The 144,179-nt window shown below is 33.1% G+C and overlaps 3 protein-coding genes and 1 long non-coding RNA gene across 4 annotated transcripts; 2 read left to right on the plus strand and 2 right to left on the minus strand.

Moving 5' to 3' along the window:
* The first annotated feature begins 19,530 nt into the window (after positions 1-19,530).
* Positions 19,531-110,606, plus strand: LOC143232863 (ubiquitin carboxyl-terminal hydrolase 31-like). The gene is made up of 11 exons (XM_076468845.1): positions 19,531-20,594; positions 58,548-58,790; positions 65,603-65,692; positions 72,027-72,220; positions 84,632-84,743; positions 95,341-95,531; positions 96,256-96,382; positions 102,418-102,537; positions 103,295-103,535; positions 105,361-105,639; positions 106,346-110,606. Exons 1-11 carry the CDS (start codon positions 19,680-19,682, stop codon positions 106,561-106,563), a joined length of 2,730 nt encoding a protein of 909 aa, XP_076324960.1. The 5' UTR covers positions 19,531-19,679; the 3' UTR covers positions 106,564-110,606.
* On the plus strand, positions 35,211-45,778 carry LOC143232864 (uncharacterized). Its single transcript, XR_013017836.1, has 2 exons — positions 35,211-35,818; positions 44,591-45,778. It is a non-coding gene; the product is annotated as an uncharacterized LOC143232864 (long non-coding RNA).
* Positions 110,607-124,188: 13,582 nt separating the features above from the next.
* Positions 124,189-125,174, minus strand: LOC143231556 (C-reactive protein 1.4-like). Its single transcript, XM_076466075.1, has one exon. It carries the CDS (start codon positions 125,002-125,004, stop codon positions 124,189-124,191), a length of 816 nt encoding a protein of 271 aa, XP_076322190.1. The 5' UTR covers positions 125,005-125,174.
* Positions 125,175-132,256: 7,082 nt separating this feature from the next.
* Positions 132,257-133,096, minus strand: LOC143231557 (C-reactive protein 1.4-like). Its single transcript, XM_076466076.1, has one exon. It carries the CDS (start codon positions 133,094-133,096, stop codon positions 132,257-132,259), a length of 840 nt encoding a protein of 279 aa, XP_076322191.1.
* Between the last annotated feature and the right edge of the window lie 11,083 nt (positions 133,097-144,179).

Raw genomic sequence — 144,179 nt, forward strand, 5'->3', positions numbered from 1 at the left:
TGGTTAAGGCAGTCGACTCGTAATCCGAGGATCGTGGGTTCGAATCCTCGTCACGCCAAGCGTGCTCGCCCTTTCAGCCGAGAGGGCATTATAATGTGATGGTCAATCCAACTATTCTTTGGTAAAAGAGTAGATCAAGAGTTGGGGGTGGGTGGTGATGACTGGCTGCCTTCCCTCTAGTCTTACACTGCTAAATTAGGGACGGCTAACGCAAATAGCTCTCGAATAGCTTTGCGCGAAATTCAAAAACCCAAACCAAACCTCCAGCATTCACCACTTTTAGCAAACCTGAAAAGGAATGTACAGTGTCATTTAAATATCTTTGTTCTAGTATTCATCTCAAATACAATACTTATAAATAGAGCAATTGTTTCTGTTTGTATTTGAGCAACGCTACGTTGAGCTACCTGCTGTGTCCACCACAAGAAGTCGATCCTCTGTTTGTAAAATATTTAATCTCAATCTCTTTATTTTTTGGTTATGTCAAGCTTATTTCTACTATGTTTAATTTCCTATTTTATAGACTTAATATTTATTGCCAGTTCAGTTTTTGCTTGAAACACCACAGACTAAGTTATTAAACCATAATTTTAGCATCATGGATAAATACCTGGTATTGCATAATTTCAGTTTAATATATTTTTCTGCGCTACTTTTGTATCCTTGTAAATGATAAGTGGAACTTCGTTAAGATGGAAAAGCAATTTCAAAAGTTATCCAATACTTATGTGGTGAAGAGAAGGACACTGTTGCTGGGGTGAAGAAGTTCAGATAAGTCATGAGTTTTATGTGTATATGGAATTCTCTCTTCAAATCTGCAAAATGATGCAGGAGATTCTGATCTTGCTATTGAAATAGGAAGAGGAACATCAATTTAAGACATCTTTAGATGTACCTAAAAGGACTTCCAAAGTGCATAAAAGCTGACAACTGCTGATTGCCGTGATAACATAAGAATAGACCACTCTGATAACTGGTTGGTTTCACTCGTGACTAGGACGAGTTGAGAACGCCACTAAAGGATGAAATCTACTTGCAGAAACTATGTCACAAGCTTATAGTCAGCGTATATCATAGAGAGAACGACGACTATTTCTGCAGCTGTGATTCATCACAAGATGAAAGGCTGGCTGCCTGGCTACCAAAGCTGCTAGAATTATTTGTGGACTCAGGGTCGAGCAGAGTAGTCAAAAGATATGAAGACGATAACAACATACTATTTTGCCAACTAGAAAGAAGAATTATACTTTTGTATCAAAGATAAAGCTTCCAACACGAGTTCAACCTGCTGTCTTTGATAACGTTGGCATTTCAACAGCAGTTTAGCTTCTATTTTATTCTAAATTCTAATTGTATAAATGTAAAAAGTATTAGCTCATCAATTTCAAAGATATACCCAAGATCTTTTATTAACAACATTTCAGGGGAGTAATTTTTTGGAATGGTTTGACTCAAAAGATGTAGTGCCTAACGCCAAGTTTAGATGGCCTAGTAATGACATTATCATACATCTGAACAAATGGCAACTCTAACACAGTTGGAGTTACGTTTTTCTGGAGGTTATCTATTCAAATACAAAATATGAATGTGATGGACCCCTGAGAACTGAAAAATTTATGCGATGATACGTATTGCGTAATTAGATGGTTTACTCTAACATGATTTTAGTAGGTTGTAGGTAGGCAGACCCTGATCAACATTTTTATCAATACTTCCAAGTCAGCTCACGTACTAACAACTAGGCATCAGGAGAACCTTATCTCTGGCAAAGTATATTCTGTGGCAACACATGTTTTTGGAAATCATATCAAAGAGTTTCAAGAGAAGAGAAAGCTAACAATTATAGCTGCAATCACTACATTTTCATCAGAACATGTTTATGAAATGGCAGCATTTTGAACGTTCGTATTCAGCTCTCATCTTTAACGTCGCAAATTATGCTAGATGTGCTTAACAATGTACACTCAGGGTTAGCCATGCCATGTTTTCATAGCAGTACAACTACTGAAGTAGGCAAGCCGTAGGAGATGGTGTTTTGAATGATAGGGGGAATTGTTTATACGTAGATTGCTTGTACCTTGGGAAATAAATCAATTTATCCTTCAGCAGTAGAAAAATGTTAAATTTGTTTCTGGACATCTGCTATACAAAAACAAGGAGATGATAATTAACTATGGCTGCTGCTGTTTCCAGGTCTCCATTCTCCTGCCAATCAGTTTCTATATCGGGATTTTAACACTGTCATCTGGTGGAATAAAAGGTAGGCTTTATTGGCTTATCTGTCTTTATCCTTGGATCCATGAAAGAGATTGCTGTAAACGGTGTAGATGTTGATGTCAAGATGTTGCTGGTGAAGCCAACATAGCTGATGGTACCTGTGATCAGTGTTGTCACAGTGGTATCTTTTACTTCATGAAGTATTGGACAAAGAATAGCCCTCGAGTAGCTTTGTGCGAAATTCAAAAAAAAACAACAACAAAACATAGCCCTTATATTAGATGCATTATTAGTTAATGGATATTTATTCTGCAAACAATGAAACAAGGCTATCTTCAAGTGTAGTAAGAAAAACAAGGAACTTTTAAACACCTGAAATGTTAGCAAGAAAACACTCAATATTTAGTTATTTACATTGTTCAACAGTGATTTTGATAGTGTTCGTGTAATACTGAGAATGTTTTTAACTGTTTTTTTTTTTTATAGCAAAGCCACATTGAGCTATCTGCTATGTCTACCAAGGGAAATCAAAGACCCTATTTTAGCGTTTTATTTCCGTAAACTTACCGTTGTTCAAGCTGGGAAAGCTGTTAACTCTAACCAACAGGTTGAAAAAGTAATGATAGTCAGAAAAGTTATGAAGATGAACATATATAGAAAATATCAAGATTGAAAATGCAAACTGAAAAGAAATCTGACTGGTTGGAAAATTTGGCCAAGAGTGTGGGTTAAAAACGTAATGGCTTAGGTACAAAATATTTTACCCTTAAAATGTCAACAGGAGCAAAGTACAAAATATAAAAACAAAAATAAATCTTTGGTCAACTTATAGGCTTATGCGTGCATATGTTTAACTTACCTGTAAAACATGACTTCTGCAACCTATAGTACCTACAGAATTTTATTTCGATGCTTACATCCTTGGGTTTTAATTTTTTCTAAACTTTAGCTTTGTTCTCCACGTCATCATTGCCATGGTAACCTCGTTGGATTTCCTACACTATTATACGGTTGTTATAGAAACAGATCATTGATGTGATAGGAAAGAAATGGGAAAGCAAGACTGAAAAGCAAGTATCCACACTAATGGACAATATAGAAGGAAAATTGCTTGAGTGCTGACCTGATTTTTCAAACTGTTGAAAATCGTTAATGCTTTTATCTTGTTTCCTTCACGTCTTTCTTCAGATACAAGTTCACCACAGCACTACACTTCAAATGAAGCTGTTACTTTTCACCTGCAGCATTACATGCAAAGTTTACATTTTCACGGATTATAACTGTCCTTGTACTGACATTTTAAAGAACATATTTAGAAAACTGTGCACTTTGGACATATTTTAATCTCCGTGGTCGAAAATATTTCACATAAACAAAAGAAATACTGGGTGCATTAGCTAGATTTATTACATTTAATGATACTATTTTTGAATTTTATTTTATATTGATAATTTCTTCTCACTTATTGACATTTTAAGTTAACCAACTGAAATGTTACTAGCCAATCGCTTGTGAGTCAGAGATCAAATAGCGTGTTCTTACTAACATAGAACAACCCTATCATTATTTTCTTTTCCAAAATGTCTACTCACTGCTGAATGTTTAAATGACAAAACTGAGACATTCTCATCAGAATTTATTAAACATAGTACTGCTGTTTCTTCAAGTACTAACTGGTATACAAGTAACAACAGTTAACTTCAAAACTTTAACATTGTGATCAAATCATCGTATTCTTTCAAAAATTGTTTTCTGGTTACGCTCTTAGTATTTGATCCAGTTTTTGTTAGGCAACACACATGAATGATTTTATTTAACATTTCATACATGTATGTAACACCTCACGTACATATTATCAGAAATACGTATCGACGCATGTATAAATTTTCACCCCAACGTGTAGTCACTTACACTAGTATTTTTCAACGGATTGTTTCAGGCGTATGCACGATTATTACAATAACTTACGTGAACTGCTATTGCGAATCACATGTAGGTAGTTATAGTAAGGTAATGTCCTGCCATCTATGAGTTCTAAAACTAAACAGTCATTTATAGGCTTTCGAAAATAAATAGTTTCTGGCAGGATTCAGCTTAACTACAGTATAAATCTTGCTAGAATTAATATTCATTTTGTCACTACCTTGTAAATCATCTATTACTAAATACAGTGGTTAACAGTAAAGGGACATTCACTTTTAATGTGACGACAACGAAACGAGACCTATACCATTGAAATCCAGTTACTCGATGCAGTTTCTATGCTTGTGAAGAACACAACTCCCTCACTGCAGATGGAGTCAATCAAATTTAATTGCTTAATTGGTTCTTGTCTCTAGAGAATCTTACTGCTTGATTGGAAGAGAATGAAATTTTTTGAAATATTGGACTGCCATTCTGCAATAATAAATCATTCAGTTGCTTAGAAAGCAAGAGCTGCTGTACCATTTCCGTCATTTATTTGTCGTCCAACAGTTGTCTTAGCTTAAGGCTATTGATTACACTGCACAACTTCTTGAACACTGTTGGGTGTTCCTTATAGATTTTTGGCTGCTGATCACGAAAATTACATCCAAATTTTCCCATCACGTACCGTTTCATCGAAATTTTCAGTTTTGTCATGTTTTTTTCTTATATTTGTGTCCAAAAATTGTCGTTTCTGTAAGAGACCTGTGAACAATGTTTTCTGCAATCTGGGCATGTCCAGGCATGATATCAGGCCAGGTTGGAAGCTGTTCTGTGGAAATATGCAGCCCGGTCATGCCTGGGCAGGCCGGAGCCAGTTTAACACTGTCTCAGCAGGCTATAAAAGTGGCTTGTATACACAGATATTGCTCATTGGATTAATATAGGCCTTATAGTGTGTATGCATTATTTCAGAATATAGCATTGACTCAGAAGTAAGTTAGATGTTATAGACGTTTTACAGGACGATTGGTGTCGGTTAACATGTCTTGTCAATGTCGTAACAACTGCGATACATTCTGCTATATTTGTGGCGAGTATATGCTTGTTCATCAGAGATGCTCAATGACTGCTCTTGTGAAGAAAGCATATCATCTATACTTCGGCTGTAAAATTGGTGATCAAAACCAGGAATGGGCACCTCACATTTGTTGTGCGACATGTGCTGTCTGTCTGAGAGCTTGGCTCAGAGGCACTCAAAAGACAATGCCGTTTGCTGTCCCGATGATATGGCGAGAACAGAAAGACCATGTGACGGACCGTTACTTCTGTTTGACTAATGTGTCTGGTTTCTCTGCCAAAAAAAGTCAGTTGAATACCCTAATCTGACTTCAGCAATGAGACTCGTGCCACATGACGATAGTCTTCCAATTCCAAAACCACCAGAGGAATGGAGCTTAGACGAACCAGATGAAGAAACTGCAATGTAGGGAACTGGCAATAACATTAATCCGGATTTTGAACCGTGCTCCTCAGACGATCCACATCTCATAACACAGTCGGAATTAAACGATCTGGTCAGAGATTTGGGTCTGTCAAAAGCAAAACCCAAATTGCTGGGTTCGAGACTGCAGGAATGGTGTTTGTTGTCACCAGGTACGAAAATTTCTGTTTTTCGAAGCCGCCAAGATGATATAACCAAATTTTTGCACAAGTTGACAGTCTCTGTTGTTGTGTTGACATCAAAGAATTATTCTCTGCTTTGGGTTGTGACCATGACCCGCAAGAATTGCGTCTCTTTATTGATTTATCAATGTTAAGCCTCAAAGCTGTTCTGTTACACAATGACAACGTTCACCCTTCAATACCTGTTGGCTATGCAGCACACATGAAAGAAACCTACGAGAACATGGAAATGTTACTGAAGTACATCCAGTACAGCAAGTACAACTGGAATATCTGTTGAGATTTTAAAGTGTTACTGGGACTGCAGCTCGGCTATACAAAGTACTGTTGTTTCATCTGTGAATGGGACAGTCATGCCAAAGAGTCACATTATTCTAGACAGAGCTGGTCACTCCGTAAAAAGTTAGTTCCAGGACAGAAAAATGTGGTGCATGAACCGCTTGTCGACCCGGCAAAGATTTTTTTGCCTCCTCTTAACATAAAATTGGGACTAATGAAGAATTTCGTGAAAGCAATGAACGAAGAAGGCGAAGGTTTTTGTTATTTAAGACAGATGTTCACAAGAATAACTGAGGCCAAGATCAAAGAGGGCATTTTTGTTGGCTCTCAGATCAGACATGTTATGAGTGACAAGCGGTTCGAAGATCTGTTAGTTGGGCCGGAAAAGATTGCCTGGAGAGTCTTCAAAAACGTTATTGACAATTTTCTTGGCAATTACAGAGCCTTACATTACATTCAGCTGGTAGACAAACTTCTCAAAGCATACAAAACAATGAAGTGCAACATGTCACTAAAGATTCAGTTCCTCCGCAAATCTCGGTGCTGTCAGTGACGAACACGGTGAAAGGTTTCACCAAGACATTGCTACAATGGAAAAACGATATCAGGGCAAGTGGAATCCGTCAATGCTTGCTGACTACTGTCGGACACTGCAACGTGATACACCGGACATTGAATACACACGAAAATCAAGAGCAAAACACTTTTAATTATGTTGAACTTAATAGCGTATTAGAAACATAAACGCAATTAAATACGTTATTGCCAGTAAACAGTTAACTGTCTATTTCTCAGAGTTCCTACGTGATGAAGCAAAACCAAAACTATATTTCAGTAGAATACCTGATAGAGTATTTTATAATATGAAAATCTAGTCTATCAATAGCGTCATATAATTTGGAGATGCGTTCAGTGATAAAGATAAACTTCTTTCATTTGACGAGTTTAAAACCTAAATGTATCCCATAAACTCTATTGATGGAAAGATGGATACCAATTCAAATTGTATGCTCCCATTGCATTGAGAATTGATTAAATTGAGAAATTAAAATAAGTACATTCTAGGATTTTAGGGAGGCTGGTCATACCTTAATGGTTTGAGTTACCAAAATGTGCATCCGAGGGTCCATGTTCCGTTACTGCAAATTCGCGCTTCGCATTTTGAGACCGTGGGTACATCATAAGAATGAGGGTCATAGCTAGTCTAAAAACAATAGTCTTAGGGTTATTTGTCGTTTCTATTGACCTTATTTTTAGTTTATCAATTCAAATGTATAGATGTCAGATAACTCTTGTGTTGCTTTGTTCGAACGCCCCAAGAAAGCAAATAAACAATTTTTTTGTATGTAAAATTGAAAAAAAAATCTAACCCTCATAAAAAACTTGACATAACATGTTTTTGGTTGTTCTATGGTTCAGCAGATTTGGAAAAAATTCTAGGTTAGAATTAATTGTTGAAACAATCTTTTTTATTACTGTTTATTTAGGATTGGATATATTGAAGCTGGAATAATTTTTATATTGGGAGTACTGACAAACCATTGAAAAAAGTGTAATCCCTGCATATGATAAAAACTACGCATCGGTTGCTTTTATGTTAAAACATATTAATAACAAAATCTTGCATTAACAGATGTTTATCTGTTTAAGTAAAAAAGTGCTTTACACAGTACTTGCTACAAAGTTTGCCCCAAAACGTAGAAATAAAACAAATTAAATGGTAAATCAGACTTTCCGACACTGTAGGCTTTTTAACTTTAGTATATAATAGGCCAAACATACTCCAAAGTCACTGTGAAATTAAAAAAATGCACATAACTTGTATCTTTAAAAAATCATACTCATTTAGCTATGCAAGAATTATTATCAGTCGTTCAGGGATACAACATAAACATTACAAACCAACGAATTGCCTTCTCAAATCACCAGCAGGTGCGCAGAAACTCCATACTCTACGCTAGAGGTCGCATCACTTTTAATTTCTGCGCACTTGGTTGGATAGCACAAATGGTTCAATTATTTCGCATACATTAGTAAGTATTTGATTTTGTCTAATTTGCAAAGACATGAATTATTTAGGCGGATTAAAAAATACACAGTATCTAGAGAAAAATAAATAAGATGAATTGTAGTAGGAAAATGAAAAGGTTATTACGAGAATGTATCTCAGGTGTTTTTTGTTTACCTGATGTAATTATTATTTCTTTTAACTCTGTACCATCTCTTTTGAAAGAAGACCTTTTGTGTTTGGTATCGTTGACGTTTCTGTTTTATGGTGACTGTATTTTAAATAGGTAGTGATGTGCCTGTGTTTTTATATTATGTTGTACGAATAAATAAATAAAGTGTTCATAACCTTATCTGTACCAAGAGTGGACCGGTATGGTTAGTACGCTTGATCTTGTAATCCAAAGTTCGCGGGTTCGAATCCCCGTTGCATCAAATATGGTCTCTCTTTCAGCCATGGGGATATTATAATGTTATGGCAAATCGCACTACTCGTTGGCAAAAGAGTAGCTCAAGAGTTGGCGGTGGGTGGTCATGACTAGCTGCTTTCCCTCTAGTAAATTTCATTGCTAAATTAGAGACGGTTAGCGTAAATAGATTTCGTGTAGCTTTGCACAAAAGTCAAACCAAACTGCCTTGATAAATACTTTATAACAAGTATAAATACATTTTCTAATTTAGATTGCTTAAATTTTAACATTAGTAATAACTTGCGAGAAAAACTGTGCGAGAATTTGCTTCCAACAGCCGCCATTTCATTAATTTTTTTTCGTGCGTGATTTATCAGAAGGACTGAGTTTCTTAAAAAAGTTCCGAAACACTGCACGTAAGTAACTTTTGATATAAATGCTGTTAAAACAGGAAAGCTGAATTAGTATCTGAAAGAGTAAAAGGTCGATATTTAAGAAGCTTATATAGAGAGTTCTTATTCTACCTACCTACCCACCTGAAGGAAACATGTTTCTGCTTCAGTGTCTTAACGAATTAATTATTTTTACTTATTTGAGATATTCCATTTCAAAACCAGTACAGCATAATACACATTTCCCAGTTTATGATTCTGTGACAGATACAGATGACAGACCCATGGTAAAATGGCCTTAACTTGCATTAGAAGTTTCTCTTAAAATCATTCATGTAGTGCTATTGTTTAGCAGTGCTATTTCTGAACATTTATTTTCCAAAATTATCAAGAAAGAAAAAAAACCGAAAAAATAAAGGTCCATGGAAACTTTAACTGAACTGTACTTTTAAATCCTTAATGCCTAAAAATAATAAACATTAAATAATTTATAATACAAAAGTTGCTCCCAGTGACACATCGACTTGTCTGCAGACTTACTCCGCTAAAATTCGGGTTTTGATACCCTCTGGTGGGAAGAGCACAGATAGCCCATTGTGTTGCTTTTGCTTAATTATAAACAAACAAAAATACAAAAGCAGCTTGTTTGTTTGTTGAGTTTCGCGTAAAACTACTCGAGGAGTGTTTGTGTTAACTTTTCTTAAGTTAGATTGTTTGTTTTGGAATTTCGCTCAAAGCTACTCGAGGATTATCTGTGCTAGCCGTCCCTAATTTAGTGGTGTAAGACTAGAGGGAAGGCAGCTAGTCATCACCACCCACCGCCAACTCTTGAGCTACTCTTTTACCAACGAATAGTGGGATTGACCGTTACATTATAACGCCCCCAACGGCTGGGAGGGCGAGCATGTTTGGTACGACTCGGGCGCGAACCCGCAACCCTCAGATTACGAAGCGCACGCATTAACGCGCTAGGCCATGCCAGGCCATTCTTAAGTTAGAATTAATAAACTAAGGGGAAGGTAACTATTCTAAACCACACAGCGTCAAATTTTAGGCTACACTTTACCAACAAATAGTAGGCTTACTGTACCATTATAATGCCCCCACGTCCTAATACAACGACAAATTGCATTTTCCCTCCAAAGTTATTGCCATCGTGTAATGGCACAGCGATAAGTCTGTGAAGTTATAATATTATAAACCTGGTTTCGATAACCATGGTAAACATAGCACAGAGAACCCGCTGTAGCTTTGTACTTAATTACAAGCAATTATAAGTAAAATAAATTTGTTATTATCGAAATATAGAAGAAAGAGCTAGAACAGATTACACATAAACATTATATTGTATTAATTTAACATCTGAATAACCACTGTTTTTACATCTTTTAACTAAAGTGTCATGGAATCAAAAAGTTGATGAACACCCATGCACATTCATTAGCTCATAGGTGGCGTGATTAATCATAAAACTTTGACATTGAAGTCAAAACATTGTCAGCTTTGGATTAATCAATAAAAATAACACAAATGATCTTATACGAAGTTTATAATTTAAAACTTTTAATGTCTTTACAAAATATATCATGACAACTTTTTTTTGCATTACTTCATTAAGGCATAGAGAAGCTTCTAAATGTCATTGTCAGCTTGTAGAAAACGCTTTGGACTGGCCCCTTTGTATGTAGGTATGCAACATCTGTCTGGGTATGTGGCTAAAGAAGTATATAATGTTCCTCGTTTCAGTGTGGCGCAGATAGCCTAGTCGCTTTGTGCCATGAAACGCCAAACCAACCAACCAACCAACATTTCAGTGTATATAGGAAGCATTAACACAGCAGTTTTTAATATACATCTAGCGAGGTTAAACACTTCCCTACGGTAAGTATGTAATCTTACAACTTGAATGATATACTTTATTGCGTACTAAGTTGTGATTCTGTTGGCTTATTTAATTTTTTCTTACTCCCTCTTCACGTGCCCACAGTGGCACAGTGATACGTCTGCATACTTACAACCCTAGAAACCGGGTTTCGGTATTCGTGGTAAGCAGAGAACAGATAGTCTTTTGTGTAGTTTTGTGTTCAATAATAAAAAATAAATAGCCTCGTAATCACAGTTCATACTACCCCTACAGCAACAAAAAGGCATTTCTGTTAGGCGATTAAAATTGTTTGGTAATTAAAATAACACACCTAAATACAAAAAAACTGTTGTTTTTTTAAAATCAGAAACTACCACAGTGACCCTACAAGTATCAGAACCCATGATTATATTTAACAAGTTTTTTTTTTATTTATTGTTTAGATGTCCCAAGCGTTCCATCTAGAACAGGCAACCCCCGGAAGGGAAGCTTTAGGAGGTCTTGTTCACTCTGCTTCGATCCAATGCCCATCCAATTTCAAATTTCAAGTTGATGTAATAACAGAATCTTTATTTCTGTAGCATATCTAAAGTTGCATACGTTTACTAGTAAGTAAACATATTGGAATTCCATTAGTCGCAGTTTGTTTGTTTCGAATTTCGCACAAAGCTACACGAGGGCTATCTGCACTAGCCGTCCCTAATTTAGCAGTGTAAGACTACAGGGAAGGCAGCTAGTCATCACCACCCACCGCCAACTTTTGGGATACTCTTTTACCAACGAATAGTGGGATTGACTGTTATATTACAATGCCCCCACGCCTGAAAAGGCGAGCATGTTTGGAATTATAAGGATTCGAACCCTCGATCCTCAGCTTACAAGTCGAGTACCTTAGCCACCTGGCCATGTCGGGCCTAGTCGCAGTTAATGAATTTATAATCTGCGCATTTCAAGAATAGAGTCATATTTCAGCTCTGAATATATGCAGTATTCTTTTGTTGGTAGCAGTTGTAAATTTATGGTTATTATTTTTCTATTTAGTGGTATTTGCTCTATAGGTTATTCATTTATCAAACCTTGGGTTTTAACACTGTAGCTCCATAACCTTACCGATAACCTACCAGGGTATAGGGCAATAATTTGAAGCTAACAGTTGTGTGCTCATAGGCCCACTTTTAAATTAAAGAGGAAAATAAGTTGTTACCGTACTTCCGAAACTACTATTAACAACAAATTTTATAGATTCTGACTGATTTATAGAATAAATTACATTAGGATATTATTTCTCCTTAACTTCAACATCTAACTTACTTTTTGATTGAGTACCACTAACTTAAGACTAATATATTTTAGTAATTATCTAATTTAGATAGATTTAAGATTTGTGCCTTTCTTGCGAGTTTATAGGAGTCAAAGTTCAAAATATTTTGCAAAATTATGGTTTATCATCTGCCATTCCTTTATATTTTGAATAATATAGATGAATTTTTGCACAAGTATACTTGTGACAATCCTCAAATATATATATTTTTCTTTTGATATTAAATGGGGTGAAAGATAAAAACAAATTACTATATATGTTATAAGGAACTTTGAACCTAGAGACATTATATGTATATGTAAACGTACAAAGGGTTGTTATAAATAGCTACCATTCACACAATGCACGAAATTCCATATACTGTATCAGTATAGTTACTTGACAGAAAGTTACGTATGCAGTTTTTAGTTTGGTTTGTTTCGAATTTCGCACAAAGCTACTCGAGGGCTATCTGCGCTAGCCGTACCTAATTTAGCAGTGTAAGACTAGAGGGAAGGCAGCTAGTCATCACCACCCACCGCCAACTCTAGGGCTACTCTTTTACCAATGAATAGTGGGAATGACCGTAACATTTTAACGTCCCCATGGCTGAAAGGGGGAGCATGTTTGGTGTGACGGGGGTTCGAACTCGCGACCGTCGGATTACGAGTCGAGCGCCTTAACCACCTGGCCAAGACGTTTTTTGTCATTATGAATTAATCTATGCCTGTTCTATGTATTGTAAGTACGTGTCGTAACCAAGCAGCACTAATTCTAGTGTTATTTTATGTTTTTCTTTTGTAAGTTATATCCTAAAAACGCTACTGCTTAATGTTGAAAAAAGAATCTTTCTCTAGTGTAACATTATTTTATGAGTAAAGCACTTGATACAAATAATATATAATCAACGTGTAAACTGGATACTTAAGTTGGGACGTATTTGAAGCATGTATTTTAAGTAGTAGTAGTTGTTGTTGTTGTTTTGAATTAAGCACAAAGCTACACAATGGGCTATCTCTGTTCTTCCCACCACAGGTATCGAAACCCGGATTTTAGCAGACATACCGATGAACCACTGGGGGGCTGTATTGAGGGTAATGGAAACCATTTTAAACGTATATATGTTTGTATAAAACTGTTACACGTATTTAAATAGGATGTAAAGAATAAAGTTTCAGGGATTTTGATGTTTCATACAATAATTGAAATATTTAGGGCAAAAAAATGAGTGTATGTTATTGTTATTTCTGTATACGTGTTTGGACCTCCCTGTACTTTGTACTGCTGAAAACTTCTAAATATTTGACATACATCAAATGTTATTAGTTCTTATGCTGACCTAAGATCGAAACGTCAAGTTCAATATAAATTCATAAGTACATGCTTTTTTTTTTTTTTAAATTTCTACTTTCAACACAGTAGCTCATACGCTTAAATATTCTCTGATCCAAGCAAATTCATTTAAATTTTAATGAAAGTAATTGCTTTGAGTTAATATATTGTTTGTTATATTTAAAATACTTTTATATCATTTTTAAGACAACATAATTTACATTTGCAAATAATGAATAGTTTCAATAAAACATTATATTTGCCACGGCCACAGGACTTCTGATGCACGTCAGAGGCTGGCTGTATTCAGTGTGTTCTTGATGAGTTAGCGGTGAATCTGAACTCGATTTCCGCTGTTGATAGAGCACAGATAGACAAATATGTATGTAGCTTTACGATAAACAACAACAATACATTCAGCGAAAAATTACATCGTCTTATATTTATTAGTTGTTTAAGTTTTTGTGCAAGTTGTGGTTATATCTAATATCTGATAAATAAAAATGTGATGACGGGAAACTCATGATTATATTGTTTATATTTGAGTTAAATCATTAATATCTCACGTAATACTGATGGATTTCTTTTGTAATGGTAAAAATTAAAATGTTATATTTATCTGTGACTTCCAAATGATTTAATTGTTTGTTTGTTTTGTTTTATAATTTCGCGCAAAGCTACACGAGGGCTATCTGCCCTAGCCGTGCCTAATTTAGCAGTGTAAGGCTAGAGGGAAGGCAACTAGTCATCACCACCCACCGCCAACTCTTGGGCTACTCTTTTACCAACGAATAGTGGGATTGATCGTAACATTATAACGCCCTCACAGCTGAAAGGGCGAGCATGTTTGGTGCAACGGGGATGCGAACCCGCGACCCTCAGATTACGAGTCGCACATCTTAACACGCTTGGCCATGCCGGGTCCGAAGAAAAATAACATAAGAGCATCTCGACTGATAAGTGGTACACCACGATAGTAAATTTTTTAGCAAAAACTCAGAATGATTTAGTTTTTTCAGTAGAATTACATCCACAATTTGTTCTGGTGAAAGTTCTCTTCAATTTACAACAGTATAAAATACATTCCTCAAACAGAGGAATAACACAACTATAACACAACTGATTGTTCCAACAATATCAGCGCATAGGTTTTATGTGCTTTCCGAGAACACAAATGATATACAATTTTCAATTCATATTTGTATTTGTTTAAATGGATCGTTGAGTCATGAAGTAACAATTTAATTCTGTGTATTCAGATTGTATGAAATTCAATACAGAGATTGTGAATCAGCCAACAAATTCGTGTTCCGTTTTGTTTTCTCACGATGGCTGTGTTATTTTAATTTGTATGTGTAACCGTTCAAACGCCATATTTTTGTTCCTTAAAGAAAAAATGAACTAACTGTAAAAATATGTCTGTTTCCATAAAGTTTACATGTATATGCCCAGATTACTTATCAGAAAACAACAACTCGTTATTCATGTTTATCGAAATCTCTATTCAACACAGAAGAACTGGAAAATAGTGTTTTCATTTGTCCTCTACACATACATCTGGATAACATTCACTTTGACTTAAACTAAATTCTTTAAACAAGATATCCATTATATTAAACTGTTCTGCACTCAATTCATTAATACTTCATTTGATCACTTTCTTTAATCATTTAGTTATTCACATTTGTTTTCGTGGGTTTCAATAACAAAATAATATCATGTATGATATAATACACAAAAACTATAGTGCTTCTTAAAATTATTGTCATAACTGAAAGTACTTGACTTTTCACATCTGTTAAACAACACCAAGCCCTTCAGTGGCTTAGCTGTAAGTCCACACGCTTACGATGTTAAAATTTGGGTTTAAATACCTGTAGTAGAAAGAGCACAGGTAACCCATTGTATAATTTTTGTGCTTAACAATCAAATCAAAAGTAATGTCAAAATATCTCCTAGCTTAGCATTTTTAATATTAATATTTAATCTACATTTCAAAATATATCATACCATTGACTACAAAACACTTGAAAACTTCAGCTAGGCATGTTCTAATGTTTAGAATGCCTCATAAACACAGTTAGCATTCTTTTGGCTGTAGATACGCTGTAAATGAAACTGTCAAGTCTCACTGTTCGGTTAGACAAGAATAACCTGAGAATTGGCCACAGGTGCTTTTGACTAGTCCATCAACTCAAATTTAGTAATAGGTATGTACAATAAACATATTGCTGGGAACAAAATAATTTCCAGTTAAATTTATTATCAAATATTTCATTGAGTCTTGCAAGACCAGCACAAGAATTTAAAAAGTATTTTAACGGGAAATTTTTTGAGGCATTATTTTGGCTCACTGTCAGTTAGTTTGGTAAATGCCAAGTGTTAGAGTAATGGAGACATTGGAAGAGCCCTTAAATTATTCATTCATTTCGTTAAGTTTTCGTCCACGATCCTAAGACCAAGCTAATCTTAGTTAAAGTCCATTAGTTCTTACGTTTTGAAAAGTATTAAACTTCGTGTCAGAAATGAATAAATTGTTTACAATATGACCCCGCAACTTGATGTATAGTTAAAGCGAATTATAGTTGTTTTTATTTTATGATTCCACCAGCTACATCTTATAATTAGTAATGATGTTATTAGTTTAAGTTAGTATGAGGAAGTTAAAGTGTGAAAACCTCAAACTAATGTGTACTCAATGATCAGTTACAGCTTATGAAAAAAAAAATCGTGCATATCGAAGTAATAACTTCAAAAGAAATATGCCACCAATTTCACAGTCAGAACTCACGTCGCTAGAAACTGGGCTTCGATACCTGTGGTGGGCAGAGCTCATTGCGTAGCTCTGTGCTTAATTAAAAACAAAACAAAACCGAAAGAAATATATTTCAGTCTTATGTAATAATCTTTTGTATACAAAGTTTACAAGCCATTGAAAAAGACAGGGGCTTACTAATTTCTCAATTTATTTTAGAAAAAGAACTTTAGGACATCTAATGATATGTTTCTCGCATTATCTTTCAGTGCAATGATCATATAAGTACGTTTTAGTATTTATGAATTAATCACTTATAAAGCACCAAGATAATTTTGGATACCATGGTGGGTCGATGATAGACTTAGAACGCTAACATCCGGGGTTTGATTATTCTAGATTAACAGAGTGCAGATAGCTCATTTTCTACCTCTAACTTAAAAGAACTCTTATTTTGGAACGCCCTATCTTTAGTGCTATCTTGTGGAAAGTTAAGTAACAATATATATGCAAACGGCTCGTTTGGGCTGAGAAAACACTTTACTCAACAAGTGGGTTTCTCGTCATCACTGAAGTAACAATATAGCAAACTTTTCAAGTATCCATGTAAGAGCTTAAATAATATAGTTCAGTATATGTTTGTTTTACAACAAAGCCATGTTAGGCTATCTGCTGTATCCACTACGGGAAATCAAACCCCACATTTTAATATTATTAGGTCATAAACTTGGTGTTGATACATTTGAATTCCTGAGTAGGTTGTTATATAGTTAATTTTTAAAAAATTCTTAAAATTTTGCACCAGATTCATTATAAGTTATTTTTGTTAATATTTTGTGATAACTTTAGTTCTCTTAGTTATTTGCACTAAATCATTTCAGCAATTAATATAAAAATATAACAAGTAATGATCATTCTGACATTTCTCACTAGCGTTAGATAATAATAATGTCACATTTTTAAAAATCAACTCTTCTCAGGTAAATAATCCGACACTTTTTCTTTAGTTATCTTTTTCTGAATAGGAAGTTTGTCCAAATGTAACCTAATGGTTAGCGTGTACAGACTATACGAATCCGAGATTTGTGTCCTGTTGCTCTAAAAGCATGCGCTACATTTTGAGGCTATGATTGCGATATAAGAACGATACTCAAACTTAACTATTCTTTCTGAAATTATATCCTCAAAGATGGTGATGTGTGCCATTCCAAATTAAAGAAATATATTCACAAATAGCCAACATGTAGTTTTGTTTGAAAATTTTAAAAAATCTATTATTTATGGTAATATATTCTAAGTAGAGACCACTTCTTTTTATCCATATACATCGATATCAAAATAAAATTATTTACAAATGCAACAGTCCATTCGCTCTCATTGTAAGTACTCTGCAATTTCTGTCGCGGGTTCTAATCCCTGTCACACCAAACATGCTCGCTCTCTCAGCCGTGGGGGCGTTATAATGTGACTATTCATTGGTAAAATAATAGCCCAAGAGTTGGCGGTGGGTGGTGGTGACTAGCTGCCTTCCTTCTAGCCTTAGACTGCTAAATTAGGGACGACTAGCATATATAGCCATCGTGTAGCTTTGCGCAAAATTAAAACAAACAAACAAATACACTTGAATAATTTAAAATTGAACAGAACTAGGACCGAAGATACACTTGTTACAGCAACAACAAAAATATCATTATTACAATAACTACCTTATTCTTCACTCTTGGGTTTTAGCTATTTTGTTGGACACGTGTGCGTGTTTTTTTCTTATAGCAAAGCCACATCGCGCTATCTGCTGTTTTTACCGAGGGGAATCGAACCTCTAATTTTAGCGTTGTAAATACGAAGAATTACTACTGTCCCAGCGAGTGACATTTTCTTGGACAATAAAAGAGATCGAGTTTATTGTTATTTTATTGGCGATATGTCTAAGGCTTAATCCCAAATATCTAATTATAATAATGTTGATCTAAACATTTTTTTTTCAACTTTAGGCAACCGTTGCAATTCAATAAACACAGTTTTGATACGTCTATCTTCTCACGTGGTCGGCAGGTCAGCAATCAGTTAGAGTTAACTTAAATCATCAATCAACATCAAAGATAGAAATTCCTCACACTGTTTTTTTTTTTCATACAGATGTCAAACCTTACGGTCATGTTAGCAACAGTTCAAAAATGAACATATGAATTCAACTGTAATCTGAATCTAAGAACAATAACTACAATGAAGTTCAAAAAATAAATAAAAAAATAAAATCTAAATAATAGAAGGTGTAGTACTACAACTATACGTAAGAACACATTGGGTATTTGGAAAGATTTTCATCTTGGTTTCCTTCTAAAGCTCTTTTTTAACTGCAGTTAATTTCTGACTCAAGACATTCAACTTTTTAAGATCAAATTTTGACTATTGACGTCTAGTTTCCGTTGACATGTTTAACTTTCAAAATTTTAATTTCCAAGCCATCAAAATTAAATATGAGGTGTGATAACATTTTTTCCAAAACATCAAGTTACTGGAGTGCAGAAATTCCACGTTTTATATTTTTATTTACAAAAAAACAAAACTCAACAATTAGACAAAACTAGAAAGGTACTGTATACAAGTATAAAAGTCTCTAAAATAGCTTAATCTCTGTCAAGAACGAATTACGTTTGTTACATAAATATAATTCAGGATTGTATATTATATAAAAAGTAACACAGCGATATGTTTACGGACTTACACACTAACAACCAAGTCTCAATACTCTTGGTAGAAAAAGCACAGATAACCGAGTTGCAAACTTTGTTAACCACAAGATGACCTAGGAAGATCGAGACGTTGTTCTGTACTTTATTTTAATTGAAGTTTTATTACCTATAACAGTTATCTTGAAAATACATTTTTACTTCAAGTAGGTTTCTCATTATAATGAAAATAAAACTCATATTAATGAACAAAGCTGTAAAAGTGAAAAAGTAAGGAGTTAAACCTAATCGTATATAATATATATATATCAACTCATCAATTGTATGTTGAGAAGAAATCAAACCTGTCATATGAACTTAGTTTTAAGGCCCGGCATGGCCAGATTGGTTAAGGCGTTAGAATCCCCATCGCATAAAACATACTTGCCCTTTCAGCCATGGTGACGTTATAATGGGACGCTCAATCCCACTATTTGTTGGTAAAAGAGTAGTCCAAGAGTTGGCGGTGGGTGGTGATGACCAGCCGCCTTCCTCTAGTCTTACACTGTTAAATTAGGGACGGCTAGCGCAGATAGACCTCATGTAGCTTTGCGCGAAATTCCAAAACAAACAAACAAACTTACTTTTAAGTTAACAGATTAGGAAACGGTTCCGAAAAATATTATTGAGCGCCCTCTGTAAAGTTTTTAATTCGGAAGTCACGTTAAGTAGCGTAGATAGTAACGTGTTGGTGATAGTGTCGAATAGAGTAACGTTGTGTGTTGAACTTGTTTTGTTTTAGAACTTGTTTTCACCTACATTAATGTTATTTTAACCAATATTTTCTTATTTAATTAAAAGTAATGGCTGAAATGAAAACATCGAAGTCAGTATCGGAAGGAAACTTAGCTGACGTTGAAGAAGAAAATGCAGGGATAGACACCAATGATTTATCAGCTGATAATATTACAAAGGTACGTACGTTACCTTCCGGTTTCTTTACCTTGCCGAGACTGGTAAGCAGTCGAAAAAGAATGAAGAAAAAGAAAGTTAAAGATGAAATATCGCAGTCCTTTATTGAAACAGAACCTGGATATGTAGCAGTGACAAGAAATAAGAAGGAAGAAGCTAAAAAAGTACTAGGTAAACAATCACATGGATTTTTCAAAAGACTGTTCCGACGTCACTTATCACAATTGGCAATTCCTTCAAATGTTTCAATGACTTCAGCCTCTACTACTAGTAATAGTACTCACGCACATAGTCTAGAAACAGAAACCAGTGAGAACAAGAAACTAAAACATTTGTCTGCATCAAACACTGATGTTAGGTCTCAACATTTGCTGTGTGATCAGGTAACTTTGACTGCATCTGAACCTGTGAAAGACAAAATTCCAGCTGTCTGTGGAATTCGTAATCATGGAAATACATGTTTCATGAATGCAATAATTCAGTGTTTAAGCAGCACGGATATGTTTGCAGAATATTTTGTAATGAACCAGTACAGAGTAGATTTGTTACGGAGAAATAAAATCCATGCCAAGAAATATGGGACCAAAGGTGAAGTTACTGAACAACTTGCTGTGCTACTTAAGTCCATTTGGACTTGTCAGTACCTTCCAGAAATATCCTATAAGTTTAAAACTTGTGTTGCAAAGTATGGAGTTCAGTATGAAGGTAGTGATCAACATGATGCACAGGAGTTTCTTCTGTGGCTGTTGGACAAGGTTCATGAAGACCTTAATACTGCTACCAAAAAGAAATATAAGAAGCCTAAAGTAAGTACTAGTACTGTTATTCTTTGATCAGTTAAGATAAAAATTAATGTTATATAACAGAAAAGTATAAAAGCTCTGTTGTATTATTATTTTTCTTAATTTTTGTTGAAAATATAATAGAAATAAAATACTGTGCTGAAATCTTAGGTGAAAAAAGGAAAACGTATAGATGAGATTATGGCCAAAAGTATTAACAGTGAGACTAAGAGTACACAACTGATGAAACAATGCATTTTAGTTATAATTAGAAACATAAGAACGGTGTATGTAGTTAGTCTTTCTAATTGCTAGGTTTCTTTTTAGTTTCACTCTTAAGTATATAGCACACTCTGATTGAAAATTAGTATTAATTCCTTAAGTGAAATTATCTTAAAGTATGTGCTATTGATTTTGTGCTTAAGAAAAGCTAGATTTAAGATGTGTCATAAGTACCTGAGTATGCAGTTAATACTGAAATGTTAAAGTAAGAACTCTTACATGAGAAATTGCACAAATTTCTTATGCAGGTTCACATGATATGTCGTGGTATATTTTTTTGGACATGATATGATGTATTACAAATGATGTTTTCTAATTTGATTATTGATCAGTGAATTTTGTGTTTTTAGTGTATTTTGCTGTAAAGATAAAAGCTATCATTAAATTATTTTAACATTCATTAAATATAATAAAATTGAGTAAATACTAATATAGTATGTAAAAATATCCAAAATTACCCATAAGTTACCCTTATAGTAGTGTATGATATGTTTCTTATCTAGGACACCTGTTAATACTCTTTTTTTTTTTTTTTAAGTGAATGTATTTTTGAAATAGAATAATGAACCAATGAGTGTGAAAAAAGAAACCAATATCACAAGAGTATTTAGGAAGAAAAATGTTGACACCATCTATTTTCCACAAATATCGTGATTATAAAATTAAAATATAGACATTGATGATAATAGTAATAAAATGTACTTTTACAAACTAAAATTGTTAGATATTGCCTGTGAAATTAAGATATGTCCAATTTAAAAGTAATGTAAAAAATAAAAGAATGAAAGAGGAAGATAAAATATTTAATATCTGTAGACAGGATTTTTTTTTTTTTTTTTACAGTTGTTACTATTATTCAGGAAATAATTATAAAGCACTTCATGATTATATACCATGTACATGTAATTTGCTACAGTTCTTGTAAGAACTGCAAATATGTACACTCGCCTTATTAATCGCAGTAATGAAATATAACAAAATACTGTCATCCTCTAAATTTGATCATTATCTTCTTTAAACAAAAGTTGCATAAAGGTTTTAAAAATCTGATACTGTGAACTAAGGTTGCCCATACACTGGAGCTTAGAGCAATTCTTGTTGCCTGTAGCTCAATTGGCAAGAGAAAGTTTTGTAATTTGTACTCCAGAGCAGAATTATGGCTAGAAGTTGTGAAGCCAAACTAACCAGAGTGCAATGGAATCAGAGCTGAGGTTCCAGAGCTATTACATCAACCTTCTCTTTAAACTCTACCTTATATTTTTTGCAATTTGAATTAACAGAATAATTAATTATAAGAGTATAAATGTTAATCATTAAACTTCCCAAATGTGTTATTAAAATTAATGTACTTTTGTGACTGATATAATGTGCAAGGACAATAGACAATATAAGTAAAAAATGTTTCATCTGTTGAAAAAAGCTATTTATGTATATTAATTGGTTAATGAAAACAAAAATACTATACAGTTATTCTTAAAACCACAATTATAATATATTGAACCTTACCGCTTGGGAAAAATCTGTTTTGGATAAATAAGTTGTATTGCTTTAATTAATACCTTAGGAATTCATTCTTAAACAGTTTTAATTATGTTGTCTTTTCTGGCAACTATCACAAGACTAATTGGTAACACAAATAAATCTAATATTTTAGATATGCTATAGATTTGTTGTGAAGAGAAATCAATATTTAAAGAGTAGTATAAAATCTGTTATGTGAGATTTACTTTTTATACTTAATTGATAGGTTTTTTGTGGCAATGGGCATACATGAAGAGAGTAAAAATATGTTTTTAAGCCAATGGCAGATGTTAACTGTTGTTGCTGAGTGAAAACACTTAACTGTTGATGAAATCAACTTAAAATACTTTCCTTGAAAAACAATAACATATGAAAAAAAACAATCATACAAAATTAAAAAATACAATTTAAAAAACCACCTGTCTCAGTATTATTAATGACAAATTTAATTGACACGAGTTACCTAAATGTAGTAAATGTAGTTGTGGAAATAGAAATTATTTCAATAGTTACTTGATCATTAAACATCAGCAGTTATTAATGGAGAAATAAATATAATGCATAAACAAAGGAAAATATCAGGAAATTAAAGTAATAAACAGTAAAACAATGTCATAAAAGAAGTTCAGTGAGTTTAGTAAAAAGAAAATTTAAATGGTAAATTAAGCTTATGTTTAACACAGTCAAGAAAATATAAAATTCCTAACAACTTTAATATCAAGTTTCAATTAAAAGGGAGATGTTTGAATAGCATACATTTGTAATAATTATTTCATAGGAAATAAATGACTATTAATAATTAAAGATAACACTTCATTATCTTAAACAGTGACAAAATACGTTTTTTTATTTTTATAATGAATATTAATTTTTTTTTGTTTGCTTATAATTTGTTGACAAGACATTCTGTACTTTCACGCATTTCCAGTTAGCAGTGGTGGTGTTCAAACATTAGATTGTAATGTAATTGTTAAAACAGGTGAAGTGTAGGCCATTTGGTCCTTATTTTCATTTTTAATAATGGTGTCATTAGGAAATGCACTTCTTTTCATCCATTTTAATGGATTACTTTTATCTTTTGATCTATTTAAATAGCTATTTTGTGAAGTTGTTGATAATTGCTGAAAATTTGACACTGTAAGTAACTTAAATTTAAATCAGTTACTTTATCTTGAAATAAAAATTGAGTAATGTTAACTCTTAGCTTCAAAGTATTTCTTTTTGTAGTATATATAAATTTTCTCCTTGATAATAAGAACATTTAGTTCAAAAAGGGGTTTTGGATAATGTTTACAGTTATTAAAAACGTGTATCATTATTGTACCTTGTATTTAGGACAGTTTTCCTCTAGAAAGATTCTGAATGAAAGGTCTATTATAAAAACTTCATTTTTAATGTATTAGTGTGAAAATAATTGATAAATAGGTGGAAATCTAACTTTATTATACAAAACAGATTATTGGGATGTTTTCTTAATAGAAGAATGTTTCAAAATTTTTATTTAGAACCTTTGTTATTCTTTATTTTCAGTAATTCTTTGAATATAAACTGAAACAGTTGCCCAAATTTGATGTTACTGTATCTAAAACTGGAAATTGGGTAACAACAGTGTGATCTAGTATTTAAAAGTGTAAAATCATTCATTTTAGTGGGGTGTGGAAAAATTGAAAAAGAAGGTACTTCTTTTATAAGAAGAGTGTTAGTTATTGTGGAGAAAGAATTTTAGTGTGATTGTTCACAATTTTCTGGAATTCAAAATATGCAATATTAGCTAGGATGTTATAAAATAAGCAGTAACACCATTAAGTTGGTTTTTAAGGCTAGTTTAATATATACAGGATATGCTGAGTTAACTTTATAGCTGTATTGGATAGCTCCAGAAGATTCATTCAAGATGTATATTATGCAGTAATACTAAACTCCTTAGGAACTGAGATGATGTAAAATGAAATAACAAGACTGGACACAAACTGTAATACAGAACTAACAATATCTATTAAACATAGTATGTGTACTTGCTGTTACACTCAATGGAAGATTGTCTTTTCTGGATTATTGACCAACTTTTGGCAACCATGTTCTAGAGAATATTACTCAAATGTTTGTAATTAAACACAGAGTTACACAATAGGTTATCTGTGTTCTACCCACAACAGGTGTCAAAAACAAGTTTCAAGTGTTGTAAGTCTGCAAAAATACCACTGTGCCACTGGGGGCATTATTCAACTGATTTCCCAGACTAGATTGAATGTAAAAGAATTCTTGCATTTATCCAGTGTGGCATGTTCTACCCACATGACTCATTTTTCTCATGATAATATAGTTGGAAGTCATAATCTCTTTATCTTCTGAAAAAGCATTCGAGGACACTGCTGTCAACATCCTTACACACTGTGGCATATTGAACAATATCCTCCCTTGGGTAGTAGTAGGTATTATCCATATTGAAGAACAACAAAGACACAAAGTTAGTTTATAATGAAATCAGTTTAACAGTTTTCTTGGCCATATAAGAAATCTGTACACATACATAACAAAGAATAAATTGGGAACAAATACCATGATACTATGAATTAATATTAAGACAGAAAATCATGTTACATTCAAATATGACAATAATTTCTGACTACTGTGAGATTGGAGGTTGGGATTTATATGTTAGGGGTATAAAATATAAGTTTAGAAATCTCTGACTAGATTTATTGTTAACTAATTAATCACTTTTCTGTTATTGGAATACTTTTGACAGGGTGTACTATTAGATCACAAAAGCAAAAGGAGCTCAAGTTGTTCTCTGTAGCCACTTTCATTATCTGATGTCACTTAAAGAATGCTCCCTTTATCCGTGGCTGCACAAGTTATGTCTTCCCCATGAAAAAAAATTTGGACTCTCTAGTATAGCATGTTTTATTTTGATTTAACAACTTGATGTATAGGCAAATTAATGCATGTAAAAGGTAAGCTTTTTGATGAATATTAATTGCAGAATAAAAGATAAAACTTCAGGGCCTGAAAGACTACTTTCAGTTTCACTTCTGCCAAGATTTATCTTGATTATTATTTTGATCAGTTTGTAAGGTGCAACATTATCTGTGGAAATTGCTGTCTTAACTTTCAATTTTCACTCATTTACTTTGTTAAGTCCTTGAATATCAGCTTGATCATTGGTGATAAAACATTCTTAAACACCATGTTTATTATAAAAAGAATAACTCAAAACTACTACCTTTATTCTAATTGATAGTTAAACCAAAGATGTATTTTGTGTTAAAATGTGTTTGTTGATCATTGCTAGTATCTAAATGTGATGTTTATTATAATTTATAAACTAGAAACTTTTGCTGTTATATTTACACTTTTTGCATTTGTTTGTGTGCAAGTAAGATATAAAATTCAAGTACATTACAGTGTGTGTAAGACGTTTTGTGTACATTTATCCAAAGATGAAAATAAATAAGTAGGACAGGAGAAACAAGCACTGTTACTTCTTGGTGAACTGTTCAAAATTGGACATTTCATATAAGATTTCCAGAGTAGGTTTGTTTATTACAGAAAATGACTCTCTCTCTCTCAATCTATAGATATATTATCTAAACAAGTTTTAACAAGTACAACAGAGCTGTTGCACATATTACAAAAGATCACTAGAAAACAGGCTGTAAAATGGGTTATTAGATGTACCCTGGCTTTTGGAGACATCTTGGAATTAGGACTCATCGTAGAGATACACAATTTATCAGCCTTAAATTCTATTCACAATCCTCACATGTAAAGAAAAATAATAAAACAGGAAAAATAGAAATAGATAAGAAAGCAAGATGTGAGTGCTCAATCCAACAACGTCTTATATCTATATTAACCTTCACTGCCTGTAGACAGTTGTGGGAAGATGACTGCTCTTAAAAGAAATATAAAGTGAAAGAAAAAAGAAAAGAAAAGAAAAAGTCCCTACCATTAGGGAAAAGTAAGGAAACCTTACATCCTGACGTTGGCAATCCAACCTCTATTACAGTAGTAAAATCTGAAATTAATAAGTTAGTATTGGTAGCATATAGGAACTCAATAAATGTATGTGAACTTGTATTACTATTATTAGCCTAAACTAAAGAGAATGAAATCAAAATCGTGTTTTGCAGTAATGAGTAAAAACATAAATTAATTCCTTAATTTCTCAAAAGGTGGACGTTGAGTTAGTACAGGTAGAGCGTCACACAAACGGTTTCGTTATCTGTATACGTTTTGCCGAGTAACTTTATTCAACCGTCGTAGACGACCCACTTTAAACTTATATAAACGTTTACGTTGGTTCTTTGTTTGCGGCTAAAGTACATCTACACGTACAATTTCACAAGTTTCCGCGGTACGTACATTCATACAGTTCATTTACGAACATTCACACCTAGATGGATGAGAATCGTTATGTAAAAGCTAGTTTTATTTTGTCAATTATTACAAACATATTTTTTTATCTCTCTTTGAGTTTGACAAATAATGAATTTGCGCTTGCATATTTACTGACCAATATATAAAGTTATTTTCCACGGTAATTAGGTGTTACTCACAAGGAAAAGTAAACCATTGCCAATGATAATTTAGTAATCATTTCCGTACTCAGAGTTATAAAGCTAGATGGAATAGTTTTGTCGTGTGAAAATATTTTGTCAGTTATGTTGCAGATTCAATGGATTTATGTTAGAGTTAAATGACAATAGTTTTACATTCTTAATGAATAACTAATAACGCAAGTTATTATTGCACTGTACCTGTTACACAATAATGGCAAAAACAATGTTTCATACGACCTAACTAGTATGTTAGTTCTAGTATTTTGACACTTGTTCGTTGTAAATTAAGCCTGCATATTTAATTATTTCGCCAGTGGAAGCGACAGAGAAATCTAGTGGAACAAGCTAAATATACTTTTTAGTAATTATATGCTTTCTATACATATATATATATACATATATAAACTCTCTCTCTTACGAAATTTTCATCCAAGTTTATGAGTGGTATTCAGTAACAATGGTTTTGTAATGTTTTTTTCTTTACGCTTTATTTTCAATTTCATGCTGACCAATTAGAAAATGTAATGTTCTAAGGTGACGATATTTTTCTCATGCATTAACTTATACGTCTACTCCAAAATGTCAAAAAAAAAATTAATAAGCAGAATTTTCTCTTGAATTTTTCTGCTTTAGTTTTATTTTTGAACTTGTTTAGCCATAAATCCAATTGGTTTTTCATTATAAAGACTGCTTTTGATATCTGTTTTGATTGATATATTGTACAATGATTTTTACGTATCTCCAAAGGATTTTGTTTGTGTTGATGAAACAAAAGATTGTTTACGTATCTGTGAAGAATGTTATTTGTTTTTCAGAAATACAAGACTTTTTATGTGGTTATGAAGGATATTGTTTGTGTTTATGAAACATTTTTACGTTCTTGTGAATAATCGTGTTGCTGTTTATGAAACGAAATTTTACGTACTTACGGAGAATCTTGTTTGTGTTTATAAAACAATAGCTTTTAACGTACCTAAGAAAGATTTTTTGTCTTTATGAAATATTTTTTACGTACATACGAAAGATTTTGTATTTATGCAACAATAGCTTATTACGTGATTATGAAAGATCTAGTTTGTGTTTATGAAACGATAATTTTTTTACGTATCTAGGAAGGATTTTGTTTGTGTTTATAAAGCAATAGCTTTATGTATGTATTTATCGAGGATCTTGCTTGTGTTTGTGAAACAAGATATTTTTCTTCCTTACTTATGAAGGATCTTATTTTCCTTTATTACTCCTTTTACGCGAATTTCACCAACTATTAGAGTTGTGGAGGAGATTACCTTTGCTTATATTTTAACAAAATGATTAAACAAAAAAATCAGCTGTTTGTTTTAAATTTTGCGCACAGCTACACTAGGACTATGCGCTAGCCATCCCTTATTTAGCAGTGTAAGACTAGAGGGAAGGCAGTTAGCATCATCTCCCACTGTCAACTCTTGGGCTATTCTTTTACCAATGAATAGTGGATTGATCACCACATTATATCTCTCCCACTGGTGAAAGGGCGAGCATATTTGGTGGGACGGGGATTCGAATGCGCCACCGACCCTTAGATGGTGAGTCGGGCACCCTAATCACCTGGCGATGCTGGGCCAACTAGTAGCAGGAACAAATGTGAAGAGAAGGGTACCTATAGAAGCGCGTTTCGTTGGATGGATTTTCCTACATATTTATTAACAATGTATTGTAATTACAAGATAAACTAAGTATTAGAGAAGGTAATAATGAGCATTTCCCAGCATTCAACAGTCCAGGAATGGTTATCCATTCAAGTGTGCTTCGTGCAACAGGAGCCAGGCACCGATGTTTTAAATTATAAAACGTGTACTAGCTAACAAGAGTTCAATGTTTGGTAGTTAAGAATATTCTTTTTCATCAACTATGATTGTCGGTCAGGCCTGGATTAAGATTTAATTCTGAGAGTTTTACAACCATTATTACTTTTTTTTTTTTTTTACGTAGCTGACCAACGGATCTTGTGTATAATCGGGGCTGCAGGTGACCTATGCATAAACTCTGTACTAGCTTAGTAAAGTGAAAAAGTTTAAGTCTGGAAAAGTGATTGAATTCCTAGTTGAACCTTACTGCTACCATAATTTCAGAACTATTCGAATACCTATTGCATTCAAAATTTAAATACGTCTAATTATGTTTTGAGAAGTGTTGGACGAATGCAGTTAATTGGGCTTTAACTTATGACAACCAGCATCGAGTGAAGTACACCAGATACACGATAAGAGGGTTAATTACTTCAATAGTTGTAAAAACAACAGTTGATTTGAAAACCTTTGGAAGATGTATAATACTTAGAATGGGGGCATTTTGTGATTTTTTTTTATTGCTGTATGGGCTTTTTCAAGCGATCTGAATGACACCTTGTATTTCCGGTCACGAAAATTATTCAACACGTAATAACAGTATTTGTACCGCCAGTAAAAACACCTTTATGTACTAACCATTTTCAAAGTTGTTTACAACTTTTTCCAGTAAAGGCTTGGGCTGTTGCGTTATTAATATCGAATACAAATGTCAAAACGTAGTACATAGGAGAAAATAGATCTCTTTTGCTTTATGGATTTTATTTCCACAATGATCGCTTTGAACAATCATCTTTTGTGTTTATCTCCGTGTTATAATTTAACCTAGATTTTTCAGATATACCTTTGTATTTGGGATATTTTAGTTCACCTAGTATGCATTAGGTCAGAAGGAAGCAATTAGTTTCTTTTGAATTTCGCTACTCGAGGGCTATCTGGGCTACCCGTCTCTAATTTAGCAGTGTAAGACAAGAGCGAGGGCAGCTAGTCATCACTACCCACCGCTAACTCTTGGGCTACGCTTTTACCAACAAATAGTGAAATTGACCGTCACATTATAACCCCCCCCATGGCTCAAAGGGCGAGCATGATTGGTGTGGGATTCGAACCCGCGACCCTCAGATTACGAGTCGAGTGCCTTAACCACGTGGCCATGCCGGGCCCAGAAGGAAGCGAAATGAAAGTAAAAACAGCCATCGTTTTCGGCTGTTTTGTTAGAATACTTATTAAAAAAAAGTTGCACATTATATTATATGAACGTAACTGTGTTCAAAATTTTTATTATGGTGGGTGTACTTTAAATAAGATTGAGGGGTTTAACATTTGTGTATATATTGTGATTTGTATCTGTCAGTTTCTCTAATCGTGATAACGTTTTTCACTTAAAAGTAAAACTAACTTACGATGATTATGGTAATATTTAAAACCCGACTGCTTCATAAACACAACAACAACACAGTTTTCTAGAACGGTACACTGGATTTAACTTGCCCAGAGGCCCGGCATGGCCAAGTAGGTTATTTTTAGCGTTATAAATCTGCAGACTTAGCGCTGTCCCAGTGGAGGACTTTATCAAATACTTTATTATATAATGTTAGAAATTTGAAAAGGAAATAAAACATACATAGAAACTCTTAAGAATTTACTAATACTATTTTCTTTCTCGAATTGCTCACAATACCTTGGAACCGGCATGGCCAGGATTCTCTGCTAGTGCTACAGCAATTTTTCTTTGTTCGGAGGTCAAAGTTATTCTACGAGTGTTACGTAAAGTACCAATGAGAACAGGTGACATAGAACTAACTTCCTTTAGTAATTAGAACAGATGACATAGAACTATTAAGAGTCCCTGTAGTAATGAGAACAGATGACATAGAATTACTAAGAGTCCCTGTGTTCGCAGGTCACAAGTTATTCTACGAGTGTTACGTAAAGTACCAAAGAAATGTTTCTTTAAAGTTTTTAATAATTTTGTGCTTTTTTGGTCTACCGTATAAATTTAGTTGAAATAATAGGCCCGGCATGACCAAGCGTGTTAATGCGTTCGACTCGTAATCTGAGGGTCACGGGTTCGAATCCCCGTCGAACCAAACATGCTCGCCCTTTCAGCCGTGGGGCGTTATAATGTTACGGTTAATCCCACTATTCGTTGGTAAAAGAGAAGCCCACTGCTAAATTAGGGATGGCTAGCGCAGATAGCCCTCGTGTAGCTTTGCACGAAATAAAAACAATTTGCCCGGGAATTCTTCACAAAGAAATCGTTATTTACAAACATAAAAAAGTAATGGACGCTCAGCTACACGTGCTAAACGCTTTATGTCGATGTCGATTATATACTTATGGTGTAGGAATTACTTTTAATTCATATTCTTCGTAACTTTATACGTGGAATATTTCATGTCCCCTGATGAGGCTTCGTAAGTTTACGGATTTGCAACGCTAAACATCTGGAGTTCGATTCTCTGTGGTGGATACAGCAGATAGCCCAATCTGGCTTTGTTCAAAAAAGAAAAATAAACATGAAAACTTGTTTGAATCTGGTTTCATGGTATGTTGAATTGTGTTAGAGAAGCAGAGAAAGGAAGGAACATTTTGCCAATGTTGACGTAGAAAGACCTGAGAAAAACACGTAGAAAATGCTTGTACACGATGTTATTATTTATCAGTTATTATTAATTTATCATTAAATTTGATCTTTTCAGCAGTTTACTGATTCTCTGAACTATACCATTGAAACTGGAAGTTTTATACTCTTCTAATCTGAGAGATATACCATTAGGAATAACTTGTCAAGGTCAACTCACCAAAAATATAAATTTTATTTTTAATCAAGTTCGCTTCCCAGTACTTTTCTTGGATAATATTTTATCAAATATTACTTTCAGTATGGAACCAATGTAATATACTGTTATGGTCAGTTCCCTGTACTATACTAACAAAATACATTGTCGTGTTTAAAAGCTGAATTTCTTATCGCTTTGAAACTGTTTTAAGATATGTTATTTCTGGTTCTGTAGGTGATTATTTATAGTGAACAACTCACAAATGTGAATAATCCGGAAGATGACAACCTTTAAAATAAACTTTTGCACCATATCTTGTGGAGTGAAGACACATTTGAAATTAAATAAATATACTTATTGTGAAACATAGCATAAACGTTTATCCATATAATTACGGTTTTCCACGATATGGTACTAAGAACATATATAATCTTTTAACTACCTATTATTGTATAGTGCCTAATAAAGTGATACATATTTTATGATTTGAAAAAAATCGATTAAATGCTTTAAAAAAGACATTTTGTAATTGAAAATTTGACTTCCATTACTTATAAGTCTGTAATGTACTAAAATTTTAAAAAAGTATGTTTTTTTTTTTTACAATGACTGTGCCCCGAAAAAAACATTTTCATTTCACTGGTCGAGCACCTAATAATGTACTCAACCAGTGCTTGAGTAGGGCTTCATTGTGGGTGGGGTCAGTGGGCACGGAAATATTCCTTTTTTATTATGGATCCTCGAAATAAAAACTTAAATAAAATAATGAAAAACAGTCTACAGGTAACGACCACGCCTTGAAGATTTTGGGCAACAATCTTCAACATCTGTAACACCTGTTGTACCTCATTTTCTTATACTACATACTCTTTCAGACAAACCTTTAGGGCAGGTATCTGCCTTTTTTTTATTCCGAAGGGACTAGAAGGACTTGCTGGCTCTCCGAAGTCAGTCAGAAAGCTTCGACCTGGTGACATATTTGTGGAAACATCCACATCTCACCACACTGAACTCTTCTTGCATTCAAAGGCGATTGGGGATATACCTATTGAGGTTGCCCCCTCATGCTACTTTGAATTCATCACGAGGAGTTATTGTTGAGAGGGATTTGAATAACATCTCCGAGTCAGTTTCCGCTGATTTCTACACCCAAGGAGTTTTTGCATTGAGGAGAATCCACTCGCAAAGATGTAATTACGATGCCGACCAATATCCTCGTTCTGACATTTACATCACCACGTCCACCTGCTACCATCAAGGCAGGTTATCTTAATTTCAGGGTACGGCTATACATTCCAAACCCTCTCAGATGTTTCCAGTGACAGCGGTTCGGTCACTCGAAGACGTCATGTCGTGGTTCCCTGACACAGTGCCTGTGAGTGTGAAACGGACCCTCGTTGTATCAACTGCGATGGCTCTTACCTGTCCTACTTTTCTTTTTGCCCTGAATGGTTGGAGGAAAAAGAGGCGCAGCGTTTGAAAACGATTCATAACATTAATTATCCTGAGGTTTGAAAGTTTCTGTCCACCATTTCATCTCAGACGTATGCTGCTGCACTTCATTCTACTACTACAGTGGAAGTGCAGACGGATCTCTTTGTGCCTTCAAAATAATAACTCTCAAATCATATGAAAAGTCTTGACCTCAATGATTAAAAAAGTTGATGAGTCGACGTCGACACCCATCTCTATCCATAACATTCATTGCAGCAAACCCCAAGATCCACTTCCTTTGGTTCAAGGTACATCTTCCTCTCCCGCTCTAAGATGCAAAACAAAGACGACAGAGAAAGGTTTTGTATTACTTTTAGGTGGTTGGCATTTCACTGGTAGAACTGTGTTCCATAGAGAACAGAGACGGTGAAAGTCGTCAGTTGTTAGGAGCTGGATAAGAGTCACTCCCCTACGTAGTAACTTTGTCTTGTATGCATCAGTGAATGTATTTCGTATGTTTTGTAGAATAAATTCAAATTATTGTTGGGGGAAGAATTACTGTGTGTTCTGTCGATAATATTGATGAGACATTTGACTACAAGGCCTTTGGATTTGTGCGAGGCGATGTGGTAGTTGACTCAGCGTGGTTATTAAACATCAGTAATTTCTGTAGTGGTAGCTTGATTGACTCTATTGACAGGTACTATACTCATTTGACCGTTAAAATGCCCTTCCTGTACTATACTAATATAATTTATTATCAAGATCAACACTGACCATGAGATTATGTTCACAAAATACAGTACTAATCCAGGAGAATATGTCACCAAGGTGAACTCCGAGTATTATATCAACATGATATGGTGTAACAATAAACTCTCAGTACCATACCTAGAAAATATGTTTTTATACTCCCAGTACTATATATCCAGACAATATGTTGTCACGGTCATCTCCCAGCACCAAATCTGATTTCAGTGTTGAGAATGTGTTGTCAAGCTTAGCCTCCAGTGCCGTACTAGTGGTCTGTGTAACACTTGAAAATCAAAGTTCAGTATGTTACTAAGATAACATGTTGCTAAGGTGAACTGCCAGTACTCTACCAGGATAGTAGATGTCTTCATGGTCAATTCCCAGCCTATTTCAAAAGAATAAGTTGTCAAAATTAACTTTGAATACTAACTATACCAGGTATCAGGAAAGTTTGATGTTAAGGTCTACTCCTAGTGTTGTATACCAGGAGAGATTTTTTGTTAAGTCAGTTCATTATGTTGTACCGAAATAATATATTTAAACCGGATGTTTTGAATATAACTACAATATGTGAATGTTATGTTACAGTGCATTCATTTATTTTTGAAAACAAATTGAAGATCATATTTAATTCAAATAAGTTCATTTTTAGAAATAGATGTAAACTACTCAACTACATTACCAGAATTATGTTATTTTGAGTTTATTGCAATACGTTTGAACGAAGAAACCGTTTATTTCCATTTAAGGCCACGATTGTAATTCCTGATTACAGATATTATATTGACAGATGAAAAAGTCAAGTTTGTAAACGGTACAGAACAAAAAAGTTGTTATTCGATAGGTATATATTGATTTTTAGTTAAAAGTTGTTATTCGATAGGTACATATTGATTTTTAATTATCAGTGTGTAGTTTTTTACTATTGGAAATATTTTTTGAAAATAAACAATTAAATGTATATTTAAGACTGTGAATTAAGTTCTTGGTTACAATATGTCTTGTTTGTTGTTAAGCATTCAACCGACTTGTAGTGTTATAAGCTTGATTACAGTAATAATATTGATAGATGAGAGTGAGAAACCCGTGAACTCACGTTTGTAAATGACACGAAGTAAAAATGTTGCGTGATTCGATACGATCATATCAATTTTCAGCTGCAATTTGTAAGTGTTCTCTTTTTATTATCAGCTGCTTGAAATATTTTTCAACGTAAACAATCAGTTTTTGTTCTCATGAAAAAAAATACTGAACTTTCTGAAAGCGCTTGAGTTTTGGGTATCATTTGACAACCATAACAACTTGTACGAAATCCTGTGTGCTAGCTTCTTAATCAGACGTCAGAATTCCAATTGAAGCTGTGAGTTAACTTTCTGTTTAGAATAAAATATTATTGGATTGTCTGAATACCTCATGAATTTTATACAAAATTATACTAAAAGCGTTGTGTGATATATGATATTAATATATTAATTTCCAGTTACTTGCAACAATATTTGCTTGTTTATATTATAATAGTAAATTATACCTCATGGCTCAGTATTACTTAAATTTTACAATGCAAAATAAATTAAAATTTAGAAAAAAGTTGTTTATTGCTGCGCTAGCCTTTATCAGATTACATTAAGTCCGTAATAGTTTTCATTGAAAGTGCACGCTTGTGGTCGTTCGTTTATCAATACTGACAGCAATGACTTTTTTGTGTAGAGATTACATCCACATCGTGACTGCGTGATAAGTCATGCTATTGAAATGAAATGTGTAATTACTATATTTATAGTAAAATTAAAAATTTCAGTTAGAATAGACAGATTGATATTATTATCTGAATATATAGTATAAATATTTTTGTTTGGTACAGTAAATTAAGTTCATATGAAATAACATAATTTGTATATACTTGACGAGTGTTCCCATGTCATGATTACACAATGAGTCACATTTGTAACTGATAGAAATAAATCGTGAACACGCAAACACCAACTTGTAACTGAAAAATGATTAATTTTTATTCTGAAAATAACTTGTTCGAGAACTAGAAGTGGGGTCCATTTAACGTGTCATTGTTCAGTCTGACTATAGGGACAGTAAGTATTTAAAACGTTATAGTAACCTCAAACTTTTCTGTTTCGTTGGGAATGATTTAGCATTTAGAGTGCGAGGTTACATATCAAAAGGTCCCAGGTTCTAGCCATGACGTTTTGCTTAATATGCTGCGAACTTTCAGCTATGGCGCGTTAAATTTGTCAGTCAATTTTTCTTGTTGTTTATGATAGCCACATAAGCGTAGCATACTATTGTCCGATTACTTTCCACGAAGTTAGCAGCCCTGAATTAGGGTAGGCTATGACTAACTTCAGTGTCGTTTAGCTCATGTGGCATTTAAGGTTAAAAATATAAATATTTTATTACTAATATTATATACTAATTTTATACTAATATTAAATGTAAGTAACTTTTTTTTCTTGTTGCTACCAGTGAAATAATATCCTGAGATGGCATTTCTTAAATGTTTACAAAATTCGGTAAGAACCCAGTAAAAACATACAGGTGCCAGTGTTTCTTGTTGGCGCGTGAATCTTTCGTGTTGACATGAGTATATGCGTAGATCAATGAGCGGCTATTAATTTTAAAGTTGTGTTTTCGTTTTTGGATAATTATGTTAAAAATAAGACTAAGTCCAGTTCATTTAATCATAAATTATTCTGTCTTTAACGCCTGGTTCAGACTACTTTCACTTGCTTACCATCGTAGGCCTAAGTTTAAAAATAACATTTTCACTTTTAAGTATTATTTCTTTTCTAATGGGCTGATTAACTTAGTACATTGACTACAATTGGTGAATATACCAGATCATAACTTCTCTGTGTTATTATTCATTATTCAAGTAAGTATTTCACTAAACTTTAAATTATTAATGAGCTAGTATTTATAACTTACTTATCTGCATATCTGAGTCGAATTAGTTATATCCTAACCTCATGCACTCTCTGACGAACACCTAAATTAAAACAGTGAAAAACAACTGTTAATAATATATAAGACGACTTAATGAACTGTAATTTAGTTATCTTATGAACAGAGATGATATAATAATGAGTAAAAGCATGAATCTATATACATAAATATACATTTACTCTATTCCTTCAATTTCTAAATAGTATGATGTTAGTCATGTTTCATGTGCTGTATTCATGAAATGTAAATGTTCACTAGTTTGATACACCCATAAATACATTTATTATATGGAATTACCTCAGCAGCGAAGCTATACATATACAAAGAACGATACATATGTAAAAACGGCTGGTATGGGTTGAGAAAATTTTTTATGTAGAGGAGCGAACAACGTTTCGACCTTCTTGTTCACAAAGAAAGAAAGAGGTAACTGACCGATAGCTGACCACATGTTTGAAGGGGGTTGTGTAATTGTGTGTAGGAATGTAGAGGGCGTGCTTAGATGTTTGATTATATTTAGTAATATGGGTATAAAAGTGAGCTATCGGTCAGTTACCTCTTTTTTTCTTTGTGAACCTGACGATGACCGAAGAAGGTCGAAACGTTGTTCGCTCCTCAACATAAAAAATTTTCTCAACTCATACCATCCGTTTACACACATATATATATATTTCTCTACAAGTGGGTTTTCTCGTCATCACGGTTTATACAAAGAACGAATCATATAAATGGAAAGTCTTGACTAACTTTAGTGAATAAATCGTTATTCACAAGTTTGCTAATGTGTTCAGACTCCAGTTTCTAGGGGTTCTTGTTCTTGGTGATAGAGTTAGTGACATTGTAAGTTATTCTTATAATTTGGTCGAATCATTTAAATTCCATTCTCTTTTTCCGTTCTCTTCTTGTAGATAAAATAAATGTTTCGCTTGAAGATATTTGTGGGAATATCCTGTTGTTTCTCTTGTTTTGTGATTGGTTTTCTGGTGTAACTTCTATATAAATAATACGTTTGCATTTGTCTGTCTAAAACTTTTCTCGCAAATATCTTGATCAAACACTACAAATCTTGTATGAGGAGTCTGGATTGCACTGTGGCTTTTAAAGTTCAGAAAAATATCACCTGTTTGTTTTTTAAGTCAACCTTTTACATGTAACAGTTATGGTGCACAAGAGTTCAAAGTCGTTGTCATCTCGTGATGACTGGCTTCGACTTCAACTTTAGTTTTTTATTTGCTAGCTTCAGTTAATTTCATAAATTGTTATGTTGTAAACACTTTTTAGCTACTATTCTCTTTAATTTTCTTTGTTTTTGGAAGCTTCTTTGTTTCATACATTGAATGCTCCTAACTGTTTAATACTTAGTACACTCTTATAAATACCATTACTTTATTGTTTACGTGAAGTTTTATTAAATAAAATTACGTCAACAGGAGTTTGTTTGTCTCCTCACACACACACACACACACAATTCTAAGACCTGGATTTATTGATCTAGCACATAATGTTTGCAAGAAAGAGTAACTTAAACTAAGTGCATGAAAATGATAGAATAAGTAAAACTGAAGGAAAGAACATGAAAGCTACCTTAAATGTTCTGTGTGAAAGTGATAGAATAAGGAAAATTCTAGCAAAGGGCAAGAAAACTGTCTTAACTGTCATTTGACTAGAATAAAATTTTTGTAAATCTGCATGTAATATTTTTTAAAAAATAATAATAATCTGCATATTAATAAATAGAGGAGTAATATGTAATAAAATATACTCTTAATTTTTACTTTTATATAAATTTTCTCAAAACATTATTCTGTATTGAAACATTTGGCTTTAATGTAGATGAATACCCCCACTCCACAACAAAAATTGAAAAATATAAATTTCATACCTGATAACTGATTTTGAACATGGGAAATAAAGATTTCTCAACATCTAAATATTTAATGACTTTATCAGATAATAGATTTTTATCATTATAAATTTTACCGTATTAGCCAAATCCTTCACATATTCTTTCCAAGTTACATTGATATAAACCTGTAAGTGCAAGTATTTTATAACATCCGTGCTATCAATTTGTGAACTTTAGTGAGTTCAATGCATCTGTTACTATGAATATACAGTTGAAAATTCTTTTTATTTATATTCATTCCATTTTATAACTTAAAGGATGTATACTTTGTTACCAATATTAATATATAATTTATTTCCAAAAAATCAATTTATGTTTTGTAAAGCTTTATTGGTATGACATTGCAATATTTTAATATTAGCAGAACGGAAAAATAATGTTGCATCATCATCAAATGTAATAAGTTTTACAATGTGATTTACAGAACTTTTTAAACACCATCCTTTAATGTTATCATTAAAATTATTATTTACTTTTTACCATTTGTATTATTTTCAATAAGTAGGTTTTAAACATTTTTGATGTAATAACTCTTGTCCAAGAACTTGGATATTATGTGTGGCATATAATAAAGAATCTTTAGTGCTTAGCTCTTCTCTGTGTCTGTATTGATTTTTAAAGAAAACCTTTTTGTTTAAAAAATAATTAAACTGCTTTCATGTATTTTTCTAGTGTTTTGAAAACTGATATAAAAATTACTCTATAACTTACATATTGAGACTATTATACAGGATGGATAAAAAAGCCTGTATATAAAAAATAATTAATTGCATATTGTCATATTTATGTATCTCATTTTGCCACATACTAACAAAAAGTTTAATTAAAAATCCAAAATGGCTGTCTGTTAACCTTCCTTTTCATGAAATAGCTTCAAATGCAATACAACATTTTCCTTAGCATTTTAGGGATGATCTTAGGAAAACTTTCAAAAGTTGTTTTGTTTCAAAGCATCAGTTATTTCTTCATGTTCCTTTGCCACAACCATTACTAAAATGTAAAAAACTTAATTGTTAACATGAGCTTTAAATAAGGGGGTTACCCAGAGTTTTTGTTACCCTCTAGCATTTTTTTTGCTTCTGTAGATAAGTTTTTTAAGTACTATAAAAGTTATAAAAATGTATCATTGGTTCTGTGATATATGATTTCTACAATACTCACTTATATTCCACCGTTCCTGGATCTTTTAGTTTTTGTTTATATTTTCAAGTCTCATTATTATGGTTTCTCACTTCATATAGGAAATAAATAAAAAACAGAATGTTTAATTCTGTTTATATTAAAATGTTTCTTATGATTTGTTATAATTATTATTTATATTGTCATTCTTACCTATACTTAGAGAATGATTATTAAATTTATTTGCTAAATTTCTAAAAGTTCAATTTTTGTTTCCTATTGGATTATTTGTTCAGTCAGGTAATATAATTTTTATTTCCTGCATAAACAAGCTTAATAATAACCCATTGTTTCCCCATCTACATTTAAAAATTAATTTTTGTAGTATTCAGTTTTCATATTTTTGACTTATGATTAATTTTATTCTTGTAATTTTTAAAATTAATTTTGTAATGTGGATTAAAGGAATATTTATTTGTTTTTCATGTTCTAGTTATTATTGTTATTTATTCAGTGATCCATGGTTTTTGAAACTTTCAAGATGTTTTATACATGAACCAGACATTTTTTATTTCTATAATTAATGCTTCTCTAAATGCATTATTAATACTTGTAAAATATATATTCCCATTTAATATTGTATAAGTTTTAATTAAACATTTGATATACATTTTTTATGAATATTTTTACCTTCAGTATTTACTTTTAATGCTATTTGGATAATGATACATTATTAGAAGTTTTGTTATTGTTATTTGTGAATTATTTTGTCTTATTTATCCTGTGAATAATTTAAGTAAATATATATTGGTTTGTTTAACTTTCCAGTTGTTTCATTTGTATATGATTCAAACCAACCACAAATGTTAAGTCTGTATACTCTTTAATGTAATTTGCTTTATCTAAAAAAATTAATGTTTGTATCACAAATATAGATTACAATGTAAATTTTATTAAAAACTAATATGTTCTAAAACTGTAATCTGTAACTAGCTGTCAAAGGTATATGAATTCAAAATTTTTCTGTTAATATTTTAAATTTATTGAACTGTTATAGGAATCTTAACATATCATTATTCTCCCAGACCTACCTACTGCCTACATTTGTACAATGACCTGTATCTATCTAATGAATACAAATTTATTTTCATCCATACCACAGTTAGAATTAATGTATCTTACTGTACATTATAAATTATATGCTATTAATTTGTTATGCTTTATCACTAATACTTCTTATATTCATGTGTAATAATTTTATTTTTTCCACATATATAAAACTTCTAATTCTTTTGAGTAAATTGAGGCATTTTTGTTTCAGTTGGATAATTATGTTTACATTCATTTTCCTTTTTATTCTCTTACTTTATTTCAATAATTTTTTACTCTACATGTTTTAGATCTTTCTTCCTTTTTAATAAAATTTTGTTTCTGTTATTTATAGTAAAAACGTGCATAATTTTAAAATATTTTTGGTTTACATAATTATACCTTCTAGAAATTTTTAATCTGTCTTAGTACTCCTCATTATTTGTGTTTTCATTTGCTACTGGCTAGTTTTCTCTTACTATTTTATACTTGAATTTTGTTATGATAGATTTGATTCTTTCACTATTTACAGTTGGTACTCTCTGTACAACTTGTATTTTACCTTCACTGATCATTGTATGAATCTTTTTAGCAATTGTTTTACAAATTTATGTATATTTTCCATTGATTTTTTTATTACTCCATTTATTTTCAGATACTTGTATTTCTCAAATACTGACTAAATTTGCATTAACTTTGAAATCCATTCAAAATTATTTTCCAATTCCATGTTTTTTATTTTAACTCTATTTTATTTCTAGAATTAGTTCATATACACCTTATTTAAAACAAACTTAACAGTCTTATTTGATGTATATTCAGCTGTTCTTACAGTTCATGCATGCCACTCTTTATTCTATCATTACATTTTTTATAACCTCCCTAAGTATCACTAAATTCTTTTGTTAAATATATACTGTTATTTTAATCATGTTTTCCAGTTCCACCATTTTTCAATCTTGTTTGATAGCATATCTCTTTCAGTCCACTTTGCCACTTATTTGGCTTTCTCTTGTTACTATAGTTTAGTTTATATTGGTTGCCCTTTCCATTTGTTTTCTTTACATTTTAACTTATGTATTATTACCATATTAAGATTAAGCAGAGTAAAAAAAAGTGACATATTTGAAAATTTTCATCAAAACATAAAATCCAGTAATTCAGAATCTGTCTCCCAGTGGCTGAAGTTATGTGTGAGGGCTTGTAATGCTAACAGTCTGTTTTTGACATTTGTGGTGAGCACAGCACAAATAATGCTGTACTTTATTTTAATTAAAGTGTTAATATCCATACCATCCATTTTGAGAAAACATACATAATAAATTATGTGGTTTTGCCTCAAAAATGAAGAAAACAAATTCAGGAGTTATTTACCACATATCATATATATATATATTATTTTGTTATAATCAAAAATAAGCCAAAAAAAATAAAAATAAAATAAAAACACTACACTAATTGAAAGAATCCCAGTGTTCAAGCTTTAATGTGGGATATAAAATGTACCTTAGGTTTTGGAGGTGGCTGCAGACAAAGGATCAACTTTGCAGTGAAGATACATTGTTTATCACTCTTAACCTCCATTTGCCAGTCTCACCTAAAGAAATAAAATAAAGTAATAGCAATAGAAATTAAAATAATAAATATAGAAATGGAAATTATGAGAGCAAGATGTGAGTGTCGAAGTTCACTATGTCCCACATCTATATCGCCATTCACTGCTGGAGACAGCTATGGGATGGTGACTGCTCTCCAGCTTTTATACAGCTTTGTATCAATATTATAAAAACAACAAGAACAGCTAAAAATGATCATTTAAGAGCAAAAACACATTTCTTTTGTGTTGACTTGTTTTAGTTTTCTTTTTTTTTTATAACCTAAAATACGTATTTTATTCCTATAAATTATAAATACTGTTTTTGAATTCTAATCATTGTTATAATAAAATGTTTAAGGTTTACAATTTTTATTCATATTTTACATGTACAAAAGGCAACAGGTTTTAGATCTGCTGGGTAATTGTTAGGTGAAAATATTTTTATGTATAATTTTTCATTTCTTTTCATCACTTAAAATTATTATAATTTTGCTATGCATATATTACGTGGGATTGCTAGTTGTAGTCAAATCTAAATAACTCTAAGAATTTTTTACATAATTAGCTACTAAGTGAATGCTTGTTTCTAATACTACATTTGTATGCTTTACAATGAGAATAACTTAAGCTTATCATACCTTCTCTTCTTCATAAATAAATGTAGCTTTCAAGGTATCCAAGAATATGCAAACTCTTTAATTTTCACTTTAAAGAAATCATCAGGATAACAAAACTAGTTACAACAAATATAGTTTTCTATTATTTGTCAAAACTTATCATTTACTACAGAAGACACAAGGTCGTTGTAATCTCCCTTGCAGCCCAGTTATTTAAAAATTTGATTAAAATGTTTGAGTGTGTGTGTGGCATATTACGTATTATAATTTATCTCATGAGAGTCTCTGATTTATGTTACATACATTATGTATTACAATTTTTAATAGCCAGAAACTTTGATTTTAATTTAGAAGTTAATTAAATGTTAATATGTATCAAATTTATGATATTTGGCAACAAGATTGATAAACAATTTCTTTCTTAATACAAGTATATTTCAATATACAGACAACAATACGGTTTATAATAACAGTTATTACAAATATTGGTTTATATACAAGAGTTTTACAAACTTACAAACTATACTGACTCTTCTATCTGGTCTGCAACTAAATATTTTATTTCTGGTCCAGGTCCATGGTGAGTAAGGTAATTCTGAGTTGATATTGTTACACTTTGCCCAAGCTAGCACTGTCTTTTCTTGGCTGACTTCACCTCAGTTACAAGCTGACTTTTTTTGGCAAATATGTTTAATACACTTGTAGAAATAATAACGTCCAAAGTAATTCATTGAAATTAAATGGTTTGAAATGTTCTAAATATGTAAATGTTCCTGGTCAAGTTTTGTAGTTTTCAGATTAATGAGCATTAACTACAATTACAACTTCCAAAGCATTAGTATACTAACTGTAGTTAACCAATAATAATAATTGTTTCTCGGGTAGCTGCTTTTATATGAATCACTCGAGGTTCTTGAACATTCAAAGATGCTTGAAAATGCCAGCACTTTCGTAAAACAAATATTATTGATTATTGCTTTCAATAATCTTCTACAAATTTAAAGAATAGATGGGACTTGCATAATACATATCCAATGATATACTTCACATGCATAAAAACAAACTATACTGAAAGAAACTTGAGTATTAAAATAAATGTTAAACTCAGATGTTGATGAATAATATTCTGCAAAGAGACTACAGTAGCTTCATAATATTCCCTGCTGGTACAGTAAGCAGTAAGTCTACAGATTTATAATGCTAAAACCAGGGGTTCGATTCCCCTTGGTGGACTAAGCAGATTGCCTAGTGTGGTTTTGCTATAAGGAAAACACATGATTCATAATAAATTTTTTAGGGATTTTAATTAAAAATGTAGTTTTTTGTTTATAAAAATGATAATTTCATGATTAAAAGTTATAAAAATATCTTTATGAATTAACTTATTATTTGGGAACTTAATTTATGCTACAATAGATCTACTTGTAATATTAGATTTCTTAAAATGTTCATGTAACTTTTGTTCAGATTTTTACCTGAATTATTAATTACGTTTGATTTATATATTTTTGGAAGTGCATTTAATCTGCTCGTATTATATTAAAAATTCATTAACACATCTTTACGATTTCAGTGTATGAAGAGTTGCAATGGACATGTTTGTTATGCACCCTTTCCAAAAGTGACCAGGTTTCGATGGTATCAAAGTATCTGCCAGTTGATGTGAAAATGTGGTTTGATGCATGTCTTTTTGCTTTGATAATTTATCGACTGTGGTTGTCTCATGACTTGTTGATTTACATGTTTTAATATAATGTACTTAACCATTTTCTGTGTGGTGCATCCTTCTATAATTAATAGTTAAAACTTCAAATTTCATGTAGTATTAATAGATAGATGTCAGCGAGCAATTTTAGCTTTGACAGCCCATACGAAAAAAAAGCGATTAGTGCCTTCCACATTACCGTTTATCAAAGTGTAGAGTAAAACTTTTGCAGGTTACGTGTAAGGCAGGACTCATGACGCTAAAGACCGTATTTCGATACTCTCTGTGAGAAATCACAGCTTCCCAATTGTTTAGCTTTGGATAAGAGCAAAGAAGGTTATACAATGATGGTTACAGACAGGGTAATTATGAATGCCTGAAAATTATGCAGAAGAGTTTATGGAATTTTTTACAGGATGAAATCACCCTTTTAATGACTTAGTAATTAATTCAACTTTTCGCAACCTATTTATTATGCGAAGGAACTTCAGTAATATTTGTTATACTGTCTTCAAAACGTTAACACCTTTCCAGCTTGGTATCACGATATTTAATAACGACAAAATTACGAAATCTTTTTGAAAATTTGTGTGATTTTTTCCCCAAAATCCCATTGGTACAGCGGTAAGTCTACAGACTTACAACGCTAAAATTAAGGGTTATATTCTCCTCGATACACTCGGCAGATAGCCAGATGTGGCTTTGTTGCAAGAAAACACACACGTTCCTAAAAAGAGTTCAGATTTCAAAATTTATTTTCATGTTAATTTTATGAACATTTGTTTTGTAAAATATAATTTAAATGAATAGAAACTGTTAGAAGACATAATTGTCGATTTTATTCCATATTGTAATTAGTACTGAGACGGTGAAAATAATAAGTTTTTGCCTGCGCAAATATGCAAATACAACTTGTCTTTGTAAAAAACAGAGTAAAAAATCTGTAAACTCTGTAGTGATTTATTTTTGTTTATTTGTAGCTCACAAAATTTGAAAAGAATGACGATTGTGTTACATTTTGTAAGTTTCTGAACCTAATAAAATTGTAAAGGTACAGTTTGAAAGGTAGGACTATTTTTCTTTCTCGCAATCTGTTTGTCGTAGATCTCCCATTCACTCTTGTTGTTGATACACTAGAATTTGACTAGATTACAACATAAATACAAAATTGGGAATTTGAAAAACCTACAAATGAGGATCGTAGAAAGGTGGAGATACTGTTGACATAATTTACGTAAATTACGAACCTCTTTACTTTTTCGTTTATTTTTCGCCCGTTCGGAGTACAATTTGTGGTATATATATCACACTATTGAGAAACCGTTTAAAGTATTACGACAATGTCACCGTCTACATGCGTTGTTATTCAAATAAAAGTTGTTTTTATTAAATATTCTCTGTAATGATTGATACAAGTTATTCAAAAAAGAAAAGAAAACAAGTAAACATTGTTTTTTTTTGTAATTGCTATTAAAATCATGTAATATGTAATTCACATCACACTTTTGTAATTACACAACAATGGATTCTGACAATTTATTAAAAAATCAGAAAAATATAAAAAATTTCAAGCGCTTTCAAAAAGTTATCTCACGTCGGTTTTTTTTTATTATTAATGTTAATTAACGTTTGTTTTTCCCATCATATTAATCTGATGTGTGTGTTATGAGTGAATTTTGTTATTACATATCGATGCCATTTTATAGCTGTAATTTGTTTAGGTTTAGAAATGATCGGCATAGATAACGTAGTTGTCTGTCGTGCCTTATCTGTGTGACCATTCGACCATTAATATAATTTGTAAAGACGTGCAATTTGTTTCCAGAAATTGATAAGTTTATTGTTTTTTGTTTATTTGTTTTATGCGTGGTACTATGTTACAGTGATTGAAGTTAAAATAATGGTATTACATGAAACGTCAAACTGTATGCTGTATCATTACTTTTTTTTTTTTTTTTGTTGAAGGTTTCTCGTATGGCAATAGCATGTGCACATATACTGCAGGGTGTGGGTTTGGCAAGATAAAGTCGACGAGGCGCTTCCGGAAATAATTTAGCCAAGCGTACAATATAAATAATTATAAGTAAATATGAGCGGACAAGGTAACCATTTTTTGGCACGAAGTATTTAGCTAGAGTTTATATGTATACGTATATATGTAAAAATATATACTTTTGTTTCCCCCACATTAAAATATTATTGATATACGTTTTGAATATTTTATTGCCTTACGTGTTTAATATGTTGACCCCTTAGGGAAGTGCTGGTAATTTACAAAAAATGACTTATTTTTGAAGCAAATTTTAGATAAGTAAAAGTGAGAGTGAGTTTGCTGGATTTGTTTTTAAATAAGCACGGAAGTACACAAAGGGCTATCTGTGCTGTATCTACCGCTCGTATCTAAGTCCGAATTTTAACGTGACAAGGTTTTCAGAATTACGACTTAGCTACGTAGTGGGGGGTGACGTGAAATAGAAAGAGAGTAAAGAACATTACCATTTTGTACTTTTATTTGCATTTCATTTGATATGTGTCACTGATAACTTTTGAGTTGCGCATAAATAAATCGTTTGATTTTAGATATATTCTATCTTTTTACAATTAGAATCGAATTCAGTGTTAGCAGTAAGAGCATCGAATTGCTTTATAAATTATTGGTTTAGTTGACAAAACTTATTTAACACCTAATTAATTTCGGTGATAAACATTTCAGTGTGTGTATGCTTAATGTTAAGGCCATATTTAAAAAAATAACAACAATAACGTGATTTGACCATACTTTTTATTATTATTACCATTTAAAACAGTTTGTTAGACTCGCATTGGCTAACGTGTATATATGGCTGACTAACCGTTGGTCTGGAGTAGGGCTTTTCTACTGGCGGCCCCAAGGTACAACTAAGTGGCCCTCCGACAATCAGCAAAACCTTGTGTAAGTTAACTCGAATTAATATTGAAAAAATAACAACATCGTTTTATTGAGCCGGTGAGATTTATTCAATATACAAACATGATATTTATATTGCTTAAAATGTGTATAGTAAATTACTTCTGGCCTGCGTACTTCTAACTTGTTTTCGATCCGTGCTGCCCCTCGCTAGTACAGCGGTAAGTCTCCGGATTTACAACGCTAAAATCAGGGGTTCGATTCCTCTCGGTGGGCTCAGCAGATATCCCAATGTGGCTTTGCTGTAAGAAAAAAAAACACACGATCCGTGCTTTAAAAAATAGTTGGAGTCCTCTAGTATGAGGATTTGTTTTTGAATTTCGCGCAAAGCGACTCGAGGGCTATCTGCGCTAGCCGTCCCTAATTTTGGAGTGTAAGATGAGAGGGATGGCAACTAGTCATCACCACCCACCGCCAATTCTTGGGGCTACTCTTTTACCAACGAATAGTGGGATTGACGGTAACATTATAACGCCTCCACGGCTGAAAGGGCGAACATGTTTGGTGTGACGGGGATGCGAACCCGCGACCCATTCGATTACGAGTCGCACGCCTTAACCCACATTGTCATGCCATGCCGAGTATGAGGAAGTCGTTATTTGTTATCATTATAGGTGGCCATTTTAGTTTTACTAAGCCTCTTGTATGTAAGTAAAGTCCGTAATTGTACTTACTATAACAAGCATATCTAAATGTTGATGACAAATAAAACCTAGTTTTGATCTTTAGCCTGTTATCAATGGTTTTCATGAACTAGTGGAACTCATTCTTACCTGGACAGCATTATTTATAACGGGAATATAGGTAGTTTAAAGTACAAGTTAATATTTTTTTTCCTTCGTCTCTGTTCTCGGATATTTTTAATATATACATAGAAAAAGCTTCTTTAAATGGTAGAAAAGTTATTACATGATCTGTATGTGAAAACGTAAGTAGTTAAGATTTATATTTTAAATTACACAATTTAGTAGATTATACCCTGTATTAACAAGGCATTATTTACAGTACGGTAAGTGATATCACGTGAGGAAGACATTGATCAATTAAATAAGTTCAACCTAATTTAATAAAGTTTATTTTTTACTAACAAAATAAGAAACTTCTTCCAAATTTCTTTATTATTCTCTTAGACATCACGACTGCTGAATATTAACAACTGTTAATAAGTATTTAATTAACAGGAACGGAAACAAAGAGAAAGTGGCATAAAATATTTAATGAGGAATTACTCAAAGTATTTAATGATTACTTCTCCCATTGTTTTCATAATCTGAAATACATAAAAAACAAATAACATACAAAATAAAGCATGGATACATAGAGTTACGACGTTTATTGCGAGGCGTGTTAAAGAATGTCAAAAGAACGATTTATTTTGCTACTACTTTTACATTTCTAAACATTTCTAGCATGTTTTGAACGTTGTTCTGTCATCATACACAAATTCAGTAGTAACAAATATATATAACATGCGAGAATCGGAGATAATTATTAGATTTGTTTGTAACAAACTGTTTCTTGTTTGTTTTTTTTTTTCATCTCTACAATTAACTTTATCAAAGCGATATACGAATATTGGTAGGTTACTTAAATGTCTTGAAATTTCTTTCCAAACATGAAAACAGTCGATTAAATTGTTTGAAATCTGACAAGGTGTACCGTTCTTTCTAAACCACAGCAACGTATTAAGGTGTGGTTGTATTTGTAAACTACACCAGAATATGTGTTTTCGGAATGTAAACATTTTTTTTCTTTCAAGGCATGGAGTCTAAGAATGTGCACATAAAGCTTGTATAAATTCGGAAGCACGTGAAACTTAGACTTTTAAAACACACGATATGAAAATAAAGGCAAATGATGTTTGTTGTGGCTTTAATGTATTCGACTCGTAGTGGTATATACTAGTACTTTCTTTTGATTTGGAATTAAGCACGAGTAGAATTTGATGTTGCCCGATGAAGGCTCTGGCGAGATAGCCAAAAGCTCACAAATAAAAGTATTTATTTACGAAGAGAAAATTTCGGGTATAATTCTACATAATAAATTACCTACGTTGCGAGCTTTAAATAACAATTATATACCGGACTTCTTTATTGACAACGCAACAGTTGTGTACCAATAATAATCATACCATCGTATAAAAGATATTTGAATTCACGGTGGATAGTTAGGTTAGACCTTCCACTGTCATTACTGTGTTTCTATGATTCCTGCCCTGTTTTTTAAACAGTGGTTATGTTGCCATACAAATGGACTTCCACTAACCCAGTCACTGGAAAAGCCTATTTTGCAACTGACCAGCACATATTGCCGCCTTCTTCCCCAGCAAATAACATTACATAAATGCTTAAGTATAGGACTGTTTCAGATTTTTGTAAATTGTCAAGCATAGCTGTGTACATAATCTTGAGCTCTATATTTGTTGCTGGGATTGCTTTTCAATTATGCTTGATTTAAGGGTAATATGTTAGGGTCTGTACGAAAATTAATTCACTGAGTTTTAAAACTCAAAGTTAAAAATAAGATTAAATTTCGTTCAAGGACGTTTTTGAATTGCGCATTAAACTTGTTTATTAGGTAGAAAGTAATAATTAGATGTTTCAACATAATTGTGAATTTGTAAAGAAAAACTTGACAGTCTTTTATTGCATGAAACGACATCTATTGCCAACGTTTACAGAATTCCGACTCCTTTCATAAGCACAGATGTTTAGAAGCAGAAACGGAAAAAAAAAATTGATTAGTTGTGCTGTTTTTCTAAATTGATCTTAGGTCGCTCAGATACATAGTTTGCTGTGATTAGGAATTGATATTAACTAATCAATACTGTGTTAGGTATTTTACACTTATGCCTGATGGTTGTTCAGTCACAGTGGGCATCAAAAGTGAGTTAAAATCATACGCGAAAACGTTTATTAACTAGCAGTTTAACTGAAATTGGAATAGAAATGTTCTTATTGGATCTATTTATTTTTATTTTTTTAATGATGCATTTAATTATTGAACCGCCAAAATAGCGTTTATTATCCGAAAGTGGGAATATTTTCATTATATGTGGAAACAAGTTCCTGTTGTATGTGATGAACTAATGTCATTTCGAGAGAAAATATATCATTTATATATATATTGTGTCGGATTTACTATTACGTATTTATTTTGATATCGAAACTTATTTAAGTTAAATTTGTAATTAGAAATGTACATAACTTGTATTGTTAAATTTGTGTTACGAAATTCTGTTTATTCACTAAAATTGTAGAATATTCTCTGTTATAAGAATCAACAGTGTACTATGTACGTATGTATGTATATAAATACTCGTGATCATCAGTATTAATGTGCAAGCAAGTTGAAATTTCTAGAAACTCTCCTTACGCTGATAAAATTAGCCAACACAACGCCTCGAGAGACAATATATATTATTGGTTTGCTGCAGTTGATATGCTTCAAACCTCGAAAACTGTAACTGTGATTAACGGTTATTAGTAGTGAATTTCAGATATTTGACGAGGAACATTTATAGTTTTCGAATATTACAAACCGTTTCACTTCAATGAATTAACATCGGAAATTAGTATTTTCATGAAAACATCACACACCTTCATTGGCGAAAATAACTTGTAATCGGTGTGATATCAGCGAAGAGCTAGCTAGCTACACGTTGAATGAGTTGTATCCGGGGGCGTAGATCCTAGGGTGGTGGTGGAAGGTATACATCCCCCATTCATTTTAGTTGGGGGGAGGGATATAGTGCATACAATCATCCCCCTACACTTTGGTCTGTTGAATTGTTTTATTGCATCACAGGCCTACAAATTGTGTGTTTGTTCTTGTGATTCTCGTGTTCTTACCAATCGAATTACATAATTAGGCCTAGATGTAGGCTTTTTCAGAAGCCAAAATGTACATCTTTAATATAGGCGTGCTTCTAAGCTTTTCGATCTAAGTGACAGTTCGTAAGTATCAGTCAGTAGGCCTAAGTATGCATGCAAGTATCGTGGAAACAAGATTACTCTGTGACTGCATATTTACAGTTTTCGGGTTCACGTGATCAGAGATTACCAATTTGCAAGTTGAACAGTCCACATAAGTGGTTGCAAAAATCACCTCCCTCCCTCCCATCGGGTGTAAAAAATCTACGCCCCTGGTTGTATCGATATCAACTCAAAATTAATTTACTCATTGTGAACCCTCTATAGGATATAAAAGAAGTTACGGATCAGATAGAAGACTCAGTATTGTTTATGAGCTTGTGAAACGTTTGTATATAAATCATTATTTGTAATAACCATAATAAATTGTATTATTGTTTGAAAAATAAGATATAGTTGTATTAAGAAAGAAGGTTGTGTATCAGTCTTGTTGGTAAATATCATAAATCTGATATATTTCAATAGTTAAATAACTTCTGAATTTCCCCCGGTGTGGATTCCTGTACATGGTGAGGGGACCTCCCAGGGAAGGTTCTGTTCTCTTAGTTTACCTCCTCTGGGATCTAAACATCCACCCACGTGTTTGCTGTGCATGGCAACCCGTGAAGGGGAGGAAAGGATCCTGGTGGTTGAGGGGTCCAACCCTAACACACCACTTTGGCTTTGAATTCCTGTAGACGGACAGCCTTGGGTTGGGCCACTCTTGGGTGTTGGATGTTCTCAACAGGTGTTGTGGACATTGTATCTGAGGCTAGTGTTTGGGTATAGTGCTCATGAAACCCTGACGTTACTGTAGTGTCCTTGCTTGACATTGTAGTGCATCCTCTTGTAGGGCTCCATGGTGGGTGGGGTCAGTGGGCACTGAAATATTCCTTTTTTATTATGGATCCTCCAAATAAAAACTTAAATAAAATAGTGAAAAAAGAGTCCATAGGTAAACGACCACATCTTGAAGATTCTGAGCAGCAACCTTCAACATCTGTAACACCTGTTGTACCTCATTTTCTTATATTACATTCACTTTCAGACAAACCTTTAGGGCAAATGTCTCCCTTTTTCATTGAGAAGGGACTAGAGGGACTTGCTGGCTCTCCAAAGTCAGTAAAGAAGCTTTGATCTGGAGACATATTGGTGGAAATATCCATGTCTCAACACAGTGAACTCCTCTTACATTCAAAGGCAATTGGGGATATACCTATAGAGGTTACACCTCATGCTACTTTGAATTCATCATGAGGAGTTTTTGTTGAGAGGGATTTGAAGAACATCCCATAGTCAGAGATTCTTGCTGATTTTTCCACCCAAGGAGTTTCTGCAGTGAGGCGTATATACACTCGAAAAGATGGAATGATGGTGCCAACCAATTTCCTCGTTCTCACATTTACATCACCACGTCTGCCTGCTACCATCAAGGCAGGTTATCTTAATTGCAGAGTATGGCCCTATATTCCAAATCCTCTCAAATGTTTCCAGTGTTAGCAGTTCGGTCACTCGAAGACATTATGTCATAGTTCCTTGACGTGTGCTCTTTGCAGTGGCAAGGACCATGATGCTTACGAGTGTGAAACAGACCCTCATTGCATCAGTTGCAATGGCTCTCATCTGTCCTATTTTCATTTTTGCCCTAAATGGTTGGAAGAAAAAGAGGTGCAGCATTTGAAAATTATTCATAACGTTACTCATCCTGAGGTTTGAAAATTGCTGTCCACTACCTCATCTCAGACATATGCTGCTGCACTTTATTCCACAACTACAGTGGAAGTGCAGACAGATCTCTCTGTGCCTCCAAAAGAATCATTCTCCAAACAAATGAAAAGTCTTTTGACCTCCATGGTTAAAAAGTTGATGCATCAACTTCAACACCTATCTCTGTCCCTTACATACATTCCAACAAACCCCAAGATCCACATCCTTTGGTTCCAGGTAGAGGCATTTCCTCAGATACATCTTCTCCCTCCCTAAGATGCAAAACAATCATTCATTCACATCCTCAGTCATTGGAATCCCCTTCCAACAGCAAAGACCTGGCCAATCAAATCATGGCAGGATCCATGGAGGTTGATAGACCTCCCTTGAATAAGGACAGTAAGGAAAGAAGATGTGGTCATAAACAGAAGGGTTATCCACCCAATTTACATGTAAATAAAGATGGCCACCCTGATACAATGGAACTGTTGAGGTTTACGTTCTAATCTGGATGACATCAAAGCACTGATTGCTTCCTGTCATCCTGTTTTTTCTTTCCTTACAGGAAACATTTCTGAAACCTGCTGATACAGTCACCTTTCAGTGGTTTTATTTGTACAGAAATGACAGGCTGTGTGATGGATGAGTGCATGGAGAGGTGGCACTGTTGGTTGATCAGCATGTGCCCACCCTGTCTTTGTCACTGAACACACTTTTGGATGCCATAGCCATCCGTGTTTCCTTGGGTCATACCATCACTGTTTGGTTTCTCTACTTGTCACTTGGAGAGAATTATGATCAATTAGACCTTGATGCTCTCATTGAATAGTTACAGTTTCCCTTTTTCATCCTGGGAGACTTTATTGGATATCATCCCCTCTGGGGAATTGCTGATATTGATAGGAGGGGTCCCTCTGTAGAGCATATGCTCTCTGATCACAACTTTTCTCTTTTCAATACTGGTTTTTATACTTATTTTCATGCACATAGTCAGTCATTTAATGCTATTGATCTCTCAGTTTGTTTCCCTTCACTATTCTCCCACTTTTCGTGGAGGGTTGACAATAATCCACGAGGCAGTAATCATTTTCCTATAATTTTGAGAGAGGCTGGCCCTGGTCGATGCCACCCGACCTGTGTGCCCTGATGGAAACTGGATCATGCCAACTGTCCCTGTTTCACTGCTTTTTTCAAAACTTGATTCTGCCATCATCTGTAAGCCATTAGTTGATGACTGCTAAGTAGCAGTGACTGACTGTATTATACAGGCAGTTGCTCAGTGTATTTCAAAGACCTCGAAACTTTATCCACTTAATTCTCATTTTTGTGATATCATTCTAGAAATACAAGATGTACCAGTATTATTCTATACTGTACATGGTCATTATAAACGTAGCTTATCTCCAGTAACAGATAAGTTCAGGATGAGGATCTTGAAAAATAAAATACCATTTACGAGCATAGATACACACACAGATGCAGTACTTGCAGATTGGTATGTATATATATACCTATTACCTGTGGCAAGGTTTACTTAACACTGAACAGAAATTCATGGTGTTTGAGCAAAAGCCTCAGATCATGATGGAGTATGGATCTGAGTAAAACACTTTTATTTGGGTATATCTGTATACCTTTTGGAAGAATGATAGATGATTATTTGTACTTTTGTCATGGACGATTTTAAGGTTACATTACAACAGCTTTTTAACAGAAAAGTCTGAACATTATGACTGAATTTTCTGTTAGCGATTACAAATCCGTAATTTGTGTTTCTGGAAATGACTTCATTAAGGTAGTTTATTATTAGAATTAAGCACATAAATGTAGTAATGTGTTAGGGAAATATTCTTGAAACATAACTAAATTATCGAGTTCATTCTACTTTCATAACACACATGAGCATCACCTGAGCCTGAGAGAGTGTTCTGTTCCTGATGACATATTAGGTCTTAGTAGTTTGAGGGAAACCCCCACTTTAAGAGGTACATCGTGAGAATGCTTATCAGATGACTTTAACATACAAACAGTTTCATGAACGTGTATGGTTCTAATTCAGATACAGATACACAAGAACTATATGTCGAAACTTATCCCACCAAGAGTAGAAAGTGGATGATTTTAGATGAAATGTTGATCTGAATAAGCAATATACTAGTTAACAAAAATATTAGTTGCATTATTTTTCAGCTTTTATGGGAGGGGAGACATTTTTAAAGGTTGGATGTTTTCAAATGCAAACACGTTTTTACAGTGTTCTGTAATCTCAAACACAGTATAATTAGCATAAAGATGTTTTAAAAATATCATGTTTATTCTTGATATTATTACTATAGTATGCTGATGCATTACCATTTATAAAATATACCTGTTTATGTCAATAATTCTTGCTCTGTAGCATAGCAAATGCTCAAGTCATGTGTAAAATATCATTTAATGTTTTTTTTTTATAATAAATGGAAGAACATCCATAAAAAAGACATTTCTCTCTTTTTGTGTATATATGTATACACCAGTAAAATCGTTTTTATTTTTAGGTTACTCAAAATGTGTGACCCATGCAGTATATTATGTAGGCTACATGAGAATCATGCAAAGAAGATGATGGAATAATTTTGACCAGCACGACACAATTATCCAAACTGTGTGATGGAACATATAACCTGATTTTTTCTAAAAAAAGTACAATATTTTAAGTGACTGAACTTGGCAATATCTTGTATGTAACTATTATACCTTGTATATTAACATTTTCAGAATCACATATTTTAAAGAGAATGAAATATTAAAATGTTTATATTTGTTTGATTTATATATTTTATTGAACAAAGCCCAATCAACCACATATTATTAGATTCATCATGAAAAACAATCCTCTAATATATACCTGAGAATATAAACAGTGCATCTCAGTGGTAAAAAAAGAGGTTAATGCTGATAATTTGGTTTAGTTGTTCGAAATATTTTACACTTATATGTCCAAATATCAAAAGGAAAAGGGAAATCACTGACACGTAGGCACTGAAGCATTTGTTCAGGATAATTTTATACTGATCACACCCAGTGGTTGTCTATTCAAGTACAGGAGTACACTGTTGCTACAGGATTACTTCCGTTTATTGAAAAGAGGCTTGATCAGGCCTGCAGAGTGACCATGTTTTTGCCATCTGTAGCAGGATTTGCATTGTGTAGTAAAAAGTTTTTATCCCAGAATGCAGAGTGACAACACTATGCAGGGTCATCACCAAGTCATATCCATGTACAACTCTGTGGGCTTTTGAATAACTATATATACATTAACATGGTGTTTATTAAGCAAATCTTCCATTCCTAGTGTTAAAAATAAGTGAGACCAGGCTTAGTCCATTGGTTAGTATACTCAGAATATGGTTTATGGGTGATCTGTTGCATAAAGGTGCTCTGTATTTTGGAGCCATGGGTGCACAATAAGAGTGATGATGAAACCTCATTATTTGGGCAAAGAGAAATAACAGTTTGAGAGGTCTTAGTTGTCTTCCAAAGATTAGATTACTCTTCGGTCAGGCAAGAGTAGCTCAATAGTTGGTGGGTGGTGATGACTAGTTTAAAAATGTTTATATAATTTAATGATATGAATATTTATTTAGAAAGGTTTATACATAACTGTTTTCTTCAATGTTTCTGTAGACTAGTGCTAGTCCATGGACCAGTGGTTTGGAACCACTGTTTTGGAAGATACTGTTGTTCATGTATTAAGCAGTTTTTGGCTGTTAGTTATTCTGTACCTAGTAATAAGTCAATAAAGTTTTTCAAGTGTACAAAGTTAAAACTCATATCATTACAACAAAAATTTCAGCTGATTCATATTAGTAGTTACTGGCATAATCAAAAATGTGTAGCTCGAACAGGTTGTTGGTAATAAATATTAGAATTCACATTTTCTTTCTAAAGGACTTCAAGTACCTGAAATGAAAACTTACTGTTGTCTAGAAGTTAAAAAGGTTTGCATGTTAAATTAATGATTTCAAATTATATTAAAAATATTGAGTTATTGTCTCTCCTTGAAATGAGGTGCTTGGCTCTATTTCATAATTTGTATGATTGTATAAGTTTTGTTAATAAAATAACTTTTAAAAATACTTTGATACTTTTACTTAAGTAGGAATAGGTGTTTTCTAAGAATAGTTATTTTTGTAAACTATTTCAGTCATATGGTATAAGAATAGTTATTTCTTTTAATTGTAGTCAAATGCTATATCTTTTCAAAATTACTTTGTTTGGAATTTTTAGCTTTACCAATCTGTAATCTGATAAAGTTTGATAGCATAGTCAACCAATTAAATTTTTAAAAATAATTTTGGTAATTGTTTTAACTGTTTCACTGTTTGAAGTAGTTTAATAAATATGTAAATAGTAATTGATGACATAACTTTATCCTTACACATTCCTTTAGTGAAGGTGTAATCTAGTACACTCACACATATACTGTAACTTCTCATAAAATAAGACAGGAATAAAAGCATATAATTCAATACATAAGTATTGGGAAATTATCTTACAAGTGATAAATAAAATATTTGTGCTGTGGTTGCTTGGCCTGCTATAGCAACAAGACTAGTTTGCTAGTTCTTCTGAGTGATAGTGAAGTTAATTCAAATGAAAATAATAATGAGAAAATATAAATAATAATATAAAAAAATCAATGCTATAAATGAAATAAATAATAGTGTTATTAATCTTTGCCCTAAAAACCTGATTTGTAAATGACTAAAATAAAACTGATAATAATTACAATTCATTTACTTAATTTATTTCACACCATAACTATAATTTGTTTTGAAAATTGACCATATAAACAGTGCCTAAACCACCATTGTGTGTTATTCCAGAGTAGGGAACAAAGACTTCATTAGCATACTGAACATGACAGATGTAATATGAATGATATGTCATTTCTACTAATTTATTTTTAAAATGATTAGAATATATATCATAGTGAAAGGGTTCCTGCCAATATGTTGCTGATACTCATTGTAGTTTATGCTGTGAAACTTCCAATAGTTTTCACATAGCCATTTGAGAACAGATTATGTTAAGGGCATTTAGTAAAAGAAAGTAAAATGTGGAGCAGTATAATGAGATGTTTAACGTTGTGTGAAAAATATACATGCAAGTGAAGTATAATATTCTACTGTAGTTTACATCAGTAATTTTAGCTGTAAATAAATTATATTGTTTGAATGGTGAGTAAATATTTTTATCTCTTTTTCATTTTTGTCAGGGTAGTCATGGTCGACCAGATGAAGTGGTGGCTGCAGAAACCCTTGCCAACCATGTCAGATGCAATAGTAGCTTTGTTCTTGATTGGTTTCAGGGCCAGTTCCGCTCCTCACTTAGTTGTGCAAGTTGTGGAAAACAAAGTAACACTTTTGATCCTTACCTTTGTCTGTCTGTCCCCATTCCACATCGTCAGACAAGGCCAGTGTTTGTCAATCTGATACGATTAAAAGGTAACCCCAGGCAGGTGAGGAATTACATTAATATTTTTATTGTGTTATGTTATTTTTAGGACTGTAGGAAGCAGTAAAGTCAGTTAGGCCATGGTCTGATCACTTTTTCATGGCATACATAGCTACAACTTGTATATTAAAACTTTTGTGTGTATGTGCTTTTATAATTAAAATGGATGAATATTCAATATCATAGCATTAAGATTTCAAAAATCTTTATAGGGGGCATGCCCTCAGACCCCACCCCCTTATGAATGTAATGCTTTAGATGCTGTTAGTGTGCTTTGTACATATTGTGTGTCACACTGTTTAGCTGCAGCAGATGGCCAGACCACTTGAAAAGTACCTCTTGTGGCAGTGATTTTAAATAAGAATAGGCCTTTCCGTTAACAATTCTTATTATATTTGATCTGTTCAGATTATTTTTAAGGTTTTGTCAATTAAAAAAAAATTCAGTTTGATATTGTCAGTGACTTGTTTCATTTGGTGTATTCCATGATAATTATGTTAGGATATGATATGCAATGAAAAAGAGAAAGCCTGTAGCCCATGAGGTTTTATTTAGTTATGTATTTTAATTTTTCTTTGTACTAAGTGTACTATTGTAATTAATATGTTTATATTAAGAAGCTCCATTAACTTAAGATTATCTAACACTCTGATTAAAGGAAAATTTTGGTTGTACAGAGAAATTAAAATTTGTACTTGTTGCTGCTATCAGAATTATTAGAAAATTATTGTTTTTTAGCATTTTATTATTTTTGTATGTTAAATATTATTTAGGCAATAACTTTCTTCATAATTTCAATATATACTGTGTTGAGATGTTATTATGATAAAGTTACACCTAAGCTTTTTACCTTTTTTGATCTCACTCAGTTTACTCTTAAAGTATTAATTAATTATTAGTTTGACTTTATTTTAGGTTAGTGATTTATTTGCAGTTGTTTAACTTTTATGCTCCTTAAAGAACAGTTATAGAATTTATTAGCTTTTTCCTTTTATCTTGTTTAGAACTTTTGTGATTTTGTCCTTGCTTTAAAGTATTTTTTGTTTTTTATATAAATAATAGTTTTAATAATTTTGAGTGGCATATAATTAAAATACTTCTGTTATATTTGTCAGCTGCATGTCTTGATACTGGATCAAGATCTCACTTTATGTTTTCTTAGTAGTTTTGACAAATTAATTTGAGATTAATATAGACTCACCTCATTTTTTATGTGATTTAAAAAAGGAGGAAATTTTAATTACATTTTCTGGCAATACACTGTATTTATTTCTGAAGACTTCTTATTAACAGTTTATTTTCCTTTTAAAAAGAAAAAGGAGGTAACTGGTTTAGTTGGTTATAAAGTACTTTTATTTTTGAAAAGGATCAAGTATTTTTCAAGGCTATATACATATCATGGTTTATATAGGCCCTTGCAATTCTTGAGAAAGGACTATTTTTCAGTCTTTAATGTGGAAAAGTACTGAAATTTCAATTTCAGAAATGCTATTCACTAAGAGCTATTACATGGTTGTGCAATGAAGTAATTTCCTATGCATGCTGCATTCCTTGGACAAGCTCCCACCTCTACATTGTGCAGCTTCTGATGTAATCATCATTAGACTATATTCTCCCACCAATAGGACAATACATCCTACATATGCAGAAATCCCCATGGGTACTAGTATGTGATCACAGGCACATTCTTTCTTCAGCAGTTCTTGTCTTCAGATGTGTTTCTCATAAGATTTTCTTGCATTTTTTGTTTATTGTTTTAACCTTTCATTGCAATTTGTTGTGAAATCTTTATTTCCATAATGTTTCTGATTTAGATGAAAGAATAATCAACTTTTGAAATTTTGGGAAATGTCCTGCTGTTTACTCCAAAATGCAGATTTTGTTAAGCACCGTGTGAGGTGGTTACTAGGTCTATGAACTATTGTCACATCTTTATGTATCTAACTAAAACAGGCTACCACAATATTTGTTCATTCAGAGTTTTTGTACGTGTAGTTCTTGGTCCTTTTTTTTGTGTTGGCTATGGCTCTATCTTGGCCTTTTTTTATCATTTTGACATGGTTCTTTTGATACAAGGACTTTTATGTTTCCTTAATTTTTTGTATGAGACTGTCAATGCAGAAATACACAATCTTGTTTCCACCCTCTTGTGTTTGTGGTGGATCACATGATCCCACGCAGTCTTAGAAGTTTTCTTTCCCACAAATTTACCCAGACTTGTATTTATTTGGAGCTCCTCATAGCTTACAAGTCATTCAGCAGGCTCTATACCTGTAATGGGTATAGCACATGTAGCACCAACCAGTCCTGTGACCATATATTTCTAGTGCCTCTGTTTTGGTGGGATGTTGTACTGGATTAATTATCTTTTTCTAATGTTGATCTTCAGGGTTGGGGTTTCTCTATTTCCACATCCCACAATGGTAGTTACTTATACGTTTTGTTATTGTCTTCCATCTCATCTTTCTTCTTTTTTCATGATCCATATTTCATTTAACCACCATTGTTATTTTTTTCCTTCCTTTTTCTTTTTTTTTCTCATGGGAACTGACACTTGCCTCCTTCTGCACTACTTACCACAGGGGTGGATTCATCTTCTTCACAGACTACCTTAAAATTTGGATTGTGTGCAATGATGATTAGATGTGTCTTTTACTTTCATCATCTGTTTTGCATTTCTCTCTGAATTTAGTCATCTTTCTCATGGGAACTGACACTTGCCTCCTTCTGCACTACTTACCACAGGGGTGGATTCATCTTCTTCACAGACTACCTTAAAATTTGGATTGTGTGCAATGATGATTAGATGTGTCTTTTACTTTCATCATCTGTTTTGCATTTCTCTCTGAATTTAGTCATCTTGACCCAGAACATCTCCTTTGTTCTCAGTGATGACGAGAAGGTCGAAACGTTGTTCACTCCTCTACATAAAAATTTTCTCAACCCAAACCAGCTGTTTTTACATACATATATATATATCCTTTGTTCTATATGATGTCTTCATTAATATCTCATAGCTTCTCTTGCCTCTAGCCAATGATTTCCTCAGTGAGTGATCTTAAAGATAGAGATGTGAAGGACCCTGACTCGTTACTTACACAGAGAGAGGTTATACCCACCCTGGTCTTTGTTTCCCTCCAATTGCCATTTTTCACTTTTTACAATAGCTGTCATGGTGTGTTGTTTATTTTCATTTTATATTTTTAGGTCTTGCAACTATGCTGTTTAACGTACATATATGCATCTGTGTTATGGAAATAATGGAGCTTATTGAGGGTCCTATGCTTTCTAACAGCAAATATTTACCCACAATTTGCATCAATTAGGGGAGGGTAAGTGTTAAGATTGCACCTGCCATGTTTGGTCATGATAACCCATTGTATTTCCTAGTGTGGGACCTACTATAAGATGATTGTGCCTGATGACAATAGTCCATGCATCTCTTTAATGTTACCCCCATGTGATTTCCTCTCCTCATTTCTCTAGTGCAGTACTGGAAAACCCTTATTTCTCTTGTCCTAATTGTTGGGGAAGTCAATGTTGGAGCTTCTTAATTGGTCAGTTCAATATTATTGGTATGAGACTGAGTGGATGCACCCCTGGTTTCGGAAGTAGGGCTATGGTGTTATCTGATAATAAAGTAGAAGATACTCAACAGTGTTCTGAATCAAACCACTCGTAGTAGTTAGGCCCAATTAGATTGGTTTTTGGTTCACATCAAAGCACAGAATTTGGATGTTCCGCCTTGCACATGATTTTTGTGGTGAGTATCAGGTATTTTTTCAGTACTGGACAGCCTGACATATATTCAAAGCCACATTCATGCTCAGCTGTTTTCATAAACAGAAATGGATGGATGAGAATTTGTCAATTTCTCTAACTTAGCAACACATAAGCACTCAGCAAAAGATTCTTTAGACAATATCTTTTGTTCTAAAACCTCTATTGGGAAAGAGCATTCTCTACTCCAGATAAATAAAGTCTTCAACCAGGTGTTGCTATGCTTGCTACAACTTCCACTTTGTGGATGTTGTACTTCATGGGCTTTTCCTTTCTGATGCTGTTTTCCGAAATGTCTCATTTTGGCCTCTTTACCAACTACAGTATGGAATTTTAGCTCATGCAGAAAGATGAGTAACATTTCTCTCCTCATACTCTCCTCTCCATCTCATTCCATCCTTCCTCTCACGTCTGGTGCATTTAGTTTGCCTAATCAAGAATGAGCCAGCGTTCATATGCTAGTGCTCATTGGTATTATGCACATGGAGGATGTGTTGCCCTTCATCAAAATGTATCTCAGATAGTCACTCACTTTTTTGCACCACCAAGAACTATTGCCTCACTCCAAATGCCATTAATTTCCTGTGTATACCTTGAACAAAGTAGGAAACAAATAAACAAACAAAAAGTTGGCTTAATTAAACAATAAAAATGTTTTTTTGTTGAAATTGTTTATGTTCTCTAAATCTAGTGCCACATTATTTGAGAGTGTTGAAAGTTGTGATCATTGAAAGTGCTAAAGAAATTAAAGTTTAATCCTACATGACAAGATTTAATAGTACCCTAAACTCAAGGATGGGTTATATAATTTTTTTATTAACTCTGTATAAATTCTGAAAGAGCCGTGTTAATTATGCAGGTTGTATTGAAAAACTTAAAATTATAGTTTGATGAAGAAATATATATTCAAAACAGAAAATGAAATGACTGTTTTGTTTTGTAAGTCTAAATTCTGCATTACAACCATCTTCTCTGCCTGTATGATGGGGTCCTTTTTAACATATACACTGCTGGCCAAAATCTTAAAGCCAATGAACATAAAGAAAAAATATGCATTTTGCATTATTAGACTCAACCACTTATTTGAGAAGAGCTTTGAAAGATGAAAATAAGATAAGGCAAAATAAAAATAAAAAACTTTTTTAGCATTTAATAGGGAAAATGTGAACACTGAAATTAGCCAAAATACTAGCTGGTCGAAAGTTTAAGATCACATCAAAAAGAAGTCCTAAACAGGATAGGAAATGCCCAACAACAGGTCTCAGTAGTGAGTTGCACAGCCATCATTGCGAATAACTTCAAACATTCACTTTGGTATGGTTGATATAAGTGTTTGCCGAAGGCTAGCTTGAATGTTATTCGAAGTGATGAAGATGGCTTCATGAAGATCATGCACTGTTTGGAATTGACATCCATTTCTATAGATTTTCCTTTTCATCCACCCTCAAACATTTTCAATGGGGTTCAGTTCGGGCAAACATGCTGGATGGTCCAAAATAATCACGTTATTTGCCATGAAAAAGTCCTTTATTCTGTGGGCATTGTGGATTGCAGTGTTATCCTGCTTAAAGATCCAGTCATTTCCACACGAGCAAGGACCTTCAGTCAATAAGGAAGCTCTCTCCAACATGCCAATGTAGCCAGCTGCTGTTTTATGTCCTTGTATAATCTGAAGCTCCATTGTTCCATGGAAGGAGAAAGCATCCCAGATCATGATGGAATCTCCTCCACTGTGTCGTGTAGAAAATGTCTCTGGTGGGATATCCTTATTGTGCCAGTAATGTTCGAAGCCATCTGGACCATCCAGGTTAAATTTTTTCTCATCAGAGATCAAAACCTTCATCCACATTTCTACGTCCCATGTTTGGTGCTTCTCAGCAAAGTTTAACTGAGCTGTTTTCTGGTGTGGAAGGAGGCGTGGCCTTTGAAGACATTTACAGTTTTTAAAGCCTTTCTCTTGTAGATGCTGTCTTATTGTTCTTGAGCTGTATTCTGCATTCGTAAAGGTCTTAATCTGGTTTGACGATCAGCTGGCGTCTTGCTGGACAACCCGTCAAATTCTTCTATTCAATGCCGGCAATATTTTCTTGGGCCAACTGCTTGAAATTCTCATTCCGTATCCCTCAGGGACAATGCTAATGCTTGAACACAAATGACTAAATTTCGTTATGTGTTTACCAATTAACTCTTCGTTTCAAGATGGTCTTAAACTTTTGACCAGCTAGTATTTAAGCTAATTTCATAGTGTTCACATTTTCTCTATTAAATACTAAAAAAGGTTTTTATTTTTATATTCCTTGTCTTATTTTCATCTTTTAAAGCTCTACTCAAATAAGTGGTTGAGTCTAACGACACAACATGTATATTTTTCTTTATGTTCATTGGCCTTAAAATTTTGGCCAGCAGTGTATATCTTACCCTCATTTAAGAAATCCTGTGTTTTATTATAGAAATATGAAGTGTGGTATGATGTTTTATTGTGGTAAGATAACATCTTAGGTAACAGTTTACTAATGATCATTAAACAAATGTAGATGATACAGAGAATGAAACAAATAGTCAGTGGCTTGGATGTTGCTGATAATAAATCTTGGTTTTATCATACATGTTCTTTAAATTGAACAGTACTAAACAGTTAGAGGTGATTAATAATAAATATTTGTGCTATCTTGTTGTAAGTTGAACACTTACAAACACTTGTGTATGATTAATAACAGGTATGAATGTTGATATATTTTGAGCTTAACAATATTAAGTAGATGTGGCTGAGAAGGGATCTGTCTGAATGTACTTAAATTGAATAATAGACTGGTATTTTGCAAAGAGTATTATTATAAATGTGGTGTTAACCATTCTTTATCTTATTGCAAGTTTTTAACTCCTTTTTTTTCAATAAAGAAAGTGAGTGTGCTTTTACTGTAAATATTTGCTTTTTAGAAAATTTGGTCTATTTAGATATTTGTTTTTTTAAATAATTAATTAAATCACTCTGTGCTGCAAGCTGAAAAATAAAAATTTTTGTGCTTATTTTACCAGATCAAACTTGGTGTCAGAATAGATGTTCAAGCCACAGTGAAAGAACTCAGGGTAAACCTTGCAAATAGTCACAAGATACCAGAGAACCAGGTTAGTAAAAAGTAAACTATACTTTTTAAACACCTAGCTGGGTTTTTACATTTTTGCATGTCAGGCCAATTTCATCTTATAAAAGTAGGTGATTACTTTTGGCTTAAGAATAACAGTTTGTGGTGTTTACTGGGCTTTTGCTAATTTTAATGAACTTGTACAGGTGTTGAAGTACATGTAACATTTATGCTACTATCTTGATTTCTGATTTGCTCTTGTTTAAGGTTACTGATGAGAGATGGAATTCCCCAAAACCAGCAAAACTCTGATAAATGATGAATCAAATGACACATTGAGCTTGATATTTATTTCCAGTATTAAAACAAAACAGCAACAAGAAAAACCTGATATGTTTTCACTACTAAGATCCAGAGAAGTTAGAATGATGACTGCATTTAGAGCAGTTAGGTAGGCTGCTGTATGCCAGTGGTAAAATTACAGTATTGATCCTTTGTACAGAAAAAAAAATATTTTATCTCGGAGAGAGAGAGAGAGAAGAAAGATCTGTAATGCAGAGTACCTGTTAAATGTCAAAGACATTTTTGATAAGGTAAATATTACATTTTAAAAAATGCAGCCTTTTCTTTTTTTAGATATTGTAGTTTTGACTGGAGTATATTGGATATTATCCACAAAATAAAAAAATATAAAAAATGACTACAGTATTCCAGAAAATAGTTAGATCAATGTTTTTTGGAATACTGTTGTCATTTTTTATATATTTCTAACTTGAAGAAAATAAACAGGTTGGTTCTCTGTAAAATTTGCAGTTGCATTCCAAAAGACAGATGCAGTGCCTTGCAAAAATATTCACCCCATACTGTTATGGCTTTGTTAACATACAGAGAAATGCTTTATTTTGTAGAGTTGTTTTTGCATCTCTGTGTTTCTACACCAAATGCATTATGAAAATTGCTCTTGCATTGTGTGTGAGCCGTTGCATTTTCTGTATTATTAATGCACTTTTCATAATGATAATCCTTCTGGTTGAAAAAATTGATTGGATACCAATTAAACTAAGGAACCATATGTTGATGGATTTGAAGACACACTTAAATTTTGGTTTACTTTATTAAGCAACTAGCTTGTTGTAATAACCATCTGCAATATTAGCTTCTAAGTAATAATTAATAAAAATAATTATGCATCAAACGGTCTTGATATTGTTAAAAATATATAAAAAAATTCAAACTCCTGTCAATACTAAACAAGGGGTTTAAAAAAAAACTATTTTTTGATGCATGATTTTTTGTCATATTCAATTTATGTATGTGTATATATATATATATATAAAACTTTATGAAGATTCAGAAAACATTTCACACAGTAAAACTTCTTTCTGAAAATTTTGAAGGTTTTATTGATGAAATAAGTAAAAACAATAAGCAATCATTATTTTCAGTGAGTTCTAACAAGTTACACTGATATCAGTTTTTGATAACAATGTAAACTTTTAATTTCTATTTTCTGCATTTAAATTATTAGATTTTTAATGTAGTTAGTTTTGTTTCTTATATAAATGTAAAGAGAAAATAAATATTGTATTTATATTACTTTTATGATACAGCATATGCTACTTTTAATTATGTAAATAAAAATAATATTCTATAAAGGTTTACATTTACAAATAATATTTTATTAAAATGAAGTTATAAAAGTTTTTCAATAATTAACTCTTTAAACACGTTTGCCACCTTTTAACATTGACTTTCATAATAGCACAGCCATGCTTAATATGATTCAGTGTTGTTAATCATAAAATACTTTTTGGAAAGTCTGATTTAATCATGCAAATATTTTCAAATTTTTATATTTAACAATAAAATACTAAAAAATACACCTATAATGGATTGATGTTATGATAGTGGTCATGTATCGAGTAATAAGAAGAATTTTCTGTGCCATGTTGTGTCAAATGATGTAGTGATGTTATCTTGTTTACTATTACAACTGTGACAGATAGCATGTGCATTCAAGGTTCTTTTTTGCAAAGCTTGAGAAGGATCCAGAAAGTATTAAAATGCTAATTGGACCAAAGAGAGAGAATTCTTTAGTGCTTGAACTTTTGTTTGTGGCATTTCAGCTGCTGACAATACTTGCTGTAATGTAGTGTGTAGCATTGGAGAAAGTTATTATCTTTGCATTTGTATACAATTATAATGCTAGATTTCTCTGGACTTTGTCATGGTCTTGTTATAGTTAATTGGCTTTGGAAGTGTTCTAATTTGTTCTATAAGTTTCTGTAAATAACTTTATAATATAATATTGAATAATGAAATTGTTGTCCAAGAAGATTGTAAGTGAAGTTCTGCCACTGTGGAGACATTCACATATAGTGCCAGGAATAAGAAATATTTTGAAAAATATATCCACTCTGTGGGTGAATAGTAATTGGGTAAAGAATCTGGGAGGAAGAGTCTCAATATTTGTGCAAGTTAACATCAATATTTTATTCATTAACTCTTACTTAGTTGTAGTAAACCTTATTCTGTGTTTTTTTTTCTGGATGAGATGAACTATTTTGTACTAACATTTAGTTAGAAAATATTGTGCAGATCTAGAGTATGAATTACTATCATATTTGAATAGTTAAATAGATGTTTAATAATAAAAGCTGGTAGTTATTTATTTATTTTGTGACTGTGATAACAATTATTATGGGGGCTCATCTAGGATTTGTACATCTATTTAGAAATAGAACCAATTTATGTATAGAATCTTCTAGATCTTATTTAAAAACAAACATGTAATGTAAAGATCTAGAACAACTTGCATGTGTCAATTATTTTAGCGGGGTCATATCATTCAAGACTAACTGTGTGGTCTGGGCAAGTTTATCAGGCCACCATTGTGCACATATAATTGTATAAATTGGAGTCATCTTTGTTCATTGATAAATTTATAAATTTTGTGATTGAGCAAGTTAGGTTTACAAAATTTTTTATTTGTTTAATGTTAATTTGTAGATCTGTTGAGATATTTTCTTATTTTGTGTTAAAGTTAATTAGAAACATGACTCGGTTGTTATATGCAGACAAATTTATAGGCATGTTAACATTTTATAAAATTTATAGTTTGAAAAAAGGTGAGTTATATAAATTACATCAAAAGCTAGAAATCAAACCAAATTTCTAAAGATTGACATTGTTAAGTTAACAGTAGAGGTTTTCAAACATTCTGATAAAATATCTGATTTCAGTGGAATGCCGTTAAGCCGCGGTATTTGTGGGTCAACCTGCTTAACCGCGGCTTAAACCTTTGTGACTGAAAAGCCGAAGTCGCCAACAGCTCCGCCGAGGAGCCTCATCTGGGCCATTGCATGATCATTATATTAGATTATCGAATTAAAAATAATACTTTAATTATTGATCACTTTTTTCACGGATTTACCGCGGATTAAATTTAATGTATGGAGAGGTGTGATTTGGTAACAATGGCGGCCTCCATAAAGCTGACATAGAGAGCGGATAAGGTAGATTAACGGTCGATTTCTATTGTAATATATTTTATTTATTTCCCAAATTAAAGCAAATTCTTTTTAAATATCCCCTTGAAGTTATAAAGCCAGGGTTAAATTTGTAAGCCTCGTTTTTACACGTTCTTAAATTAGCGGTGAGCAGCGATAATCCTCACTCACAAGACTTGCTATAGCGGCTTAAGCGATTTCGCGGTTTACTGGTCTGCGGCTTAATGGCGCTCCACTGTATAATGATGATTTAGTGTATGAAATGTCTAAAGCAGGGCATTCCAGACCTCTGGAATAACTAGTTACCAGTTCTGTTGGCTTGAGCTTAGAAAACTTGATTTGAAAAGTATGTATGATTGGGAAAAAGAGAAAACTAGAAAAGCTTGAAATGCAAGAGTGAAAGCATGAATGAGTTTTTGAGTTAGAAAATATAAAGTTACAACTGCAACTGGAAGAATCTATATCTAGCGGAATGGAGCACACTGGTGGGTCCTGTACCTCAGCATGTAATACATATCAGACTAGAAAATTTGTGATTAAGTTTCAGAAGCATGATTTAGATAATTATTTTCTAGTTTTTGAGAGGACTGCTGCTCTTATGTAGTGGTTTAAAGAATACTGGCCCATATGCCTTCAGTTACAACTTACTGGTAGAGCTCCCAAGTGTATTCTTCCCTCAGTTTACTGCATTGTGCAGATTTTGTCAAGAAAGAAAATTTTGCATTGTTATGACAAGTGCTATAAGTTACAGGTAAAATTTTAGAACAGTCAGAAATTAGATGTTCAGTCACATGGTATTTAGTCGACACAAAGAGGTGCAGTTTGACAAGTAGCTGAGATTTAAGGTGATAGACGTTTCTGAAGAATTATGAGACCTGATACTAATTGAAGAGTTTGTATGCAAGTTATGTGCAGATATTAACGTTTCTATAGCTGAACATGACATATTGACCTTGTCAGGAACAACAAAGCTGTTGATGAATATTCTTTCATACAAAGACATAAATAAGTGGAAAGAAAACCCAAATATTCAGGGAAGCGATTGCAGCCTAAACAGAAAAGCCAATAAAAATCAGACTTTCTGGATCAGAAGAAGGATTAGGACCAGAAAAAGTCTTAACAAATTGAGCATTAAATGTTACTGTTGTGGAACTATAGGTTACATAATCTCAGAATGTAGAAAAAAGCAAACTGAAGTAAAATACAAGTCTGACAGTTTTATATTTAAGTCATTAGGTTTCTCTGATGTGACTATGTCAGAATCTGTGATTGATGCCATGCCAACAGGCTTTGAGCATCTTGTGGGCAAGGGAACTTTGTATCAAATCAATGCAGGTGAAAACTCATTGATAGATGTAGACTCCATGCCTATTATTTTATATAGATATACTAGTACAATGCAGATATTGCTGAGACACAACTATATACCAAATAGTGTGTTTGTATCAATAGGGAAAAGCATCTTCATTCAAGGTATATATGATGACTGCACATCAGTACTTCTGTATTTTGGTCCACCATGATTTTAAGTATATTGTTGTTTCTGTTACAGTAAAACTTGTTTTGACACTGCTGATAGAGGAAGTTTCTACATTGCTAGATGATAACATTGACGGTGACTAAGTTCATTATGTTGATTGTCTACACTGAACATATTGTAGACAATAAGACAGAAGCTTTAGAGAAAAATCATTGAGGGGATTTTTCCTGATTCTACTATGATTGGTCCCATACCAAAATTTCTGATAGCAGACCACAAGTTAGTATGAATCCTATTCTACATTTGTATGTTGTATTCGATGGGGAGGGGGGTAAGGAATCTTATGTTAAAGTGTATATTTTATGTAATGGTTGGTGTGTGTTATTTCAATGATTGTAATGGTAATGTACTGAGTTAGAACAATTGGGCTTACTGTACTGTGTCAGATGACAGAATAACATCATTTTGTTTGATATTACAATCTTGAGATATAGTATGTGAATTTTAGCCTACCCAGGAATATTGATTGAGAAGGATCCAGAAAGTATAAAGAGGCTGACTAGACAAAAGAGAGATTTTTGTGTTTGAAGTTCAGGTTGTGCCATTTCATTTACTGAAAAGGTTACTGCCTCTGGTTATGAGTGTAATATTTTACTTCTTTGGATTTTATCGTGAATGTGCTACAGATAAATGCATACGGAAGGATCCTAGTGCATTCTGTAAGTTTTTGTAGTTAACTTCATGATGTTATAATATTGGATAATGAAGCTGTTGCTGAAAAAGATTACAAGTCATATCCTGAGAGGTATTCATTAGCAACTGTGCTATGAAATACAGAAAGTGTCACTGTTAAGTGGAGACATTTGTATACAGTGCCAGACATGAGGAATATTTCAAAAGGTATATCCACTCTGTGTATGAACAATTAATGGGTAAAAAAAGTCAAGAGGAAGATAGGGTTTTAGCATTTGTACAAGTTACATTGGTTTTTTATTTATTAATAGTTTTCTAGTCTTAGTAAATCTAACTTTATGTAAAAATGTTTTGAAAGAATGAACTGTAGTTAAGTTTTGTGAGAAAATATTGCATAGAGTTCAATAATTAAAGTTTGTAATTATTTTTTTTGTAACTATCATTACAGTATATAAAAACTCATAATAAAAGTTTCATCTCATTTTTCTAGTAGTACACAGTGTATTCTTAATGTGAAACAATTAACTGACTAACTTGTCAGAAGACTTAAGCTTTATTTTTATACGAGACATTATCTTCAGTGTATTGAATCAATTATTAATATTTATTTCTTTAAACAGTAATTAATTTGTGAGACTTATGCATAAAATGTATCCTGGTGTATGGTTATTAACTAAATATTAATTACTTCACAGATAATTTTGACCGAAGTAGGAGATAATGGATTTCACCGTACATTTAGTGATGAAGACAGTTTGTCTTTTATTGATGAAAGTCAAGAAGTGTATGCTATAGAAGTACCAGCATTAAGGCAAGCTATTGAAATGGAGGGAGAACAAATTCTTTTAGTTTGGATAAACAGAATAGGAACAGGAAGCCAGGGGAGGATGTATGTAGCTTTAAGGTTTTAAGATACATATGTGTTAATTGAATATCCAGCAAGTAGAAGTAAGCTTGACTACAGACTTGCTTTTATATATGAATTTTAGTAAAATTATATAAGTAATGTCATTAGACACAATCCTGATACATAATGGTACATAAACTCCTTTCACATGTGCAGCTATTTTTGTTCACTGCTGCCCTCTATATTGAAAATTGTATTCACATGCCACGAGCCTTGAACTCCCACATTACCCCATGGTCAATGTGGTTCATTCGCATTTCACAAGTAAATCACTGGAACAACCCTCCATCATTAGGAGAATGACGTATCCTTCTGAGTTTATCAAATTATAACTTCTTTTAGATAATGATCTTATGCAGATGTTGTTTGACTGTGCTCTCTTCACAAGTTTTCTTTACGTTAGTGAGGTAGTGATATCATTTAATTATTTTGCTACAGTTTGTTTTTGTAGTTTTGATGCGATAACTTACTTATGTTTTTTTCACGTTTTTTAAAATTCTTTACCATTTATGAGAAATTTCAAAGCTTTCATCACCACTTCAGATTTTCTTCTTCCAGTACATTTACACAACTTTCAGGTTTGAGGATTTCAACTGAGGAATTCTTGGCTGAAATTTTGTATATGAGTCAATCTTATTCTGATACTGCTTGACTTTCTGATGGAGCTGCCTGAACTTTTTTATATATTTTTTTCTTCCATCAAACTGTGTCATACCTTCCCAAGCCTCTTCTGCAGAATTAGCTTCTTTTGATATGATTTGTCAGGTGTGTTTGATTTTATTTATTTCCCAGATTTCTTATGATTCTCTTCCTTTCTTATTACATGACATTGCCTTCCTCAAGATAATTGTTTTCCCACCTTCTCTTAACATTGAGGTTCATGTTCAGTATCTCGTATCTCATTTGAGAGCAGTTATTAGTATACCTTGCCCTTAGTGGGTTTCTGATCATTATGCTTTGGCTTATCATCAGGCTAATCAACCTTTTCTTGACTCCAAGCATTTGGAATCACTTTTGCCTGTATGTAGAGGATGACCTCAGAAATCCAATCTGCTTTTCACATGCATAGTTTTCCTAACTTTGTCTTACACTTAGTGTTTTCCTACAGTGTTTATCCACCATACCCTTCCTTTCTAAAGCACTCCACTGATTTCCTGAGGAGCAATTTGGGATACCGTTTTCTTCATAGTTTTAGTTTTGGGCGTGGTTGCCCTTTCCATCTTTATCCCTTTGCACACGGTTTCTTTGCTGTCGGAACCTTGTCTGAAAGTATACTGTTTTATTACAGAAGTGTTTACCATCCCAAGACTCTTCTGTAGAATTAGTCTTTTTTGATATGATTTCTCAGGTGTGTTCCATTTTATTCATTTCCCAGATTTCTTATGATCCTCTTTCTTCCTTATTACTTAACATTCCTTCCTCAAGATAATTGTTTACCCACCTTCTCTTGGTAACCCGTGAAGGGGAGGAGAGGATCCTGGCAGTTGAGGGGTCCAACCATAACACACCACTTTGACGTTGAATTCATGTAGACGGGAAGCCTTGGAGTGGCACCCCTAGGGTCAGTCAACTGGCCCACTTGGGCTAGGGTCAACCAAGTACCAGTGTTGGATGTTCTCAACAGGTGTTGTGGACATTGTATCTGATGCTGATGTTTGGGTATAATGCTCGTGAAACCCTGGCATTGCTGCAGTGTCCTTGTTTGGCATTGTAGTGCATCCTCTTGTAGGGCTCCATGGTGGGTGGGGTCAGTGGGCACTGAAATATTCCTTTTTTATTATGGATCCTCCAAATAAAAACTTAAATAAAATAGTGAAAAAAGAGTCCATAGGTAAACGACCACATCTTGAAGATTCTGAGCAGCAACCTTCAACATCTGTAACACCTGTTGTACCTCATTTTCTAATACTACATTCTCTTTCAGACAAACCTTTAGTGCGAATTCTCCCTTTTTCATTCAGAAGGGAATGGAAGGACTTGCTGGCTCTCCAGAGTCAGTAAAGAAGTTTTGATCTGATGATATATTAATGGAAACATTCACATTTCAACACAGTGAAATCCCATTGCATTCAAAGGCAATTGGGGATATACCTATTGAGGTTACACCTCATGCTACTTTGAATTCATCACGAGAAGTTATTGTTGAGAGGGATTTGAAGAACATCCCCAAGTCAGAGATTCTTGCTGGCTTCTCCACTCAAGGGGTTTCTGCAGTGAGGCATATTTCCACTTTCAAAGATGGAATTATGTTGCCGACCAGTGTTCAGATTATCTTAATGGCAAGGTATGGCCATATTTTCCAAACCCTCACAGATGTTTCCAGTGTCAGCTCTTCAATCACTTGAAAACATCATATCGTGGTTCCTTGACATTTGCTTGTTGCAGAGGTAAGGATTACGATGCCTGTGAGTGTGAAATGGACCCTTGTTATGTCATTTGCAATGGCTCTTACCTGTCCTACTTTTCTTCTTGCTCTAAATGGTTGGAGGAAAAAGAGGTGCAGTGTTTGAAAAGGATTCAAAACACTACTTACTCTGGGGCTCGAAAGTTTCTGTCCACCACTTCATCTTGGACATATGCTGCACTTTGTTCCACTACTACAGTGGGAGTGCAGACAGATCTCTCTGTGCCTTCATAAGAATCGTTCTCAAACCAAATGAATAGTATCTGACCTCCATGGTTAAAAAAAGTTGATAAATCAACATCAACACCCATCTCTCGCCCAAACATTCATTCCAGTAAAGCCCCAGTTTCCTTTGGTTCTGGGTACGGGCATTTTCTTGGGTACATCTTCTTCTCCCAACCCCAGATGCAAAATGATAATTTGTTCACGTTTTCAGTCATTGAAATCCTCTTCTAACAACAAAGACCTGCTCAATCAACCCAATTGACAGACTGCCCTCAAATAAAGAAAAAATATGTGGTCGAAAACAGAAGAGCTCTCCACCCAATTTGCCTACCTATAAATAAAAATGACCACCTCGATACAATGGAACTGTCGAGGTTTACGTTCTGATCTGGATGACAACAAAGTACTGATTGCCTCCTACTATCCTGTATGTCTTTTCTCGCAGGAAACATTTCTGAAGCCTACCAATATAGTCACCTTTTGGCAGTTTTCTTTGTACAGAAATGACAGGCTCTGTGATGGACGAGTGCATGGAGGGATGTCACTGTAGGTTGATATGCATGTGCCACCCACCTGGTGTGTCTTTGCCACTTGACATGCCCTTGGAAGCCGTAGCCATCCATGCTTTCTTGGGTCGCACCATCAATGTTTGTTCTCTCTGTCTCCTGAAGAGACCTATGATCAGACCTTGATGCTCTCGTTGAACAGTTGTTATCTGCATTTTTAATCCTGGGGTCTTTAATGGACGTAATGATGGGAGGGGTTGCTCTTATAGAACGTATGCTCTCGCATCACAACCTATCTCTTTTCAATACTGGTTTTTATACTTATTTTCATGTACCTGGTCTGTCCTTCACTGCTGTTGATCTCTCAGTTTGTTCCCCTTTACTATTCTCCCACTCTTCATGGAGGGTTGACAATAATCAACGAGGCAGTAATCGTTTTCTTATAATTTTGAGAGAGACTGGCTTGGATCGATGCCATGTGACCCGCGTGCCCTGGTAGAAGCTGGATCAAGCAAACTGGCCTTCTTTCACTGCTCTCACAGAACGTGATTCTGCCATTGTTTGTAAGCCATCAATAGAAGACTGTGTGGCAGCAGTAATTGACTGTATCAGTGTATTCCTAAAACCTGGATGTGTTTCCCATAATATCCTCGTCCGTGGTAGAATACTGCCTGCCACGTGGCATAGAAGGCTAAAAAATGGGCCTTAGATACTTTTTGTAGGTATCCCACTCTCTTGCACTGCATCGCTTTCCAGCAGGCCTGTGCACGTGCTCAGTGGGTAAGACATCAAAATCAGAAGGACTCTTGGATTAAGTTTACAACCAGCATATCTTGTACCACTAGTTCCAAAGTCATATCAGACAAGATTCAAAAGGTCAATGGTCAATATAATTCTGTCCCCCTCTCGATCTTGCTTTCTGATGGCCAGAAAGTAGCTGATACCTGGAGCATTGCCGATATTGTTGGCGAAAGCTTTTGCCAGGTACCTAACACTTCTGCTTCATCCTCCACCTTCTTAGCCATCAAGACTCGGGCAGAGCGATCACTTCTTTCCTTTCAAGCTGACTGTCTCCATGACTACAATCATTCCTTTACATTGGTGGAACTCAAACTGGCACTTCATCAGTCTAGCAGTACATCGGTTGGACCTGATGATGTACACTATGAAATGCTCAGCCATCTATCTCATGCTTCTCTTTCTGTTCTTCTGATTGTTTTTAACCAGATCTGGCAGGAGAATGTTTTTTATGATGCCCGGTGCCAGGGTATTGTCCTATCTTTCTCTACGTCTGGTAAGGATCCCAAGATTCTTTCAAACTATAGTCCAATTGCTCTGATGAGCTGTCATTGTAAGACCTTAGGATGGTTAATGCTTGTTTTGTTTGGTTTCTCAAATCAAACAACCTCCTCTTGCCCACTCAGTGTCCACCATGGACTATCTGATTTGATTTGAAACATCAATCAGAGAAGCCTTTCTCAAATGGCAGCATTTTGTATCAATATTCTTTGACACTGATAAGGCTTATGATACTACATGGAGGTATGGCCTTTTGTGAGACCTCCATTTATATGGGTTACGTGGACATTTGCCCATTTTTATTAAACATTTTTTAATGGACAGGTGATTCCAAGTTCATGTGGGTTTGACACTTTCCCATTCTTTTCAACAAGAACTTGGAGCACCTCAGGGCTGTGTTTTGAGTGTCACACTTCAGTATAAAGATTAATACCATCGCTGAACAACTCCCTCTTACTGTTGCAAATGGGCTCTATGTCGACGACTTTAGCATCTCATGTCAGTTGTCAGACATGAAATATATTGAGTGGCATTTATAGACTGCCCTCAGTTGTTTACTGAAGTGACCACAGCAAATGGTTTTAACTTCTCTCCCTCTAAAACTGTTTGTGTGCACTTTTGCCACCAACAGCATATTCACCCTGATCTTTAACTCTGTATCAGTGAAGTTGTGCTGCCTGTGGTCCTTGAGACAAAGTTTTTGGGGCTTATCTCAGACAGTGAGGTGACCTTTATACCAAACATCAAGCAGCTACAGGTCAGACGTACAAGAGCACCAAACATCCTCCATGTTCTCTCTTCCACCACTTTGGGAGCGAATCGATGTTTTTTGCTAAAAATATATTGTGTTCTTATTTGATCAAAACTAAACTATGGATCACTAGTCTACAGCTCTGCCAGGACTTCAGCCTTAAAGATGCTGGACCCCATTCATCATCATGGACTTTGGCTCTGCACCAGGGCTTTCTGTAGTTCCCCAGTTCAGAGCTTATACACAAAGTCTCATGAACTTCCTTTGCCTCTACAATGTTTGCAACTGTCTTTACTGTATGCTTCAAATCTTTGTTCTTTACCAAAGCATCCTACCTGGGGTTGTGTTTTCCTTCCTTGTTGGGCCATGCTTTTTCAGAACAGATGATCTGCTATTGCTTCTTTTAGCCTTTGTATCCAGAAGTAGTTGGATGAATTGAGTCTGTCCTTGGATAACATTGCTGTATCTACTGGTCAGCCCATCCCACCATGAGTTATTACAGTCCCCAAATGTGACCTATCTTTAGGTCATTTGAGGAAAGAAGACACTCTAGATTGGAAATACTTTCTGTTCTTTGCTGAATATCTTTTGAATGATCCTCTACAGCTTCTGTGTTCACTGCTAAACTGTATGCCATTTCTCTTGTCATGGATCACATAGCAGCTAAGCAGTACTCAAATTGCATTATTTATACTGACTCCCTTAGTTCTCTACTGACCCTGGAATCATATCACGTTAGTTCTCAATCTGTGCTTGCCAATATATTCAAAACCGATTGAGCCATTTCTCTTTAACATCTACTTCTATCTAGTTTTTCTGGATACCAGGCCATGTTGGTATTTGTAGGAACAGGCTTACCAACACTGCAGCTAAATCTGTCTGCTCTGGCACTGTCACTGCTGTGCCTGTTCCATACATGGACTATGGTTCTGTATTCAAGGCTCGATTCCAAGTAAAACTTTTTATTGGACTTTGGCCATCATACTTCCATAAGGATCAGAAAGAGGAAGTTGTTCTAACTAGGCTAAGCATTGGTCACAGTTTTTTAACTCATCGTTTTATTTTATCTGGGACTGATGCATAATTGTGTTGTCTGTGTAACACTCAGGTCACAATAAGCCACATTTTGCTGTCTTGATGTTGTTACGTTTCTCAACGACAGCACCATTTTAAACATGTTCCAAGGTTTATCTGTGATGTTAGACAATATTATTAGCGATGGTGACACTGTCCACCTTGGAAATGTTTTTAGTTTTTTACAGGCCATTAATCTTTTTAATGCTATTTAAGTTTTTTAATTTCTACATTAGACATTTTTTAATGTGATTCCCTTTTTAGTCAACCTTCACCATATTTTCACTTAAGCTTTTTGCAGTTCTCAAGAAAACCAGAGACTTGTGTCCTGTGATTGATTTGTCCTACCTCAATCACTTTTTGGATCTTCCCCATTTTACTCATTTTTCTGACATAGTGGTGGTATTTTTCTCCAGGACTTTGGATGACTAGAGTAGTTGCTCAAAAGGTTTCTCATCAGTACAGATGCTGTCTTTGGTTTGTTCACCATGTGTTCAGTAATTTTGGAAAATAATGCACCATGCACAATTTTTAGAGTTAGTTGCAAAGAAAAGTAGTATTTTTCTCAAGGCATAAGTGCAAAAGTCCACATAATTTATCCTAACTGTTCTATTAACATGGAGATAATTCCAAACTAAATCTTCTCTGTAGATGTACTGAAATTTAGTAGTCAAACCATGCTTGCCTTCTCTCATATCATTGGAGAATATTTCATAATTCTCCCTGAATTTTTTTAATTATTCACTGTCTTCAACCTTATTCATCTTTTTAATAGATGGGCTGTCACTGAGTTGCTTGATTCCTTCACACAGCTTTTTGAATACTGTCATCCCTGACACACTTATTGCCCTGAATAGTTTAATATATTTTATTTGCATAGCTGATGTAAAAAGTACATGCACTCTTCTGTATCTGTTGTAGTGCATAGCTGTGATGGAAACATTCAAGGAACCAGATACTAGAGCACCACTATTTGTTAACATGTATGAACCAGCAGGGCCATCAGTCATGTAACCAAACAGCCAATGTACCTGAACATTTTCAGTTATGTGGAATGCGCCAGAGCACGCAAACAACTTGCTACAGTAAAGTTCTCCAGCATAGGTGGTTATTTCTGTGTTACTGGTTCAGCAAGAGCAAAGTCATATTTTACTTGCATAAAGTGATCTTAGCATTTGTTTGGTACAGACTCATTATTCTTCATTGTCTTAAGAAAAGTGGCATGCTGTGGTCTTCCAGTGCTGGTCATGTAACCTACTTTGTGTGATTCAAATATGTTTACAGTTTTTCTTCAAATTCCAACCTAATAACATTGGTGCACTCTAACAATTACCTATAGATATACTCCATGTCATGTCTGGTTCTAGCTGTCTGATGCTATTTTGATTGCCATTTATTGTACCTCAAATATAAAATGAGCTCAGTTTCATTTTTTTTCCAAAATGGCTCAAGCTCATTATGTGATACATCAAGAGATCTTTTCTTTTGTCTTCTTTATTTCAAGATTAGTCATCTGTTTTTTTCATTACTTTCTTAAACCTTCCTGTCACAAGTATACTTAATTTTAGTAGCAGATGCTCTGTGTATTGTGAAGTGTTTTAGAGTCAGACAAAAATTCTTCTTTTTGTCAAAATTGTTTCACGTGAGATCAGTGCTGAGGTGTGACACAGCATTCAGTCATTCTGGTAAATAGCTGCCTCTTCTTAATGTTCTCAGTTACTGCTGTCTGTTTATTCAGTGTTGTGGTAACTTGTACAATGTCCAAAATGGCTCACTGTTTCATCCATTTTCTTGATCTTTGTTAAATGCTTCATATCCATGCCTAGAATAAGACGTGTTTATATGTTTAATCTTACTGTTGGTTATCTTTTACAAGTCATCTTCTGCAGGTGATAAGTGATAATGTATTCATCAGACAGCTTGGTGGTGTTCTGTTCCATAATATTTGCTTTAAGCTAAAGGGCTGCATCAGCAATTGCATTACTTCGAGATTCACAAAAAGCTGTTGACAATTTAATATCACCTTCTTGTTTATTGTATTATTCTTAATCGGTACTTCAAAGCAATCTTTTATTTTCTATTATATCCAGTCTTGGTTCCATGGGACAGATACATTTAACTCTGCTGACAAAAGAGTTTCATGCTTCTGCTTGATGGCACTGAGTTAAAACTTTCTTCTTTTTCATGATTTTTTTCCTTCAATAAAAGACAGCAACTTTTGCATTTTTCTGTTTTATATTGCAGTTTTTTATTTTGAGATCCCAGCTGGTTTGCTTCACCTAATAGTAGAGCCTGACATCCTTCATGGTATCCTATCTCTTTTGCAATGAAATCAATACTGTCATTTCAAAATGGCATTAGTTTAAGCTGTCTAGTAGTACTTCTTTGATCATTTTTCTTAGATGTGAATGTTGTGTATTTGTTAGACTTTTCAAATTTTTAACCTATTTTTGTCTGTTCACATTGCAGAAGATGCAGTTTGGACCAAACACTTCTGTACTTGTCACTGGAGCTTCTTTGTCTGTTGAGTGTCTGGTTTTACTTTTCATTTTATTTGTACTGGAATATTCCTATTAATTATTGGTAACTAGGCATCTAATTATACTGATAGATGTAAAATTAGTATAGTGGCTTTAGTGATAGCTTTCATGAGGACAGTAGTTTACTGGGAAATGATCACATATACTACAGTACTTTGATACTCTGTTGGCAGATGCTGCTTGTACTTTCAGAGCTGTGCTGCATTTTGAACTGTATTCCAAGTATTATCATTATAGAGGTGGATCCTTTCATCTATTGATTAAAACTGTATAAAGTACACACTGGAATTCATTGTTCTCATCGGATATGTCTGAAAGAACAAAAAAACATCTAGTAGTTAGATTGCAGCTGTTCTTGTTAAAATTGTATAAAAATAATGTTTTTTACTGTATAGTATAGGCTATTTACTGGTGATCTCATCAAAGGCTTCATTATCACTGTGGTCTGAGATTCTGGCTCCTTCTTTTCTGTCATGGAAAGCTTCGGAATCATGATTAAACTCCATGGCTGAAAAATATAATATAGTTTACCAAAACCATATTCACTAAATAATTGTCACAAACAAACAAAACATACTTTACCAAGTTAAAAATTCACTAAATAAATGTAACAAATGAACTAAAAACAAATGATTCTTGGAGTGTTATGTTATTTCCTTTGCAGTTATATTTCTATGATAATACCAATACAGTTTAGGATGTAAAACACAATTAGCAAAGTTCCAAGTATTGGACTAGGAATGGGCTGTAACTCAAAAATATCACATTTTTCACTGGAAGACCCACTTTTTTGGATTCTACAACTTTTTTATTCATAAAAAGGTTAGTTTTAATTTCCTACAAAAATGTGGATTAAATGACCATATCTTTTTTACTATATTTTAACAATGTCCTTCCAAAGGCAATTGAGACGTTCAGTTCATTGAACATTATGATATTGTATTTATGTGAGCATATGTCATTTGTATATTTGAAGAAGTAGCATCATTGTTACATTCATGACTCTTTAATATAGTGTATGAATTCCCTCTTTCTTCACAGATTACATATTAAATTTCATTTGCTATACTGTTTATAATAGCATCAGTTATATTTTAAGGGAGACTGAAGTAGTTATAATTTTGGAGCCTAAAGACTTTGTATTTGCACAGGTAATGTATATACTTGTGTCTGCAACATGATTCCAAGTGTATTCAATTTGACCGGACCAGATGAGTATACCATCAGTATGTGTGCATACCCTCCATTTCAAAGGGTTATCTGGTGTTATTCCTAAATAGAATGGTCTTTATTATTATCTATAAGGATGAAAGATAGATCAGTTATGCCCATGAATAGCCTTAGAAATATCTTCCAGAATATCAATGCATGTGATACGAATGATTGGTCATGGTACATTACTGTATGGGATACAGGTTCATACAACCTGGAAAGCTGATGCTGACTTACCCTATGACTGAATCAATTTGAAGGGCAGCTTATTTGGTAATGCATGCTTTTGTAAAGTGTTTCTCAATTTATCTTTAAGCTGTGATATATTTGAGATCATGCAGTGGGCAGAAACTGGACTCATCATTAAATAACACAAAGCTCCACTGGATCATTGTTTATTTGATTTGCTTACTCACTTAGACCAGTCAGTGCAGCCAGGGCCTTACTGTTAGAGTTGGATACATAACTGTTCTTTTTGCATGTAAATTAGCAATACCTGATCATTTACCGTAGGATAGGAATTCTTACTAAATAAAAATTTTCATTCTGGTTAAGAAGTCAGCACACAGAATCACATACAAAAGTTACAGTGTTTTTTAAAAGAGACCCAAAATTTGACTGACAAACTTCAATCCCATTGCAATCATTCTCCATCCTTATTATTTTCCACCAGTTTCTTAGTAACATTTTCAAGCTTTTTTGATTAAACTTTGAGAAATGCTAAGTACAACTGTCACTAGATACTAAAATACCCCAGCATTAAGTGTGTAACTTCACTGAATGTTAAGCTACTTGCTTAACTTAAGTTCTATAAATTGTCTAACATGCTCACTCTTTCAGCTGTGGGGGCTTATGATATGATAGTCAATCTCATTATTTATTAAAAAATAGTAGGCCAAGAGTTGGCAAAGAGTGGTGATGCCTTTCTCTTACAATAATCACTTCAAAGTTAGGGATGGCTAGTGCCAATAACTCTCAAATAACTTTGTATGTAATTCAACAGACTAACTTCACTTATCTGTGTGTAGTTGGTAGTTGTTAAACTGCATCTGAACATATTCTAGTGAAAAACGTATCTCTGTATTATATCACATTGTCTTTTTTTGTAATGTTTAATTTATCAAATATTTTATGTCTAAAATATCATGACTGCAAACATACTTGGAACAGTGACTGTTAAATAAAAATTATGTTACATAGGGCCTGCAGCTGAATTAGTGTTTTCATGCAATGCAATATACTGTAAAAGTCACATATAGCATCCAATATGTCATAAAATATGTTAAATATAAAATTATAGTTAATGCTCTATATAACATAATTTTAAACTATGTGCTAATGGTTTATTTCATTTAAATGGATTACCTGTAAAATAAGTGAGCATTCAATTAAATATAAACTAACAGGTTATCATTAACACATGAGTAAATTAGTATTGTAGTAGATTTAAACCATTTAGTAATGCGTTTTGAATCTTCATGTTTCAGAATGTACCCATAAATAGAAAAACAAAATTTCATGAACTATAATTTTCTAAGGTTATATTTTGTATAGAACCATGATTTTATGTAGAATAAAAATACATTGATAGCTGTTTTATTTTTTTTATTATGTACCAGAAAGTTAAAATATACTGTTCTTAGAATATAAAATTAAGAAGTAAGAGTATATGAAATGGAGCAAATAATATTTTCTTGTAACTGTAAATGATGAATAAATTATATACATATTCCTCATTAGAAATTAAGATAAGTAAATTGTATTTTTTTTGTGCTTATTGAATAATTTGACATGTAATATTGTGGTAATATAAGAATTGTATAGAAACAATATCTTTGAAAAAATATCTCCATACAAAGAAAACATTTGTCACACTTATGGAAAAATTTCAAGCTGAAACTATTCCTATCATCAAACTGAATAAACAGAGTAATGGGTTTTGGTTCTAGACATTGTTGTAAAGCCAAGCATTTGAAACATGGACCTACAGCATTTTGCTTATGATATGAACATGTTTTCTATTCAACTGCTGGTTTCTGATCAGATGTTTTTTTTACAGGGTAAGATTGGATTATAGAAAATTTCTTGGACACCTTCAAATATAATATGTTAGAGTTGAAGCCTCACAAACTGCTAGATATAATTGCTTCAAAGAACAAAGTGGAGTTGTAATAATTTTTACTAGTTAGTGTATGTATATTATAGGTTAACAGAGAAAACTTGAACACAGAAAATAAAAAATTCTTTCAGTTTTAGGAGTTATTTGTAATTTCAAAGTAATTTTAAATATTAAAACATTGTTTCCAGGATAGTTGTTTTCCTAGCACACCAATCTTGTTCCAAATAACCAAGATCTAGAAATAAATTACTATTTTTTTCTAGGTTTGGTTCTCTATATGTTCTCCAACTTTCCAGAGAAGCCACTTTTAAAGAAATTCAGAAGCAAATGCTGGTAACAATGGCTGACATATTACAAAATGATATCGTATTGGAGGTAAGATTTATATTTCTTCTTTTGTGTTATTCTTCAGATAGTGAAAGTTTTTTTCATTTTAATTAATTTCAACAAATTAGAAGGTTTCATTTTAATAGCTTTTACTGAGCTCTTTCAGAATTTTGTTAATAATAAAAGTTAAATTGTTATAATAATCTTAATGTTTAGTCAAATTGACCAACTTCGTAAACACCTGTAACCATCCAACTGTATGTACTTTAAATCTGAATGTACTAAGTGTGTTTACACTAAATTTGACAATATTTTAGTAAATATTAAAGTCTGTTGTACACAAGAAGTTAAGATTTTTAGTAAAGTATGTATACTAAAGATTTGTGTATGAATGAACAAAGCCTTTACTGAGGCAATCTGAATGAAATGCTAATTTCATGTAAAAAATAAAAATATTTTTTTGCATCTTACAGTTTCATAATTATTTGCATAACATTTAGAATTCTATAAATGTACAGTACTGTGCAAAAGTGTTAGGATAAGATAATATTTTGTTAATTTTTTCCATTGTATTGGACTAATTCTATGTCATTACAGAATGTAAATTTCAGTATTGTGGTAATGCTTCACTGATTCCTGATGATAATTGAATGAGTTAGAATACTTATTATTCTTTAGAATTCGCATATACTTGTATTAAGGGTGTGTCATAAGGGTCTGCTTCAATGAACATATTGATCAAACTTATGGTCTGAAACAACTGTCATGGTACTTCATGCAATGACTTAACTATGTACAAAGGAGCTAAGATATGGTACTGGTATATGCTAAAGAAATCAGTTTACTTTCTCTCTACAAATAAATCTTGACATCATTTTACTGATATGGAAATCATTTTTGTAAGAAGGTTCACTGATTTATTGCAATAATATTGCTGAATTAATACCTGTGCTAGGAGGTGCAGTTTATGAACCAAGTCTGTAATGATTGTTGATTAATTTCTCCAGAAGAAGTCTAAAAGGTGTTCTCCTTTACAGTGGTAACATGTATACATCTGTTCCTATTGCTTATTCAGTTCACTTGAAGGAAGAGTATGAAAATCTAACTATTCTTTCTAACAATGTCAAACACAAAGAACATGGTTGGCTACTTTGTGGAGACTGAAAACTCCTTTGTTTGTTATTGGGTTAACAATCTGACTATACAAAGATTTCATGTTTTTTTGTGTGATTGAGACAACAGAATACGATATCAGCACTGGATAAAGAAGTAATGGCCAGACAAAGTTAGTCTGATACCAGGATCAGAAAACATTGAATATGAAAGTTTTGTTGACACAAAGAAAATTCTATTACCTCCAATTTTCATAAAGCTGGGCTTGATGAAGCATTTGTAAAGGCCTCAAGCAGAGATGGCAACTGTTTCAAATGTCTGTGTGGGAAATTTCCAGCTCTTTCAGAAGCAAAACTCAAAGAAAGAATTTTTCTTAGGTCTCAGATTAGTAAGTTTATTTCAGATGAACAGTTTGAAAGGACAATGAAGAAAGTTAAAAAAGGAGCAGGGATTGTTTAACTCTGTCAGTATAGCTCAGTCATTTCGACTTACCTTATAACCATTTAGTGACTGTTATAGTTTTCTTACTATAACTTTTAAATTTGTCTTCACAAAATTTTTCAGATTATCAGTAAATATTTAAGACTTTCATACACAAAATATATATTTTTTATTAAGTTTAAGATTTTTAAGTAATGTTTTACTCATGCCTTTTTTTCTTTTCACATGTTGACTGTCTAAAATGCAAGGTAATTTTTATTTTAAGATTAAAAATGCTTTTGCACATCAAAAAAGTTTTAGATTTCGTTTCTGAAATCTCTATAATGTCCAAATAATTATCAAACTTCTTTTTTAAGAAAGCCTTGTATTTTATATGTTATTCTCACTAATGAATCTTTGTCTGGGTTTCAGGGATTTTACCAATCTTGTAACCAACATAAAAAGTTAGGAAATAAATATAAGTTTATGCATTATTTTTGTATTAGACTGGCTACAGATTTTAACACAGAAAGAGAAGTGTTTAGTTTTAAAAGTTTAAATGTCATAATATTATGTATTTATTATTTTTATTATATTGACCTTTCTGCCATGCATGGCTGCCATTGCAGAGGTTGCAATGATATGGCACACTTGCACTCATGTTACCATATCTAATAATATAAAACTAGTATTTACAAAGTGACCTGTCTTTGTTATGTTTGAGTGGACTAATATTTTGTTAAATACAGTAACATTTCATATATAAAACATTGTATATTAAGATACATTTTACTATTTACAAATAAATTTTAAACTTATTTTTCTTAAAACATAGATTAGTAAATAAAGAAGTAAAGCAAAGAATTAACTCTTCTAGTTATGGACTTTGTACTCGTTTGGTACTCATAGGTTGTTAAGCCTTATCAAATTTTGCATGTGGAGGATATGAAACAAAATATTTTTTAAAGGTTTTATATATACATGTGAAATAACCAAAAATCATAAATTACTATATCAGTACCATAGAATTCTACTGTAATTCATCCAGCTTAGTAATCATTTGGGTCTAAAAAATATGAAATCTCAAGCCCACTAAAGACATACCTTACCAGCTTTGAATCTAGTATTAAAATAATAAGTTTGAAGCCACTAAGGGGACATTCTGAGCTTTTGGTTGATTATTTACATCATAGAAATGGAAAGAGATGAGTGGAGCCATTGTGTTTGATTCAGTAAATGCAGCAATATCTCAGCAAATAGAAAAGATATGAGGTTCTTATTTTAATTTCAACTTTGTCAATGTAGATAATTTGAGTTCCTAATTCTTACAAAACTATAGACTGTGTATTTGGACATCACAAACATCTAATTTGAACCAGTGCTTATTTCATCATGCTACATGACTCATAAAGATCAATATTTAGGTGTTTGTTTTAATATTTCTTTTAGCTTAAGAAATTAACTAATGTATAATTGTAAAATTTGAATTATAATCTACAGTTTGATATCAAATATACAGACAAATAATTCATAAAGTAGTAGTTCAATAAAATTTTGAATGCAAGTCAACAAACTTGATGGCATGGCTTTTGACTTGTGACTCATGTCAGTAGGGTTAAAGAGATCACTGATGAAGTTTTAAGAAAGAACAAGGACCCAAATTATGTATTGTCAATAACATGCTTGATAAATTCAAAGTTTTGAGTTGTAATACAAGCTTGAAAGCTCATTTTTTACACTTGCATATTAACTATTTTTCTGAAAATCTCTGTGCTCTCAGTGAACAACAAGAGAAAAAGTTTCATTAAGACATCAGGGAACTGAAGAGGATAGGTATCAGGAAAGGTGGAACATCAACATGATAACTGATTACTACTGGTCATTGAAATGAGATGCTCCAGAGACAATACATAAAAGAAAGACCATAACACACAGTTTTGATACTAAAAAAGACATAAATTTCACAAAAACCAAGTTGCATATTTGTTTGACACCAATGTTCATCCATTTTCTTCAGGTTCTTTGTATTTTTGTTAACAAAAATAATTTCAAAATGTCCATCATTGTAAATGAAATAATAATATGATGTAAGTAAGAGTTTTATTTTCTTACTGATTTGTAAAACATTCTTATATGATAGAAAAAAAAATGAATATTATTTCTGAAATATGCATAGCTGCATTATAGAAAAGTCCATCATTAAAACCAAAACAAATTTTATGAAGTTTAAATTTGCAGGCATGTATTATTTGTGCAACTTTAAGATATGCGTTTTAGAATAGAAAAAAGTATATCAAAACTTACAATAGAATGTCTCAAAACAATATAAATAGGTTAAAAATTTCTGTTAATTGCTTGGAGCTAAACATCAACAATCACATACAAATGCCAACAATAACTGTAATAAATTATTGTAGAGGAAAAAATACTCTTTCTATTTGTTTTCAAATATGTCCACAAAATAAGTAAAAGTGGCTTATATAAGTGCCTTGGTACTTTGGTAAGATGGGAGGAACTTCTCTGGCTTGTTTGACAAATTTGTTGATATCATAGCAAACTGAGAAGGTAAGAGTTTACACTTTATATCCTGACCTGTCAGTATTTATATAAAGGAAGGGAGAAGAAAATTCTTCAGAGAGAATTCAAAGTGGAAGATGCATAACAACACAAATAAGTGAAAATGGATAGTTTATATGAATATTTCATTTTAAAATTAAGAAATTAATACTCAGCATAAGAATTTTAATTATTAACTGCTTTTTCCAAGTTTATTGCACCTCGGTGTGGATTCCTGTATGTAGTGAGGGGACCTCCCAGGGAAGGTTCTGTTCTTTCAGTTTACCTTCTCTGGGATCTAAACATCCACCCATGTGTTTGCTGTGCGTGGTGACCCATGAAGGGGAGGAGAGGATCCTGGTGGTTGAGGGGTCCAACCCTAACACACCACTTTGGCCTTGAATTCCTGTAGACGGGTGGCCTTTGGGGGGCCGCCCTTGGGTCATTTGGCTGGTCCACTTAGGCTAGAGTCAACCAAGTATCAGTGTTGGAAGTTCTCAACGGGTGTTGTGGATATTGTGTCTGATGCTGGTCTTTGGATATAGTGTTCATGAAACCCTGGCGTTGCTGCAATGTCCTTGCATGACATTGTAGTGCGTCCTGTCGTAGGACTCCATGGTGGGTGGGGTCAGTGGGTACCAAAATTTTCCTTTTTTCCTATGGATCCTCCAACAAAAAATTTAAATAAAATAGTGAAAAAACAGTTGATGGGTAAACAGCCACGTCTTAAAGACTCTGAGCAGCAATCTTCAACATCTGTAACACCTGCACCCCATTTTCTTATATTACATTCTTTTTCAGAAAAACCTTTAGGGCAAATGTCCTCTTTTTCATTCAGAAGGGACTAGAGGAACTTGCTGGCTCTCCAAAGTCAGTAAAGAAGCTTCAATCTGGAGATATATTGATTGAAACATCCACATCCCAACACAGTGAACTCCTCTTGAATTCAAAGACAATTGGGGATGTACCTATTGAGCTTACCCCTCATGCTACCTTGAATTCATCATGATGAGTTATTGTTGAGAGGGATTTGAAGAACATCCCCGAGTCAGAGATTCTCGCTGGTTTCTTCACTCAAGGAGTTTCTGCAGTGAGGCGCATCTCCACTCGCAAAGATGGAGTTACACTGCCAACAAATATCCTCGTTTTGACATTTCCATCACCATGTGCACCTGCTATCATCAAGGCAGGTTATCTAATTTGCAGGGTACGGCCATGCATTCCAAACCCTCTTTGATGTTTCCAATGTCAGAGGTTCGGTCACTCAAATACATCCTGTCGTGGTTCCCTGACATGTGTTCATTGTGGTGGCAAGGACCATGATGCCTGTGAGTGTCATACGGACCCACATTGTGTCAACTGCAATGGTTCCCACCCTTTTTACTTTCGTTCTTGCCCAAAATGGTTGGAGGAAAAAGAGGTGCATTGTTTGAAAACGACTCATAACATTAGTTATCCCGAGGCTCGGAAATTGCTGTCCGCCACTCCATCTCGGACATATGATGCTGTACTTCGTACCACAACTACAGTGGGAGTGTAGACAGATCTCTCTGTGCCTCCAAGAGAATCGTTATCAAAACAAATGAAAATTCTTTTGACCTCCATGGTTAAAAAGGTTGATGAATCGACTTCTACACCCATCTCTGTTCCTCCCATACATTCCAACAAACCTCAAGATCCACATCCTTCGGTTTCAAATACAGGCATTTCTTCTGATACATCTTTTTCTCCCACCCCAAGATGCAAAACAATCATTCATTCATGTCCTCAATCACTGGAATTCCCTTCCAACAACAAAGACCTGCCCAATCAATCCAGGGCAGGATCCATGGAGGTCGATAGACCTCCTCCAAATAAGGACAGTAAGGAAAAAAGATTTGGTCGTAAACAGAAGGGTTCTCCAGCCACTTCATCTGCTCGTCATTAACAATGGCCACCTTAATACAATGGAACTGTTGAGGTTTACGTTCTAATCTGGATGATATCAAAACACTGATTGCTTTCTACCATCCTGTATGTCTTTCCTTACATGAAACATTTCTAAAACCTGCTGATACAGTCACCATTCGGCAGTTTTCTCTGTACAGAAATGACAGGCTGTGTGATGGATGAGTACATTGAGGGGTGGCACTCTTGGTTGATCAGCATGTGCCCACCCTGTCTTTGTCATTTAACATACACCCTTGGGGTCTGTAGCCATCCGTGTTTCCTTGGGTCATACCATCACTGTTTGTTCTCTCTGCCTGTCCCCTGGAGAGACATATGATCAATCAGACCTTGATGCTCTCGTTGAACAGTTGCCTTCTCCAATTCTAGTCCTGGGGGACTTTAATGGACATCATCCCCTCTGAGGAAGTGCTGTTATTGATAAGATGGGTTGCTCTTTAGAGCGTATGCTCTCTGATCACAATATTTATCTTTTCAATATTGGTTCTTCCACTTATTTTCATGCACCTAGTCAGTCCTTTACCGAGATTGATCTCTCGGTTTGCTCCCCTTCATTATTTTCCCATTTTTCATGGAGGGTTGACACTACTCCACTAGGCAGTAATCATTTTCCTATACTTTTGAGAGAGACTAGCCGTGGTTGATGCCACCCTACCCGCATGCCCCGGTGGAAGCTGGATCAGGCAGACTCATCCACTTTCACTGCTCTCGCAGAACTTGATCCTGCCATTGTGAATCTCCCATCAATAGACGACTCTGTGGCAATGGTAACTGACTGTATTATACAAGCAGCTGCTCAGTATATTCCTAAAATCTCAACACGTTTTCCACGATATCCTCGTTCATAGTGGAATCCTGCTTGCCACTTGGCACGGAAGGCTTAAGAACGGGCCTGGGATACTTTTCTTAGATATCCCACACTTTCAAAGTGCGTTGCTTTCCAACGGGTCCATGCACGTGTTAGGTGGGTAAGACGTTAAAGCCAGAAGGAATCTTGGATTAAGTTCACAACTAGCATATCTTCTACCACCAGTTCAAAGGTCATACGGGACAGGATTCGAAAGGTCAGTGGGCACTACAATTCTGTCCTCCTCTCCATCTTACTCTCTGATGGCCAAGAGGTAGCTGATGTCTGGAGCATTGCCGATGCTCTTGCTGAAAGCTTTTGCCGGGTATCTAGCACTTCTGCTTGTTTCTCCACCTTCTTGGCCATTAAGACTCGGGCAGAGCGTTCACCTCTTTCCTTTTGAACTGACTGTCTCTTTGACTATAATTGTCCCTTTACACTGGTGTAACTGAAAATGGCCCTTCATCGGTCTGGCAGTACATCTGTTGGACCTGATGATGTACACTATGACATGCTGCACTATCTCTCTCCTGCTTCTCTTGATATTCATCTAATTGTTTTTAACCGGATCTGGCAGGAGAATGTTTTTCCTGATGCCTGGCACCAGGTTATTATCTTACCTTTCTCTAAACCTGGGAAAGATCCCAAGATTCCTTCACACTACCATTCAATTACTTTGATGAGCTGTCACTGTAAGACCTAAGAGAGGATGGTTAATACTCATCTTGTTTGGTTCCTCGAATCAAACAACCTCTTCTCGCTCACCCAGTGTGGGTTCCGACGACAGCATTCTACTACGGACTTCCTAATTCGACTTGAAACATCAATCAGAGAAGCCTTTCTCAAATGCCAACATCTTGTTTCAATATTCTTTAACATTGAGAAGGCTTATGACACAACATTGAGGTATGACATTTTGTGAGACCTCCATATATATGGGTTACATGGCCATTTACCTATGCTTATTAAAAATTTTTTAATGGACAGGAGATTCCAAGTTCGTGTGGGTTTGACACTTTCCCGTTTTTTTGTACAGGAACTTGGGGTCCCTCAGGGCTGTGTTTCGAGTGTCACACTTTTCAGTATAAAGATAAATGCCATTACTGAACAACTCTCTCTCACTGTTGCAAATGGGCTCTATGTTGACGACTTTCACATCTCATGTCAGTTGTCGAATATGAGATATATTGAGTAGCAACTACAAACTGCCCTTAATCATGTGCTGAAGTGGACTATGGCGAACGGCTTTAATATTTCTCTCTCTAAAACCGTTTGCATGCACTTTTGCTGCCAACGGGGTATTCACCCCGATTCTGAACTCCGTATCGGTGAAGTTTCGCTGCTAGTGGTCCCTGAAACCAAGTTCTTGGGGCTTATCTTTGACAGTAAGCTGACCTTTATGCCACACTTAAAGCAGCTACGGCTCAAATGCACAAGAGCACTGAACATCCTCCATGTCCTCTCTACTGCCAGTTGGGGAGCAGATTGATGTTCTATATTAAAGATATATCATGCTCTTCGTCGTTCAAAACTCGACTATGGATCAATGGTCTACGGCTCTGCCAGACCCTTGGTCTTAAAGATGCTGGACCCCATTCATCATCAAGGACTTCGACTCTGCACTGGGGCTTTCTGCACCTCCCCCAGTTCAGAGCTTATATGTGGAATTTCACAAACCTTCTCTGCACCTTTGCCATTTGCAACTGTCTTTACTGTATTTTTCAAAACTTTATTCTTTACCAAAGCATCCCACCTGGGGATATGTTTTCCTTCCTCAATGGGTCTTACTTTTTCAAAACAGACGATCTGCTATTGCTCCTTTTGGCCTTCACATTCAGGTGCAATTGGATGAATTGTGTCTGTCCTTGGAAAACATTGCAGAATCCACTGGTCAGCCCATCCCCCCATGGCTTCTTACAGTCCCCAAATGTGACCTTTCTTTACGTTATCTGAAAAATGCAGATACTCCCGATTGGAAGTACTGTCTTTTATTTACTGAACATCTTTAGAGCAATCATTCCATTCCTATTTATATGGATGGTTCCAAATCAGGTAATTCTGTGGGCTCTGCCATGGTTTGTTGCGGCTTGGCGGTTGCGCACAGAATCCCCTCTACAGCTTCTGTGTTCACTGCTGAACTGTACCCCATATCTCTTGCCCTGGATCATATTGAAGCTGAGCAGTACTGCAACTGCACTATTTATACTGACTCGCCTAGTTCTCTACTGGCCTTGGAAACACTTCACGTTGGCTTGCACCCTGTTCTCGCTGATATTCAAAACAGATTGGCCCATTTCTCATTAACATCTACTTCTATTCAGTTTTTCTGGACGTCAGGCCACATTGGTATTCGTGGGAATGCGCTTGCAGACATGGCAGCTAAATCTATCTGCTCTGGCACTATCACCACTGTGCCTATTCCATACATGGACTATGGTCCTGTATTCAAGGCTCGGCTCCATGCCAGCTGGCAGTCCACTTGGAGTGAGTAACGTGACAACAAGCTTTTTTAAATAAAACCCTATATTGGGCTTTGGCCATCTAGCTTCCTTAAGGTTCGGAAGGAGGAAGTTGTTCTAACTAGACTACGCATTGGTCATAGTTTTTTAACTCATCATTTTCTTTTATTTGGAACTGATGCATCAGTGTGTAGTTTATGTAACACTCAAATCACTGTAAGCCACATTTTACTTCCTTGCCATCGTTACGACTCTCAACGACGGCACTATTTTAAACATGTTCTGTCCCAGGGTTTTTCTGTAACTTTGGACAGTGTTATTGATGATGGTGACACTGTCCACCTTGATAAAGTTTTTAGTTTTTTAATAGCCATTAATCTTTTTAATGTCATTTAAGTGTTTGATATTACACTTCATTACACCTTTTTAATTGTGGTTCCATTTTCAGAGTCTCAATCTCTCTAGTTCAATTTGACATTGTAAAATGGCTAGAACATTAAATAACTCAACACCAGGACTGGAAAGGCCTACTTCAGGTGACTAATGCTGCTGTTTGAACTACCCGTTAGTTGTTCTGGCGAGTCATTATTACAATTTTGCTGCATGTCTTTTAACACTTTTATTACTTTACCTTTTGGTACTGGCCATAATGACACATAACCCGGAACCAGGACTGGAAAGACCAAATTCAGGTAACTGACGGTGGTTCTTGTACTTTCCTGTTAGTCTTCCTGGTGGGTTATTATCATTACCATTTTGCTAGAGAAAGTCCTTTACAACTTCTCTTACTCTGCTTTCTCTCTTAACATTGTAGACTAGGCATCAACATTGATTTTATGCTTTTTCTGTTTTTCAATGTTTTGTTTTACCTTCATTTCTTTTTATGTATTTTACTACATTTAATTTATTTTTACCTTTTTACTGGAAGTTTGGAGCAGATAGCCTAGCTGCTTTGTGCCATAAAACACTAAATCAATCAATTAATCAATCCAAGTTTATTGACATAGGTTGATGATAAATTTGAATTACATTTTGAGTGTAACTTTGTTAGAAAAGTCAAGCATTTGCATTTTGACCCTAGACCCACTCGTATGCATAGGATTAGTCAGTGATGAATATTTCCTGTAGTTTTCTCCCTCAGTCCTCATTACCAGTAAACTACTGTAGCAAGTATTATTTTCCAAATAGATCATGGTATACATTCAGCTGTTTTACAAACAGTAGGTTTCGTGTGTATGTGTATGTCATGAAAGTAATATTTTAAGAAGCTTTTTGGCAAGTGCAATGATCTTTTTTTTTGTAGAAACTTGGAATTATTTTACGTTTGAAAGTGATTGGTGGAATACCTGGAAAATGCTACCTACCAAATGATGTGGACCATCCATTGTACATGCCAACTGTTGACCAAGCTTTGGAAACATCAGAAGTGAGCACTTCAGTAGGGCCTCAGCATCTAAAGCTAGTGGTTGAGTGGGATCAGGAAACCAAAGAAGAGTATGCACACACAAGATTTGCAATAATTCTTGACAGTTTTATATCTATGATATAGTGTAGCTTAAAGGAGTGGAACCTAAGGAACATGTTGGAATGATAAATATTTTACCTACAGCACAATTTGTTATTTGTGATAAATGTTATTTTCTGATAGACAAAGCTTCAATAAAACTACCAACCACATACCTCTCTCATAACTTTTTAAGAATTAATTTACTGAAAGGTAACTTGTAGAGAAACATTGCTTGGGTTGACAGAGTTTTGAGCAATCTTTGTTTGTGATATGGCTTCTAACTAGCAATTAGTTACAATAAAATTGTTTATTAATATATCATAGAGTGTGTGCCAAGAAAAAAAAATTCTTGGCTGTTGGCCAAAAATAGTTGTTTTTTTACCAAATCTGGGAAGATGTAAATGATCAGGAACCCATTTTTTTTAATGATGGCTGTTAACTCTTCTCTACAACAGGGTACAGTATTGTAGTTTAATTACTCTGTTGTATGTTTTCTTTTTTCTTTTGAGCTTATTTGTGAAACAGATGTTTTGTATATGGTAAATAGAGCTACATTTAATAATTTAAATTTCTTGAATTTTTTTAGAAGTGATTGATTAGACTTGGGGATATCAACATGTTTTTGGTGTTATATGTTTTTAATATAATTTTTATTTGTGAATTATAAAGGAAACACAAGTTATAAAAAGTCTATGATTTTTATTTATTTAGAATTATCTCTGATGTAGAGGTTTTAATGGAAGAAGATCCTAATGTCCAAATGCTGAGGAACCAACAGAAGCAGATGCCTTCAGTCTCTCTTGATGAATGCTTCCAGCATTACTTTATAGAGGAACAAGTAATTATCCATATGAAATTAAATATAATTCTTTTATGCAGATTTTTATCACTTATTATTTTTGTTAATTTTAATTTTTTTTTTGACAAAAATATTGAAATTTTTTCATTTAAGTTTATGTTGCTAGTTTGGCTGGTAGATATGATCATGCACTTTAAGGTTGTTGATATTAATTGGTTTAAACTAGCCTTGGATTTTTGTTTTGAAATATGAAAGTAATGCTAATCTTACTGAAGCCTCTGAAGAAAATTTCAGGAAGGAGGACAGGCTATAAATGAAAGCTTGCCAATAAAAAGTCAGTTAGTCAAAATTAGAAGTAGGTAGAAGTAATAAGTAATTAATAAATGTTTTTTTTGTTTAATTGTTTACATAATGTATCACAAAATTACTCTACCCTTGTACTTTATTGCTTTTTTTAATGACTTTTAAGACATACTTGTAAATTAAACAATACATCTTGCCAATGTAACACAAACAATACAGTCCAGTTGTGTATGTAAGTTTGCTGACACATGGTTAGCAAGCCAGAAATTCCTGTGGCTTTTCTTTAATTTTTGAGTCTGAAAATTTGAATGAATTTTATATTTTGATGAATCATAAATTTTGAAATTCAAGTAAAAATAGTAGTTCTACCTATAATTCAACAATTTTAATGCAAAAATATTTTAGAATTAACATATTGTTATTATTTAATATTTAACTGTTGTTATCCATGAAGGAAAATGAAACAACTGTTCAAAATTTTATTTCTTTACATTTTTTTGGACTCCTTTATGTGAACAGTTCACATGTTGATTTCAAAACTTTTCTGCCATCTCAAGTAAAAGCTTAGAATTTGCTAAGAAACTCTCATCAGTTGAGAATACATTATCCATTTCTTGATTTTTAAGAATTTTTTATTATATGTTTAGTTTTTGTACATGCCCTAGTGCCACTCATTTATTATGTCATACCATTTACCAATGATACGCAACTTTGGATATATCTTTAAAGGAAGTTTACCTGTTAATGTATAGAACAAAAATTGAAAATTACTTAACTTACTTTACTGTGCAATTTGAGCAGGAGTTTATGTTTTCATGGTAAAGTTGTTAGTCAGAGCTTGTATAATATTGATGAAACAGGTACACTGTGAAGTTTTGAAGAATTAGGAACAAATCACAAAGCTAGAAATTGTCTTATGGCCTTCTTAGACAGTCTACTTGTTTTTGAAGATTTTTCATGTCAAATTATCTCTGAAAGCTACAGAAAATTTTTTTCAACTAGAAAGCATTGGATATTCTAAGTTAGGTTTGGGTACAGTAGGCAGTTGAAAACATATTCTGATTGCTACTGAAATTCTTACGTATTGAATATTACTACTACTGTTATATTTGTCCTGTTAAACCAGTATATGTATTATGCCCAACAACTCCATCCATGGCATTAAACTCAAAGGTATAGACATTGGTTTCACATCAAAAAAGAGAGACATTAAGGAAATTTTCTGGATGGCAGCAATGAATTCTCTTATGCTATATGACATTAGTCATGATTTTGGAATTGTTGACTTTAGTACATTCTTATAAAAGCTCCAAAAGTAACTTCTTTCATTACCATACTCCCAGTAAACCTAAAATTGGTCACCTTATAGTCACTTCATGATTATTATTACAATTTGTGAACCTGCAAGTGGTATTCCATTTTTCTGTTCTATTTTATTTATGTGTTGATTTTCCACTTTTTGGAAAACAAATAAATAAAGTTTACATTGCAATTTTTTACCATTTATTATATTTTTTATAGTTTGGTCTCTTTCTTGACATTTGGAAGATAGACAGTTTAATATAGTTTTTGTCATAGGATATTTATAGAGTTTGCCTTTAACTAAAATTAGAGGTAATTGTTAAACTAAATAAGAATCAGTGGCTATATTAATATACTTATATTCAAGAATGACTAGAAGTATAATGTGAAATAAAAGGCAAATTAAATCAAATCATGCTTTGTTGAGCAAAATATCAGTTATATTTTCTTCTTATGTTCTACTGTATTAAAATTACATAATATTTAATAATACCCAACAAAATTAATACAAAATTTTCCTAACTTAAGTATGGTATTACTATAAATTCAATAATTTGACTATCATTTTAAGGTATTGACTTTGAATATCTTTTCTGTTATGTTAAAGAAACAACAGCATTTTAACTAGTATACCAATTGTAGATTTATATATTTTGAATCTGTGAAACCTGAACCAACTTTTCATCATTTTTCAGGATATTGTTTAACCCTTTCATGATAGGTCATGGGTCAAAGGCCATGACTTACATTCAAAATTTTATTGAAATACTATTTTATGAATTTATATCAGTAAGTCTGGAATCAAATTGTAGATTATAATTCAAATTTTATTATATGTGAGATAATTTCTCTATTTAAAAGTAAATATTAAAAGAACACATATAAATATCGATTTTAGCGAGTCATGTAGTTTGTTAAATGTAGCACTGTTTAAAATTAGATATTTGTGATGTAAAAATACTAAGTCTGTAGTTTTGTACAAATTAGGAACTTGAATTAATAATATTATCAAGCTAGAATATAAAATAAGAACCTTGTATTTTTTTATTTTGCTGAGACATGGCATATGTAAAGAATGAAACACAGTGTCCCCATTCACCTCTTTTCATTTTTGAAAACAATCACTCATATACAGTTACTTCAATATGCGACATGAATAACCAATCAACAGTTTATGATGTCCCCAGAGTTGTTTTGTCAACCTTTTTAACCTATGAAATGGCTACCACATTTTTTTGATCCAAGATTTCAAGGTAGGTTGTATCTTTAATCTGCTTGATATTTCATATTGCTTTAAATCTAAATACATCATAGATACCAAGCTTAATAAATTATAGTGGAATTTTGTGGTATCAGTGTAGTTATTTATGACTTTTTGGTTATTCAACTGTGTATATAAAACCTAAAAAAATTTTGTTTTTGATATCTTCCACATGCAAAATTTTAAAAGGCTTAACAACCAGCAGCAACTGAGTATAAAGGTCAGAGTGAAAAGAGATAATTACTTGCTTTACTTCTTGATTTATTGTTTTATATTTAAAAAAAAATTAAGTTTAATGATCATATTTTTAAATAGTAATAATCTATATACATATGTATAAGGTGACTGTATATTACAAAATACTAGCCCACTAAAACAGCAACACAGGGAAGACTTGAGGTTAGTTTTATATTACACTATATAATAAAATTTTTCTTTTTCTGTTATTTCCTAATTGCTTATGCCTAAAGTAAATGGAAAAGACCTATTTTTCTCTTCAAATTTTGCTTTTGTGACCTGGGTAATGGATTTTCAAATTTACCTGTTTTTCCAGAACATTCCAGGTAAATTCAGTGCTGAGAAGCTGAAAGAGAATTTTCTAGAATGTTATAGAACTTACGATAATTTTCTAGAACTTTGCATACTAATATATATACAGGGGTTCACCACTCACCACCCCAGTTTAGTTCTAACTGCCTAAATGAACATTTAAACCTATCGAAGGAGGCTTTACCAAGTTTCCCTGTTATCTTTGCATTTGGGACAGCAGAGACACTGCAGTGCACTACAACAGGAAGCACTGGCCACAGTAGACCTAGTTCTTTGTGAGGAGGCACAATGTCAAGTGTGAGCCACTAGTGGATCTCCAGAAGGTGTTGTTCCTTCCATTGCACATAAAATTGAGTTTTATGAAACAATTTTCATAGCTCTTGATAAGGAGTGTGCAGCCTTCAAGTACCATCAAGACTTCTTCCCTGAGCTGTCTGAGGCAAAGGTCAAAACTGGTGTCTTTGTTGGACCACAAATAAAGAAGATTGTGGAGTGCACAGAATTTCCCAAGGAGCTCAGTAGGAAGAAAAAAAAAGCTTGGGGCAGCTTTGTCGCAGTGGTTCGGGGCTTCTTGGGCAATCACAAGGCCAAATATTATGTGGAACTGGTTGAGGCTTTGGTGAAGAACTACGGCAAAATGAGCTGCAGGATGTCCCTGAAAGTCCATATTCTTGATGCCCATCTTGATAAATTCAGGGAGAACATGGGAGCATACTCAGAGAAGCAAGTCAAGTGCTTCCACCAAGATATACTGGACTTTAAACGCCGCTAACAAAGAGTGTATAACAAAAATCAGAGATGACGAGAAAACCCACTTGTAGAGAAAAATATATATGTAAAAACAGCTGATTTGGTTGAGAAAATTTTTTTATGTAGAGAAGCAAACAACGTTTTGACCTACTTTGGTCATCATCAGGTTCACAAAGAAAGAAAGAGGTGACTGACCGATAGCTGACCACATGTTTGAAGGGGGTTGTGTAACTGAGTGTTGGAATGTAGAGGGCATGCTTCGATATTTGATTATATTTATTAATATGGAGTATAAAAGTGTTCCTTTGTATTGGTTTACTTTGGGCTTGAGTTGTTGTGTAAGTAAGGCTTCTTTAATTTTGCATTTGTTTATGTTTGTTTCTTTATTTAGTATTTGGGTGTTTTCTATGGTTATGCTATGTTTATTTGATTTGCAGTGTTTGAAAATGTGTGAAGGGGACTTTCTGTGTTCTTTGAATCTGGTTTTCATTTTTCTACTTGTTTCTCCTATATTGAAGTCCTGGCAGTTATCACATTGTATTTTATAAATAATGTTGGTGTGGTGTTTGTCAGTGTAGTTTTTACATAGTATAGACCTTAGTTTTGTGTCTGGTTTTTGAATAAATTTGGTATTAACTGGAATGTCATATTTTGTGACTAGTTTTTGCCAAATGTTGGATATTTTTCTGCTGATGTCGGGAACGTATGGTATGCAGCAGCATATGGTTTTGTGATTTTTTGATTTGTGAGATATATTTACTTTTGTTGGTTGATTTTGCTTTCTGTCTAGGTGTGTGCGTATAATGTTTTCTACGTTTTGTGGAGGAAACTTATTGAAGTTGATGAAGTATTGTTTTATTTTGTCTAATTTGTCATTAATTTTATCTGGTGAGCAAAGTTTTATGGCTGTGTTTATTTGGTTTCTTAGTATGTTGAGTTTTTGTTTGAATATATGTATAAATAAACATGATATGTGACTATATTTGGGTGTTGATATGTGAAAGTGATTTACATTAGAGTTGGAAATCTGGAAAAATTACCCACTTCTAAACATTTTTGTATAACTTTAGTGTAAATACATGTAAATCTTGATTCATGTGTTGTATTGTTCAGACCTTATGTAAATGAAAATATGCAAATTTGCCCGTTTTTACATCGAAATAGGTTAATTTCTAAATTTCATTATCCAGGTCACAAAAGCAAAGTTTGAAGGGAATAATGGCCATTTGTTATACTTTTACAACATAAGCAATTAAGAAATAACACATACTATCCAGGAACAAAATTTGTGTTACATAGTATTATTGGATACGTAATATGAATGCGTATGCACCACATCAGTGTAAGTTATGTAATTTTAGCTAGGCATGATTGGAAGGTCAATATAATAAAAAATAATAAAAATACAGCACTATAAGACTTAAACTACTGAGGTTGAACATTAGTAAGTTTGTGTTAAAATATATACAGTCATGCTAACATGAAAAAAGCATAATTTATATTTATTTCATAATTTTATGAAGGTTACGAGGTTGATCAAGTGACAGACACTTGGTAGTTGGAGTATAGAAAATAACATAAAATATAAAGTTTTACTGAAAACAAACGTTTGAAATGTGTTCAGGAAGTTTTAGAGATTATGCAAAGAATATCAGAAATTTTGGGGATGAAGAATAGTTGTTTTAATCATTAGATAAAATCACTTTGCATTCAGAATAGTAATAAAGCAGATCTTTAGTAAAAATTCCTCGCTACAAAATACTTGTAGAAGTCTTACCAAATTTATGAAAATATACATGCTGTATCAAAAGTTATAGTGCAACTACTTAATGTGTGCAAATGTTTTTACAAAATTGTGTAAATTATACCAAGCCTGCAGCAAAAAGGTTATTTGACTTTTTAATTTAAGCTTGGAGCAGACAATGCCTGGACATGTCTTTCATGCCGTCAACGGCAACCTGGGGCTAAGCAATTCAGCTTGTGGTCTTGTCCAGATTATCTCATTATTCATCTGAAACGATTCAGACAGGTAAGAAAAATGTGAGTTATTTATTTGTGATGTCTTAGAACTCCTGACTTGTATTTATTTTGCATAATCAAAAAATACTTTCATGTCTTTAAATTTAAAATTCAAATGTACAAAAGTTTTAATTATCAGCCTGTTAGAAAGTAATTTACCTTATACATTAAGAGTGTTTTTGTACTAGAGGTTGCATCTTGATTATTTCCTAAACAAATAGGAATGAGTAGTCCAAAATTAGACTGGAAAGTACAACTAGTGTTATTGTAAATAAATGTGTGTCAGTTGGTATAAACAGTAACATATTTTGTAGGGTGTCATTAAATGTATAAAGGAATGCACATTGTTTTTGACTTAATGATTTTTGGATTTTTGTTTGAGGTTTTTAATTTACTACGTGTTGAGAAGTTTAAAATATTTCTCAAGAAATTAAAAAAAATCGTATGAACTAAATGCAGAATTGAAGTTGTACAGTTTTCAAAGAAAATTTTCTTTTAAGGTACAGGATGACTTCAATTATTAATTTGTTATTTGTGATAAATGCATTGTTGAACTTTACTTACATGAATGACAGAAACTTCAAAAGAATCAGACATGTTTAGGTTTTCTTGATATATTGTTTGTTAGTATTTTAAAAGCATTAAATAGTTTTCAAAATATGTATTCTATTGAGTTAAACACAGATATGAATCTTGAAAGATAATTCAGCTGTGTAGTAGCCAGTTTGTTATCAAAAGGCAGTTAAATATTTTAATTTCCATTTCAGTCTACCAATCACCGCACCAAGCTATTGACAATCGTAGAATTTCCCACTACAGGATTGGACATGTCTCCCTATGTTACTTATCGAACTAACACACTACTTCATAATCATCCCAATGGATTGTGGACTTGGTCACCATGGAAACGTCCTAGACCACAGAATTATTCTCATCCTGATGATAATGTGTATGAGCTGTATGCAGTGTGTAATCATCATGGGAACATGGAAGGGGGACATTATACAGGTAATAGTAGCATTAAAGTAGCATGTATAATGCTTTTGGTTTATTATTGTTAAGACTGTGTAGATTGGCAGTTGTAAATAATAATAATTTCAGATCAAAGTAAGCTATATACTTAAATCTGAAATAAAAATCAACATGATCATCAGTAATGCCAATTTAAAAATACTTTTCTTGTGTATTTGTGTATAAAAATTAGAATGTGTTGCTACATCAGTTGGATACTTCCCTCTTAATGATATTTTTGGTCATAAACTCAATAATATTTCACAAGGATTAGCCATTTTAAGAAAACATAGGTTAGCCCTAAATATTTATTCTAAGCTAATAATGCACATCATTATTTAAAATAAAAGTATGATAATGAGCAATTAGTTGAAATAAAAATAATTAGATTCACTACAGTAACTAATACAATTAATGAAAGTAACAGTAAATAAATAACATACCTTACATGGGGAACCCACAAGCAGTGGTTATTGTTTTGAACTGTAGTCACTTATGCATATTTTTGGAATCTTGCACGCTGTTTAATTCCTCACTTTAATGAAGAAACTCAATAAAACATCCCTACTATATAACACACTATTTGTTACAATTAATACCACATGTTTTTAATGACAAAATGAGAATCTCAACTTATTTGTGTTAACAATTAAACTTTAATATAGATACACATTGTTCTAATATTAATTAGTTACAGCTTTTCATTTATGGAACTTATTACTGACTTAACAATAGAATAGTATAGGAGTAATCAGTATTAACTTTGAAAAATGTAAGGTGTCATCTTCATGGTAACTGTATCATGAAATAAGCAACACAGAGATCATAAAATTCAAATATCTAGGTAGCTGGAAAGATGTTGTATGTAGAGGAAAGCCATGAATCAGAGTTATGTGTAGGAAACAGAAGATAAAAAAAAGTGAATGGAATGAACTTTACACGTGTTATGGAAAGAAAAATCCTGAAACAAAATAATATTATTAGAAGGGTGTAAAAAGTAATTAAAGTTATAGTTTCAATCCAATATTGTTTTAAGCCAACTGCAAAAACGATTTTTGATTAATAGTATTATGTTATTGAATCAAGATATGTTCTGAGCCAGTCAGTCTAATTGGCAGAAAAAAATCAAAAACACAAGCTAGTTATTATCTCAACCAGGAAAGAATCAGCATATATCTCATGACAAGAAGTTACTTGGAATTTAGAAAAGCTGTGATATTTAATATATAACGTTATATTTGAAAATACATTTAAGTTAGAAATAATTTATAAAATTGAAAGCATTTTTAATTTCTGTGCTTAACTTTCAGTTATGCAAACTACATTTCAAAACTTGAAATAAAAAGGACTCACATTAAAAATAGGGAAGATATTTAATATTTAACAAAGGTTTTAAAAAGTTACTACTTCTTTCTGAACAATAAAACCATCATTGAACCATTAACAAGTAACAAAGTTTTGCGTAGGATTGCATTTATTAGGTTTTACAGAAAGTGTTGAACTTAACTACTGCAACAAAGTGTTATGTATTTTCAGCAACAATTAAATATGACAAATAGTTAATGCCTGTTATTTATAATTTGTGTGGCTAAATCTGATGATAGTTCTAAATTTGTATTTAAACAAGATGTAGCATCAACAAAGAATTGCACTGAATATGCTTCTTTTCCAGGTATTGATAATACATGTTTTAAAAAAAAAACTTGCTGTAAGTAAACATTTTTAAATACATATTTCTGTTTTTATAAAAGTGTATATTGAAGCCTTATTGGCACTAGGTGGTTTTGATGAAATATTGTATCCATTTTATCTTTATCTTCAGGTTATTGCAGAAACCCAGTGGATGGAAAGTGGTACTTATTTGATGATACTAAGGTCAGTAATATTCAAGAAAACGAAATAGTGTCTGCTGATGCATACATTCTCTTCTACCAGCGTACAAGCTTAATGTCTTCATCATGTGCATCTTCATCTACCTCTGGCTACAGTAGTGCATCATCAGCATCACTAATGAATACAGATCACTGGGCCTATCGTATGCCACCATTCCGTTACTTACCACCCAAGAACAGTAAAAGTCAAGATAACCTGTGTGATATAGGTTAGTTTAGTATAGAGATGTAAATTACGAAAAAAGATGTATATGTTATGCAGAATGTCTGAACTGTTAATTCTGATTACAACCTGTTTCTTCAAATCTTCAGAGTAAAACATTTGCTACAAGAAAGAGTATCAATAATTAACTCATAAGTAACATCAAGACTAATTAGCCAACTCACTACAAACTACTTATTTAAGAATAGCTGATAGACAACATGGCAGGCTTTAGAATCTGATGTAAATGGTTAGTTGCCTTTTTGTTATGCTCTGTCAAATGTTCTGTATTTTTGGTAAAAACAATGTAGGCAGGTGTATTACTTTGAAGAATAATTGTGATTAAGCCTGAATGAAAATTATTGATTATAAAGAGGTCCAACATTTGCATATCAAATCTTTCAGCTATGAGACATCATTTATTAAGTGCTCATTAGAAAGAGCATGCTGTCAATTTACAAGAAAGTCTTCAAAATGACCAAATCCTAAAGATTTATATTTACAAAGAATTTATTTGTGTTTTCTCAAGCTAAGTTAAAATCTAATGCTGAGTTCACACTAATAAAACATCAAACTATAAGTATTTATCTACATTTGTAATTAATATTTCCAAACCATTATGTATAATGAAATAAGTACAAAGAGATAGAAATTTTTACAGTTTGATCACTTGAGTTTATTTTCTTATTGATAATATTTTTAATATATTTCAGGTTTCTCATTTGATAACTTAAGTCTGCACCACAAAGAACCTTTTAAACGTGGTCAAAAGAAGTATTCCAGTATGATGCCACTAACTCCATCTAAGAGAGAACCTTTGGTTATAAGCACTGAACTAGATAGGCATTCAGATAACGAAGCTGTGCAAGATGAGATAGATGAAAAAGGTGCATCCCCTGCACGAGTAATGTATCGGGTAACAGCTGTGTAAGACTTAAACCCAGTGGTTTGTGTAATCCTGTGCACTTGTAACGTTCCTGCCAAACTCATGATATTTTTTTTTTAAAGGTGCTCTGTTGTTGTTGTACAAGTCAGCCAGGAGTCATTATGGTTATTATTACCTTCTTTTGCTCTTTTTTACTCTATCAATATATACATGTGTGTGTGTGTTTATGTTTGATTGATTTGGAAATTAGTAACAAAGATAACCTTTCTTTATTTTTTCTGTATCTGCTTATAGTTGTTTGAATAGAAATTTTCTTATTGCCATAGAGTTAATAAAATGCAGCATAACCACTGAGATGTATTATGTAATGTATTGTAGTGTGACTAAGAATGGAGCCTTTGTGATTTACTGCTTTCTTCTTCTGCAGACTTTTGCTCAATACTTAACTTTGTTGTCCTTAGAAATATGTTTGGCAACATCTTGTCCATGTAGGAAATATAAGAGGGGTGAATAACAGATAAAATATTATCATGTAACTTTATAGACGTTTCAAAATCCACCTTTTATCTAGTCATCATTCATTTCATATGATTTCTCTGTGTCAGTGGTAGTCATTATGAATTGTACCTTGAATCTTGTTTGACCAATCATGAAATTTCCATACATTCCATAAAGTCTACTTTTGGTTTCAAAGTTAATTTGTTGTGTAAGTTTCACTTTGTTACAATATAACCTGTCACAGGTCTTCATCTAATGAAAGATGGGAGGGCCAACCACTGTTTCTAAAAGTGAAAAGATGACACTGAAATATATATATATTGACATATCTAAAGAAGCACAAATAGTATTTTGTAAGGATGTAGGGCCAGTATTTTCCTTTGTTGTTGAAAAACAGTGTATCTTAAGCGTTAATTTTTACATATATTTCTCTTTTAAATTGTTTTATAATCACCATACATTTTTTTGAATTTTGATGTTTTAATCAAAATCCATTAATTAAAGCTATGTTTTTTTTCTTTGTAGTACTTATTATAGCAGATAATGCTAACTTAATTAATTCTGTGCAATAAATATTGAGAAATTTACAGTAAAAATGCATATAGAATTTATGAGAATGTATCTGGATATTCTATAAAATATTAGAAGCATTACTTTATGAAAAACGTCTTGTACAACCCTTGTTTGGTAATTTAGAGTCAAAGGTTATTTTCTCTGAGTTCAGAATATGTTGATGTCTGTATAGAATTATAATGAGGTAACTATTTAAATATTGGCAGTATGTTTCATACTGTGCAGCATATTCACCTGAACATGTTTCATTTGTTATGAAAATAACCTGAAATTGGAACTGATGTGGTATTAAAAGAAATACATATGTATATAGTCAAAGTAAATTATTTACTTTGGATAAATGATAATTCTTCCAGAGTTAATGTTATAGAATATTAGATTTATTTGCATTCTAATATTCAAAATCATAAAGATTTTATTTTATAGCTTTGCATCCTGTACAAATTTTTATTAGATTACATTCCTCTCATTTTGCCATATTTCGTCTTTCAAGTAAAATTGAACATTCAAAGTATTTAAATTCTAGTTGGTTTCACCATTTGTTGGCTTTGAACATTTGTGTATCAAGCCTAAACATAGTACAAAACAATTCTTTAGAGTTATTATATCACAAGTTTGATTAAGTTTTGCAATGTCTTCTTATAAGTGCATTTCATGCATGAGCCTGAAAACTCCATATAAGTGTTGAAATCCTTGCAAAATTAGGTTATAACAGATTAATTATGTTACAGAAAAAGAACATAAAAAGAAAAGATTATTTACCCCTATTTAACTTAATACAAGTATTGCAGAGCTTAAATGTAAACCATGATTCACCTTTATAGAGCATTTATAAAATAAACATTTTCATTCATTGGTCGAGAAGAACAGAAGTAGTTATGTTCACTGTTCTAAAGAATTACAGTCATTACTAGTAATTTTAAACTATGGAAACAGTTGTGAACACTTAAACATATTATTGTTCTTTGTTCTAAGAGAGAAAAGAGTTGTGGACATTGATGTAAGAGATAAAATATAATGATTAATAATAATTTCAGAGGACAAATAATTTTTATGGCTGAACAGGAAAAATCAATTTTAGAAGACATAAATGATTACCTTAAATGCTTATATACATTTTATTAAGATGTTATGTTCACTCTTTTAAGATATTATCAATGCTTATACCCACTTTTTGAGGTATAAATGCTAAAATCCTATTCTAAAGTGTCACAATTTTTTTACAACCATTATTCTGACTAAAGCACTAGACATGTTTGTTTCCACTTTTTGAAAGCATTACAAGTGTTAATGTTCACTGTTCTGAAATATGAGAAAAAAGTACTTTTTCTCTCTAATCTAGAGTATTACATTTATAAGTTCTTGGGATGCATGTAGCTTTTATTTCCTTGAAACAACAAAAGCCTTTATAACCACCATTCACAGGATAAACTATTGTGTTTAGTAACTTGAAGAGTAATTATTATTTATGAAGGAAAAACAGTCCTTTGTTTTCATAGTCTTATAAGGTATTTTATCAATCAGTTTCTTTAGTAAAAACCCATATTAAGTAATAGAGGAATCTCAAGATTTCAATTTCTGTTGTTGTCTGATGTCGACTTAGGGTCAAAATATTTTAACCATAAAGAAAACAGTAAATTACACACTTGATTACAGAGCATATTCAATTTGTAAATTTTTGGAAGTTTACTAAGTGGGCTTCAGTAAATACAGTTTACAAATACTGATTTTTTTTTTATGTTGCAGATCATATTTTGTTTACAGGTAATGATTCTGCAGTTCTAGTTCTATACGAGATTTAGTACCTTAAAGCACGTCATATTAGACAAAAATTTAAGTCTTGTGCAAAGAGCCATGTGTGTTACATTTAAGATCACTATATTATTACTTGTTTCAATACATGAAAAATAATGTTAAAAGTATTAGCTAGTAGTGACTTACAAACCAGGATACATGTGAAGAGCAGATATTCTGTGATTGCTAGCTACTGATTTGTGATTGATTTTAAAATGTGATGCTATTGAATGTACATATGCTTTGGGTAGCAGTTCTAAAAATTAACTCATAGAGTACTTTTTTATAACTCTAATGGTCACATGTTTGATTGAATTAACTTGTGTTGTTATAAGTGCTTTAATGACCATTATTTTAAAATTTATACATTAATAAATATATGATTTTACTGATTTTATGTCCTACTTTTGCTGAGTGCCTAATATGAGTACTCAATGTAAATAAATAAATAACATTTTTTAATTTTTGTATTTTCTGTAAGTACCTATATGGTACTTTATGCATGTGTGTGTATAGATACATGTGTATATGTATATGTAAACTGTACAAACTATTAAGAAATACTAGAGCTATATGATGTTTAAAAAATCCAACTGGATTAGAATTTTGATTTCCTATTAATCTAAGAATATAACTTTGATTTCTCAAATAAGTGTGCTGGTTATAGTGAATGGACTTTACAAGTTACTTGATCATTTTGTGTTTTTATGTTTTATATTTGTGTTGAAAGGGATTGAGCTATACAAAATATTTATTCAGTGTCTTTCAATATTTTTTATAGTAGTCATAGTAAGTTTAAAATTTGAGAATAAGATGACAAGAGTGAACAAACAACTTATCACTTCAGTTAGAAAACAAATAATTGAAACTCAAACCTTCTGTGCTTTAGGTTTTTGTAAAATGTGGGTAGTGTGTAGTGATAATAGAAATTTGAGAAAAAAGTATACATTATCTTCATAATATAGCTGTATTTTGGTATGGAAGTCATTCTTAGTAACACTATGAAAATTAATTTTAATCTTGCCTTCCCTCTTGTCTTACACTGCTAAATTAGGGATGACTAGTGCAGATAGACCTCGAGTAGCTTTGCGTGAAATTCAAAAAACAATCTTAAATTTAAAAAAATAACAGTGTTCTGTATGGATTTGATTTGACCATAAATATATGAGTTTTGTCTAAATTAATTACAAATATATGAGTTTTGTCTAAATTAATTACAAATATATGAGTTTTGTCTAAATTAATTACAAATATATGAGTTTTGTCTAAATTAATTACAAATATATGCTGATATAAGTACTCTTCAAACAGATTTACCAGAGTAATAATTTGAATCAAGTGTAAGTGTATTATTTGATTATTTATGTTAATATGAATTGAGCCATTCTTTTGTTTTCAGAATGTGGCAGGATTTTTCTTTTAAACTAGGAATACGATGTGTAATATGCATTTTATCTTGTGCCTTTTTGTGAACTTCCACAAAATGCATTTATACATTTTATAGATGACTATACATAAATTTTCAGTAAATTTTACTGGAAAGTACCGAGTCCTTTAAAGTAGCATGAAAAAGATGAATGGAATACCTTTGTTGTATAATAGAACTTGTTTTTAAATACATCCACCTCTCTAATATTATGGTGGTACTTTCAAATCTAAATGCAACTGGAAATTAGTTGATGTTTTTATAAAATAATTGAATAATAAAAATATATACAAACCTATTTACATGAAACATTTAGTAGCTATTTTTAAATCTTTAGAATTCCATCTTCATTAAGGTAGAGGTAAAAAAAAACATTAACAGTAGCAATTACATCAGAAATGTGATGTAATCTTTAATAAACAGTAGCAAGCAATTTGAATTTTAAAAAATAGAACAGGAGCGAATTAACACTTTGTAGAACAAATGAAACAAGTTATATTAAAATAGATTTAAGTCAAATGAAGAATGTGAGTTATTTAAAGAGGGAAGAGAAGTAATTTTTATTTACATCTCTTTTATCAGAAGCTCAGATTCATACTTAGCTGTTGAGAAGATTATAAAGTTTGAGAGAAAAATTGGCTTTCTGTTTCTTTGTTATGTTACTACATAAAGGATTTGGAATGGTTTGTATCTTGTAGATGTACCCATATGTTCAAATGCTTGTACTTTAAGGTGATGTTTAGTTTCACCAATATGAGAGGCTTTGTAATCTTTCTATATGTGTAAATAGACAATATATGAACAGTAGGCAATTGGTACATGATTTTTGTTGAGGAAAAACATACTAAGACTGAAATTTGGTTTGAAAATAAATATCAAATTAACTTGAGGATAGTACCAGTCACCTAATTTTTTCAGTTGTTTTATAAAGGAGTTCTGTCTTCCAAGATATGCTAAGAAGGCATACAGTTTCTAGTTAATGCACATGAATTTGAGTTCTATTTTAATGTGACTATTTCATTTTCTCTAGATATAGTTATTTTCTCCTTTTTTTTGTAATCAAATTGTTTAGTATTGTTCTTGTGTAATTACCATTGTGTATTTTTGTACCTCTGTATTATAGAAGGTGGAATTCTGAGGTTTCACAGTGCTTCATGTAATTGTGTTGGTGCTTTTTTTTATTAAATGTGACTGTTTCTTAAAGTAGGAAATTTTAAACTACATATACTCAAGTATTTAAAGAAAAAGCCAGGTTTTAAAAATCTTTAGTTTTTATGATCAGGACATTTGTGATTCTTATTTTAGCTCTTAATATAAATACTATACTTGTATTCCAGTGGCATGTAGATTGTGTAGAAATAAATGGTATGGCTAAGAATTTTTTTTAAATCTGAAAAATTGAAAAAAAATTAACCATGTGTTCTCTTCTGGCACATTCAGAAGGACATGAAAATCCAAATGTTTTCTTAAGTTTCTTGGATTTCCAATAAAATTTGCTATGTTGCAATTTTAATTGACCAAAGCAATTTTCATTTTTGTTTCAAATCTTTAGGTTTAAAAGATAAAAATACATAACTTTATTCTGTGACCTGGAAGACCAGATTTTTTTTATGCAGAGACTTGAAGTACAGTAGAATAAAAACATAAAGGATTGTTATTTCCTGTATTGTCTTCTTAATTTTTTAAAACAATTCTTAGAATGTCACTTTGGATAAAATCCCTCCACCATAGAAATTAATTCACTCCAAAAATATAAAGAAGAAATATAAAATTTTTATATGTTCATCACATTTTCTGCAGTTCTAGTTTTATTTATTTATTTTTCATACAGCTATAACTAAATAACTCATCACTAAGTTGTGATGTTTTCAGAAATGAAATATGCTTCAAATGTTTTAAGGAATTGAATACTTTGACCAAATTTCAGATTGTTATGTGTATATAGTGTTAAAATTGAACAATGTTTTTGGAAAATTGTACTAAGGGTTATAAGGTGTTTATAACTTTAAGAGCTAAACATTTTTTTAACATGTAAACATAATGTTTATTTTTTATTGAAATAAAATATTATATTGTAAAATCCAACTGTTTCATAATTAGTTATATATCTAAGAGCAAGTGAAGAAAATGTCTTATTCCATAAATCATAATGTGTTGATTAGTTACATTTTTAAAGGATTCTTTGTTGTAAATTAAACTCTTTAACATACCAAATATTGAAAGAAAGAAAACATTTATGAAAATAACCAAATGAAAGTATTTTTAGTATATGCAAATGTATGAATGTGTGAAATAAATACCCCAAAAATGATAATATAAACTTGCTTTTTAGATGTAAATAACTGGAGGAAATTTTGTATATGAATCAAACCAGTCCAAAGTCTTCAAAGTAATAGAAATCTCTTAGGAACAAATAACCTGAGAATCTATATTAGAAACCTTATGTAGAAAGTAGTAACTTTGAGAGTCTCTGATTAAAAACCAAACAAACAAAATGTCAGTCAATTTGTTCTAAATTATTCTTAACTGTCTTTTTATTTTATTTTTCTAAAGGTGTATTTAATACTGTAATACTTCTAGCTGTTATGTTTCCAGTAAAATAAATATGAACATGTTTTAAGAAGCTGTAAGAGTATGGACTAAGTTTTTAAATAGAAATAGTTCTTTTTGAAAATATGTAAATGTCTGAAATGTTAGGTGTTATCACAGATATTGGATTGGAAAACACTAAATTTTGCCTGTGTTATCAGTTTTATGATTTCCTTAAAGATAATTCATTTATTAAGAACTAATTAGGTAAAATTCATAAGATTTAGTTACCATATAATTAGTTATTACAAACACCTGTAGTTTGTGAAATGCTCTACCTTTTCCTTTTTTTCTTCAGAATTGGTAGTCGGAAAAGTAACTAGCATAGTTATTTTTTTATCATATTACTGTTATGACCAATGAAAGAGTTCTTGGAAAGATTCCCTGCTGTAAGACCAGGTTTTGAGTAGAGAAATTAAATCAGACTCTACAGAAATAAAATGACAGTATACCATTTGTTAGATTTTAGTGATGTTTACAAAAGAAACTTGGATTTATATTTTGTTACCTTATTATAGTTTATGCTTTGAATACTTTTTAATATCTATGGCTAAGCATTATATTTTCTTTTAAAATAGTGAATATAATAGGTTACTTAAGAAACTTTTTCTTTTTATATATACATATATATATTGGTATGTATAAAGGAAAATGAAAATTAGAATTATTCTGTGACAATATACAAACATTCTTTATTACTACTACAGAGTGATTAGACAAAGCTTAATGCACACTCATAATTATTTTTGAAATGCATCTGTTGGTGACTTGTGCTTTTGGAATAAGAAATGAAAGCAAGATTTCTTCATGTAATTGCTGTTGTTATTCATTAAAATCTTTTCAAAATGGTTGATTCAAATCTTTCCACTGTTTGGTTAACAGCCACCATGGGGATAATGAACTTTATTCTGTAATGTGTAATTGATAATACTTCAAGAAAATGTATGAGTAACTGTAGAAAGGAACCACAACAATGTAACATTGTTTAATTGAGTGTTTCACTTCATTCCTCCAAGTGCTGCTAAGTTCATAGATGGGAAGTACTGCTCATTTTTTGCCTTCCCTGTTGTTTACAGTTCTAAATTAGGGTGGAGTATCTTACTGGCTGTTGTTTAGTTCATGTGTTGTATGAAATACCTTTCAGGTTGGAGTATGAATACTAGTTTGTTTCTAAGGATTAGTTTGTAAATTCATGTGCTTTTGATATTTCATTAAGTGCAAGATGTTTCAGAATAAAAGGTTATGTACAATTTTGATTTAACAAATATGTAAAATTACTTGAAACATTTTCATTATTTTAGTAGATAAATTTTGCTATGAAGCAGTAAGTGTATTGAATGAAATCTAACTCTTGTGCTACAAAGCTTTTAGTATTTTCTAATAGTTAAACAGTTTTTCAGCTAGTTAAACAGGGGCAAGGGTGAACAAGTATGATAATCTATTCAGAGTGGTTCACAAATGCTATGTAAATGCAGCTATTATTACATTGTAACAAATGTGGAGAGAAAGTAGAAAAACTTCATACAGTTTTTTATTTGTTAGAATTTGTATATTTCTGGTTAAACTGACTTTTATAAAACAAACAACATTTTTTTTAAATTCAGGTTTCAAATAATATGTACCATAAATCAGACCTTTTGTGATCAGAAAAATGGAATGTTCAGTTGAGTTTTTAAGATATTAGTGGTCAATATTTGAACTTTGCTGTAAAGGTTAAATGAAGTTGAGAATATTTGTATCAAATGTTCAGCCTAGTTCAAATTTGCAGATTTTATCTCTTACACTTTGAGTTGTAAAGTTTCAAGAAATGTATCTATGATTATGATATATGTAATGCATGTAGTAAGTAAGAATTTTCAAGTTTTGTACAAGTTACATTCATGTAATCATTATTAACATTGAAATGTGGAAACATTATGAAAAATGTTTTTTTATGGGATTCATCTCTTTTTAAAATGATTTTGTAGCAAGTGTAAAAATAATAAAACTAATGGGTTTTAAGACATTCATTTTCTTGAAGTTACTTTGAAGTAAAAAGAGAGTATTTTATAAATTGCTAATAGTTTTTTAATTAAATTGTGTAGTTTTTCTAATCATCTGTTTTATTCAGCATTTGCAGGAAAAAGAACCACAATGTAGGTTCAGTGGAGTGTAATAATTTTACCAGCCTGTAGCTGTTACTTAATTATATCAAATTTACACTACAGACTGAATGAGGTGTGTAGATTTTATTGGTTGAAAAGTTTCCATGAATATTAGTTTCTAATCTTTCTGTCAGCATATGGTTTTACTGTGTAAATTTTCTGTTTTGTTTGAAAGGTTGTGAATGCTGTTTATTTAAGAGACAAAACATAGTATACATGATTGTAATTCTTCCAGTTACTTGAATTGTTTCATGAGACTTAAAAGGAATTTATTGAATGGCAATGTATATAATCCAGGATAAGTTTAACAAAACTAAAAAAAAATATAGTTTTATAGTAAGGTGATTGTTGTACAGAGAACTGTTTGGAATTAGAAATAAAATTTCTTAAAATTATGGTTGTTTTAATGTTTTCTGAATGTATGTCTATAAGTATCAAAAACCCTGGAAACATTCATTTCATTTGAGAAAGAAACTTTTTCATCTTACAAAATATAGGGTGATGAAAGAATGTTTGTTTATATTGAAACATCAGTATTTATTTCCATATGCATCTGTTGTAAAAATCTTATATTCAAAAAAGGTTAACAAAAATGTTTGCTATCTCCCCAAAAGGTGAATTAACTGATATTTAAAGTATTCATTGTTGATTAAATATCAACTAAGGTAAGTTCTTAAAAAACAAACTATGAAGTTACTTATTCTTTCCCTAATGCTGCACACATTGAGGGTGTGATGGTTAATATTTAAAAAAGGAATATTTCACAAAAAGAATTTTATAAATAAAGAACTGCAAAATAATTTAGATTTTTGCAATGCATATATTTATTCAAAAAATATTTACAGTTGAGTACAGCATTCTTTTTTGTGAGATTTAAGACTTATTATTTTTAAATGGTAACAGATTCATACTTTTTCAGTGGTCATGAACATATTAATTTCCATTTTTAATTCAAAAGGGCTTATCAGAAGTTTGCATTTAGCCTGTGCTAAATACAGATTTTTATTCACTGTAAAAGCTGTTAACTTGGAATAAAATATACTTAATCATTAAGTATACTCAAAATCAAACTCCTGTTTAGTTACCCTCCCTTATATTTAAAATACATAAAACATTTTGCATACATTGCATAAATTTCAAATTAAATCTGATTGTATATAGTAAGGATTCTGTGTGAAGTGATATGTGTGTGTCTGTGTACACAAGGGTCAAGCACATTATATCAAAACCTTTCAAGAATCTTACTATGTTACGGTTTACAAAACTGTATCCAGTCATTCTCTATCTGATGACCATGTGTGTGTGTGTGTGTGTATATATATATATATGTTGATAATAGCTCTGCAATATAATTTCCATTGCAGAAGTCTCTATTGTTAGACCATCATGTCCAAAGCACAACACTCCTCCTTAGTTGCTTCCAGCAATCGATCTTGTGTATATCATCTTTTTTAATGGTTCATTCACACAAAAATTCCTACCATCTCAGTTAGCAGTTTTACCTTTACTTGATTTCAATTAGATGGGATAGCAGGACTGAGTAGATATAATAACTAGTTCACCAACAATTTTGTACAAATGAAAGTACTTGCTTAAGGTTTGAAAATTCAGCTGGAAAGGTATTGCAACCTTTTCTTTTTTCTGAAATATTGAGCAAAGTTCCATTGTGAGAAAATTTCATGGATAACAATAGTTAAGATGATTTTTTTGATTGATTGATGAGACCAAAAGCTTTCTGAGCTATAAAACAGTTTTGCAGTAAGAGATATTGCTAGTATATTGAGTGATAGCCAATGAATGTTAAGCTAAAATAGTCATGTGATTAAACAAAATCAATGATCAAAAAGTAGTTGCAACCCTTGCTTTCCAAGCTATTACACAAAACTTTGATTGAGATTTCAGGAGAGTTGCTTTTGTGATCTCTCTGGGTAGTAGAACACAACTGTTAAGCAACATGAATGGAAATAAAATAAAAAGTTTGTGAAATTATTGACTTTAAATATTTTTGGAAAATGTAGGATACCTATTATTTTTATTAATACTCGCTGAAAGAATATTTCAGTTTTGGCATATTTGGCAGGTTATGAATTTGTATGGAAGAATAAGAGTGAAAAAGAAACTTTTCTGATCTGTGACAAAACACTGTTTTATCTGTTGTTTTGAGTAAGAGTAGTGAAAGATGTTTCAGTTAGAACCAAAATACTTAAAAGTAAGTAAAAGTGTCAGTAGTATGTGAAAACCACAGAAATAACTTGGATATTGTATCAAACATTAATTTGGTGTACCCAGTGTTTGTTTGGTTGTGATTGAATATTTTCAGTCATGCAGAATAATATACTTTATAAGTATACAGTTTTACTGGATAACATCTTAATATTTTTTTGTGTACAATTTTAAGAGTCAAAGAAGCATGAAGATGCAGGCTGTCAGTGTACTAACTACTATGGGGCAGAACTAAACCCCATCACACTGTAGTTTTGTAATTGGACTGAGACAGTAATAATTTTTTTCTTGGAAGGATTCCTGAGGGAGAGGCAATACAATTGTTAACTGATTTTCATTGTTAGATGTTAAGGGTTAGTGTCCTACTGGAACATGAAGCTTTGTTTATGTAACAACCAGACAGTAATGAAAGACATGGGGCTTGGTTGGAGGGTAATTTGTGTTAACAGTTGTTATAGGAATAGTAGCTATAAACAGTCCAACATGTATCAGTCAAACCAAAACCTACTGAGCTGTGTATGGGTGATAGGAATACAATTTCTACAGGCAGTATAGGGCATGGAAACATATAAAGCCTGTAGAAATGTTGCTCGGTTAAGATAATGATTTTATTACCAAGTGAGTAAAATGCAAGTTTAGACTAGAGCACTGCAACATTCTAATTAAATTCTGATCAATCAGGATTTGTTTGAACTTTTGTTACCATTCTTAACTTTTACTATTTACAATAAAATTATTAACTTTTCTGGTGACACTTTTCTCAGATGGCCAGTTATGTTCTTATTATGTTCAGCTCAAACTGTTGTAGAATAGAAAGAACTTATGAGGACCAATAAACCCAGTACTTACTATTCATAGATGGAGAAGAACTAATGGTCTCTTACAAGGTGCTCACAGCCAGCCTGATTTTGAATTGGTGAAGCTCGTGGCTAAGGATACATTAATGAGTAATACATTGAATATCTATGACCTCATTTAATTTATCAGTGGACTAAAACCTAGGCCTTTTAGGACTGAACAGTCCTTTCCAGCCACTTTCCAACATGTTATGGTGAGTTTTCCAAAGGTAGAACTAATTGCAGCAAACCCTGTACCATCATTAATCAGTATGCTTGCTGAACCAAGTCTTGTGTCACCTTTCATCTAGCAAACGTGGTGTAAGTGAGGGAGGAAGAAGTGACCAAACCATCAACTGGATGTCAGTTCCAGCCAGTAAGGTGCCCTGTTGAAGTATGCACCATCACCAAATGGAAAAAATGTGAAATGTACACTCACCTCTGGATAGAACCGCTATTTTCCAAGAGCAAAAAAGGCTATTCCAGATTTTAGGGTCGACTGAGCACCACACTGGTCTGTCTGAGATGGAATTGAGGCCTCAACAACCAGTAGTCAATACAATATCAGCATTGAGGGTGTTCATCCAGACCACTGCCACTAAAGCAACCCCATAGTTTACATGAGCTGCAGCCAAGGTTGAGTTCCCTACCACCCTGCAAATAATCATTGTCACCCAACCATCACTACATTAAATTCCAGTATATAAAAAGCATTGATGGCTGCACGCTGCCATATGGAATAAGATCTGGACTTTGTATGAAAATAAGATCAGCTTTAAAAACAACTAGTGCTTCATCTCAGTTAGGAGAAAAGTGCATTTTTTATTTTTACAGAATTGAATATTTCTTTGAATTTATGAACAGTACAAGACCAGGCTCATTACATAAAGACAGGTTGTGCACAAGTGCTGGAGGCAGAAAGTAAGCCCATCTGAAAGTGTATAAATTCTCTTTGAGTTAAAGAAAATAAAAACAGAAATGAGAGTTTAGTGACATTGAATTTCAGTGGATAGAGTTAAGTAAGTCAACATTCAAGTAACCTTTAGTTTAATGTTGGTCACTTGTGTGGCTAACTGCAATGCATCCTGAACTCTCTTTTTTTTTTCCTGTCAGACCCAGGCTCTGTTAGTTAAACAACTACACTGTAATGAAGAGAATGTACTAGTGTTACAGGATAGCTGTGAACCATTCTGAAACTTATGATCTTGGGGATATCTAGATCACGCTAGAGAACTAAAAATTTACACTTTAACTGAGCTATCTGCAAGTATTAGAGATAATGCCTATAAGCAGATTGAGTACGAACACACAAGGCCCGGCATGGCAAGGAGGGTTAAGGCGTTCGACTCGTTATCCGAGGGTCGCGGGTTCGAATCACGGTCACACCAAACATGCTCACCCTTTCAGCCGTGGGGGCATTATAATGTGACGGTCAATCCCACTATTCGTTGGTAAAAGAGTAGCCCAAGAGTTGGCGGTGGGCGATGATGACTAGCTGCCTTCCCTCTAGTCTTACGCTGCTAAATTAGGGATGGCTAGCGCAGATAGCAACCGAGTAGCTTTGCGCGAAATTCAAAAACAAACGAACACACAAAATCTTGTGAATATGGAACTTGGGAAAAGTGCTTATTTTAGATTTCTCACTTTTGATCCATATGACACTTTCCAAGATAAAATGTTTTTGGATACAGGCCACTTTAAACCACCCTCTTTACTGAAGTTTTTGATCAATTCGAATGCTTTAGACCCTGGCTTTTGGATTATGACTTTTCCTATTTGAGTTCAAGCTTGAAAACTTTCAAGCTATCTTGATATTTTCAATCTGTAATATGATGCATCTGACTCTGTTTTGTTCTAATTCAAAATATGTAAAGAAACCTTAGAGAGAATCAGTATTTGGAACTTTCTGTTTGATTTTAGTGCCATTACAGAATTTCTGGTAGTATCTTTGATACCTGGCATTTACGTCATAGTAGTCAATAGATAATAATGCATTTATCATCTGTACATCTTACACACAGGTTTTAGAAACAGCAACAGAAGGATTAATGCTTCAGATGTTGGAGCATTTTTCAACTTCACTAGCTACCTCACCAAGGGGAGTAATGAACTAGACTCATTATACCTGTTGTGCCAGTCTTCACTATGGAGACTTCGATACCAGATCATGTCCTCATGAAACCAGGGAGATAACAAATGGCTGGGAAATCCAAATATCCAAAAACATAGCCCATGTAAAGTTCAAGTTTTTGGATAAGAGTAGACAAGATGCTATGACATGCTCAAATGGCAGGTGTTTTGCTAGTAGAAATAGCAGACATGATCTCTATCAACACAAGTCCTGCATCATAATCAACAAGTAGGTAGCTTAAAAGACATGGGTCAAGAACCTAAAATGAAAATAAAGGCAGTCTTTCAAGTGACAGTCACCACTATGGCTTCATTGATTCCAGTGGTCATGGTAAACAACTTCCCTGATGAGAACAACAATGTAAACTTCAGCATTAACTTCAACACTAATGATAGTGATCCCTACAGTACTTCATAGTTGAAGGCAGAAAGGATAGCACTTCTCACAAAGCCCTCAGCCAAAGTAAAAGGGCAGTCCATTCTGAACCAGATAGAAATCTTAAAACACTATCATCAGGATCAGACAGCTATGTGAATGGAGGCTTGGACACTTTATAATTGTGAAAACGAAAATCTGTTGAAGCATGTAAATCCACCAACACATCTTGAGGAGAATGTGCATGGGTTCTGGGAGAAAATGACATGAACTAAAAAGGTCTTACCAGAATGGTGCGAGTTCTACCTTTTCTTAAAAGACGTGTATAAAGTTTAATTTAATTTTTTCTTATTTCTAGCCTTAGAGGTAAAGTGGGAGAATATTTTCTAAGAATAGTTTTGTGTACCTACTACTCTTTTAATTAATGTTTATTAATTACTATGTTCTTCACAGTTCTTAGTTTCAACACATAGATTCGATCAAGCAACACTTTAATTTTCTTATTTGAAGGCATACAAAATGTAGTTTTGCTTATTGATCACTAACCAATTTTTCTGCAAGGAATATAGCAAGTGACGGCCAGAAATAGAAAGTTATCTTCCTTTTCAGTGAATTCGTACACTGGTTATGCTTTTCGAAGACTAGACGTCAAGCTATGAAGACATCTCTCTATATACTCCATGATCACGTATATAGTCTTATCACTTATTAATTAATGGAAGTTTTTATTACTTTTTCCATATCAGAGCCGAAAGACCAAACCGACATCCACCTATAACCACAAACACCCGAATAAATATTCAGCTAGACGTCCGCAACAGATCATTACCACCAGAATATCACTAAACTCCAGCATCGAACAAACAACTCCCAGTAATTCAACAGCCCAGGAAAGCAAGTCTGCACAATTCACATCAATCAGGAAGACAATTACCCAGACGAAACAGACTCCAATACCGCAGACAACCAAGCTGGACACACACATCAATAGAAAACCTGCTGTTAATCAATCAGAAAACCCAGCCACGCATTGCAAAAAAGGACAGGTGAATTCGGATTGACATCCATCCCAAAGAACGCATGGAAACACCATATTAACTAGGTAAAAGAATAATCCGTTCGACGTACTATTCATCAAAACCATCCTCCTACCAAACCGTCTGGCATGGCCAGGCAGTTGGAGCGTTCGACTCGCAAGCTTAAGGTTGCAGGTTCGAATTCCCATCCAACCAAACATGCTCACCCTTTCAGTCGTGTGGGCGTTATAAAGTTATGGTAATGTATCTCAGAACGGCTGGTATGGGTATTAACACTTTTATTGATAAGCAGAGAACAGTTGTTTCAATGTTAGCGTATAATAATACTTCAATTAAGAGCCCAGCATGGCCAGGTGGTTCGAATTCCCGTCACGCCAAACATGCTCAATATGGGGTCGTTATAAAGTGATGTTTAATCCCACTATTAGTTAAAAAAAGATTAGCTCAAGAGTGGGCGGTGGATGGTAATGACTAGCTGTCTTCCCTCTAATCTTTTACTGCTAAGCTGTAGATGGCTGGCGAAGATAGCCCTCGTGTTGCTTTGTCCAGTATTCAAATCAAACTTTAGTTGAGAGTCTCGTTACAAAGTGACAACTTGTAAACTTTAGCAGACAAGTTGTACCACTGCCTATGTAGGGATGACCCGTATTGTTCTGCGAAATGGTATTTTAAATATTTTTTGAATAGGCCATCAAAATTTTACAATACTATACAATGTTTCATTTTATAACAATATCTATGTAATGATGACTAATGACTGAGTCACAAGTTCTGGAAATGTCTGTAAATATCATATCAAAGAGTTTGAATTTCCAGTTCGTTTATGCTACATTTTTAATACACGAAAACTAAAAAAAAAACTAAAACAGTGGTGTTAACCAATTTCACTGAAGTGACATATTTTCAAACGAAGTATTCGCTTGTATAATTATTAATAAGTAGTAGTAATTTTAAGTCATAGTTCTAGTTTACGGGATGTTATTATACCATGAAGTTCATTTTCTTACAGGCGGGCTCGGCATGGCCAAGCGTGTTAAGGCGTGCGACTCCTAATCTGAGGGTCGCGGGTTCGCATCCCCGTCGCACCCAATATGCTCGCCCTTTCAGCCGTGGAGACGTTATAATGTGACGGTCAATCCCACTATTCGTTAGTAAAAGAGTACCCCAAGAGGTGGCGGTGGGGGTTGATGACTACCTGCCTTCCCCCTAATCTTACACTTTTAAATTAGGGACGGTTAACGCAAATAGTCCTCGTGTAGCTTTGCGCGAAATTCCAAAATTACTTGTGTGTGTATATATGGATTTTTGTTAGAAGAGCAAAAGCGAAAGGTCATATTTGTAGATCATTTCTTTTAATACGATATAGATATGATGTGTTACAATAAGGCCATTTAAAAGAATTTTGCAATGAAACAGTATATATAAAATATCACCTAACTTTTTCACTTTGTCCTATACTATATTAATATGTATGCAAATAAAAGTATTTTATGCACAATGTATGTATATAAATTTAGCATGCTATTTTTAAAGGATCAAGAAAGATTTTTCTTTCAGTGCTGTTCCTTATTGTTTTAAAAAGTGATTAAAGTATACGATATAAAATGTTTCTCTCTCGGTATTTCCGAAATTTTGCTGACTGTATTTGGGATGTATAACATTCTACAATTTCTTATTCTAACAAATCTTATGGGATATATATAACTTTATTTTTTAAAATAATATCCATATACTTATATTTCCAAGTACACCTATATAATATATAAAATGTCAGGCTATTTTATTAAAAAAATCAATAGAATTATATTGCTCAAAGTAATAAACATGAAGCAAAATACACAAAACAAAACAAATTGTTTTTAACAGACGATACAATTTCCAATTTATCAGTAGCAACAAATGCATTTCAATATTAATTTTTGAAGCACACTCGTAAAGACCTACTCTAAACAAGAGCTGAAAATTACAAAAAAAACGTCATTCAGTAATGACATACTCACGGAACTAGTTGTTATAGTTTTCGTTAGAAATGTAAATTACAGTTCTATTTATAAACAATAAGTTCTTCATTTATATCTACTGCACAAACGTCAGTTGCTGAGAAAATTACATCTTTTGCTATTAATGGTTCTCGCAACCAATTGAAAACTGTCCCTCTGGGGTAACAAAAGTTACATCTAAACATATGTCTGATTTGAGATGGTAGTAATGGTTCATTCCAGATGTGAAGGTCAGCAATTTCTCCAATCCAAGCCTCTTTCGGATCAAAACCTCCTCCTATGGCATCTTGCTCTTGTCCAATGACAGCCGTTCCTGCAGTTTGGATTATGTAGTTATCTGCTATCTTTGTCACGCTTTCTGCACATCGTATTCCATCAACATACATTTCATTGTGTCCTAGTACATTAGTCCAGATGTAACACAAGTGGTGCCATTGTCCAATCACAAAGTTTCGACAGACCACTCGGGCTTGTTGATTATAGACGTGAATGGATAGTTCATATCCTTCTCCTCCAAAAGGTTTTCCATATGGTGGATTATAAGTTGATGAAACTTTGTAAACTCCCACGAGCAGTTCGTTATCTAACTGTGGAAGATTGTATGAGAAGAAAAAGCTACCATGATTAGAGACTTTCCACGCTTTGGCCCATGTACAGAGTGTGAAATGACGTAAAGGTGGTAAAGTACCTTCAAGTAGTAAATGAGGAGCGGAGTATGAAGTTGACTCAGAAAAATACGCTTGAATGCTAGGTTTTAAGTTGCAATAACGATATTCTGATTTATAACAGTATGGCATAGCTTTTCCAAAATTAAGCACAGCAATTAAAGCTGCAAATAAAATATGTTGAAAACAGAGCATGTTTTAGGAGTTACTATAAGGAAATTTTCACTAAAATGTAGTTGATGTTGTTAAAATATCGATATTAAATACAAGAATGATAAATGGCTTATATATATATATATACACATTTTTTCCCTCACAAACTTCATTACTTTTTGTGAACTTTCAACTTCCATTACGTATGATAATTTGCCAACGACCAATCAGTTACGTGGAAAGATCATTCCACTATAACTGAACGTATGTGACTTGAAATGTTCGATCTTTGTAAACGATTATGAAGTAGTTTTAGAACTGATCAAGCATTTTTTATATTAAATGTCCAAGCAAGCATTCATAAGTTTAGAATCAGATGTGCAGAAATAAGAATTACACGTGCAAATTAGCATAAACTATGAATACACAAAAATAATACTGTGTGATAGTTTTTAACGTAGGGACTTGGCAAACGTTTTTCATGTAGTATAACGTGGGAGATAAAAACCCATAGACACACGGCTTAAAAAGTCCAATAAATAAAATCGACAAACAAATGTAGACAGTATTTTAAGTAAATCCATCACTGTTTTCAGAATGTTTTTTATTGAAAAATCGTATCAATTGTAATTTTTTTAAAATTTTGTGCAAAGATACACAAGGGCTATTTGCGCTAGCCGTACCTAATTTGGTAGTGTAAGACGAGAGGGAGGGTAGCTATTCATCACCACCCACCACCAACTCCTGGACTTCTCTTTTCCAAAGAATAGTGGGATTGACCAACACATTATAACGCCCTCTTGGCTGAAAATGAGAGCACGTTTGATGTGATGGAGATTCGAATCCACCATCCCAGATTACAAGTCGAGCGCCTTAACTACCTGGAGTCCCGGGCCTAAACTGTAATTTGAAATGGAATTAATTTTTGTATTTTGTTTTGCCGTAGAATCATGCATTTCCTAGGTGCTTTTGTACAAAGATATTCTTATTTGTACTGGTTTGGAATAGTGTTGTTAATAATGTTTAATATTGTGAACTGGGATTGTAGGTGATTGTTTTAATCATGCAGTTTATGAGTCTTTTAAACATTAAACCATAGTCTTCAGAAACTCTTCATTTATATTAAGGATATGGAATTGTTTTGGAATAATATTATGTGTTTGTGTGTTTTCTTATAGCAAAGCCACATCGGGCTATCTTCTGTGTCCACCGAAGTGAATCGAACGCCTGATTTTAGCGTTGTAAATCCGTAGACTTACCGGTGTATCAGCGAGGGACTAATATGCATTAGGTAATATAAACGGGCTCTTAAATGGAACTGACGATTCGTTTTTGAATAATCGGAGACTGGGCAGTTAAATGTTTATTAACCAGAGAATTAAAACAGGTTTTCAAGTCCCTGAAAATAAACTTACTTTCGATCAAATTGCCCCCCACTCCCAGTGACACAGCGCATGTCTGCGGATTCACACCGCTAAGAAACGAGTTTCGATACCCATTGTGGACAGAGCACAGATTGTGTAGTTTTGTTCTTGATTCCAAACAAACAAAAATCCAACCATAATAATATATTAACATTATCTAACTTAACTGCACTGTTTATGAATTAAAGAATGATGTTAAATCGATTGGATCACCTTTTTCATACAAAACAAACAAACATTTCGAAATAACTTCAACGTGGCCTATAGTAATTTTAATAAACCTATTCATGAACCATGATAATATTGGCTTATAACAGGGATCACAAAAAATTTTCACAAAATCCTAGTAGAACGCCTAAGGAAAAACACTCAAAACAGCAAAAATTCAGTTTAAATAACACTTTAAAGCCTTTGCTATTGACTGCTAAACTGTTCACAAATAAAAACGCACACAAAAATCACGCACATTAGACTTATAAGGATAAAACCAGAGAAAATTATCAAAAGCTGTGGTAATTGAAATTCTTTTAAGCGAGATTAGAGGAAATTAATCTATGAGACCTTTTCCTTTTTTTTTTATTTTGTTGTACTTTTGTGGAGTCCCCCAGTGGGACAGCTGTATGTTTTTCGGATTTACAATGCTAGAATCAGGGGTCCAATTCCCATTTCGTGGACACAGCAGATAGCCCGATAAAAGGAACAACATATTTCTGTGCGCTAGCAATGTCACACGTAGTAAGGGCGTATACTACGTTGGATTTTATTACTCATCAGGATCTTTATCACTTAACCAGCAATTTGTAATTATATTAAGCAGAATTAATATAAATGTAAATTAATAAACAAGACCTTGGGCATCAAATACACAAATTAAAAGAGTTCTGAGTCCAAAACTACAGTTGAAAGATAATAGGGATAACAGTCTGTACTTGATTAAAAAGAGAAAATAAAACTCAGAACCATTCTATGGTCTGTTGTACCGCGGCTAAAAATATGCTAAAAACAGTCTATAATTCTTATTCTTCTTTCTCTTACTATTATTATATGTCTGGCATAGCCAGGTGGTTAGGGTGCTCGATTCGCAATCTGAAGGTCGAGAGCTCGAATTCCCGTCACACTAAACATGCTCGCCCTTTCAGCCGTGGGGGCGTTATAATGTATCGGTCAATTCAACTATTCGTTGGTAAAAGAGTAGTCCAACATTTGGCAGTGGGTGGTGATGACTAGCTATCTTCCCTATATTCCCTCAAATTAGGGACTGCTAGCGCACATAACCCTCATGTAGCTTTGCGCGAAAAAACAAACAAACAAACTGTTATTCTCTTGCTTGTCTACAAAAAAAACAGCTTCGTATATTGCACCCAAACCTTTTGTATACTACTAAATAACTTACTGCGAAGGTCTTAGGGTATTGGGAAAATTGACAGTTTCTTTTATGTTTTACATAAGCTGAAAGACATCATAATTCCAGTGTAATTGATGTTACCATTATGTTGAATCACATAGTGGCATTATGTATGGTCTGCTTAAACTATATAATGTAGTTGTACCGATCAAATCCATTGTATCTAACATAGGAACATACATTTTAAACTGTTTTTTAAAGCAGATTTTTACTTCCGTTTTCTAAGACTCCTTCGATTTCTCTAATTTCGTCAAATTCTTGTAGTTTGATTCATCTGTATACATTACAAGTTTTGATATTAAGTCATTATACACTAACCTTCCACTTGATGTGGTAATCAAAGGAAGTAGTGATTTAGTATTTTTTGGTAACATTATAGTCAGTAGCCTAATTAAAAATCAGTTCAGAACTGAAAAGTAAAAAGAATCTAAGCAGCCTTTTTCAGATCTAGAAGTCACCAACCAGAACAAAAGGTTCGAAACTAAGTATTGTCACAAACCAATATTTTCTAATTTAATCTAATAAGTATTTAGCTCATAAAGCAAATAAACTTATCAGCTCTTATGAATATTTGCATGATAAACTTATCATTATTAAAAAATGTTTGATTAAAATGCCTTCCTTATGATACTCATCAACAAAAGTAGTTTTGAATATATTAATAAGGTTTACAACCTCAGAATTTCTGACCTCAACGTTCCCAAATGTCTTATCGCCTCGACGTTATATTTAATTGGTTCCCATGGCATCAAACAAAAATCAAAAGCATTCTGCGATGAACTTATCCCCAAGTCAGCCTGAGAGTCATCGAACAAATGGATACGATTGTTTTTTTTCTGGTTAAAGACAAAGAACCTTCTTCAAACATTCGCTGATAATATATAAATATTTGTGTCCTTTGTACAGGCAAGTCTATATTGGGTAAGCGACTTGAGCCTTAGCTAGCTAGAATCAAGGAGCATGCGCACCCTTTCAATAACTCTGGAATTTACAACTGTTTAAGCAAAAACTCTTACGAAAAACCGAACGGTGAACACTTCAGAATAACAGACTCCGCGAAAGATGAATGGACGTTATGAAAAAGAAGCACTCCTAATTTGTAACCTACAACCAACTAGCCATGTCACTGAATCTAAATCAGCAATGTACAACCAACTAGCCATGTCACTGAATCTAAATCAGCAATGTACAACCAACTAGCTATGTCACTGAATCTAAATCAGCAATGTACAACCAACTAGCCATGTCACTGAATCTAAATCAGCAATGTACAACCAACTAGCTATGTCACTGAATCTAAATCAGCAATGTACAACCAACTAGCTATGTCACTGAATCTAAATCAGCAATGTACAACCAACTAGCCATGTCACTGAATCTAAATCAGCAATGTACAACCAACTAGCCATGTCACTGAATCTAAATCAGCAATGTACAACCAACTAGCTATGTCACTGAATCTAAATCAGCAATGTACAACCAACTAGCTATGTCACTGAATCTAAATCAGCAATGTACAACCAACTAGCCATGTCACTGAATCTAAATCAGCAATGTACAACCAACTAGCCATGTCACTGAATCTAAATCAGCAATGTACAACCAACTAGCTATGTCACTGAATCTAAATCAGCAATGTACAACCAACTAGCCATGTCACTGAATCTAAATCAGCAATGTACAACCAACTAGCCATGTCACTGAATCTAAATCAGCAATGTACAACCAACTAGCCATGTCACTGAATCTAAATCAGCAATGTACAACCAACTAGCCATGTCACTGAATCTAAATCAGCAATGTACAACCAACTAGCCATGTCACTGAATCTAAATCAGCAATGTACAACCAACTAGCCATGTCACTGAATCTAAATCAGCAATGTACAACCAACTAGCCATGTCACTGAATCTAAATCAGCAATGTACAACCAACTAGCCATGTCACTGAATCTAAATCAGCAATGTACAACCAACTAGCCATGTCACTGAATCTAAATCAGCAATGTACAACCAACTAGCCATGTCACTGAATCTAAATCAGCAATGTACAACCAACTAGCCATGTCACTGAATCTAAATCAGCAATGTACAACCAACTAGCCATGTCACTGAATCTAAATCAGCAATGTACAACCAACTAGCTATGTCACTGAATCTAAATCAGCAATGTACAACCAACTAGCCATGTCACTGAATCTAAATCAGCAATGTACAACCAACTAGCTATGTCACTGAATCTAAATCAGCAATGTACAACCAACTAGCCATGTCACTGAATCTAAATCAGCAATGTACAACCAACTAGCCATGTCACTGAATCTAAATCAGCAATGTACAACCAACTAGCTATGTCACTGAATCTAAATCAGCAATGTACAACCAACTAGCTATGTCACTGAATCTAAATCAGCAATGTACAACCAACTAGCCATGTCACTGAATCTAAATCAGCAATGTACAACCAACTAGCCATGTCACTGAATCTAAATCAGCAATGTACAACCAACTAGCCATGTCACTGAATCTAAATCAGCAATGTACAACCAACTAGCCATGTCACTGAATCTAAATCAGCAATGTACAACCAACTAGCCATGTCACTGAATCTAAATCAGCAATGTACAACCAACTAGCCATGTCACTGAATCTAAATCAGCAATGTACAACCAACTAGCTATGTCACTGAATCTAAATCAGCAATGTACAACCAACTAGCCATGTCACTGAATCTAAATCAGCAATGTACAACCAACTAGCCATGTCACTGAATCTAAATCAGCAATGTACAACCAACTAGCTATGTCACTGAATCTAAATCAGCAATGTACAACCAACTAGCCATGTCACTGAATCTAAATCAGCAATGTACAACCAACTAGCTATGTCACTGAATCTAAATCAGCAATGTACAACCAACTAGCTATGTCACTGAATCTAAATCAGCAATGTACAACCAACTAGCCATGTCACTGAATCTAAATCAGCAATGTACAACCAACTAGCCATGTCACTGAATCTAAATCAGCAATGTACAACCAACTAGCCATGTCACTGAATCTAAATCAGCAATGTACAACCAACTAGCTATGTCACTGAATCTAAATCAGCAATGTACAACCAACTAGCTATGTCACTGAATCTAAATCAGCAATGTACAACCAACTAGCCATGTCACTGAATCTAAATCAGCAATGTACAACCAACTAGCTATGTCACTGAATCTAAATCAGCAATGTTATTGGGCTAAAATATGTATGTAAAAACGGCTGATATGGGTAGAGAAAGCTCTTTGTGGAGGAGCGAACAACGTTTTGACCTTCTTCGGTCATCGTCAAGTCGAAACGCTGTTCGCTCCTCTACATAGAGTTTTCTCTATCCATACCAGCCGTTTTTACATCTATATTTTTCTCTACAAGTGATTTTCTCGTTATCATGGAATCTTATTGGGTTATTATACATACCTATATTTACAAGAAACGCACAGGAGCGGTTTTAGTCATTCTGAAGCCTCGGGCATAATTTAGTAAACGGAGCCCCCATGATGATAAGAAAACTCGGAAGAAGACTAAAAGGGGTACTTCCATGGGTGGGCTCTGGGCAATTCCCAATAGGTAAGACCACCTATGCACCCACGCTCACAAACACACATATAATTTAAAATGTTTTACTCGCCAACTTAATAACCTGCAAATAACTATAAAGTAGTCTACCTATTAAATATACATAAGTATTTGTGAATTATTAAATCATTATGTCCTTATGTATCTTTTTGTTATAGCTAGCAACTCATTTATTTTATAATAATGACAATACGCTATATTTTAATAATATGAAATCAAAACCACATCTACAGTGCTACGGTATATTGTTTTATTAAGGGAGATACATAAGCTCTCTAATTTGATTTTTAGCGATTTACAAATTTATACATCAAAATTTAGGGAGTTATTTTTAGGTAACAAAAGAAAATTCGATAAGTGAACAAGGCCTTGTTGCTATCTTCAAGGATTAATAAAGACAGCGACGATAACGACAATTACTTCTCTATTTAATGATTTAATTAGATCATATAACATGTTATGATTTTGTATCTTTATAAACAGTCTCCGATATACACAGCTTAATTATTTTACATTTTGTTTAATAGTCACAAATTCTCATTCGTAGTATACTAATATCATGTAAAACAAAAAGAGAAAGGTTTATTGATCGAAATAAATCACATAAAATAATATTTATAAAGAAAGCAAATAATGTTTCAAGTTAATATTACAGTTTCAACTTAAAAACTTCTGTTATCAAATTGATTATTATATCATATATTTGAAATATATAACGCAAAAAAATGCTACAAAACAACAGTAGAAAAATAAGCGTTACAACTACAACTCATGCTTCCAATAGCAACGTACTCACGGAATAAGTAGTTATATATTTGTTGTTTAGAAACGTAAATTACTGTTTTAAGAGTATGGATTAGGAACTGGGAAAGGTTCTGGTTGTATGTCTACTGCACAAACGTCAGTTGCTGAGAAAATTACGTCTTTTGCTATTAATGGTTCTCGCAACCAACTGAAAACTGTCCCTCTGGGGTAACAAAAGTTACATCTAAACATATGTCGGATTTGAGATGGTAGTAATGGTTCATTCCAGATGTGAAGGTCAGCAATTTCTCCAATCCAGGATTGTTTCGGATCAAAGCCTCCACCTATGATATCTTGCTCTTGTCCAATGACAGCCGTTCCTCCAGTTTGGATTATGTAGTTATCTGCTATCTTTGTCACGCTTTCTGCACACCGTATTCCATCAACATACATTTCATTGTGTCCCAGTACATTAGACCAGATGTAACACAAGTGGTGCCATTTTCCAGCTACAAAGTTTCGACAAATAACTCGGGATTGTTGATTATAAACATGAATAGATAATTCATAATGTACTTGTGAATAAGACGTTCCAAAATTGTCTCCATAAGGTGGGCTATAAGTTGACGAAACTTTGTAAATTCCTACGAGTAACTCGTTATCTAACTGGGGAAGATCGTACGAGAAGATGAAACTACCGTCAAATGAAACTTTCCACGCTTTGGCCCATGTACAGAGTGTGAAATGACGTAAAGGTGGTAAAGTGCCTTCAAGTAGTAAATGAGGAGTTGAGTATGAAGTTGACTCAGAAAAATACGCTTGAATGCTAGGTTTTAAGTTGCAATAACGATATTCTGATTTATAACAGTAGGGCATAGCTTTTCCAAAACTGAGCACAGCAATTAAAGCTGCAAATAAAATATATTGAGAACAGAGCATATTTTAGGAGTTATTGTAAATGAACTTTCACTAGAATGTAGCCGCTATTGGTGTTGAATAGCAGAATGATATATGGTTTGTATATATATACATAACACAAATGTACCTTTTTTTTAACTCTTATCTTTCAATGCGTATAATAATTTGCCAACGACCAATCAAGTATGAGCAGAGATCTTCCTATTATTTATGAATGTACTTCAGCTAAAACGGTTGACCTTTGGAAATAAGATTCTCTCTAAATGTTAGATTAGGAAGTGCAATTAAAAATAAATTGTTGATGATTATGCAATTTTTATGTCAAACATCCAAATGATATGCAAGTTTTGAAGATCTCTTATTTCTGCTTTTTTCTTATAAGATTTTGCAAAAATAAAACTCATTTAGCTGTATTACGAAAATTTTGTTTGCTTGTTTGACGTTAAGCACAAAGCTATCCAATGGGCTATCAGTGCTCTGCCCGCAGCGGGTATCAAAACCTGGGTAGAGTCGTGAATCTGCAGGCATACCGCTGTGCCAGTGGGGCCCTATTTCGAATGCTGCTGACTTACAACACTGGAAACCAAGTTTTGATACGACTGGTTGGCAGAGCACAGATAGCCCATTGTGTAGTTTTGTGCTTAACTTCAAACAGTTTTCACGACGCCTTACGCAAGATCGTGTAACCCATTGTCACAAAAAAATTTATTCTTTTTGCATTGTTTTTCAATAGGATTATTAAAGTTTGTGTACATAATGCAGATTTTATGCTTGAAGTAAATTATTTAAAACTTATAGTTATTGATAGAGGTTTTTATATATGTAGCATTTGTAAAAAAAAAGCAAAAAAAAACATTGTAATAGAATACAGATCTTAAAATACACCAAACTACAGATAATAATATGGTTGATAAAGAAAGAATATTTTCCGTCACTCTCAACAAAAATAGGCAAAGCGTTTATGAAAAATAAGGGTTATCTATTAGCCTTTACTCCTAAATTAAATCTAATGAATATCATTAATGGTATTAAAGAAAAACTTGCATTAAGGCGTAAATGTGGGGTATATAAAATCTATTGCAGTTGTGAGTTAAATTATATCGGAGAGACGGATAGAAATGTGAAGGGACTTTAAAGTCGTACACAACCAAATATTCCATTCTCGTTAAGTCTTCTTGATACTGTAGATCTGGACCCTTTTCTGACATCTGGTACATGGTCATTTATCTCATTCTTGAGATCAGTGGCAGTCTTCCTTTTGTCCTGCAGGTTTCAAAAACGAAAATACTTGATATCAATATCATTAAATTTAGGTGTTCTGCTTCTTCCTTTTTTATTTTTAAATTTACCTGTCTCGGTCTCATGATCTAAGGTGTACTTAAGAGTGTTTGGAGAGTATTTCACGTCCGTCATAGCTCTTTGCTAGCTTCTTTCTATGTAGTTAAAACACTGCATGGGGTATCACCACGGTTAGTTCAGACCATATATTCATGAATAATCCTTATGAATCAGTTTTTGTAGCAATTTAGAACTGACAAAAAACAGCTTAAGTTCAAGAGATGTTCATTTCAATCTACACTTTGATCAACGTGTGTTACCGGGCAATACTAATTTAGAAGAATTTCACTTCTCATCAGTAACCTTGAACACAAGTTAACCGAAGAGAGATAAAGTAGACCTACATCATTGTTTGTTTTTGAAGTTCATACAAAGCTATACGATGGCTATCTGCGCTATCCGTCCATAATTTAGCGGTGAAAGACTAGCGGGAAGGCAGCTAGTCATCACCCCCACCGCCAATTCTTGGGTTACTCTTTTACCAACGAATAGTGGAATTGACCTTCACATTATAACGCCCCCAAGGCTGAAAGGGCGAGCACGTTTGATGTGATTGGAATTTGAAACCGTGATCCTCAGATTGCAATTCGAGCACTCTAACCACCTGGCCATGTTGGGCCGACCTATATAATTGCGAAAAAATATCAAAGATACTGTTCGTATCATTGTGCTTGATAGTCTCTAAGATAAAAACCAGGATAGATTGGTGTAGTGAAAAAAAGTGTTTCTGGTCCTGTTCACTTCATATTATGTAGCCACACAATATGTAAGATTCTTTTATGCATCACAGAAGTATTAACGTTACAGTAACCAGATCCGTTTTTCTATCCGTATGTATCTAAACTCCACACCATCCATAACATTTGATTGGTTTTATTATAACCAAAACGTAATTTATTAGGATAAGTAGTGTTTAATGTTGAAATAATTATAGGTAGCTTTTGTTATAGTGAAACTTGGTGGTAATTCTGGTAATGTTAGTATCTCATACAATGAATGTACGTATTTTATGTGTTATAAAACTGACTCTTAAAAGTTCTGTAACACGAAGTCGGTGACAACCTTTGCTGTAGTTTAAAGAATCGAATGAAAATTCTGTTGTATACTTTTGCATTATAACTATTATGTTCTGGAAAGCAGGCCCCCCGCTAGTACAGCGGTATGTTTACGAATTTACGATGCTAAAATCAGGGGTTCGATTTCCCTCGGTAGGCTCAGCAGATAGCTCGATGTGGCTTTGCTATAAAATACACACACGTACTCTGAAAAGCAGAGACGTCGGAAGTCAACATGGGCCCCTTCGCAGGGGCAGCTAAGCAACATATACTGTAATGCATGTAGTGTATCCTATAACGGTGAAGAAGTGAGAAAGGAAATTTTCACATTAATGTTAAAAATACGATTAAGTGGAATTTGAAGAAAAGAATAGGTTGGGCCCAAACCTCGGAGCAGAGATTCCCTCCACTCTCATCAGACCTAGTAGGTGGATAGTTGGTTAGTGTTTTAGTACTGCTTAGCACCAGACTAAGCATGTATAGAAAATGCTTGTCAACTGAATATCGCATTAGATACAGAAAAACTAAAAATATTTGTCCTGTCTCTTTCTTTTTTTTTCATTTTAAGATGGGTTTATAACTTTTAAACTAATGGTATTTGTGTAGAGAATATATCTTTGAGGTAATAGGTTTTATTTCTACAACCCCTATGAAACATAACTAGAAATATCTGGGATAATTTTGTTTTACCAAACAATATATTATATTATAAAATAAGTGAAAAACATTTAACGTTTAATAGTGCACAAAACTTTATTGTATCAGTTAAATTTAAAACATATAATAAAAATACTAGATTTTTCGGTAGGAAAATTTCTACCGTCCTCAGGAGGCGAAAAGAAACCCAGGAAATTTCATTTTGTATTTTATATCAGCAAGTGTACCTGTGTAATTTGCATGTTATATAGTGCCATTTATAGAATTAATTTTAAAAATCACAACTGTGGCAACTGAGCCAAAAACTGTATTCAAAATAATTTTATGTGTAATAATTTGAAGAGATTCTCTCATGCTTAATTCATTTTTAGCTTAACTTCTTAAGTATTGTAACATTATCCCATTCAATCTTATGCAAAAAAATTACTACATGTTCCGCCTAGGCCGAATCATTAATTTTAATTGCTCGATTTTCAAATACTGTCAAGATATTGAAATTTACTAAACTCTACAAAAGCTGGACTGTTGATTATTAGAAAAGGGTATTATGGACAGATTAGTCCAAATTTGAAAATTTTGATTCAAAGCATTGGTTGTACACGAACCATGGAAGAGGCAGCGTGATGGTTTATGGGTATTTTTTACTGAGGCGACGGGAAATATTTGCAATATAGATATGATAATGGACCAGTGTAAGTACCATCTGTCACAGTATTCCCAGTGGTTTCAGTATAATTGGTAAAGGATTCTACTACCAAGAAGGTAATGGCCCCAAACACTCATTTAATCTATGCAGAAATTACTTAGCTAAGAAAGAAACTATTAGAGTCATTCAAATGATGAAATGGCCCCTAAAGAGCCCTGATCTAAACCCAACAGAGCAGATCTGTGATGTGATAGATAAAAACTTCACAGATCAAAAGTAACTTTCAAAAAGTTATGGGAGTATATTAGAGACATTTGGAGTAAAATACCAAAAGACACTTTGATTAAATATGTTTCAACAATGCCTAAAATATTGTCTATAGTTATTAAAGAAAAAGGGGGACAAACAAAATATTAACTGCTTTACTCCTGCACCTCTACTGAGTTTCCGTTTTATTAAATATGAAGATTTAAAAAATTGATGTTTCACCTGTAATTTACCTTCCATTTTTCTTTGGAAGTAGCCTAAAATATAATTTTTGACTACGTTCTAAAATTTTTGCACAGTAGTGTATATTTATTAGTTGTTTTTTTTTATTATATAGATAATGCCTGTACACTAAGATTTTCAAATTACTATTGCTCACATTTTCAAAATGAAAAACAGAATTGTAAAATAGGTTTTGAAATACCAGCTGGTAAAAATGATGTTTGATTTACTTCTGTTAAAATGTTTTATAATAACAAATCAAAAGCAATTTTATTCCCTGAAAGTTATCAAAAATTATTAATAAGTACATTTTAGCTTTGCTTAATCGTATAAGTTGTCATGTTTCATGTTTAGGACATTCATTACGTTGCAGTTCTTTTACAAATCACGTAAATGAGTTATAACTATGTTAGAAAAAAAGTTTCGGCATTATATATTTAGGTTGAAGAAAGCACAACTAAATGCAATAAAGTTACGCATTGCACTTCTCGAGTTAAAAATGTCATTTTAAGCAGTTCGAAGATACCGTATTTCCTGTGTTGGATACCATACGAATGATGTCAGTAATGACGTTAAAATCGTAGAAACCAAAGGGGTCAAAAATAGGCACCATGGAAGTAAAGAAGAAATTTTGAGTTAAGCTCAAATAAAGCACAAAAACGAAAAATACAATCAATGTACAAGGAGTGAGAGGTATTTCCGTTCAATACTAAATACGACTGTTCCCTCTAAGTTGCTTCACCACACAACAACGAATCACGTGTCATGCATTTCATTATTTTTAACTAAGAACATTTTCGATAGGCTTAAAGCGCAAATAACAAACTAGTATCATTGGAAAGTGATATAATTATACAATAGTGTCGATGTTCTAAAAATATTCCCTCCCTAAATAAAAAAAACAACGACAAACAAACTGGTAGCGCAAATTGTCTCGATACTGATGCGCATGAAAAAAAGTATTGAAAAAATCAGAGAGAACATTGCTATATACAAATTGTTTGAACGATCCTGTTCTTGTGATCGTTCTATGTACTCCTTATTCAAGCTCAGTTATCGGTATATATGTTTTCCTGTGCATTTGATGCGATGTATCTTCTTAATTTTTAATCTGTTATTACGAGAAAACCCACTTGTAGAGAAAAATATATATGTAAAAACGGCTGGTTTAGGTTGAGAAACTTTTTATGTAGAGGAGCGAACAACGTTTCGACTTTCTTCGGTCATCGTCAGAAGGTCGAAACGTTGTTCGCTTTTCTACATACAAATTTTCTCAACCCAAACCAGCCGTTTTTACATATATACATCTTCATTTTTGTTGAGGTGAATGTTCTATTAAATTTAACTTAATTATTCTTTCACCCAGTTCGAAATAATCAACCTTTCTGGCGTCAACTTATGGTTTGATAAGTTCCTCTTCTAGGCGCCATCATCTTTTAATTATCTTTTAATATCCACCTATTCATAAAACCATCTAACTTTGACAATTTATTTTGTTTTTATTAATACAACTTCTCAAAGAAAAACTGTATAAATTAGGTCTTTCGACAGACGATTAACTATACCGACTATCTGGCTCGACATGGCCAGGTGGATATGGCACTCGACTCGAAATCAGAGTATCGCAGGTTCGAATCCCCGTCGTGCCCTTTCAGCCGTGTGGGCGTTAAGATGTGATAGTTAATTCCACTATTCGTTGGTAAAAGAGTAGCCCAAGAGTTGGCGGTGGGTGGTGATGACTAGTTGCCTTCTGTCTAGTCTTACACTGCTAAATTATGGACGGCTAGCGTAGTTAGCCCTTATGTAGCTTTGCGCGAAGTTCAAAAGAAACCAAATGAACCAACTTGTTCGAAAATAATGTTAGTGAATATGAATGTCAATAGTCGTCGGAAAAAGGCACGGTAATCTTAACGTGAATATCTTTTAAGGCTTAACTCTACGATCATTTGTAGTCAGTAAAAAAAATATTTTACGCATGAAGTTTACAATCAAAGTAAAAAGAAAATGTATATTTCATGTTGAATCCTACGATTCATAAACCTAAAGAACAAAATAATGGGATTAAAGGTCTTTACAGTCCCTAATTTAATCATCGTGACTTCATAAAACTACCAAAATACTCTGCTTACTAGTTAAAATTATTTGATATATGCTAATGTTACCTTACTATGATATATTTGAAAAAAAACTTCCTAAAAATAGTTTCCATTCCAAGTATTACATACAATTAAAACATTTTACAACTTATTTTTAAAGCTGGTGAGTATTCATTAATGCATCAAATGTAAGATTATGCGTAGTTTGCAGCAACTATTTCATTACTGAGAGTTCGACAAAAAATACAGTTATACTGAAATATAATTTATTTGTGGAAAAGCTTTATTTTCTCACATCTTGTACTTTGATTTTGACAATATATACATTCAGGTTTTGTTTAGTGTTTTGCTTTGCTATAAGTCCTACAGTTTTATTATTATAAATATTGCTTTTATGTTTTATAATATAAATACATGTCGTAGAATTTAAAGCATTTTTATTTGTATTTGGAAACTGATAATTTTAATAAGTATTTGTTTAAATGATATCGTTTGTGGTATGTTTGAATTATTCCATTAAAAATGAAAATGGGAGCACCACAGTAAAACATCTTTGATCTTCGAATCTTTCGGAATTAAGAAATTCTCAATGACTAATGATATAAAATGTTTACACAGAACATAAATATTTAAAATATACACACATATATATATATATATACAACAATAACTAATAGAAGTTTTAATATGAAGAAATTGCATAAGAAATACCTGGGGGAAGAAATAAGTAGTGTATATATGTACAAATATTAAGGTCACACAATTTAATCAAATTTAATTTTAAAAACAAGGGGAAAGCTGAAAGACGTTGAGATGATTATTGAGGCTGGAGTGTTCATTTGAGATACATAAACCTTCTTTGGACAAAATATCATAGTTTGATGATACTATAATTTTGAAGCCATCAGATAAAGAGTGTTTAATGATTTGACATGTGTGTTAAAGAGAAAAACACGTGAACCTTGATTGGTTAACCGGTCTGCTTGAAATTCACATATATATGTATTTTTAGTTGGCATTTTGTTTTGCCACTATAGGCGACTTCTTATGAAAAAAAAAACATTTTAACAGGTAGTTTGTTACAATTAAAAGAGCGCAGATTAAAAAATCACACAACACTTCAAAATTCTTCCTACTTCTTTTTTCGGTACTTTTCTATTTTTAGAGAAACAGGGTTTTGTTATTAGAATATAAATTCTAGGCTGCAATTATTTATATGTACTTTTTAAACTTTTTGAATTAATACAAAACATCAAGGAACGACTGTGAGTCATATTTACATTGATGTTATTATTGTTGTGTTAAAAAATATGTATTAGCACATTTGAACGTCATTTAAGTTATTCAAGTAGCCTAAACTGGTGCAGGGTCGGTCGCTGACACTAAGTAGAACAAACATTTCGTATTGTTAGCAGATAAGGTGCAATCTTAATCTGAGTTTGGTGTTGCTGAAGATAAATGAAATATTGATTGCTGCCAACTTAACACGGTACGTGAAAACGCCACAAAAGTGAATTAACTTTTATTAGCTATACTTTTTTGAATGCACATTCAAAATGATGTATAGGTTTATTGTCCCTAAAGTGAATGCTCAGTTAAATTTCACTTAATTGTTTCTTCGCCCAATGAAAAAATAATCAACTTTTCAGGATTCAACTTACAATAAGCTCCTATTTCAAGCGCTATCAGTTTTTGCAGGGGCAAATAAATTTTATTATTCAATTACAATTAATATTTCTTTTATCTTTTGTTAACTTGCATACTTACAGTACCTCTGTTTGAGTTATTCTATTCTTAATGCTACAATATGTGGTTGAATGTCTGTACTAAAACTAATTTCTGTGTGGTTTGAGAATTGATTTGAAATAAATCATACTAAGAGTATAATAAAACATATTTTCTTTTTGTCTGTTGTGTATAAAGTCTGAAGTAAAACCTTTTTAAATACTGAGTCTTACTTTCTTTGTTAATGCAGTTTTATAAAATCAAGATTTCATTCATAATTAAGTGTTAAGTATTTTAGCTATAGTTATAAAATACTTAAGAACTCTTATAAATGCAACTTTCAGTGAGAGTTAAGAGTTTTCTTTGATTTAAACATTATTTTATCATGAGTGAAATATTCAAGTTGAAATTAATTTTTTGTACGTATCATAAGTTAACCACAAAATTCATTATATAGCTTACTCTCCAATATCGACAAGTGTGAGGGCTTATAACCGGAAAATCGTATTTCCATACCCAGGAACGCAGGACAGACAGCACATTGTGTAGCTTTGTGTTTAGTAAAAAACGGACATTTCAATACTGTTTACTGGTGAGTGTGACTAGATTGGATATTTAAAAGTTATGCCTACTCTATTAACTTTTATTTTTGAAACATCTTACGTAAGGTAAGATAATGATGGTAGAACTTAAAATCACACTAGCTTTGCTGATTCTAAACATATATATGTAAACAAAATGTGTGCATATTAAAACTAAAGATTCGTCAGAAATAGAAGAGATGAAATTTTTACTGACAGTATTTTTTATGTTCCTTTTCTTATTATCTTTCGTCATGTAAAACGTTTCTGACTGCCAAAGCGCTCATGTTTTCATCCTTGCAAGATGAAAAATATTAGCTGATACGTTTTAAAAACTGTTAATATGTGACGCTGAGAAATACATATTTGTGCGTTATCAGCTCTTACTGGCTCAGCGAGATCTCCAAGATATGTTTAAGCGTTCCACGCTTTCTCACTTTTCACTTCTAAGTACAAGTTTAATATAACGTAATTTTCAGAAATGTCTATTCAGATAATGCAAAATTTGCATGGTAGACAAAAAGTATTATCAAGATTTTATATCAAATATATAAACAAGGGGCACAATCCAAAATGTAGAAAAAAATTAAATAACTCTTTACTGTTAATAAAAATACATTAATTTACATAAATAAGAAATAAATACCTTGATAATAAAATAAAAATATTAGATTCATTTTAGGACACTCACCAAGTAATCAGAAATATTAATTTTCAGTTAAGAAAGCTAGTTCTTTATAATTTCTACTGTATACAAACGTAGAAGTTGGATTTGCAGTTTGATTTATCAGAGGATAAAAAACCAGTCAGGAGCACTATACTAGCCACGTTAAAGGACTGATTACAACTCTGTAAGAACACCCACATCTTGAAATGCAGAGAATATTTTGCGATATTATATGGATTTGAACTCGGCTTGCTAGTTTCTAAGTCCCGAGTTCTATTACAGTGTTACCCTGCCCCCATCATAACATGAAACAGAAAACGCCTTGTTTGTTTGTTTTTATGAATTGCACGCTAAGCTGCAAGAGAGCTATCTGTGCTATCCATTCCTGATTTAAAAAGGGTAGGTAGATAGTCATCACCACCCACGGCCAACTCTTGGCCTACTCTTTTACAACGAATAATGGGAGTGACCGTCACTTAAAACGCTCCCACGGCTGAAAGAGCGAGCATGTTTGGCAGGATAGAGATTCGAACCCACAGCCTTCAGACTTGGAGTCGAGCGCCATAACCACTTGAACATGCCGGACCAAGGGTAGTTGAACAAGTGGCAAATATGCGAGAGAAGCATTTGTAACTGACAGAGGGTAACAAAGGAATCATAGAAAAGAAGTGTAAAGGACAAAGTTTAAAATTATCAGCATATAACATTAACAAACTTTGAAGTGACACATCAAAAGATTAAAACATAAAAAGTTAAAAACCTTCCACATGTTTCAGCACAGTCTAGTAATAATTAAAAGGAATTAGTCTCAATTTTACAGTTTTGCATCGAACTACGAATATACATATATGTACTTAAATAAAAAAATATTTGCCATTTTGTGTATAAAAAGAAAATTAATTGTAGGACTAACACTCGTTTACTTCTTGTTTAAACTAGTGTTATCGTTACAAATAATTCATAATGTCCTGTATCAATATTCCTTCGACAGCGTATGAAACAAATTCTTGAATGATCTACTAAAATACTTTTTATCACTTACTAATGACTACACAATTATATATCAGTGAGATTTATGTGATAAAATGTATTTTCTACAGTAAGTCACAAGACATCATTTTTTTGGAATATTTAGTTTTCAAAATTCGAGGTTCAATCTCTGTGGTGGGCGCAGCGCTTAAAGCTATTTTGTGCAGCTGAATGTTTAAAATAACAAACTTTTTCTAAATAGTAGAAATAATCAAAATATTGAAGCCTCAAATGTAGTTATTTTGAAATTAATATAATTTGTCAGTTGCAAATACATATAAATAGATGGGAGGCCAGGGCCCCATAGTGGCACAGCGGCATGTCTTTGGACTCACATCGCTAAAAACCGAGTTTCGATACCCGTGGTGGGCAGAGCACAGATTACTCCATTGTGTAGCTTTGTGCTTAATTGTAGTTCCAAACAAACAAATGGGAGATCAGTTAATTAATATATGTTGTTTTATTTTACTTTTCTGTAATTACTATAACACGGATCAAATCAAATCATTCCATAAGTAATGTCCCAAAATTTAATACAGAAAGTGCATGATCATTTCTGTCTTTGTAGAAAACTTTAACGACTAAAATATGTTCAGACAAATAAAAGAAACTAACCCAACTCCACGTTTTCAGATCATTAATCAAAAATAAACTCTTATGAAGTGGAAGTGTCTGAGGAGCACATTAGACATATAATGTTTTATGAATTAAAAAAAAGGTAATAGTGCAGCAGAAACTACACAAAACATTCAAGGTGTTTATGGTGCAGAGTATATCAATGAAAGAAAATGCCCAAAATGGTTTCAGAAGTTCAGATCAGG

This window comes from Tachypleus tridentatus, chromosome 11, assembly GCF_004210375.1.
Source record: "Tachypleus tridentatus isolate NWPU-2018 chromosome 11, ASM421037v1, whole genome shotgun sequence".
Taxonomy (NCBI): domain Eukaryota; kingdom Metazoa; phylum Arthropoda; class Merostomata; order Xiphosura; family Limulidae; genus Tachypleus; species Tachypleus tridentatus.

What these genes read in the sequence shown, in the direction of transcription:
- LOC143232863 (XM_076468845.1), top strand. Translation starts at nt 19,680, where the DNA reads ATGGCTGAAATGAAAACATCGAAGTCAGTATCGGAAGGAAACTTAGCT. An exon ending in TAAAAGGTAACCCCAGGCAG is followed by an intron (nt 58,791 to 65,602) that starts GTGAGGAATTAC and finishes TTATTTTACCAG; the next exon opens with ATCAAACTTGGTGTCAGAAT. An exon ending in GGAAGGGGGACATTATACAG is followed by an intron (nt 103,536 to 105,360) that starts GTAATAGTAGCA and finishes CTTTATCTTCAG; the next exon opens with GTTATTGCAGAAACCCAGTG.
- LOC143231556 (XM_076466075.1), bottom strand. Translation starts at nt 125,004, where the DNA reads ATGCTCTGTTTTCAACATATTTTATTTGCAGCTTTAATTGCTGTGCTT.
- LOC143231557 (XM_076466076.1), bottom strand. Translation starts at nt 133,096, where the DNA reads ATGCTCTGTTCTCAATATATTTTATTTGCAGCTTTAATTGCTGTGCTC.